General features: G+C 33.1%; 8 protein-coding genes and 1 long non-coding RNA gene across 18 annotated transcripts; 5 read left to right on the plus strand and 4 right to left on the minus strand.

Annotated features, from left to right (window-relative positions):
* Positions 1-22,295: 22,295 nt before the first annotated feature.
* On the minus strand, positions 22,296-48,314 carry LOC105317996 (uncharacterized). Of its 4 annotated transcripts, XM_034472828.2 has the most exons (15): positions 48,175-48,314; positions 47,907-48,027; positions 41,830-41,859; positions 38,606-38,695; positions 30,082-30,180; positions 28,960-29,058; positions 28,733-28,831; positions 28,127-28,246; positions 27,988-28,006; positions 27,442-27,702; positions 26,409-27,023; positions 26,191-26,297; positions 24,835-26,037; positions 24,561-24,633; positions 22,296-24,453 (listed from the first exon to the last, which is right to left on the minus strand). In XM_034472828.2, exons 3-15 carry the CDS (start codon positions 41,842-41,844, stop codon positions 23,873-23,875), a joined length of 3,381 nt encoding a protein of 1,126 aa, XP_034328719.2. In that variant the 5' UTR covers positions 41,845-41,859; positions 47,907-48,027; positions 48,175-48,314; the 3' UTR covers positions 22,296-23,872. The 4 variants fall into 4 exon arrangements, with proteins under 4 accessions (XP_034328719.2, XP_034328718.2, XP_034328717.2 ...); XM_034472827.2 differs by lacking the exon at positions 48,175-48,314 and having other exon boundaries at positions 47,907-48,156; XM_034472826.2 differs by lacking the exons at positions 41,830-41,859; positions 47,907-48,027; positions 48,175-48,314 and adding an exon at positions 41,624-41,818.
* On the plus strand, positions 32,550-34,180 carry LOC136270618 (uncharacterized). Its single transcript, XM_066068859.1, has one exon. It carries the CDS (start codon positions 32,645-32,647, stop codon positions 34,178-34,180), a length of 1,536 nt encoding a protein of 511 aa, XP_065924931.1. The 5' UTR covers positions 32,550-32,644.
* LOC136270869 (integrase/recombinase xerD homolog) lies at positions 34,144-35,637 on the plus strand. Its single transcript, XM_066069740.1, has one exon. The coding sequence runs from the start codon at positions 34,475-34,477 to the stop codon at positions 35,063-35,065; it is 591 nt and encodes a 196-aa protein (XP_065925812.1). The 5' UTR covers positions 34,144-34,474; the 3' UTR covers positions 35,066-35,637.
* A 1,235-nt stretch (positions 48,315-49,549) lies between the features above and the next one.
* LOC105317995 (probable tRNA(His) guanylyltransferase) lies at positions 49,550-61,375 on the plus strand. Of its 4 annotated transcripts, none has more exons than XM_011414843.4 (8): positions 49,550-49,568; positions 54,375-54,465; positions 56,776-56,938; positions 58,903-59,079; positions 59,965-60,134; positions 60,338-60,426; positions 60,524-60,631; positions 60,763-61,375. In XM_011414843.4, the coding sequence occupies exons 3-8, from the start codon at positions 56,835-56,837 to the stop codon at positions 60,940-60,942; spliced, it is 828 nt and encodes a 275-aa protein (XP_011413145.1). In that variant the 5' UTR covers positions 49,550-49,568; positions 54,375-54,465; positions 56,776-56,834; the 3' UTR covers positions 60,943-61,375. The 4 variants fall into 4 exon arrangements, with proteins under 4 accessions (XP_011413145.1, XP_065924348.1, XP_019918661.1 ...); XM_066068276.1 differs by lacking the exon at positions 49,550-49,568 and adding an exon at positions 53,847-54,280; XM_020063102.3 differs by lacking the exon at positions 49,550-49,568 and adding an exon at positions 53,847-54,266.
* Positions 61,376-62,695: 1,320 nt separating this feature from the next.
* LOC105317994 (solute carrier family 49 member A3) lies at positions 62,696-68,421 on the minus strand. The gene is made up of 11 exons (XM_034472824.2): positions 67,856-68,421; positions 67,147-67,305; positions 66,569-66,785; positions 66,195-66,277; positions 65,907-66,041; positions 65,651-65,767; positions 65,089-65,241; positions 64,377-64,534; positions 64,009-64,100; positions 63,660-63,710; positions 62,696-63,265 (listed from the first exon to the last, which is right to left on the minus strand). The coding sequence occupies exons 1-11, from the start codon at positions 68,033-68,035 to the stop codon at positions 63,093-63,095; spliced, it is 1,518 nt and encodes a 505-aa protein (XP_034328715.1). The 5' UTR covers positions 68,036-68,421; the 3' UTR covers positions 62,696-63,092.
* A 2,946-nt stretch (positions 68,422-71,367) lies between these two features.
* Positions 71,368-77,520, minus strand: LOC105317993 (nucleolar protein dao-5). 2 transcript variants are annotated; one of them, XM_011414839.4, is made up of 4 exons: positions 77,428-77,520; positions 75,592-75,685; positions 75,323-75,430; positions 71,368-74,118 (listed from the first exon to the last, which is right to left on the minus strand). In XM_011414839.4, exons 2-4 carry the CDS (start codon positions 75,657-75,659, stop codon positions 72,471-72,473), a joined length of 1,824 nt encoding a protein of 607 aa, XP_011413141.3. In that variant the 5' UTR covers positions 75,660-75,685; positions 77,428-77,520; the 3' UTR covers positions 71,368-72,470. The 2 variants fall into 2 exon arrangements, with proteins under 2 accessions (XP_011413141.3, XP_011413142.3); XM_011414840.4 differs by having other exon boundaries at positions 77,424-77,497.
* Positions 77,521-77,709: 189 nt separating this feature from the next.
* Positions 77,710-92,813, plus strand: LOC105317992 (nascent polypeptide-associated complex subunit alpha, muscle-specific form). Of its 3 annotated transcripts, none has more exons than XM_020063095.3 (14): positions 77,710-77,819; positions 78,248-78,336; positions 78,527-78,605; positions 78,791-78,973; positions 85,148-86,297; positions 86,453-86,475; positions 86,786-86,819; positions 87,089-88,440; positions 88,743-88,895; positions 89,073-89,390; positions 89,530-89,573; positions 89,999-90,157; positions 90,295-90,332; positions 90,600-92,813. In XM_020063095.3, exons 2-14 carry the CDS (start codon positions 78,248-78,250, stop codon positions 92,186-92,188), a joined length of 5,211 nt encoding a protein of 1,736 aa, XP_019918654.3. In that variant the 5' UTR covers positions 77,710-77,819; the 3' UTR covers positions 92,189-92,813. The 3 variants fall into 3 exon arrangements, with proteins under 3 accessions (XP_019918654.3, XP_019918656.3, XP_019918655.3); XM_020063097.3 differs by having other exon boundaries at positions 90,603-92,813; XM_020063096.3 differs by having other exon boundaries at positions 89,076-89,390.
* Positions 92,814-96,208: 3,395 nt separating this feature from the next.
* Positions 96,209-105,863, minus strand: LOC105348793 (protein unc-93 homolog A). The gene is made up of 5 exons (XM_011458364.4): positions 103,522-105,863; positions 97,697-97,830; positions 97,358-97,471; positions 96,887-97,151; positions 96,209-96,695 (listed from the first exon to the last, which is right to left on the minus strand). The coding sequence occupies exons 1-5, from the start codon at positions 104,696-104,698 to the stop codon at positions 96,436-96,438; spliced, it is 1,950 nt and encodes a 649-aa protein (XP_011456666.3). The 5' UTR covers positions 104,699-105,863; the 3' UTR covers positions 96,209-96,435.
* Positions 105,864-107,541: 1,678 nt separating this feature from the next.
* Positions 107,542-114,914, plus strand: LOC109617178 (uncharacterized). The gene is made up of 2 exons (XR_010708281.1): positions 107,542-107,717; positions 112,071-114,914. It is a non-coding gene; the product is annotated as an uncharacterized lncRNA (long non-coding RNA).
* The last annotated feature ends 28,087 nt before the right edge of the window (positions 114,915-143,001 follow it).

The raw sequence follows: 143,001 nt of genomic DNA on the forward strand, positions 1-143,001 counted from the left end.
CTTTACAACATCGTAGGGGTCAGCCGACATTCGTGATTTTGTATAGTAAATCGAGGACGGGCATTCATTTCAAAATAATGCATAAAGTATAATTCAGCAAACGTACCAATCGATCCACCAACAGAACAATGTTGATTTAAAAAGACACAATTTAAGTAGGTTCGGTTCGATTTTTCCGGATTTAGATTATTTTGTAGGCATTAAAAAATCCTCAATTTTTTAAACTGTATGCTAATTTTGGTAAGTTTAAGCGTGCATATAAATCAGAAGTATCCATCAGTAACTATTACGAGAAAAAAACAATTTGTTGATATATTCTACATAAAGAGGCACAGAAAAAGGGCCCATTCTTATAGCTTAAGTATACTTGTTCTTATCCTTGATAAAATTGATTTCATTTGCATTAAGATAATGACAGTTACATTAGATATAAAGATTTGAAATTAGTTGGTTTAAAACAAAGCAAGAAAATATGGAGATCTTACCCAATCACTAATTTTTAGAAAAATATCACTACATAAACAATTAAAAAGGCATGATCACAATTTTCTTTAAATTTTGCCTTTGAATTTTTAGTTTTTACAACTCAAATCTTTGTTAATTAAGGTATTTTTAATAGTCAGCCAATTATCTGCTTTAGTTTTTAAGTTATATGTGAGATACAGAGAGTTTCATTGTTATGTAAACAAAGCTTGCGCCTTGTTTTTGTTTACATATATTGAATATCATACTGCTTGAAAGAGTTTCGTCTTGCTTTAATTTTCTAGATTTTTGTGTACATAACAAAGAACTATCTCCCGTATAACTAGACAACTGGTGTTTACATTTTGACTGACCTTAGAAAATACCTTAGTTTTAAGAATTGTAAATAGTAAAAATTTGAAGAAAATCGTGACTATGTCCTATGAAATGGCTATCTTAGATTAAAATGTGTACAGTTTCATAAACATTGTTAAACAAGACAACATTCATTTCCGGACAATTGTAAGTATGCAAAAACATATTTTCTAGTTTCCTTTCAACGTAAATGAGTTATTAGACCAATATTGATATTTTTTGTTTGAAATCATACAAAACTAATACTAATAATAAAACTTAGCGTATATATATTTTTGAAATATTTCAGAAAAAAATATAAAAGAACATGCCCTTTACTTCTTGATAGTCGTTGTGACACTTACTAGACCTAAAATGAATATGACGAACGCTAGGAACTGTTAAATGATGTACAAAACAAATTAGCAGATTAAAAAAAATTAACAATAAATTGAACCATTGTAAACAAAAACAGGGCACAAGCCATGTTTACCTAACAAAGAATTGTAAGCTCTATATCTTGCATATAACTCTGTAAGTGACTCATATTTTGATAGATAATTTGAAATACCTTACTAAAACATTGTAATCAATGCAATAAAAATAGAAAAATTAAATTTGTCCAAAATCGTGACCATGCCCTTTAATCTATAGTGGAAACTATAGAAAGCCATATTTAGAACAATTCCGATAGAAAAAGTGACAATCTGTACGAAAGTGCGAAAGTCCGGAAAAATCATTCGAAATTTGAAATTCAAAATTAAGAGATTCTAAATTAACCAATCAAACCATGGATCTGAAAACATGTATCCTAGCGACATCACACTGGTAAATAAAGATCACTGTAGATGCTATTACCTACAAATAAACTTATAACATTTCTTAAATAATGGTTATATAATAGTTAAATCAACTTTGATGAATTATAACACACAGTTTAAACATTTTGGTATAACACTTTAACTATTTTTAGAATCAATAGGACAACGAAGTAGTACCTTTAAGCAAAATAGAAAACAAGTAATAGCTTTCCAAAAAGCTTGCCTGACTAATCAAAATTATTCAATTGAAGCATCCATGTATAAATTAGGCTATAAAAACTTTAGTCTTTTCTTTCACTCTAGTAGTATATGACTAGTACTAAAAATCAAATTATTTCATTATTTCAAATATTGCAATTGGATTAGATAAAACAGTCAAATTTTAAATAGTTTTTGTTGTATTAAGATGTAAAAAATGCGTTTATTAAATTTCCAACCATAGGAAATATTAAATCGTCGTTTTGAATTGTTTGTGGAGGAGATGGGCCCCACAGCTTTATCCAAAACATCTTGACAAGCATCTATACTACTATATTAAAATAATAGACTCGAATTTTTGGTCTTTAATACCGAGAAATCGGAAGAATACTGTCATTTGTTTTATATATTTTAAACATCATTGATACTTGGAGATTACCAATTTGTTTTTATTTTTTTTCAGTTAAGCTTCGTTAATTAATAATCAACGAAAATTCCTCAAAAAATCCCGGAAATCACCTGGATTTTTTGGATTTTACAATCTTGCGCTTGCGCAATATATTCACGCTAACGGGATCTTTAGTTTATGTTTCCACAATATCACATCTCCATGAATAAACTCAGAAATGATAATACAGATACGGGTAAATTTTCATTGGACTTTTGCTATAAATTCTGTTCATATATATTAATGATTTCTTATGAGATAAAAGTATAAAATAACAAATATACATTTCAACTAGGTACTTACTTTTGTCTTCATGATGACAAAAAATATTTGATTACATGCAAAAAAGTTACATTATATTCGTTAGGAGAATGAAGATAGAATATGTTTTATCGTAAAAATGAATAATGTCCTACGTACCCAGTTTTACAAAGAAAATACGTGTACGTTGGTGAAAAGGTGTTGAATTCTTCCATTCTATGGATTAACATTTTTAGTTGAAAGGTATTTGCAGTCTCAAAAAGGTTTGCTGTGATGAATTTGACTGTTATTTTCAATGCAACTTCATTAACTTTCTCCAAAATCGTTCCTGAGCGATTCTGCAATTTTCTGCTACATTACGGGTATAAGGGAGGCATTTTATGTGTGGTGAGAGACACAGATTATTCAAACTAAGGAAAGTGTAGTGAAATTAATAGCATTATTGTAGGCTTATAGCTTTGCTATGTAAATGTCAATAATAGGGTGTGTTGATGTACCTATTTCGTAAATCTCCGATATGCAATGTCAACCCGTGCACGCACGGGTCAATGTCTAGTTCCATCTAAAAACAAGTGAAAAGCTGTCAATGTGACAGCAAACCGGGTTTTCTTTTATGTAAACTGTATCCATAATCCATGTCAACCCTTATCCAGTGAAATGGAGTACCCTACATGTATATGCAACATTTTGCCAAAAAATGACTAAGTTAAAAAGCTGGTATTTTTTCGATAAATTATCGGAAATCAAAATCCTAGCAATATGCACACCTCTGATATATGTACAATTGATCTGCAAAAGAACAACTTCCTATCTTGAAAACTGTAGGAGGAGTTATCCGTACAATGAGGGTACCCTTTTGGCAGCCGCCCGCCCGCCCGCCATTTTCACCATTTTAATAACCGGATTTTTCCGTTGAAAAACCCGGTTAAAAAAAAAAGGCAGGGGGATTTCTTAAAATACTAAACCATGGTGGGGAGGAGGGTAGTTCAATTCAATTTAATTAGAATTCATTATTTCCAGTTTAATTTATTATACAGCTCCAACAAAAGTGGAGGGGGCAAATCCATGACATTTCTGTTTTTATATATAAAGTTTATAAAAGTGTCTGCTGCGAAAAAAGGGGGGAGGCACCCCACCCTTCCCCTATGCAACGTGCCTGTGATGTATACACACGGTGTGCTGTGGAGTATTCTCATCCAAATTTGGACTCGTCCACTAATCGGAGCGTAAAAACGATGAATGAGACATGTTATGGCGCGAAGTCCTGCCTTACCATTCACGCAACGACTGAGATCTCAAACTGATGGTTTGAATGAACTCGTCCATTGGTGAAAATCCATGGGGGGGGGGGGGGGGTCAAATGAAATTTTTGACATTTGTTTCTATCGATTTAACAAACATTTTAAATCAGGATTACAGACTTGCATGGCGAACCTCCCTTTTACTGAAAACTCTTGGTAACTGTTGCTCATTATAATCCATAATACATTTACATCAATTGTGAATGCAAACATTGACACATTAAACTTGCATCGGTTTATCTTTTTTATGAAAAATCTTAAAATTGCTTGCTCCTGTTGCCTGCACGGTTTCGGAGAAGGCAACTTTTAAACCTCAGATATGCAAATAGTTCCTATATAAACTTGCAGAGTGTATATACATTAAATCAGAATGCTTGACACATGTCAGAAAGAGGATTTGCAATTTTAAAGGGACATGGTCACGATTTTGGTCAAATTCTACTTTTATGTTTGTATTACTTACAATGCTTTAAAAATGCATTTATAATGATCGAATAAAAATTGAGAGTCATTCGTAGAATTATAAGCAGGAAACAGGGCTCACAATTATTTGTCATGTAAACAAAGGCTCGTGCCCTGTTTTCGTTTACATAGGTTCAATATACCAGTAAAAAATCTTTTTCCAGCTTATTTGTCTTTTTTTTTAATCTGAAGCACATTAGATAAACAGTTCTTAACATTTATCACGTCCGTTTAAGGTTGAAAACTGAAATTTTAAGTTTAACATTCAAAATGTAAACAAACGCTTTGTTTACATAGTGGAGAATTTCAAGTTCTGTTATTCCCTTATAACTCAACAAATAACACTAATATTTCGGTTACCAATTAAAAATGCCTTTCTAATGCATTGTAAATATTAAAATCGGAAAAATAATTTTTTACCAAAATCGTGACCATGCCCCTTTAAAAGCAAGTGTCAGCAAGCAAGTGAAGGAAAGAATTGAAATTGTTTGATGTACACCCTCTCCAAAATTGTGAAATTCCCTACTTTTACTTTCATTTTCAGAGTGTTTTAATACACACGCACTTTGCCGGAAAACGAATCTGATTTCACATCACGAAATTTTAACAAAAGAGAGATAGTTTGATGAGCTTTCATTCAAGAGGTCCCTCGTTGCTGAACGAAAATTAGGGCATTTTGCATCTTAAGGTCAAGATCTCGTAAATGATTGTCTTTTTGGTGCTTGAACCTTTATGACTCCATAATTGACTTGATGAATCTTTTCCCGTATTTTACGGCTTTAAAGGAATTATGTAGAAAATAAAGCAATATTTTGATATTCTATATTTAATCACGGGAAAAGTAATCCCGGTATCTATATTTAATTTGCCATCATTTTATAGAGGATATCAAGAGCTTGTTTAATGCCGTTTTTGGAGAGACTGTAGGCATTCAAGATATATTTCTTAGTCAAAAATGGACAAAACTCCGAGATTTGTTACTTTTATCCTTAATATTTCAAAGAAAATGGTCGTTTAAAACATGATTTTTCATTGTGTTTACCAAAAATTTAAGCCCCGGTACACCCTATGAAACATAGATATTGTTTTGAAGCATCATTGAAAGAATTTATATCTTGAATTTCATAAACCTGTAGGCATAAATTATGAATATTAATTATCTTCATCAAGCATTTCAATAGGCGGACCTTTTCTTTAGTCATAATATTAGATCCTCCTCCTATACTAAAATATTTTTTTTATCTGCATCCAGTTAATCAACAGGCGGACCTTTTCTTAGGCCATAATTTTAGGTCCTACATGTACATGTGTCCCTATATTAAAATATTTTAGGGATAAATCAAAGCAAGTATCAGTATGAATATTAATTATCTGCATTCAGTATTACAACGAGGCGGGCTTTTTCTTGAACTATTATATTGGGTCCTACCCACTGAAACAAAATATCATCATTAAATGAAAGTTACACAAGTGTCAATTTGATTAACCTTTTCCTATTTAATAATGATACCAGTATACTGTATTTCATCGGGGCAGATCTTATCTTGGGATGTGAAATTAGGCCCCTCTCCGACATTGAAGTCAGAGAGAGAGAGAGAGAGAGAGAGAGAGAGAGAGAGAGAGAGAGAGAGAGAGAGAGAGAAAGTGAATAAAGAGTGAATGAATAAACACTTTACATGTATTCAATCAAAACATGCTTTTTAATAATAGGTACATGTAGCTTCTAATTAATTTCTACTGTCTTGTCACGCCTTTATACATGTAGTTTCCACAGTTACGTATGTACACTATATTGTCAACGTATATCCCTATGTTCAGGTAATCCACATATGCGGCCTCTTATTATTTATCTTAAGCTAATGATAAATCTATCCAGAGACTTATAAATTATTAGCATATTATCATACTTTCCGGATCTACTGAAAATTAAACAAAACACGAGCTAAAAAGACAATCTAAGTTGTGTAGAACACTACAGCGGAGAATTTTTTTTTTCTTTCTCAGTTTCAGGGTGTATTCTGAATAGCACAGGTGTGAATGACTGCAGGGCTTCTTTTACCTGTGTTACCTGTCGTGAAACCCTCTGCTAATACATGTACACCGGATGAGATTTAAAAACAAAGGGACTAAAAAGTGTGTGCAAATTTTAGTCAAAATACTCCTGGTTTTCCTTTTTTTCAGATTCTTAACAATATGTCAAAAGCTAACCCGCTTTCAATATTTAATGTTCCAAAGGTAATTTAATTAGTAATATATACGGTCTTAAATGTACGATACGCAAATGTCCGATTGGAATACATATTAAACAAAGACATCTTTAAGATACAGGTACATGAGCAAAAATAGAACCATTTTAACAGGAGCTTGGACTTTGGGTAGTTTTGTCAAACAGCAATGTGACGTAGGCCTGTCTATTTCATTGTAGGCAACTCAGTCATGGCTCTTTGAAATCAACAAGATTTGTCTTGCTTTGGAGCTAAGGCTACACAATCGGTGTATATTATGCTTGAAACCAGCGTCATTTTAAGTTGTTTTGACGCAAGAAATAGATAGTTACATCCTACTGAAAGTGCAAGGATTTGTTAAAACGGTTCTAATTACTTTAAGAGAACTTTCAATAAGTGACTACTGGTAGGACCTTTTCTTATAAGGGAAAGCCGGACCTTAAATGTTAACATCAAAGGTCCGGCCGGAACATATTTACGAGGTGGACCTTAAATTGTACGATACCGGAGCTATGAAACCGAACCTTAACTTTACCGCTTATGAAAAATGCATTAGTGGACTAAACCCATTTAGATTAGAGATCATATCGTGTGCTTCGCGAATCTAATTGTTTTTGATCGCCCAGTATATATTCTGCCTCGATACGTTTTAACATTGTATTGACAGACATATCTTTAGAGAGTTACTAATACACGAGTATATGCAGTCGTGATTAAACTGTTATTGTCAATTTTGGCCGAAGATCGGGGGATCGGGAAAATACAGAAAGATTCATACCCTAGTCGAATGTTTCCGTATTTTTCGATCCCCCGAATTCAAGCCAAAATTGATAGTTACATTTTAATCATGCATGTACTTCGTATATAAGTAACTCTTTGAAGATATGCCTGTCCATACATTCTATTCTTTCTTGTTGATAGAACTAAATATAACAATTAAACTAAAACAGTAAATATAAGAAAATACTGGTAATTTTTATGTTTATTAAAACATTTTAGATAATTGTCTCAATGCACGGATCTAGAAGAGGGTCGGGTTCCAGCCATCCCTCTCAAAGGGTTGAATATACCAGGTGTAAACGCACCGGGAGGGATGACACGCCGAGCGAGCAAAAGTCGCCAAACACATTGCATACTTATAGTTATATATTCTAACTAATCATACAAATAATCATTGTATTAGGGATAAAATAGCATTTTTGTAGTTAAGAGCATGTACGAATAATCTTTATTTGGAAAAGTTTTATGTTGCTAGAATACAGGTTTTTAGATCCATGACTTGACTGTTTATTTCAGATTTTGAATATCGTATTTCGAATCTCTAGCCTACTGGGCTTTCGTAGATCTGTAACGCGCTGCATTTTAAGGTATGTTAGCATTAATATAAAAGACATTGTGTTTGTGCAACAGGTTGTGGGGTTTGTTTTTTTGCCCCGATTTCCAACAGCTGCCAACCTGTCTACAATACCTGTAGCATCGAATACACGCATAAACAAAGCTGCTACAGGAAATCAAAGTACCGAAGAACTAACGGGAGTTGATTTCATCGATGGTTATTCATTTTAAAATCAATGATATGTTATTTTGCATGACAAGTACAGGTAGTTTCTAATCTGTATTTGAATTATGCACATTTTTATAATATGAATTTTCGGACTTTTTCGACACAAGAATGTTGATAAAACCCCGTATGAATCATGTTAAGTAATATTTAAAGATAGAATAAATTCAATCAAACTATGTATTAGTGATAGAAATATTTCTGGAAAATTTATGGATCCAAGCAATATTAAACTCTCGTCTCGTTCAACCAAACGCTCGGCTCTCGCCGTTAATCTCCGACAAGCAAGATAGACTCTATGCTCGTCGGAGATTTACTGAGACAGCCGAGCGTCGAGTTGAACGTGACTATAATGAACACTAGCGTAAGAATACATACAACTACAAAAAATATCTAAATTGTTCGTACCATTTAAAATCTGACTTTTTTCAAGGTATTTATAAATATAAATATAAATATAAAAAGAACTAATTTTTGTCAGCGGCGATGATTTGTGCTTTGGTCCAAACACTGTTTCACTTTCGGTTTGTCAGAGTAACTGCATAGGAGAGTTGATTAAAATCAACTCCCAAAAATTACCACGGACAGCACAAAAAATATATAGTTAAAATACAATGCAAAACCCTATAATTTAAAAATAGAAAAGCAATATTGATTGATTCAACGTTACTACTATCTATACAGTAACTGATGTTCCATGCCGTCACGGATCGTCACCCTCGGCTAGTGAAGGTGGTTGCATGCTGGCTGTCCTATCAGGAGAGCGATTGCTTCTGTCGAGGTCGAATGGGTACAGTCGGTAATATAAAGAACACGAAATTTGAACCCCGTCTTTTTTTATTATGTTAAAAGTGGAAAAAATATCGAGGCATTTAAATATTAACGACACAGCAGGAAGTTTTACACATGTGAGGTGCATGCATAAGAGATTTGCCCAAAAGGTAAGAATTTTAATAACGCTACGTTTTTTATGTTTGTCCTGCAACGAAATTTGGAAGTAAAATCTCAGCATCGATTAACCTTTGTCACAATCGGCAAATTATATTTAGCAATTCTTCAAAGGTAGGCATTCTTCGTTAAGTTTATATTCTTGCTACATAGTTTTGAAAACTAATGCGTAAAATTCAATAGGAAATATAATTAATAGGATAAAAAGATTGTAACTTATTAGATGTCTGTAAGCTGAATGAGATCTTTAATGGCTTTCAACCCGCATATCTTCATAGTCACTCAGTATCAAACCTGAATGTGATTTGCTTTTTCATATATGACCAAAACGTTTTTTATTCAATCAAACTTAAATGAAATAGCAATGATTTTTTTATGAATTTATTCATTATGGCCGCCATGTTCCCGTTTGTATTTTGCTACCTGCTGTCAATAGAAAATTAGAATGTAAACACGTGACTATTTTTATCCAACGAGAAAGCGTCATTTCAACAGTTATCAGTTATATACTAGGCAGCATTGATTCTTTTTAATTGCAGTCGGTCGAGTTTTTTTCCCGTTGTGACATAATTTCGAACCTTTTTAGAAATGAAAAAGAAATGAAAGGGTTTTACCCTTTCATTACTTTTTCATTTCTAAAAAGGTTCGAAATTATTATAAAAGAAAATTTTGAGAGGAATTGCCGTAGGGCGAAATAATTTTAAAAAGGGTCAAAAGCATTTGATACTTTACTGCGCAGTAGAAATACGAAACATTAGAAATACGTTAGAAGTCGCAGTGCTTGCCACAAGACAGTATATGCAAAGTTTTATATAACTGATGCCTAGGAAAAGAAGAAGAGAAAAGATCGTATAACTTCAGTTGTAACAAGTGTCATGAAATTTAGTAGACAGCTTTTTGGTCTTTACTGATAATTATTATGCAGTCAGTTTCTATTGTATTTGAATACTGACGGTAGACTTAAAGAATATTATTATACCCCCGCTCCGAAGGAGAGGGGGTATACTGTTTTACCTTTGTCTGTCTGTCTGTCTGTCTGTCTGTCTGTCCGTCTGTCCGTCCGTCCGTCCGTCTGTCTGTCCGTCCGTAACAAAAATTTCTGTCGCAATTATCTCAGCAATTATGCTTGAAATTTTAACACAGTGTTTGTTAAGGCATGTCATATCGTGGGATATATTTTTGTACCAATCAGACGTCAACTTCCTGTTAAACGACGACTTTGTTTATTTTTTAACCAAAATTTTCAAACAAATTTTCGTCAAAGAATTCTCAGCAACTGTTTATCGCAGATGCTTGAAATTTTTACACAGTATTTGTATAGGCATGCCATATCGTGGGATGTATTTTTGTACCAATCGGACGTCAACTTCCTGTTAAATGACGACTTTGTTTATTTTTAGCCAAAATTTTCAAACAAATTTCCGTCAAAGATTTCTCAGCAACTATTTATCGCAATTGCTTTAAATTTTAACACACTATTTATTTTGGCATGCCATATTGTGATATATATTTGTATCAATCGGACGTCAACTTCCTGTTAAATAATGACTTTGTTTATTTTTAGCCGAATTTTTCAAACAAAATTTCGTCAAAGATTTCTCAGCAACTTTTTATCGCAGATGCTTGATATTTTTACACAGTGTTTGTTAAGGCATGCCATATCGTGGGACATATTTTTGTACCAATCAGACGTCAACTTCCTGTTAAACGACGACTTTGTTTATTTTTTAACCAAAATTTTCAAACAAATTTTCGTCAAAGAATTCTCAGCAACTGTTTATCGCAGATGCTTGAAATTTTTACACAGTATTTGTATAGGCATGCCATATCGTGGGATGTATTTTTGTACCAATCGGACGTCAACTTCCTGTTAAACGACGACTTTGTTTATTTTTTAACCAAAATTTTCAAACAAATTTTCGTCAAAGAATTCTCAGCAACTGTTTATCGCAGATGCTTGAAATTTTTACACAGTATTTGTATAGGCATGCCATATCGTGGGATGTATTTTTGTACCAATCGGACGTCAACTTCCTGTTAAATGACGACTTTGTTTATTTTTAGCCAAAATTTTTAAACAAATTTCCGTCAAAGATTTCTCAGCAACTATTTATCGCAATTGCTTTAAATTTTAACACACTATTTATTTTGGCATGCCATATTGTGATATATATTTGTATCAATCGGACGTCAACTTCCTGTTAAATAATGACTTTGTTTATTTTTAGCCGAAATTTTCAAACAAAATTTCGTCAAAGATTTCTCAGCAACTTTTTATCGCAGATGCTTGATATTTTTACACAGTGTTTGTTAAGGCATGCCATATCGTGGGACATATTTTTGTACCAATCGGATGCCAGCTTTCTGTTAAATGACGACTTTGTTTATTTTATCCAAAATTTTCAAACAAATTTTCGTCAAAGATTTCTCAGCAACTATTTATCGCAGATGCTTGAAATTTTTACACAATATTTATATAGGCATGCCATATTGTGGGACATATTTTTGTACCAATCAGACGTCAACTTCCTGTTAAACGACGACTTTGTTTATTTTTTAACCAAAATTTTCAAACAAATTTTCGTCAAAGAATTCTCAGCAACTGTTTATCGCAGATGCTTGAAATTTTTACACAGTATTTGTATAGGCATGCCATATCGTGGGATGTATTTTTGTACCAATCAGACGTCAACTTCCTGTTAAACGACGACTTTGTTTATTTTTTAACCAAAATTTTCAAACAAATTTTCGTCAAAGAATTCTCAGCAACTGTTTATCGCAGATGCTTGAAATTTTTACACAGTATTTGTATAGGCATGCCATATCGTGGGATGTATTTTTGTACCAATCGGACGTCAACTTCCTGTTAAATAATGACTTTGTTTATTTTTAGCCGAATTTTTCAAACAAAATTTCGTCAAAGATTTCTCAGCAACTTTTTATCGCAGATGCTTGATATTTTTACACAGTGTTTGTTAAGGCATGCCATATCGTGGGACATATTTTTGTACCAATCAGACGTCAACTTCCTGTTAAACGACGACTTTGTTTATTTTTTAACCAAAATTTTCAAACAAATTTTCGTCAAAGAATTCTCAGCAACTGTTTATCGCAGATGCTTGAAATTTTTACACAGTATTTGTATAGGCATGCCATATCGTGGGATGTATTTTTGTACCAATCGGACGTCAACTTCCTGTTAAATGACGACTTTGTTTATTTTTAGCAAAATTTTCAAACAAATTTCCGTCAAAGATTTCTCAGCAACTTTTTATCGCAGATGCTTGATATTTTTACACAGTGTTTGTTAAGGCATGCCATATCGTGGGACATATTTTTGTACCAATCAGACGTCAACTTCCTGTTAAACGACGACTTTGTTTATTTTTTAACCAAAATTTTCAAACAAATTTTCGTCAAAGAATTCTCAGCAACTGTTTATCGCAGATGCTTGAAATTTTTACACAGTATTTGTATAGGCATGCCATATCGTGGGATGTATTTTTGTACCAATCGGACGTCAACTTCCTGTTAAATGACGACTTTGTTTATTTTTAGCCAAAATTTTTAAACAAATTTCCGTCAAAGATTTCTCAGCAACTATTTATCGCAATTGCTTTAAATTTTAACACACTATTTATTTTGGCATGCCATATTGTGATATATATTTGTATCAATCGGACGTCAACTTCCTGTTAAATAATGACTTTGTTTATTTTTAGCCGAAATTTTCAAACAAAATTTCGTCAAAGATTTCTCAGCAACTTTTTATCGCAGATGCTTGATATTTTTACACAGTGTTTGTTAAGGCATGCCATATCGTGGGACATATTTTTGTACCAATCGGATGCCAGCTTTCTGTTAAATGACGACTTTGTTTATTTTATCCAAAATTTTCAAACAAATTTTCGTCAAAGATTTCTCAGCAACTATTTATCGCAGATGCTTGAAATTTTTACACAATATTTATATAGGCATGCCATATTGTGGGATATATTTTTGTACCAATCAGACGTCAACTTCCTGTTAAATGACGACTTTGTTTATTTTTAGCAAAATATTCAAACAAATTTTTGTCAAAGATTTCTCAGCAACTATTTATCGCAGATGCTTGAAATTTTTACACAGTATTTGTATAGGCATGCCATATTGTGGGATATATTTTTGTACCAATCAGACGTCAACTTCCTGTTAAATGACGACTTTGTTTATTTTTAGCAAAATATTCAAACAAATTTCCGTCAAAGATTTCTCAGCAACTATTTATCGCAGATGCTTTAAATTTTAACACACTATTTATTTTGGTATGCCATATTGTGATATATATTTGTATCAATCGGACGTCAACTTCCTGTTAAATAATGACTTTGTTTATTTTATCCAAAATTTTCAAACAAATTTTCGTCAAAGATTTCTCAGCAACTATTTATCGCAGATGCTTGAAATTTTTACACAGTATTTGTATAGGCATGCCATATCGTGGGATGTATTTTTGTACCAATCGGACGTCAACTACCTGTTAAATGACGACTTTGTTTGTTTTAGCCAAAATTTTCAAACAAATTTTCCTCAAAGATTTCTCAGCAGCTATTTATCGCAGATGCTTGAAATTTTAACACACTATTTGTTTAGGCATGCCATATTGTGGGATATATTTCTGTACCAATCGGATACCAGCTTTCTGTTAAATGTCGACTTTGCTTATTGTGCATATTCACATCAGAGCGGAGGTATCACTATTGAGCATTGGCTCACAGATATCTTGTTAAACATTATTTACATTAACACTGAATTACCGATTTTGGCCATCCCCTGCAGTAAAAACCCCTACCCTGGGGTTCATGGATTTATCATTTTTGGTAGAGGGTTTAATAATCTTTTTAAATATGCAGCCAGTTTCAATTCAGTTTCAAAAGAGATAAAGAAGAAGATATTTAAAGATTATACATGTATATATTTAAAGGGGCATGGTCACGATATTGGGAATTCATTTCTAATGATCAAATGAAATCTGGGTGCCAGTCGATGAGTTTTAAGCAAGATACAGGGCTCACGTATCTTCGTCATGTAAACAAGGCTCGTGCCCTGTTTCTGTTTACATATGTTCAATATACCAGTAAAAAATCTTTTTCAAGCTGACTTGTCTTTCTTATTCATTTTAAGCATAAATAAACAGTTACTAACGATTAACACATTCATTTGAGGTATAAAACTTGATTTTTCACTTCAATATTCAAAATGTAAACAAAGGCTTTGTTTACATAGCGAAGAATTGTAAGTTCTGTAACTCGCTTAAAAATCAACAAATGACAATCAAATTATGGTTGCCTATTAGAAATGCCTTACTGAAGCATTGTATACATTAAAATCGAAAAAATAATTCTTGACCAAAATCGTGACCATGCCCCTTTAAAACTATATGGCTATTTTGGCACCGGACTAGAGTCAAAACTCCTACCCCAGGGGATATGAAATTTACAATCTCTGTAAAGGGCTTAATGATCTTTCTAAAATATGTAGTCATTTTTCATTCAGTACAAGTAAAAGTAAAGAAAAAGATTTTTAAACATTTTATACATTTACACTATATGGCCCTTTTGGCCTCTCCTTAGAGTCAGAACATCTACCTTAGGAGACCTGAAATTTACAATGTTGGTAAATGGTTTTATGGTCTTTTTTATATGCAGTCAGTTTTTATTCAGTATCAGCAGAAGTAGAAAAATGATTTGTAAACAATAAATGCATTAACACTATATCACCATTTTGGCCCAAAACTAAAGTCAAAACCCCAACTCCGGGGGACATGAAAGGACTATATATGGTATGGGTCTAAAATGCCCCCCCCCCCCCAAAAATGAATATTATCATTTTACTTTAATTCCTTGTTTTCTTTGTACATATATATATACATTTTTAGCATAAAACAGCTTGTTTTCAAGCAGTTTTTCTTTCAGAAAACATAGAGCGCATGCTTGAACAAACAAAATATTTTAATCCGAGATGTATCTAGCCAAGACTAATAAGTGACAAAAAAAATTCTTGTTCAAGCATGCGCTCTATATTTCCCATTCGTAAAAAGATGAGAAAAATGTCAATTTTTTTACTGATGGCGTCACTTCTGACGTCATACACTGCAAGTGAGTGCAAATAAATCAGATAGATATGTGAAAAATATATTTCATATCAACTCATCTAAAAAATAACACAAGCAATCATATTGACGCAAGCGTCAAATGGGCCGCAAAAATATAATTGTTGTATGAATCATCACTACAAAGAAAATAACGAGTTGGTTGTCCTTATTTTAATTGTAGATTTTAATTTTAATTACTATATTTTCAGCAACTCGTTATTAACATTTTACTTTTATTAAGAATAGAGTTCGATAATTTTTTGCAAAATGGAATTAAAAATCTTATCTACACTACAGTTTATAAAGATAATCATTGTTATTTCAAAAGAATTAAAAAATAAATCAGGTTAGCTCAAATTTTCAGGTCCATACAAATTTTCAGTTTTTTCATATTTTTGCGTAAAAAAAATGATGTCATTTCATGATAATCTACCAAAAAGCACATAGCAATATTATAAATTCACACACAAAGTCATTTTATTTGACGCAGCACATAGAAATTCAAATACATCATTTATATAAAAGTTCATGTCATTCAAGTCTTTAGTATTTCAGGTCTTTAGTATGTCCCGTATACCGATCCAAATACAATGGAAAACTCCGAAATTTTTCGATTAGATTATAGTTTCGATAAAAACACGTCTAACACGACAGTCTATGAACTTCTTTACATTAACGAGCAAAACAAAAATATATGTAATATTTTAAAAAGGCATAAAAAATATTTCTACATGCAATTTTACTTTTAATTGATAAAAATGAGCATAATATTAATTCATGATGAAAAAACTATCCCGCAGAAACGCCGTTACAATATTTAAATGTGTATCAAATAACGGGCCACCTCCTGGCGGCCCTAAAATAACATTTTATTGTATCAAAAACACTTTAAAAATGGCGAATTATGGGGGCCAAATTAAATCATATATATAGTTCATTACTCTTTTGTATATATGGCTTTATGATCTCTCTTTATATACAGCTGGTTTCTATTCAGTTTAAACAATATCTGCATCCATTAATAATATGCTATTCTATGACCATTGACTACATAGTATCTTAAATACCCTTTTTCATTAAGACTTTAAATTTTGAACATAAATAAATGTTATTGAGAAGGAGTGCACGCAACCAAACTATTTGACTTTGGCCTATTTTGCCTTTCAAGCGTTTTCTAAAAAAAATATCGCCCGGACCATAACACAAGATTCCTTATACATATAGACTTTAAACTTGTATGTATCCCAAATAAATACTATATAACCTATCAAACCCTACCCAAAGTTTTGACCTTTATATCATATTTTCATTTCAAGGTCAATTTAAATAACTTTCAAACCCTTTGACTGAAAGACGCAAATATCAAAACAAGAGTTTAATCTAAAAAATATCTGGCCTTTAAGTCTTTGACCTAGAATTATTATGAATTTCAAGGTCATTTATAATTTAAAAGATATTGCCCTAGTAATTACATAAGAAATCCTAAAATTGAAGACTTGTTCCAAATATGGATGATAAAAAACAGACTTATATTTGGATGTTAAAGAATTAGTTTAAAAAAACAAGATTTTGGCCTAACCTGAATGATAATGATATGACATTTGGACTAGCTATCATCATACTTTCTACCTATTAAATTTGCCCCACATTACAAACTAAGGGGAGACATCTGGGTTTTAAATAATACCAATCCAATAGTAAATGATGGAAATTGTTGTCAAATTCACAGAAACTAGCAAACTATTTATCTTCTGGGACTTTTTTGGGGGTAAAATCTATATAAGTTATTATGTTTAATTGTAATGTTTAAAATTAATACCTACAATGTGATATGTGTTTTCTTTTTTGTTTTATCACGTATAATATTTACTTACACTTGTTATGTCTTTTACTTGGTTGTCTAATGATTTTGTAATTGTTTGGTGTCTATCTCTTTGAGTCAATATTCTGTTATTAATTCCATCTGTGTAAAAATAAAGTTTAAACCAATTAGCGTGGCTCCTTCAGTCCACGTGACCATTATCGGTTTGTTTACTTGAGGAGAAAGCCAATTTTAATGTTAGTCATATTTATGTATCTGTCATAAGAACCTTCTTATTTCCACATTTTCAAATAATTTTATTTTCTTATCTTTATTTTCAAAAGGCCCATGTAACATTCGTATATATTTTGATTTAAAATCTGCCGGAAAATGCCCTCTTTGTTCAACATTCGTTAAAATTTAAAGTTTACATTCTTATTTTTTTTTCCAGAAAACATGCCATTTCAACAACATACAATTTACTTCTTCATCGTTATAGTGACTTCAGTTCTTGTTTCTGTGTTTTGGATAAATTTTCTTTCTGAATTTAAAATGGATTTTATTTCATTCGGAATTACAAATACGAGTAAACAAAAAAATTTGATTGTGCCTAAAAAAGAAGTTGTCAAATCAAAAGAGAATTTAACGTTTATTATATTGATTTATAATGGGCCATATCTAAAGCCATACATAGAACCTTTCCGAAAAAAGAAGTGTCCGTCAGTAACAAACTGCATCGTTACTGACAATGTAAAGGACATTAATAAGAGCCATGCTGTTATATTTACTCACATGTCTTTACCTGGAAAGCCACCATATAAAGCTTCCAATCAATTTTGGATATTCCATGCTATGGAAACCGTGCATTACACCCACAAACCACCGAAACATTGGGATGACAAGTTTGATTACACGATGTCTTTTCGAAGGCACTCAGAAGTACTTAGATCTTATGGGAAAATTGTTCGACGTGAAAAGGAATTAAAAAGAAACTACAGCGAAGTGTATCGAAAGAAAAAGTTGGGGGCAGTGTGGATGTCGGGCCATTGCCCTGTTCCTTCAAAGCGGAAAGCGTTAGCACAGGAGTTGGGAAAATATATGCATGTTGACCTCTTTGGCTCGTGTGGTACACGGCCTTGTGGAGGCAGAACTACTCTTTTAAGTGATTGTTTGAAAAATGTGTCTCGAGATTATAAATTTTACTTAGCTTTTGAAAATACAATATGTCCTGACTATACCACTGAGAAGTTATTCAATTTGTTTTTGTATGACCTTGAAATCGTTCCCGTAGTGAATGGACCTGCCAATGCAGCAGAGTATATACCAAATGGAACATTTATCAATTATCAAGATTTTCCATCGGCGTCAGAACTTGCTAAAAAGTTGCTAGAAATTGGATCGAATGAGGAAAATTACACGAAATACCTCAAAGAGAAAGATAAATACCACGATATTAGCAATGGCGGAGTCTTTGATCTTGCAATGTGTCAGTTGTGTAATAAACTTGCGACTAATCCGACCAGAAATTCTTCTCTAAATTACTGGACATCGTTGATGAAGAATAAATGTTGAAATAACTCTATTTTCATGATTTGACATCAGTTTTTTAATTTTTTTTTACGGCAAACTACTGAAATACTTCGACGATATTTGCTTGACATGCAATAAAGTTACAAAAATCTATTTCGTTAAGTTTTGAGTTTCAGATTCAATTCAAATTAGTAGGATAAGGAAGCGTAACATACACTGTACTAGCTATGAGGTGAGGTCAATATCCATTGTCCTGAAAGTAAGATTGCAGTCAAAAAATAACTGTCTAGCAATTAATCATTTGTTATGTTATGCTTTACAGTAGAAACTAGTCAATCTGAAATATAGAGTAGTTTTTTTGTAAGTCAGCATTCGTGATACTGTGGTTTCATCAATATTTTTTAATACAAATTTTGGTGGATTTCGTTGTTAAGTTTATGATTGAAATCAAATGTTCATGGAAGTGCAATTTTTACTAACAATTTGTATTGTTAGGGTCATTTGCCAGGAATTTACGTATCCTTGATATTGTGAATTTCACTTTATTTACGAAATTAAATATTCTTGAATATTAATGAAACGACAGTAGTTTGACTTAGGTTGCGGTAAAAAGATAGGTCGATAGACGATTTGCGTAGTTCTGTTAAGCATAATTACCTATGCGACTTCAATCACTTTCTGTTATACAAACTAAATGAGTTCATACACTGATATATCCAGAATAAAAAGACAATATTTTATATGTAACAAATATTTGCATTTCTTTTCATTAGGAATATCCTGTGAATTCGGACATGCAGATTTATTGAAACATTTCGAGATAATATAAGAGAGAAATTGAAACATTAATTTAATTATGGTGATGTCCTGATTCTTGGATGAATGCTTAGGTATCGAATAAAGAATTCTTCAGATGATGTATTTTATTGCGCTTTTATGATGAAAATGAAGTTTGTAAGGGGTATATGTTTTCAATGACCATGATAACATTTTAGGGACCGCAAGCATAGATATATATATATATATATATATATATATATATATATATATATATATATATATATATATATATATATATATATAATTAATGCAGAAAAACAATAAAAATAAAAGAGCTACTTAATATATACATATTCTAGTAAATATAAGAATAAGTAACTTTTTTTATTTTACTGTCCATGTTTTCTGCCGGCCGTCTGGAGGCGGTTGATAATGATATGAAACTTTTAAGTAGCTATGTGTTTCTGCGGTGCTGTTATTAACAAGTCACGTTCAACAAGACACGTTTATGCAATACTTTGATTCAACAAAAACTTACGTCATTCAACAACTGTTCGGGCGAGCGCAGCAGGAATTATACATATCTCTTGTGGGCTGTATATATAATGTGACTGTATAAATAATATTAACCCACTGCCGTAAAGGTTTGTGTATTTATAACTGCTCATGCATGAATGTGTCCCTGTACTTGCAAATAAATGTATACCCTTCCACATGTGCATGACAACTTGATATGTGTTATATCAGATGTAACAGACTATGCTCACTTATCCACTACTATCTTTACATATGCACCCTCTCTTGAAAATCCTTTCTATAGTATAGTTGCAGTAAATAACCTTGCTCCTTAAGACACATATGTTTCATCGTATCCAAAATCATTTTATATACTTGCAACAGACTATAATGCATAACAGCTTGTAATATGGATCTGGACAATCTTTTCATATATTTAAATATAGCTACTTTTTATAATCATTATTATATCATTGGTTTTTTTTTTTAATAAATTGGTCCTTCTCTCCCAGCAAATTATCGTTCCCATGAAATTATTTGACTTAATAAATCGACATGCATGGCTCTCGTGGGTAACCCTTGCCCGCGAATTTAGATCCCCACAACGTATTTGCAAGCACATGTTTTATATTGATTTACGGAATAGAACTTAATTGCTATCAACGAAATTACGTCCCCACGAACAAGGAAAATTTGGCTTCCCACGAACATTGACCCCCATGAATAAAAATGATTCCACAGTAAAACATTTATAAGTTAGCAAAGCACTTTTGAACATTAAATAATGTTTTTGAAATCATTTGGTTATTCATATCATAATATCATAATGATACATTTGATATTTACTCTTTCACCAATCGATCGACAGTCTCTCAACTTCAGGCCCCGGGGCCATAAAACTAAGACGAGCTCACTTTTGATCTTAGTCTCACTTTTACACTATACGTCCCTTCTATAAAAGTGAGACTTAGATCAAAAGTAAGCTCGTCTAAGTTTTATGGCTCCGGGGCTAGGTGCACAGGTTTGCACAAATAAACAGTAATCTAGCTGCATCAAAATCTGATTATTCCACCTTGATGTTACAGTTAATTAAACGAGTTTACTGGAAAACTCGCAGTAAACGCTACAATTCAATACTCTGACATTCCATTATATAGAAACAATGTATATAATCCATGGATGAGCAATATATTGGAATTATATCAAATACGTTTGTTCGATGTGTTTTGTCAAAGACACTCAAAAGTACGTAGATCTCATGGGAAAGTTGTTCGCCGTTATTTGGAGTTCAATAAATATCACAGAATTTATTGCAAGAAAATTGATGCTGTTTTAATACCGGACAGTGTACAGTATCTTCGGAGTATGGTCATTTTAGAAATCAATGGAACACCTGCATTATGACCTGTTTGGTTCCTGTTAGACCAGTAAACGCTGTATACTTGTTTCCTATCATATCGCGGTATTTCTGTTTACGTATAGTAGCATGCGCTGAAATTGACATCTGATGTCGGGATATTTTCAGACAAAGTAAACAGAAACACACTGAACATCACTGAGGTGTATAATGAGGAAACTCCCAATTATATTAGTGTCTGAAAATATTTCCGTGTTGATAGATTTTTCAACAAAATTATTTAACTACCGCGAAATCATGGGACCTGCTCATACCATAATAACTTCTCACGACACTTTGTTCCTCCTTTAAAAAAGAGTGTGATTTAACTACGTAACAGGAAAGTTATTTCGTTTGAATAAAAAATTGAAATCAATCCAGCGGTCCATGTAACTTCCAGTGAAATAGACCAAACGGAATCTTTTCATTGCTATCAGAAGTTACTTTAAGCATCGAAAGCCGTGCACAATAGAGTGAACAATACATGACCTAATCACCTTGAGGCAACAATCGAGACTGATGATGCCTCATTTCATGTGTCACACTAGCAAAAAATCTGATGATAATATCACCCCTGCGAATGTTATTGTCATTCAAATTTTAGACCACGTGGTTTTATTTGACCCTTTCAGTTTCGCAGTAAAAATCGTACCTCGTGTATAAAGTCTATTTCACAGCAGATCTAGGTTCTTGTAGTCAAATATAAAATCTAGCGGTTTATTGATTTCAAACTTTATCTTCATTAATTGGTTGATAAAATGTGTTCTAGAAATAAATGTGACTATTCAAAAATTAGTTTTTGTCTGTTGTTGCAACAACTAACATGCTTAAAAGAGATCCCTCCTGAGGATTAATTTTCGATCCGCGCCTGACCTAGTAATAACATCAATAGTGAAACAGACTACACTATTTTATGCAGAACGTTCCTTGAAAATGGCTCGATATACTAAGTTTTAATGCAAAACAGACACCCATTACTTTTTTTAAAACATGGTATTGCACACCACAAGCATCAAAAATGGCTATGATTTTATTAAGCAACCCAATGTTTATATTTTCAACCAATCTATACGTGGTTGAACGCGAACGATAACTCTGTTCTGAATATTATCGTTTAATATAAATAACTGCTAGATGGTGAAATAAGACATACATCTTGAAAGCTTTTCCCGTTTTAAAATAAATCAAAGTAGGATATGATATGAAAAACGACCAGTACTTACGTATTTTGAGAATATTATCCGAACACTTATACTTCCGCTCGAAATTTCACAGGAACTGAACAAATCTCGGTGAAGTCTCGTGAACATTCATTTGAGCACCTCTGGATTTATTACGTACTTAGCAACGATAAAGAAAACATTCCGAACACATTCGCAGGGGTGAATATTGTGGAATTACATGACATGCACATAATACAATTTAGTTATTAAAAAGGTATGACTTATATGTTTGAGGTTAATTATATTCATAGCAAATTGTCCCCAGCAAAAACGATATTATTCTGAGGCCGGTGAGTGTAGTTTAATTCATATAAGAATATCGTATGTGCATTTAAAATAAACAATACGTGATAAATTGCCATATTTTGGGGATATGGATATAGGTTGTAATTTGGTTGTATGAATACCTTAAGAATAAACGTAAAATAAAATTGATTTTATATTGGCCTTTTTTGTTAATTTTATATCCAGACGGTAGGGGATTAAATCTACGTTTTCTTTCTAATGCAGCCCATAGCCATATTGTAATTAGTTCACAATTTTAATCAGAAAAGCTTACCTTGGTCTAAGGCTTTCATGTACGTGGTGTGCATATTCGAGAATTTTATTTCAATCAGCTTTATGGATCAATATTTTCTTATTTTTTTAATTGGGTTTAGAATAAAGACAATTTGTTGGTTTAATATAGTGTGTTTACTGACAGGAAAGTTCACGAAGATTATTTAAAAAAAACCCGTTCATTTCCATTTGATAAAATCAGAAAAGCGCTTCGTGCTGCAAATAAAGCAAAGTATTTTTCGACAGCGACCAAACCAATTTTCATTGAAATTGTGAAAGACCGTAGCGAGTCTTAATAAATAATGCACATGTAAGATTATTGTTAATGGAGAATTATCTAAAAGATAAGCTAAAAAGATACTTCGTCAAAATTATACATTGTTGCTTAAATAATCATGATGATCCATGGACCTTCCTTTTTATTTCTTAAGTAAAATTGGGCTGTGGTGGGCAATAAGTTTGTATACGAGTTATCAAGGTCACACATTTTTATGAATTTTTTCTAGAATTTCGATATCTATATTTTTAATAAATCTATACTAGTAGATGCTTGTCAAATAAGTGTTGATTCTAATAGGCTTATAAATAAAAACAAACTTGGATATAGTATATAAAAATGTGAATGATTGGTCTCTTCCATGTGAACACAGCGGTCAACATTTAACTGACATTCTTGATTGTCAAAAGAGGCATTTTTTATATCTAAACTTTTTAATTAAAACTTTTTTTAATATATATGTTTGTCATGGTTGAGATCGTGTATAAATAATACTTGGATATATACAACCTTTTAAATACTATCAAAACATAAAATTCACAGTTCTTAATAGAAAATTCAAAAGTTTTAGTAAACTTCTAACTAAAAGTATGTCATCTAAATTGTGTCAATGTGTATTATACTTTCCACTGTGTTACCAATCTATCGACTAAGTCTCTCAATTCCATATACAGCAGGGCTGCACAAAGATTTAATCTAGTTGAATTGGAATTCAATGATTTCCATCTTGAAAGCGATATTAAAGATATGTAATCAGCAGCTTCTCCCTTCAATTCTCTTTCACAATCATCAATGTCCTCTTGAGGAACTTTAAGAAACCTAAGCAATCGTTTGAAGTGTTTCACGTTTTTAGACACAATGACTAAATCTTTGTCTGAAGTCTGTTCTTCGGGTCCTGAAATGTCCAGCAGAGACGCAGAATCCCAGTATTTTTTGAATGAGAAGGTTTTCATTTCTTCAACCATTTCCCTATGTTCCGTATTCTCCAGAGCTTGTAGTAACAAATTTTTACTGTGAGGAAAAGGGTGAGATTTTTCCCAGTTATAAAGAATATTGAAAACCAATTCATGTTGACTGGCGAACTCATGTCGCTGTTTTTCCACAAGATGTAAGCCAAATCCAAGAGCAGCGGCAAGAAACACACAATCGGTTCCTGGAAATCTGCTTGCAATATAGTCCAAGAAACACTCTTTGTTTTCTAAAACGACAAATCAATTGTCACATAAAAACATTTTGCATTCAATTATTTAGTTAAGAATACAACGCATTAGAACTTCTTTAGCGTACTAGTGTGTAAAAAAATACCTTTAATGGCCGGGATTTCATCAGATGAATGGTTTTCTGTAGAAATGACGGGGTCTCTATCCGCCTCTATTTCCTAAGAAAAAACTTACAGATTTTATAATAATTATGGAAAAAAAAATCTTTCATATAAACCTTTTCAAAAGTTGCACATAAAAACCCCAATCCATGACCAATTTAGGAACTTTATGGACTCAGTTTTTACATTAACTTGATTACGTGTTTTTCTTTAACAACTCCCATTTAGTATTGCTATTTCAAGTGCTAAAAAACGAACCTTTATTCCAAATATTTCTTCTAATACTTCAACGCTACAAAGGTAGTCTCCGTGATGTGGACATTGGTAGCGACTGAGACCATGGAACACCTCTTTGCTAATGTAACAAAGAGGACTTCTACAACCCTGGCAATGTATTTCAAATGGCAAGTCGTTCTGTCGTAGAGCAGGATTCTGAAACGCGCTGTATATTTTCAGAAGGTCTCTGAGACAGTCTAGAGTAATACTGTAGACACCGCGGAAAGCTTTCAAGTCTGCAGCTTTACCTCTACGGTCGCTGATGTATGTAAATACCAGAATTTCATGTCCTTCTTTACAGAGCATCGTCCATCTGCTGCGCGACAGTTCAAAAATTGCACAATCGTTGAAAAGTTGTGTTGACAATGGTGAACTATTCTCAAACATTGATATGAATGCTGCCACCATTCTATTGTAGATTGCAGGTGGAAGAAAATTGTTCTTAAAAGAAATCTTAAAGGAAACTAATCCTATCTTAGTTGCCGATTGTAGATCGTTGACAATCTGAGCAGGACACTTTTCTGTCACCATTCCAGGAACGTAAAAGACATTTTCGCTCTTACTTTGGGTAATCATATCAAGTCTGCAAAGAACGCTCAGCAAGTAATCTTTAAATGGATAAAAACTGGAATGTCCCCATACATCTTCTATAAAACTTCTGCTTAGTTTTCCTTTGACTCGGAGGTTGGTCCATTCTGCAGATTTGGTATTTGTAGGGTAATTGGTTGTTCCTTCGTCAGTGATGAATGAAGATAACGCATCTATTACCCAACATGGATCTAAGATGACATTTTCAAAGAGATGACTTTCCTTGAAGTAAAGAACCTTGCTGTATGAATGCTGGAATGTTAAGAAATCTTCAATTTCTTGGCGCTTGAAGTAGAATTCGTTGGATAACACAGATTGCAGTTTCTCTACAGATACCACTTTGCACCCGGATGATTTCATATCTGCTATTAGGTTTTCTAACACAACCCACTTATGTGGAATGGGTAAGCCCCAGTCCGGCAAAGATTCGGCAATTTCCATGACACACTGACGTAGAATGTCAAATGGAACACCCTCTGCATCCCTAGCATCGATAAAGTAACGGGGACTAATAACCAAATGTTGTCTTTGAACGCTTCGTCGGAAGTATTTTTCCAATCTCTGGAAAATTTTCCATAAAGACGATCCTTTCTGCTCCTACATGAACAGGAAATGAAATAAAGTATTATACATGTAATTGCGTTTAACTCAAACATTCTAAACTTGCAAATTGTGAATTAGATGGTGAAAGTATGATAAAGAATGAATGTAAATTTATAGACTTATCCTGAAGACATATAAGATACATACTACGGGGAAGCAATCAGCATGAGTTCCAATAAGGACAATTTTAGGGTATCCCAACACTGAATGCTTTGCATATGTGATCACGGAATTAATCCAAAATGATACTGTATCTAGAGAAAAAAATTCCTTAATTAAATTTTTGTGTTATATAATATTTTTTTTCAATGGATTTGTTATAATGAAAGACTTCAGTAAGTTTGAAAAAAAATCAAAATTCTTGCCTAAAGTAGTATTTGATGTTTTCATGGGATCAGATTCCTGCCAAAGTTCGAACAAATTAAAGGCCATCATGTAGACACAACTTGAAGACAGGAAGGTTTGATGTGTAGTGTAAAACACTTCTTGTCCTCCAAAATCCCAAATAGTAATGGGCACAAGTCTCTCTGGTTTTTCCTCGGTTGATGACAACTTAGCTCGATTGACTAGACTTTTAACGTGTGTTGATGACGTAGGTAAAGAATCTTGGGTAGTTACGTCAGACATCGAGTTTTCGATGTTCGACTTTGACACTGTAGGATTCGTTTGATTCATATCATCAGTTACTACAGTGCAAGTAAATGAGTCTTGGTTCGCATGCGAGGATGCCGAGTATGTTTCTGAATTTCCTTGAAAACTTGCGGAATCTAATGATTGAGGATCTGTCTTTGTATAGTCGTCTTCATGTGCCGCTGTCACACCTTCACATATTAATTGTTTCTCTTCATGAATAAATGAGTAGTTTGAGGGATTTTCCAAGGATTCCTCGGGAACCCTGCCTGAACATTGTACGGGAGTTCCTTTCAAGGACATCTGTATCAAACTGCCAATTCTCTGATTTAAGCTATGATCACTGTTATCTGTGTGGTAATATTTAGGAATGATATAATTATTTATTCATGAATGTTTTATTGTGTGGTTAGCTAACGATGACCAGTTAAACATTATGCATGCATGCATAGATTTGTAAAAAGCTAAAAATTATTATAATTTTTTTATTATAAAACAAGTGAGAAAAATGCAGAGTACTTTATAAAGCTATCATACAAAAGACAGTATGAAATGTCAAATAGAGAGATGAATGATAATCTTGAAAGAAGATAATATAATTATTCTCAAATGCATATTTTTACACAGTAAACAATAAACATTCGAGAAAACAGATTTTAAACCCGTTAAACAGTACTTTTGGGACAGCAAGCCATTTAAAATGACTCTTCAAAATTGACATGCTTCAAGAGAAATTCGAGAAGGAATGAATATGAACGTCAAACAAACCTTCGGATACAGGGTAGATATGTCTTGTCTGCCTGTCGTATTTACACCTGTGTTGGTGGAGGTCAATGCCATTGGTGCTGGCTGGTATAACATGAGGGTCTAGTTCTCCTAACAGCCCTTTGGTAAGTGTTGTTTTCCCTACACCCGCCTGACCAATAAACATCAAATTGATTTCGTAATGATCCTCCGAACCTTGCTGTAGGTATTTGTGAAATCTGGACTCCGCATCTTCTCCAAAATTTTGCAGAACACTTGGTTGCTCTTTTGAAAATATTTGCAAATTTGTTTATACGATTTAGCCATTAAATATTGGTTTACAAATAATAACCAAGGACATTCAACAATGATAGAAATTGCTTTTGTCTCTTGTTGTTTAAACGTTTATTCATAAAACGTTTCTCGAAAGCTATCCTTATTTCTGCATTCTCTGCAAACCTTGTCTTTATATATATTAAAAAATATATAAATAGGCATCTTTCTACATTTCTACAGGGTCTTTAACATATTGTAACTTCGATGATTTTTTTCAGTTCGAAATCTACCTACTGATTCTGTCCACTGCTTTCTGAAATGAAAAAGAGGTAAATCGATGCATTTTAATCACTAGTATTTAATTTACACATGTACCTATCATATGTTTGGGAAGGCAAGAAAAGTCTTTTGAATTTAAAAAAAAATCAAATACCTTGTGGGAACTTTCCAGAAGTGCTACTGCTTTATACAAAGGTTCTGCCTCCGCAGTTAGGCCTTCGTCCTTTTTCTCTTCTATCTTTTTTCTAGCTAAATCCAAGGGCGAGTGGTCATGCTGTGAGTAAAAAGCTAGCATTTCTACCAAACCATTTATACATATAGAACATATGGCTACTGTCTCAAATGTAAGCGATAATTGGGAAAGGGCAAGTAATCTGTCAGAGGCTTATTATCTCTTATACTTCAATACAGTAACTAGTTACTAGTATTCTATCCATATGCCTCTGTAAACGTAAATTGTTTTTTTTTATGTTGATACTATAACTGCTGATATATTTTATAACATATAATGAAATAATTTTTCAAATATTTTTTTTCCTTTTTACATAAATGATCCATAATTATTCAATGAAAATTTTAAATTAACTATGTTGGTGTATATATACAATGTTTACCTTAAAATATTATTATCTATTATTTATTTATTTTGTATTTCCACATACAAAGTAAATTCAAAATTAACAACATAAAACTCAAAACACGACTTTATTTCACTGATTATAGCAATGTACTCTAGTATATGTTCCCTATATATACACACTTTGTCTAGTGCCTCAATGCTTGCCGTCTCCGAAATGAGTAATTGTATTGATTTAAAATCTCCATTTATGGCAGCGATGTGTAGTGGTGTCCGGCCGTCCTGTAAAAAAACCCAAAAGGCATTATGGCTTATGAAAAAGACTGAATAGATGTAATTATGTAATTTTTCAATGTAAATTAAAAATGTTATTGTCTTCATCCGTATTAATTAAGTCCAATCACGCATACCCTGTTTTGAGCGTCAACACAAGCTCCAGCTCTTAGCAGATGTTGCATGATTACCCGGTGTCCATTAGTGACGGCCATGTGGAGAGCAGTCAGACCGTCCTGAGGTAAAACGGAAACTTATTGTTAATGGGTTTTTCTAAAAGATTGATTAAATTATAAACATCTACGCTACGTCTTGAACAAAAATAATGTTATCTTAGTCTAAAATGTTCAACATGATTTTACCTAGAAAGACGTTTCCTAGTATATAAATTTACATGAAGTTTGAAACAAGTCGTTAACATTTTTCATCCACTCTAAAAATTTAAAACTCAAAGGGCAGACAACTCTATCAGCATTATCTAGCAGTGTATGACCCTTTGAAGACTTCAACAACTACATAAAACCGTCATTTAATGTAAAACCTTCATTAATGTGGTTGTAGACTGGGCCTTGTTAAAAAAAAAATAAACATAACTATGCATTGAATTTTATCAATATACGATGTATTTTGCTATAGCTACAATTACACCCTAAAACTGTTTGGGTTTTTCGACTTCTTCTGGTGGCCGGTATAAAAGTTAAGATTGAACAAGTTTTCTTTTTCAACATTCTAATTTTTTTGTTATTTTATTATTTTCTTGACTTCTTTTCACATTTTAATCAATGTTTTTTTTTAATTTTGATAACATAAGTATGATGTGTTCGTTGCATTTATAATTTATAAAGAAATGAAGTTTGTTTTGAGAATTTCATTTGCTGCAATAGGTATCTTAATGATAACTATGGTTGTAGATTGGGCCTTGTTAAAAAATGAAACATAAACTAAGCATTGAATTTTAACAATATACGATGTATTTTGCTATAGCTACAATCACACCCTAAAAATGTTTGGGGTTTTTTTTCTAATAAAAATATGAATTGTATAGGGAAGTTTATCGACCCTTATCACAGAGGAACAATAACATTGGCAGGTTATAATGCATAAAAATTACTGTGTATTTAATACAAATACATGTAATTTTCTAGATGAACCAGAAAAATCAGAAAAAAGATGATAAGTATTAAAAACCTGAACAATTACAAATTACAAAATATTTGTGAAGATAAAAATATTGGGTTTGTGTCGCGTGCTCTTCATACCCCATCCTCCTGGTTGATATTGGCGCCAATCCTCAGAAGGACGTCAACAGCGGCTGACTTGCCCATCAGTGAGGCTCTGTGAAGAGCCGTTGCTTTAAACTAAAATTAGGTAGACAGTTTGATTTCAGAAGTATTTCAGAAGTATTTGTAAGTAAATTGTTATTTGACAAGACATTATCTCATGCTATATACAATGTTACATGGTTGTGTGCCAACATGTTTAGTGAATCAATAAATCAAATAGAATGGCGAAAATATGACAGTATTAGACCACATTTGTGAAAATGTACTTACTTTTTATCAAATATGTTCTTAATTGAAACAATGATTCTTAAGAATGGTAGATGGTAAAAAAAAAAATAACCCATTACATCAACCTTAAAATATTTGATTTCATTATTCAGTAAAGAAAAATTCTTAATAATTAGGCTTTTGAATGTTAATATTTTCCTACGGAGAACTGCTTTGTAAAGGAGACTAATATACTAGTCCAAAACCTGGCCACAACCATCCTTAGTATATTAGCATTTTTTAGACTAGATAAATTCCCGAAGAAGAACACTGAATAAAGATATAGTACAATATTCAAATTTCAAAACTAAAATATATGGATAATTTTTCTCTATTTTTTCCTTTATCAAATGATAGTTTACAAACATTTCATATCTAAAAATTTTGGATAGAACTGATAGTTAATTTGTTAACCATCCCACTTCCTCAAAACCAGATACCATCTCTAGGAATGTCTAGAGAAATTCAGTCGCTAGATAGAAGATTATTTTGTCTGATATCTTTTGTTTTATTAAGCTTTTTCACGAAAGATCCATTACCTGGTTTTCAGATATTGAAGGCTATATATTTATTTTTTAATTATGTCTAGAGTTTGGAGCAAGTAACGCCAAGGGTTTCTGATGTAAACAGATTGGGAAAATACATACAAATGTAGTTTGTTTCTGATGGCAATAGATAGAAGAAACCCTGTATAGTGTGCCTGATGTAATTTGTTTTAGAACCATTTTAACAAGACCTTGGACTTCCAGTAGGGCGCATCTATCTAATATTCTCTGCGTCAAAACAAATTAAAAATGACGCGGTTTCAAGCGAAATATTTACCGATTGTGTAGTCTTAGGTTAAAAGCCAGACAAATCTTGTTGATTCCAAAGAGTCATGGCTCTGTGGCTAGCAATGAAATAGACAGGCTTACGTCATGTTGCTGTTTGACACAACTACTCAAAATCCAAGCTGTTGTTAAAATGGTTCTATTTTGTTAATTTTTTTCATAAAAAAATCCAATAACTGGTTTTCAGATACCAGGGCTATATATTTATAGTGTGCATTTTTATTTATTTATTTTTTTATAACTTTTGTTGTTGTTGTTTTTGCTGCTGGTATATCCATCAGGCTAAAGAGAACTTTTTTTAAACATCGATCTATATTTATTACTTATGCTTGTCCTATATTTCCGATGATATGTTTTTACTTTTTTGCGTGATTCTTGTATCAAAGTCCTCGTCTTTTTTTTAGAGTTACGCAATAAGAAACATTTAACCTCTGTTTCATTTTCTCTGTGCTGGCGTTACAAATTCGTGGCTGATATGCATGCAATGCAATCTTTGTTTATAATTGCAGGGGTTTTTTTGTGTAAAGTTAGCTACTTTTGTGCATTTGCTTACAGATAATCAAATTTATATACAGCTGATGATATGAACGAAGCGCAACAGATATGCAAATAGGTTAGCATAAATGCTATTTTTAAAAGACTTACCTATGCTACTGTATTAAAATAATAGACTCGAATTTTTGGGCTTTAATGCCGAGAAATCAGAAGAGTACTGCCTTTTGTTTTATATATTTTAAACATCATTGGTACTTGAAGATTACCAATTTGTTTTTATTTTTTCTCAATCAAGCTTCGCCAATTATTAATCAACAAAAATTCCTTTTAAAAATCTGGAAATTATCTGGATTTTTTGGATTTTACAATCTTGCACATGCGCATTACATTCACGCTAAATAACGGGAGGCTCCTTAGTTTATGTTTCCACAATATTCACATTTGCATGGATAAACTCAGAAACGATAAAAATTTGTCTTACATTCTGTTCATCAAAGGAATACGGGAGATAACTCTAACTCAGTGCATTTAATATGAAATATCCCGAGAGTTCCGAACGTCAACATGGTGTGTAAATTCGAAGCGAGTAAAAAAACGTTGGTGAAAAAGTGAATTGAAATGAATTGAATTTTTAGATGAAAATTTGACTGTTATTTTTAATGCAGCCTGATTAATTTTCTCCAAAGTCGTTTCGGGATCAATTCTGCAATTTTTTTTGCTACACTACGGGTATATGGGAGGCATCTAAACTGTGGTAAAATATGATTTCTTTCGTTTGAGGGACGAATTAGACAGAAATCAATTTCTACTTGGTATAATAATGAATTAATTATCCGGATAAGGTTTTCATTCGAATACCTGTTTGTGTCACCTGGTTCTTAAGAACCGGTTTATTAGCAAGGCTATATAAAGAATTACTCAGGTGTTAAATACCAGTTTAGGACGACATGTACAGCGGAAAGTTTAAATTCGGCATGCAGAACGAGGAGATGTCGGGCGGGGCTCAGGCAGACATGCTACAAGCCATTCTCAACAAAATGAATGAACAGAAAATGGACATGGAGAATACTATGGCAATGCAACTTGATAATTTTAAAAGAGAATTACAGGGGGCAACTTCCTCCGTATCGTCTGAAGTGAAGAAGTTAAAGTCAGAACAAGCGATAGTCTGGAAACATCCAGGTAACAAAGATCAATTTGAACATAACGAGAAGATTATTGATACGTTGACGCAGGCTTCATGGGCCTTGAATAACAATAAATATGATTATTGCAAGGAACTTATTCATGAATCAGTTGAACTTTGTAATAAACGTAACAAACTTATCAAAATGGCTGATGCATCACCTTGTGGGTGGAGTACAGTGAAAAATTATGTAACCAATCCATTGGCTGATGATTCGGATGACGAAAAACGAATGTTTAAAGCGGAAAATAAAGATTTCCCATTGGCTGTTTCCACTGCGGAAAACCCAATCACCAAAGAAAAGAATGCCCAGAGCTTAAGTCCGCTAAATAGAGAGGCTAAACAGTCTAAAGAATCATCTTTGATAAAAGATAAGTATTATGATGGAAAAAGTTGTGTTGATGAGTTTAACGAATGCTATGAGTATAAAGAAGGTGGCAAAGTCTCTGTTAAAGGGCGATTAAAATCAAATATTGAATTTTGGAAATGTATTGATGCTTGTCATTATATCATAGATACTATTCAGGATGGTTATAAAATACCTTTTTATTCTTTACCACAGCAGAGCTTTTCGCATAATAATAAATCTGCTTTACAGGAAGATGTTTTCGTACAGGGAGCAATAATGGAGCTATTAGAAAACGGTTTGATATCCGAACAAAATACAGAGTTTTTGGTTACTAATCCTCTTTCTGTTTCAGTGAACTCCAGTGGGAAAAGAAGGCTTATATTAGATTTAAGGGAAGTTAATAAGCATGTATGGAAACAGTCTGTGAAATATGACGATATAAGAACCGCTCTTATGTATACAAATAAAAATAGTTGGTGTTTTAAATTTGACATCACAAGTGCATATCACCATGTAGATATTTTTCCTGACCATAGAAAATATTTAGGATTTTCATGGAAATTTGGTGTTCAAGATCGATATTTCTGTTTTAATGTTTTGCCATTTGGTCTCACATCTGCGCCATATATTTTTACTAAACTCACACGACCCTTAGTTAAGAAATGGCATAGAGAAGGTAAAACAGTACTTATGTATTTAGATGATGGGTTTGGCTGCCATAGTAAGTATGACGAAGCATGCAAAATATCCAAAGAGGTACAGTATGATTTAGTTTGTTCAGGTTTTGTGCCTAAAGTGGAAAAGTCCATGTGGATCCCTTGTCAAGTTATCGAGTATCTTGGTGTTGTTTTGGATTGTAATATGGGGAAAATTTACATTCCTGAAAAGCGTGTATTTAAGGATTATGCAAGCGTCACGAGCGGATTCAACTATAAACAAATATTGTAACAGTTTCCTGAGATTTGGGCAAAAGTGGGCAAAAGAACAAGGAATCGAGGAAAGTGAATTATTTCCTTCAAAACCTTTACATGTATCTATTTATTTAGCATGCTTGGTTCAACGGGCAAACTCTCCATCCCCTATTGCTGACGCATTCTATGGAATCAAATGGGCTCATGATCTTGTGGGATTCAATTCTCCGACTTACAATCAGTTTGTTAAAAACATTATGGAAGGTGGGAAACGTATAGTGGCAAAACCTGTTCAAAAGAAAGAACAATAACTATTGAAAATTTACGTTGTATGTATTTGAAACTGTTTGAATGTAATAATCTTTATAATCAAAGAATCATTTGTATGGTTTTGTTGGCATTCGCTGGATTTTTACGTAGCAGCGAACTCATAAATATCAAGAGATCTGATATTCAATTTTTACCTGATCATATTGAAATATTCATCGAGTCTAGTAAGACTGATATCAACAGAGACGGTACAAGAGTTGTTATAGCAAGAACATTTTCATATATGTGTCCTGTTTCTAATTTTGAATTGTATCTTCGTTTAGCTGGGATTCAAGACGATTCAGAGGAATATGTATTTTGTGCTATTTCGAAATCGGGAAGTGGTTACCGGTTGCGTAATCGTGAAAAGCCTCTGTCTTACACCAGGGTTCGTGAATTATTCATCGAAGCATTTACAGGAATTGTAGATAACATCAAAGTTTATGGACTTCACAGTTTGCGGTCAGGTGGAGCGACTGCGTCGGCAGTGATGGGAATTCCGGACAGGATATTCAAGAGACATGGACGTTGGCGTTCGGAATCTGCTAAGGATGGATATGTCCAGGATCCGCTTAGTGAACGTTTAATATTTTCCAAAGAACTTGGTTTATAATAGTTGTAATCATGTTGTTTATTGATTATATTGTATTTTTTTGTATTGATTTTTCTGAATATATATGAAGTTGGATTACGTTATTATATCCTATATTAATAGTAGCATTAGTTCCCCGTTCTTTATATTTACATAGCTGCAGCGTGTCGTTGCTAATTCCACACAATGTGTTGTTATTTACTAGTATCATAGTATTCAGCTTTCATTTGGAAAGTAATGAATGGATTTAAAGGAGAAATATGATTTCTTTCGTTTGAGGGACGAATTAGACAGAAATCAATTTCTACTTGGTATAATAATGAATTAATTATCCGGATAAGGTTTTCATTCGAATACCTGTTTGTGTCACCTGGTTCTTAAGAACCGGTTTATTAGCAAGGCTATATAAAGAATTACTCAGGTGTTAAATACCAGTTTAGGACGACACGTACAGCGGAAAGTTTAAATTTTCAGAATTGTTTTATTAAAATAAATAAATCATGTGATCCAACTTTATGCCATAATTATGTGTGTGTACATTTAATATGCCAAATATTAAATAGCTGCAGCGTGTCGTTGCTAATTCCACACAATGTGTTGTTATTTACTAGTATCATAGTATTCAGCTTTCATTTGGAAAGTAATGAATGGATTTAAAGGAGAAGGCCTGTTCCGAGACACAGTTAGATTATTCTAACTAAGCAGAGTGTAGTGAAATTATTAGCATTATTGTAATCTTAAAGCTTGGATATGTAAATGTCAACAATACGGTGTGTCGATGTATCTATTTCGTAAAATAATGTTCGAATTCATGTGCAATGTCAACCCGTGCACGCACGGGTCAAAATCTAGTTTTAAGAAATATTTTAATATATTTTTGAGATTGGTTTCTCTCTCTCTCTCTCTCTCTCTCTCTCTCTCTCTCTCTCTCTCTCTCTCTCTCTCTCAGTTTAAGTATCTCTTTAAGTAAAGATACCTTAACAAAAGTATTAAACAACAATTCTAAAATCGCAGTATGAATAACAAGAGGCTCATGGCCCACATCGCTCACCTGAGCAACAATAGACGATAAAATTAGCTTCGTTGAGTTATAACACAAAATATCTGGACAATGTGGTATAATACATGTAGATCCTGTATTAAAAATAATAATGGATATTCCTATATTTAATCAAGTCCCTTTTCTAACAGGATGATTTTATAGTCATATCACATTCAGCATTGCAGTTTTCAAAAAAATCCCTAACAAGTGTTTATATACTGGATATAAATCTACATCAAACTATGAACCCCTTGTGAGGCCCAATAATCGTCCAGGGGCTAATCCTATGTAAAAATTTGCCCCCCCCCCCCCGGTGACCCCATCCTACCCCCTAGGAATCATGGTTTGAATAAACTTGAATTTTCACTACCTGACGATGCTCCAACACAAGTTTCAGCTTTCCTGGCCAAATGCATGATTTTGAAAAGAAGATTTTAAAGATTTACTTTATATATTCCTATGTGAAAATTCACCCCCCCCCCCCCATTGTGGCCTCGCCCTACCCCTGGGGGGTCATGATTTTCACAACTTTGAATCTACACTACCTGAGGATACTTCCACAAAAGTTTCAGCTTTCCTGGCCTAGTGGTTTCTGAGAAGAAGATTTTTGAAAATGTCTCGAAAATTTTCAATAATTCTTAATTATCTCCCCTGATTAAAGGGTGTGGTCTTTATTTTTTATAACTTTGAATCCCCTTTGTCTAAAGATGCTTTGTGCCAAGTTTGATTGAAATTGGCTCAGTGGTTATTGAGAAGATGTTGAAAATGTGAAAGTTTACAGACAGACAGACGTACATCCGGACAGACGACAGACAAAATGTGATCAGAATAGCTCACTTGAGCTTTCAGCACAGGTGAGCTAAAAATATCAAACAAGTCGCGAATGTACGTGGGCAAAATCCATGTATATACGCCTCTACTTTTCTCTGGATACAACTACTCGGCATAACTTGATTTTTTATTGTGTTGTTTTTCAGAGAACCGACTTTGGAGAAACCGGTAATATTCAAAAAACAGAGACTAAAACACGTAGTTCTAGCATAATTAATCCCGACCTGTGACATGTTAGCAAACAAAACAAAGGAGTGAGCCAACGTCATCGCCGATTAACTGTTACCGTATCGAGTCTGAAGTGGAGACAGTGCGTAGATATTTAGAAGTTGAAGTGCATTCTTTTTGTATAGTTCAGATTCCAGTAAATTCTTACGTACAGAATTCGGGCTTTTCAGGACTTAGGGGCACATCATCATGTCTTAAGAGAGATTATAGTCGGGTCCATTTTTACATCGTTTTAATCTGCTTTAGACGGAGGTGTTTGAATTATTATATGATGTAGGAAAATATTCAAATTGCAAAAAATACCAATTAAGTTTATTATGATTTTTCCTTTAGTATGCTTTAGTACTCTGTGGCTAAAAAAATTTCTTATTTTTAAGGATTTTTTCCTTTACAAAGTAAAAATAGTTAATTGCTTAAAAGAAAAAGTGTAATAATATCTAAATTTTTAAGGTAGATCTGTTTGATTTTTGTTGATAATTCATTGTTATTGGTATGTTTTTTATGTTATGAATAAATTTAATTATTTATCAGTCAATACTTGCAGATTTATTATCTTAATTAACTTGAAAGTAATTTCATATACATGTACAGTTTTATTACACAGAGAATTAAAGACCGTTATTTACAGGTGTGCGGAAATGACGCCTGAATTTTATATATCAGTCTGATGCATTGAAAGCTCTGCATTCGAATTGCTGCAAGTAATATGATGTGATAAAAGGTGAACTTCACAATATTTGAAATCTTAAGTTATCATTTTTATTATCAAATAGAAAAACAAGTACTTTTCCGCACGTTGACACAATACAACTTAAGCGTGGAAAAAAAGAATTGTAGTGCTTTGGCATGTATGAATTACAAATGTTGGTTTGTAGTTGATGCAGGCTTGTTGTTGATGTTGAAATGTTTAGTGAATAATTTTAAAAGAGGATCGTTTGTTCGACAGACCAAAACGCATAAAGAGAAAAAAGTGTGACGACTGTGCCCAAGTTGAGCCCTCGGGTCAGATGTAAAAGCTTCGGGTCTTTCGCATGAGATTCTCGAGAAGAGCTGGTCCATTATTTAATGGTCGTACATTCGCGCCGAGCATATGTCTAAATTTGAAAATTATAATCGGCATCTGGTGCCGTCTTAAAATTAAAAGAAGAAATATAATTTTGAAGGGACGTTTAAACAGCAATAAATTATCAAATCATAATAAGTTATGCCGTTTATAAAAATAAGACCTGATGGAATTTTACGGCTGTAACATAGCGTAAAAGCACCTCGTGTCTCATTTCTCATGTTATGCGTGAAGTGCATTGCAGCTTCAACTTAAGAAATAAAAAGAAAAAAAACTACTTGGTACAGGGCCGGTAGAGATTCGCAAAAATGATAAAATAATAACCAATAAGTCGCGTACATCATGTAAACACCAATCAATCACAGTCAACCAATGATTTATAGCCAATCGAACCTACCAGGTCAGTAGCTGCGTTGACATTGGCACCCTTCTCAATCAACTCCTTCGCTTCGTCCGTGCGTCCATCCAAAGCTGCAATCCACAGTTTCTACAATTATAAACGAATATCATTAAAGATATTTCAGCTTAAATTTGTGTGGTATTAGATCTATTTAGGTCTTTCCACCTTTCAGGTGAAAGACCTTTTGTTTTTCTTATGTTTTTTATTATTATTATTATTAGGTCTTTCCACCTTTCAGGTGAAAGACCTTTTGTATTTCTTATGTTTTTTATTATTATTTTTTTTCTTCTCTTTTTTTCCAGGGACATCTTTTTTATTTCAAGAAATATTGAAACAATTTTTTCTTTATGTTATTGGCCATTAAAAGTTATGGTACCAAATGACCCTTTGCTTGATAACTCCCAGAACTTACAAAGTTATTGCCCTTGTGTACGAAAAGCTTGTTATGGTTACTCGTCTGAAACCATAAGAGATAGAAACTTGGAACTTTTACCAATGTCGTCAGTACACTTAGAGGGTTCTCCAATCTATTCATACCGAAAGGATTTGAGGCCCCTTTCTAGTAGTTATTGCCCCTGAAAGTATTTACATTTCTATAAAATCACTTCCAACTTTTTTATTATTTGTCATAGAGACTTCGGACCACTTGGGATAAAAGTGTCTACCTTGGCCGAACAAAATAACATAAAGGTCAAAGGTCAATGTCATCTGGAAATCTCTTAATTAATGAGTTTTTAGATCTCTTTTGTTTAGGGTGGTAGAGAAAAACTTTTTCATGGATGTAGTAGGACATCATAAGATATTTTAAAATATAACCCTTTGACCCTTTCAATATTACAATCATAGAGTTATTGCCCCTATTGTACAAAATGCCTGTTATCGCTACTCCTCATTAACCGTTAAAGATAGAGACTTGAAACTTTTACTAACGTATTCAGTACACTTAGACGCTCCTTCAATCTATTCATACTGAAAGGGTCCAAAGTCCCTTTCTAGCAGTTATTGCCCCTGAAAGTTTCGAAAATTCAATAAAAACACATATAACTTTTGAATCAATAATCATAGATACATCGGACCACTTGGTATTGAAGCGTCTACCTTGTCAGATCAAAATGATATAAAGGTCAAAGGTCAAGGTCAAGCAAAAGAAATTTGCAAACATAATCGTGTGACACTTTTATATGAAGTAACGCAGAAAAAATACTTCATTGTATTGAAGCAATCTTATTTTAAACATAAAACAATGAGGTGGAAAGACCTCTAATTGTTCGAGAACAATTAGTCTACTAGTTCTTATTTTTTTTCTTCTCTTTTTTTCCAGGGACAGCTTTTTTATTTCGAGAGATATTGAAACAATTTTTTCTTTATGTGATTGGCCATTAAAAGTTATGGTACCAAATGACCCTTTGCTTGATAACTCCCAGAACTTACAAAGTTATTGCCCTTGTGTACGAAAAGCTTGTTATCGCTACTCCTCTGAAACCATTAGAGATAGAGACTTGGAACTTTTACCAATGTCTTCAGTACACTTAGAGGGTTTTTCAATCTACTAACACCGAAAGGATCCGAGACCCCCTTCTAGTAGTTATTGCCCCTGAAAGTATTTGAATTTCCATAAAATCCCTTCCAACTTTTTTATTATTTATCATAGAGACTTCGGACCACTTGGGATGGAAGCGTCTACCTTGGCCAAACAAAATTACATAAAGGTCAAAGGTCAAGGTCATATGCAAATCTCTTAATTAATGAGCTTTAGATCTCTTTTGTTTAGTGTAGTAAAGAAAAACTTTTTCATGGATGTAATAGGACATCTTAAGACATTTTAAAATATATCCCCTTGGCTCTTTCTTTTAAATAGTTACAGAGTTATTGCCCCTTTTGTACGAAAAGCTTGTTATCGCTACTCCTCTGAAACCATAAGAGATAGAAACTTGGAACTTTTACCAATGTCTTTAGTACACTTAGAGGGTTTTTCAATCTATTCATACCGAAATGATCTGAGCCCCCCTTCTAGAAGTTATTGCCCCTGAAAGTGTTTACATTTCTATGAAATCACTTCCAACTTTTTTATTACTTATTATACAGACTTCGGACCACTTGGGATGGAAGCGTCTACCTTGGATGAACAAAATGACATAAAGGTCAAAGGTCAAGGTCATTTGGAAATCTCTTAATAATGAGGTTTTAGATCTCTAATGTTTAGGATGGTAGAGAAAAACTTTTTCATGGATGTAGTAGGACATCTTAAGACATTTCAAAATATAACCCTTTGACCTTTACCATGTAACAATTATAGAGTTATTGCCCCTATTGTACAAAATGCTTGTTCTCGCTACTCCTAATTAACCGTTGAAGATAGATGCTTGAAACTTTTACTAAAGTATTCAGTATATTGAGACGCTTCTTCAGTCTATTCTTACCAACAGGGTCCAAAGTCCCTTTCTAGCAGTTATTGCCCCTGAAAGTTTCGAACATTCAATAAAAAACACAAAAAACTTTTGAATCAATAATCATAGATATATCGGACCACTTGGTATTGAAGCGTCTACCTTGTCAGATCAAAATGACATAAAGGTCAAAGGTCAAGGTTAAGCAAAAAAAAATTGCAAACTTAATCGTTTAACACTTTTTTTATGAAGTAACGCAGAAAAAATAATTTATTCTATTGAAGCTATCTTATTTTAAACATAAAAACAATGAAGTGGAAAGACCTCTAATTGTTCGAGAACAATTAGTCTACTAGTTTCATTTTGTTATGTTTAAAGCATGTTTATAGTCCTTCCTTTCAAACTCGAGGACGTTATAGATTTTTTAAAATTGAAACATTTTTATTCATGATCATAAATTGTGGACTAGATCAAATATGGTGATTCTTGATCAAGATATGTCCTTTTAAACTAAGAAGGAGGTCGCGTAATGGTCAAAATATTGTCTCAAATTTAGGAAGGGGAATGTGATACGTAAAATTTACTTAATAAAATATGTTTGACCAGTATTTCTAAACGATAAACTCACCTCAAGAAGAGGATCAGATTTTGAGCTACTGTCTACAGAAAACATCATCTATGGTCAAGATCCATTCATACTTTTGAGCTAACAGATACAAGTACTTGAAGACCCGGACGTACGGTTAAGAAATACCCGGATTTCTACAGAGTTTTGGGGAGTGTCCAAAAATGATAAATATTGACCTCATTTTATTCACAGAGAGAAAAGCTCACCTGTTGAAGGTCCATACGTAGAAACTTTATCTGAAATGAAAACATAATATTTCAATAATTTCATATATGTTATCATCAAGACTACTTGTTTTATCTAGTGAAGATTTTATTGTCTGTGGTGCTTTAAAAGCATACTAATGATGCGTGCTATTGTCGCGTAATTCGTATGAGAGAGAGAGAGAGAGAGAGAGAGAGAGAGAGAGAGAGAGAGAGAGAGAGAGAGAGAGATTCCACAAGAGTTAATTCGTTCCTTTGTTTTCAGTGTCTAGTTCTGGATAAGTAGGTTTATTATTTGAAAGAGTATAAATTTCCTTTTCATTCCTTATCTCTGGACACAAATCAGACTGATTAGTCTCGGTACGTTTGTTTTGTGAAATTTCAAGAATTTTAATGATTTAAGAAGATTGTTTTTTTTTTAAACTATCAAAGCATCAATTTCTGCATTAAAAATGGAGATAGAAAAATAAGGATTTAAAAACAAAATCCAAATGAGTATCGTTTAGTATTTGAAACATTTGATACATGTATTGGGTATGTTTCTGGAGATTTAAAGTGATTTGCATCGCATGCTTAATGATAAAACTAGCGTGAAATCTCATCTTAAGAAAGTGTCGGAATAAACAAAGGGTGTAGCGGTACCGACATGCCTATCTGAAGTAGCTATATATAGATAAGCGTCAAATGTAAAAACCTTAAAGTGGAATTACACACCTGGAAAAAGTCACTCAAATTAACAGGAATTTTTTTGATAAAGAAAGATATAAAGATAAATAAACTGTACAAATGTCAAATAAGCGAAAAATTTGCAGTTTGGGGATAAAAAAATGAATATCTAAAATAATTATTCCAGTAAGTAACAACAAAAGGCCCTACGGGATTTAAATTCAAACTCGGGATATACGGATCACAAGTCCGACACTTTATCCACTCTGCTATGGAGTAAGTTACATGTTTCAGTCCATAAAATTCTTTCAATAAAACGAAATGTCGTTTCGATCAGCGGTCAGCCATTTTGTGATGATGTGTTATTCCACCTTAAGGCGAATGCTACACCAAGATTTTATTTCATATATCGTTAAAGTATACAATATGCACAGGTATCCTAAAATAGAACACATATTTAATTCAATATTGCCAAGTGACAATTCACCCTGTAGTTTTCAAGATGAAGTTAAAATTGTTAATGGATGACAAACAGCATTCCTGAAGTAAAACTACATGCTAAATATACCAGTATTGCCATATTCATCACCCGACCCCAATAAAAAGTTTCATCATGGCATGGGCATGCAGTGAATTTCACAAATAAAAAATATGCATGATTTTATCTCCCATGACTGTGTTGTAAAGAAGAAAATAATATTAAATCAGCACATTTTTATTACATGGCCATATTGCCCCTACCCTAGGGTCTGAGCCCCTGGCCCAGAGGCCAGGAATTTTCGGAGGGCTCCGTGGACATTATAACAATGCATTTAGTTTTTTAACCGAGTTTTCCAACAGAAAAATCCGGTTATCAAAATATTGCAAATGACGGGCAGGCGGGTGGACGGGAGGGCGGCTGCCAAAATGGTACCCTCATTGTACGGATAACTCCTCCTACAGTTTCAAGATAGAAAGATGTTCTTTGCATATCAATTGTACATATACGGAGGTGTGCATATTGCTAGGATTTTGCTTTTTGATAATTTATGAAAAAATACCAGCTTTTGAACTTAGTCATTTTTTGGCAAAATATTGCATATAGGGTACCCTCATTGTACGGATAACTCCTCCTACAGTTTTCAAGATAGGACGTTGTTCTTTTGCAGATCAATTGTACATATATCAGAGGTGTGCATATTGGCTAGGATTTTGCTTTTTGATAATTTATGAAAAAATACCAGCTTTTGAACTTAGTCATTTTTTGGCAAAATATTGCATATAGGGTACCCTCATTGTACGGATAACTCCTCCTACAGTTTTCAAGATAGGACGTTGTTCTTTTGCAGATCAATTGTACATATATCAGAGGTGTGCATATTGGCTAGGATTTTGCTTTTTGATAATTTATGAAAAAATACCAGCTTTTGAACTTAGTCATTTTTTGGCAAAATATTGCATATAGGGTACCCTCATTGTACGGATAACTCCTCCTACAGTTTTCAAGATAGGACGTTGTTCTTTTGCAGATCAATTGTACATATATCAGAGGTGTGCATATTGCTAGGACTGTGATTTCTCATAATTTATGAACAAAAATACCAGCTTTCGAACTCAGTCATTTTTTGGCAAAATATTGCATTTAGGGTACTCCATTTCACTGGATACGGTAGGCAGTGTTTATCAATTAAGGGTTGACATGGATTAAGGATACAGTTCACATGAAAGAAAACCCGGTTTGCTGTCACATTGACATCTTTTTACTTGTTTGTCACATGTGTTGGAGTATAGAAATTTTTTTTTAATTGGCCTTTTTTGCATGTCTGTCCCCGCCCATGAGGCCCCGAAGTGGTAAAGCCATGGATTTCACAATTTAGATTTATCTTAGAGATGCTTCACACCAAACATGGTAACAATTATTAGTTTTGTAGTTTTCACGAAGTCAAAAATGTAAAATTGTTAACGCACGACGGACGATGAACGACGCACGACGACGGACGGAGACCTAATGCAATAGGTCATGTGACTCATGTGACCTAAATCTAAATGTGTCTAAAACCAACCTTGTTAATTATATTTTGGAACGGCGGGAAGTTATCAAACATGAGAAGTGAGTGTATAAAGCACAACAGCTGGAAGCAACAAATATATCTTAAGTATCTTGCAATGCAATTTAACTTCAATGGGGGAAAATCAACACAAAAACATGCATGTTGCAGCATGTTATAAAGCATTTTGGCAATATCTTGTACTTAATTAAAGACCATTCTTGAAATATTGAACCCGTGCTCTGTTTTTATGTCTTTGTACATGCATATAGCATTTTTTTTTACGTTTGTGTATATTGGGTTTTCAAGAAGCACCTCCTGTGCACCTTAATCAAAAAAAGGGCTAGGTGTACATTGTACCATCCCCTCCAATAAGCAAAAACAAAATATAACCAAAAAAATGGATAATAATTTGGTGTATTATGAATTTGGTAGATTTCCTCTATACATTAAACGGAAATTGTGAGAAATTTCAAATGCTAGTTGTACATTTAATGCATGTACAACCAAAACCTACAGATCTTAAAACATGATTATAAACAATGATCGTTGGGTTGTAAATATAAGAGATGAACTGTCTACATAGGGTAAATTTCATTTTTTTTTTAAATTTGCAGCATGACAGTTTATAGAGGCTTTGAAATAAAAATAAAAATTAGATAATGTAGTATAATGCCAAACTGCTTTGTACTTATTTATTATTTTATAAACAAATTATTAAGGTCTTCCGTTTCCAACGGAAGACCTTATAGTGATTGTAATGTTTTTTATTATTTTTTTTTTTCCTTTTTTTGTCCACAAGATTTCTCAGAGATGGCTGGACAGATTTTTGTGAAATTTTGTGGAATGAAAGATAATGACAATATCTCTAGGCGTTTTTTTCATTTTGTCAAAAATCATTTCCTGTCGTCCGTTTCCTGTACTGCGTTGAAAAAGCTTGTCACCTCGAGATCTCAGAATCGATAAAGACTTGAGCATCCAGACTTTGTGGAATGATAGACCTATAGCTGTAGATGTGTTTAAACTATTTTGTTTTGTTCGTCATAACTTCCGGTCGTCACCTGAAGCACTTCAAAAATAACAACTTTTACGCATTAAATTCCTTTTCCATAGAATAAATATATAAGTATAAATCTATACATAAGTTGTGTATGCGATGTTATATTAACAAAAAAATTTTACTTCCGGTGAGATATCTCAAGTATCTCAGGTAGCTTTTTAAAACACATTTTGTACCCACGAGATCTCGGAAACTATTAATGATCAAGCCCAAAATCTTTCATGGATGGTAGACATTTGATTGAAGATGTGTTTAACCGGTTTCATTTTTTCTTCCGTCACTTCCGGTCCACACAGGAAGAGTTCATACAAATCGAGCTGTTTATCAGTTTATCTGTTTGCCTTTGATATTTGTAGTGAAGTTGATGAATAAATAAGTAGAAAGGGCAAGTATAAAAAAAATATTAATTACAATTTACATTGAGCACTTCCGTTTGTCTGTTTCCTGTCCCGAGACAAAAAACCTTGATTCCCAGAGATCTCAAAAAAGGTGACGACTGGAACAATCAAACTTTGTGGGATGATAGACCTATGTATGTACATGTGTTTACACTATTTTGTTTTGTTCGGCGTCACTTCCGGTCGTCGCCGGAAGCACTTCAAAAATTTGTTTTTTTTCATATTTTATTCATTTTACATAAAATGAAAATATCAGTATACAATTTTACATATGTTATCTATATAATGTTAAATTAGCAAACAAATCTTACTTCCGGTGAGATATCTCAAATATCTCTATGTAGTTTTTTTTTTTACGAATTTGATGTCCGCGAGATTTTTGTCACTGTAAGTGATTGAGACACGAAGCTTTCATGATTTATAGAAATTTGATTGGCAATGTGTTTAACGGGTTTTATTTTGTCAACTGTCACTTCCGGTTCTCACCGGAAGGGTTAAAAAAATCATGTTTTTAACAAGTTTAACTGACTTTCTTGGGTGTTTCATTTAGCCTGATAAACAGTGATGTACGCTTAGCAAAAGTACGAGGAAATGCCAGCTGTTGTTTTTATGATTCACTTCCATTCCTCCGTTTCCGGTCCCGAGACAAAAAATATAGTTTCAAAGAGATCTCAGATTTGGCATTATTATTTATTATTTATATATATATATAAATAATAATGGATTATTATATAATAATAATAATATTATTATATCCGTAATATATAATAAGATATAATGGATTAATAAAATACATTTGATGTATTTAGCAAGCCCAACCAAGGTAGATACGTGATCCGAACCCAACAACTGAAGTAATTTAAATGTTCTTGGAGACTTATATTAGTACTCACTTAAATATTTTTTTTCCGTAAATTATTGGACATTGAAGAATAAAATGAAACTCGTCTTCAATTTGTTGAGTATCACAAACATCACATAATCAAGCCTGCCTGCCCATACCTTGGTATCTTCCTGTTTCAATATTAAGCATTGTTATACCCCTGTAAAACAGTTACTATATAACTCTATACGAAAAAAAGTCCAGCATTTTGACTGTTGGACTCGAACTGTTAGATTGGAACTGTTAAAATCGACTGTTAAAAAAGACTGTTGACCGGTGACGTCACATTCTGCGAAAACGTGTTATTGATTAGAAGGGGTATAACAAAACAGTTGTTGACTGTGTCTCGGGCAACAGTTGATCTGTCGGACCGGCTCGCAAACTGTTGCCCGCGGCCTTCGGCCTTGGGCAACAGTTTGCGAACCGGTCCGACAGATCAACTGTTGCCCTCGACCCCAGTCAACAACTGTATAATATGAAGACAGTTTTATGCGAGAAATATGCGTCTTAAAATTATTCTGGATTGGTTTTGTTAGGTTTGATTGGATTTTCGAGCAATTAGGTTTTGCAAGATATCTGTATAAAATACACTTTGTAGAATTTTCTATAAAGGCATTACTTTCTTGCATGTAAATATCAAAAATTCTATTTTCATATATATGTAAAAACTGGCAAGGATTAAGTGACTGCTGTCCAATCCAGAATTCTCCTAGACCCACATGAAACAACTCATTTTTGACGTCTTTTGTCCATTTTACGAGTGTACACTAGACGCTGCACAATTCTCAGCACTATTTCGTAAGTAATTGTAAAACGATTTTAAAACACAATTTTCTGTTTCTAGTAATTTAAGTCAAAATACGCGTGAAATTTCTTAACCATGCAGCCGGATGTTTTCGTCGATAATATTACACATGCATATGATACTATTGTACATTATGGGTATAAGAGAGAGAGAGAGAGAGAGAGAGAGAGAGAGAGAGAGAGAGAGAGAGAGAGAGAGAGAGAGAGAGAGATTTGTTGCTCTTTCATACAAAATAAATTACCTTTTGTACTTAAGTCAAGCTGTCTCTGGTAGTATGTCGAGACTGCATGTAGAAAACAGCGGGCCGGTCTCCAGTACAAACACAAATCCCCAGAATATACAGCATGTGATATATATTTTACCTGCAGGAAACGTAAACATTTGAAGGCTGTCCACAATGTGATTACGCTACGCGTCAGTTCATTTAAATTAAACAACAGAAGACATTTGATATTACAGGTGCATAGTCAACTCTATGTATATAATACAGACTGAGACTAAGCACTCACGTGTCTATTAACACGTCATCAGGAAATTCCCTGGAAATTCCTTAGCTACTTTAGGATCGCTTCCTTCTTCTCCTAACGTGTATCGCTCATCGTTTTAAATATATTTTCAGTATTTTTTTTTTTAATTGTTACATCATGGGATATTTTGGAAATCGATGTGGTAGCCTCATTTACAGTCGCCAGTCAAGCGAAACCTATTTCATCAGTGTTAAACCTAGCTAGCAAGTCGGGTTTTTTTTTTTTTTTTTTTATTTAAATAGATGGCCTTTGTTATAGAGCAGAATTGCTTAACCACCAATTCATATAAATATATGATTTAAAGAAATCGTATAGTGAATAAGTGTATAGTAGAACTGTTAAGATTTTTATTCAAAATAATAAAATCTATTTTTCTTAATATTTGTGCATGTGTTCAATATTTCCTCTCGATTGATATAAAATATTTAAAGACACAATGTGCATCTAGTTCTAACCAGATGAATGTTTGTTATATCACTTGCAAGTCCACGTGTACACATTTGTAAATACTGGAGAACTCATAAAGAACAAGGAATGAATCGTTCTTTTTAAATAAAGCTTTTGGGGACATTTCGCATTCTTAGTCCACTAGAAAATTGTCAATATGCATCCAACGCGAATAATTTTCTGCTGTAGATAATTTTGAATTTAAGCGTGGGTGTTGAGTAATAAAATCCTTTTCATATCGGTCTTTGTATTAACATTTAGTTCAATAGGGATACCAAATCACAAACACAAAACGAGTGTGTCGTTTTCCCTCCTTTTAATATTTCGGGATATTTGATCGCTACTCATATATATTATTTTTCTGAAGGAAAAAAAGACGATGAAGGGGGGGTGTAAGGTAAAGGTCAATGGAGAGAGAGAGAGAGAGAGTTTGAGAGAGAGTTTGTTTGGTTTAAAAATTGAAAATTGTCAGGTTCCATGGAGAGTTCATTTGATTTTAAAATTGTCAAGTTTTATTTGAGGTTTCACAATTTGTTTAATATATAAGTATTTAATGGAGGCTCACGAATACCGACAGTTTTATAGAAAAAGGTTTTGCGCAAAGTCCATCGTTGACAGACATGACTACAAGTATATATATGATAATGTAGTCCCTTGGAGCTACTATAAGTAATACATTTCAGTCAACATTATTAAAATTGGATGCAATCCACTTTTACCCGCTTTTTATAATCTTTGCATATCATGCCTTGTGGATTTTGTTTGTTCATATGAAATGTTTAGACCTTTACACGACAATCATATAAAAATGAGCTAGAGAAGATCGACTAGCGAAATCTTTCGAATAAAATCCGGAACAATTAATTTTATCAATTTCCAGTTTTGATATTTAGATTGCATCTCACCATATCCTCTTGCACAACAGACAGGTAAGCATGGGTAAGCATGGATTGATACTCAGTCATGGGGACGGATTTATCATTCAATCAAATATATCTATACTTTTGAAACCATTTTCTATGTAATTTTTCCAAAAAAAAAATCATTTTGGACGTTTTCCCGATGATCATCTTTATGACTGGGGGGATCTCTGAGTCTGACAGTTATCAGACAGTGTCAGAGACATAAATAACATGTTTTTAATAGTTATGTCTCTGCACTTATAAAAGGATACAAATCAACTGCATCCGGTATATTGCAAACTATAAATGTGTTTCTGTGTTAAAAAAAAAAAGATCTATTATATTCAAAATACAACATAGCCAATTGCCTTGGACTCTGTACAGTAAAGTCGCAATTCCGATTCGTCTCCAATTCAGGGCCACTCCTATAAATTCCATGTCATATTGTATAAAATGAAGCAGATAAAAACTTTATAAACATATATTGATCATGAACTATGGACCTTTCTGTATTTGATTAGGAAAAATATTTAAAGGTAAACATTTACAGACCGACCAAGAAACGAAAAAAGGAATCAAGTGCTTTCGAGATGGAGATTTTCACTCTCCTTTGAGTACATGCTACTTTCATTATTTATGCTTTTGCATGGTTGATGTAAAATTTGTATTTAAGTGTTAATATCTGCAAAATATTCCACATGCATTCATATAAATCAAAATGAAGGAGTTTTCCCAATTGTAGATCAGTTTACCTGAAACCTATTTTTTTGTGGTTTTACGATAACACGTAAGAGGGAAAGAATAAATTTTTCATGCCACTCTGTTGTAATTGTATCCATCTTGTTCTTTATTTTTGTTTGCTTATGTTTTATTTAGTGTCACACATTGATTATTTTATTATGAATCACTATTCTCATTTACAATTAGAAATGGGTCCCTTTTAAATTGTATCAGTGAAATTGGTTTTAAATATTTTTCCTCAATGGCAATATTTTATAGTGCTGCAGATAGATAAAAATTGTGTGTCAAAACAATTCCCAGACATTTGAATGATTTCAGAGACCTCACTTAAAGTCACGTACATGACCCGTTGATTGAGGAAATGATTCGAAAGGGGGAAGCCAGGCCTTGTCACAATACCTCTGTAAATATTGTTCCCATCTAAAATGAGCTTGCAATATGTAATTAAAGATAATCATTTTCTGTGGCTGTAATTGCATGCTTTCCAATTGCCAGGATTATTGGAATTGACAGTACAGTGACTGGCCATGTCTGGCTGTTTTATTTCAAACAATATACATATTGAAAGCATAGTTTGTGAGCTATTCAACAGTTATTTCTTTTTTCAAAATAAATTCCCGGGGGGGGGGGGGGGGGTCTGTTTTCAGAAAATTCATTTTTCTAGTTTTAAAAAATATTGAAATCTTTACCAAACTTCACTGAATGGTCAATGAATCTTGATCAAGAAATACATCTGTAAGGAACAACAGATTTGATTTGATTCAAAGATTTGAATGATGAGTTTTTTAAAATTAAAGTGTTTGAAAATTTAAGAAAAATCAAATTTAAATTTAATATGAATATACATGTATTTAAATAAGAATTAAAGATTAAAAAATAAACTGGCTTTTTTTTCTTTTTTAAAAAATAAATGTGTGGGCAACTTAATGTTAATGTGGGCCCCTTGGATAACAAAACTCAGACAGTCAGTGGTCCAAATGGCTAGCAAAAAAATTCAAGTTACCGTAGTACTGAACAAGATTATTGTGATAGACATTTGAATTCTTTTTCATGTTTAAGGTTGAATAACACACCTGGAAAAAGTCACTCAAATTAACAGGAAATTTTTTGATAATGAAAGATATAATGATAGATAAACTGTACAAATGTCAAATAAGCGAAAAATTTGCAGTTTGGGGATAGAAAATGAATATCTAAAATAATTATTCCAGTAAGTAACAACAAAAGCCCCTGCGGGAATCGAACTCAGGATGTATGGAGCACTAGTCCATTATGTTATCCACTCGGCTATGAAGTATGTTACATGTTTCAGTCCATAAAATCCTTTTAATAAATCGAAATGTCGTTTCGATCAGCGGTCAGCCATTTTGTGATGATGTGTTATTCCACCTTAATGAGGATATATGATTTAGATATCATACTATTTAAAAATTTGACCTTATCAAATTGAGTTCTTTGTTTATTCCCTATAATATTATATATAAATAGTAATATTAAGCTTGTGCTTTCATCATTTTAATTAAAATTACAATCTGATTAACTTTAGGTATGGCATTACAAAAAAAGATGCATCAGGTTTTGACATACATCGATCTGTAAACACAATGTCATTCATTGTTTTGGTGTAAGGGTGGGTCTTTACCGGTTGTACATGTCGTATGAAAATTCATGATTTTTTTTTACTGGACATCTAGCAAGTTGACTAATTTTGACTTGAAAATGAAGATTTTTTTTCAACTTTAAAAAGAGTTATTTCCCTTTGTTCATTTGTGGTGAAATCATTGTAGTAATGAAAAGTAATTGCATGATGAATTGCTTGTAGAGGCAAAAATATGTAAAAAGGTTTAATGTATGATAATAATATGCAAAAAAGTGTTTTATATTTTTAAATGGTCCTCAGAATTTTGAATAGAAAATACAAGATTATACAACACAAACCTAATAGACTGAATTATTTGAGTAAATTTGATTGAAAACCAGAAAAGCCTAATAGAAAGGTAATCAAACAGTGATGTTAGGAATCCCTAAGGGAAAAGAGAGACGCAAGAAGTTCTCGATGATGGATGATGGATGAAAGTGATCAAGTATGGTTACACTTGTCATGCTAAGTTGTTTCCCACAGAAATTTTTGTGTATATTTTCATTTCTATTGGATGTGAGGTACCTATATATTTATGTGACATTGTCATACTTTCTTCCCCTATGGAAAGTTGAATAAGAGAGAGAGAGAGAGAGAGAGAGAGAGAGGAGAGAGAGAGATATGTATAGGAAGCTACCTGTATTGACGTTGCTTTAAATACAAAAAAAGGCTAATTTTTAGGAACTAATACCCAGGGTCAATTTCAGATGGATTACCTACATGTCCATGATAATGCTATATGTATTAGTGAACACCTGATATTGGATTAACCCCACTCCCTCAGGTTAATTACAACTTTCGAGCTTCCTAAGGCTATCTGATTCCTAAATGATATCATACCTATGGATTAGACTTGTATTGTGTTAAATATGGTAATGTTGTGTTAACTTCACTTTAATCATACAATCTAGAGGTAGGATCATGATGCAACAATGGGTTTAGATATATAGCCTAAGAAAAATTTACCAGATTAATTCAATCAGCAAATATGATCTTTCACCTTTGTCAAATGACCATATATCAGGGCCGTGGTACACCTTCAGAATAAAAATGGGCAAATTTTGTGTCTCAGGACTAAGCATGAAGATTCCAATCACTTTTTATCAGAATGGGGCATCAATTACAGTATTCCTGAAAATGAGAAAGGTTAAATGTGTTGGTCCTTGGTCAGTGTTGGTCCTTGGTCAGTAAACCTATGGTAGACTGGCATTAGGAAGGGCAGTTGGGGGGGGGGTGTTTTTTCAGGAGTTTACAAAATGAACTCTAATGTATGTTAAATTTACCAACTCCACAAATTTTAGGGGTTGGGTGGATGAGAGAGAGAGAGAGAGAGAGAGAGAGAGAGAGAATTAAAATATAAGAACCAATTTAACAAGGCCTTGGACTTTGAGTAGGACGTAGCTATCTATTTCTTGCATCAAAACAATTTATAAATGTTGCTGGTTTCAAGCGAAATATACACCGATTGCGTGGTCTTGGCTAAAAAGCCAGAAAAATCTTGTTGATTTCAAAGAGCCATGGCTAAGTGGCCCCACAATGAAAAGACAGGCCTACATCACATTGCTGTTTGACACAACTTCCCAAAGTCCAAGCTCTTGTTAAAATGATTCTATCTCCTTGTGGGCTTTCAACTACAATTTGTGTTCTTATTATAAACAAGCCGTGTTTTCAATGCTTTACAGGAAAATGTATTTTTGATTGCTTGAACTGAAAGTAGTTTTTGTGTAGTTCACATGTATATGAAATAGCTGGACTATACCTAGATTGACAGTATTGATCAAATACAGAACCTGGTCACCTTATCAAAATAAAGTACTACGGTCAGACTATGTCATAATACTCTGATCAAGCTTGAGGATTAAAGTAAATGTGCTGTGTGTAATAAATTTACTGGTCATTTGATATCATAAAGAACTGAACTGAAATGAATCAATCATTATAGAGAAAAGGAAAAAATCAATTATTGTGTGCTTGTCAATAACTGGGCCACTGTTTAGAGTATATTTAAAAATTGACAAAACCACTTAATTCTTATGAGTCTAGAATATAGATACCTCCAGAACTGACCAATCCAAACTTGTTTTGATTAAATATAAAACTACTATGCTAAAGTACACAGGACTAAATCTTAATTCACATAGTCGTTTGATAAGCCAAGTTTGTTTGACCAGAAGTCTTTGACAAAACTTTAAATGGGCAATAGAATTCTCGCACATTTTATACTCCTATTATGACCAGAAATGATAATGTTTATTCTAAATATTTTAGCCAGCATTCTGTATTTTACTGCTATCAGATCAATTCCTGGTGAGCTCAGTCGAGCACGGAATCTAATTTGGCACCGAGTAAATTTCTTCATGTACATGCCTTTTGGAGGGCCCTTTGATGAATTCCTGAATAGTCTGTATAGAGTTGCTAGCACTTCATAATGTTTCTGTTGTCCATGTTTGTAGATGACAGCCCAGGCACGCCTCAGACGTATATCTGATCGAGGGTCCCCAGTGTATTGAGACAATTGGTTCTAACCAAGCCGTCCAAATTATGGTATGTTTTTAAATTCTTTTTTCGCCTTCTGAATTATTCAAAATGAAGCATTGCCGAGCTGCAACAAATTCCTATGTCTGCTTGAATATTGGCTGACTGTTCTTTTCAGCATATTTACAGGTGCTTGATGAAAATTTTTATTGACAATATGAAGATGTTGAAATGGTTCAACTAAGAGCTTTAAATGACTAGAAATGAAGTTGTTTACATAAATTATATATAGAGAAGCTCCAATAATGGCCGGACTCAAATTTCAACATTGGCTGTAAATTAACTGTTGCTTTGCACAAAACATGACATTCCGGTGTTTGTCTTTTAAATGTTATTCAAGATGTTGACAAATATAACCCTATAAAACCCCCACTAGAAGGTTGTTGGGCCACTACAGAAAAAATATTATCAGTTGGTGAGATACCTTTAAATCTTCCTATATGTGTTGTCACCCTCAGAATGACCCATTGGTATATGTGGTGTAGTCTTTGTATGTAAAGCGGGGAATATCGGAATGCAGGGTGAGTGTTGATTTTATTGATCCAGGGGAATTTTGCCATAAAACACCTGTTAGGAAAATTTCTGTAATTATTGCTGATGTTATTTTGTCAACCCTTAACAGGCATTTAAGACAAATGAAGAATAATTGAGGTAGTGCATTTTTTGTGTGAGGTTGCATCTATGTGTCAATAGTGAAATTTTTTTAACTATTAAGAACAAAGGTAAAGTAATAGTATGAAACTTTGCATCCATTTTGATTAATGTATATAAACTAGTCTTAGATACTTTTTTTCTTTTAAGTCATATTGTTATATAGAGCATTAGAACTAAATCATCAAAATTTGCTGTAAGAGTGACCAAAAATTTCTTAACCTTCAGAAAAAGTACCTGTAGATTTTATCATATGAACCATATAATACAATTATATTTCTGGTGTTGTAAATTTGATCTTCAAATTTTATTTAAAAATAAAGAATGCAACAGCTTGATGTAAATAAGTTAATTTGCTGGATGTTTAAAATAAAACACACTGTCTTTGTGTGTATTTAAAAGAGAGATTGAAACAGAGACAAGTTTACACCTGACATAGGTGATCTAGGTAGTTTATAAGACAGTGACATTTCAAGTTCAGCTGCTCGTAAGTCGTTAAGAGATAATCTACCTGTTGGCACATAGGGGAAAACTTCTGAGCTGATCATTACAACACTTCAGAAACCTATTCATCATTTAAATTGTTTATTTGCACCTATGTGTAGGTCAGAAACAAAATAAAATTGAAAACAATAGAATTTCAGCTTAGAAATTTTTGCGGTATGATGCTTACAGGTAATTTTCTGTCTTGCTGCAGTGTAATAATAAACTATGAAATTTTCTATTGAAAAAGTAAAGCTAGATAAAATTGATTCTTTTTAAAAAGCTTTTTTTGTTTAGTCAGGTAAAAGCATTAAATGGGAGTCTTTCTTTCAAATTAAAAATGAAAATTCTGTCTCCATACATGGTATGCATAAAACAGTGCATAATCAGAGTGAATTGTTCAAAACCATTTCATATTTCAGAAAGGTAATATTGATTACATGTTGTATTGTTATCTTGCATTACATAATAAATGATCTACTATTTCAACAGGAGAAAGTGGTAAAAAATTGATCAGCAGCTAATACAAGCAGACATGTTAGATTTTTTTTTATAAATGTGGTTACAAGAACATTTACTACCAAAGGTCTTTGATATTTTCAAAGATAACAAGTAGGTCCTAATGGGCTGATTACTGGTATGAATGTATTAAGAAAATGAATGCTATAACCTACTGTCCCATCAGGTTATATCTTGAGAGCTGGCAATTTTTCCTTTTTGGAGTGGGGGGAGAGGGACTGGGAGAAGGATATCAGATGTTGGGACAGTCCAAGATTTTTTATCAGAATAATTTAATAAGTTTTTTTTGTGGAAGGAATGGGCATCTTGACACTACCCCCCCCCCCTACACAGCCACTCCCCCCCCCCCCCCCCCAACAAGCTGGCATGGTGTGGTATTTAATATAAGGATAAATGGTCTGTTTGATCTTAATATTGTCTAATTCAGAAGGGATGATCAAGCAAATATTTTCTTCTTTTTAAAATTCTTTTTTATTATGGATTGTAAACAGATTTAAACTTTCAGCAAGAGTAATTTTTATGGTAGTTACACACCATTAGTCATTTCATAGCAGAAAATTACAGGAAGGTTTCTATATAAAAATGTAATTGAGATTACTTTTCCAAAACTGTGGATCTTTATATGGTACAATTGAGTAAAAATTATTTTATAATTTTTATTTGCAGTGAAAATATAAGGATGAAGTGAAAATTAGTAAAGCAAGAGAGAATCATTCCTTGAAGAAATGGCGAAGAGCAAGTTTGAATATGTGAAGCAGTTTGAAGCAGAAGATAAATGTCTGCCCAATTGCTGGATAGTAATCAGAGTTGATGGAAAGTCCTTTCACAGGTATGTCTTCTGTCTATATTTTTGTATGCTGATTAAAGGGGATTGCAGGGATTTTATTCAGTGCGTCATTTAATTTTAAATTGTGCCAAACTTTAAAAGTATTTTTAATTTCCATCTATCCAAAAAAATATAAGTTTGTGTAATACATATGAATCCACTACAATTGTTGCTATAAATAATGTTCAATTATTCTCTGTAAGATTTTGTTGATGGTCAAGAATTTAAAAAAAAATAATTATGTAAAAGAATTTCAAATGTATGAAAGTGCCTAATTTCCTATACGGCAGGTTTCGTTTTTACCATAACATTCTTGAACGCAATGAAATGTAAAAACTAATACATGTAATTTAAAAGTTTTTACAATAATGAAGACTTTAGCTTGAAAAAAAGGACATGACTTTTCCAAGTAAACAAACAATATTGGGAAATGCCATTCACCATTTAAATAGAATTTCTGGATTGGGGTGAGAGTGAGGGGAGAACATTTCATTTACTATGTACATTTGTAGTAAAAAAGGTATCATTGGTTAGTTTTAATTTAATCCTGACCCATTACAATTTTCAATGCCATTGATCTCAACTGTAAGCTTGCATTTTTTGCCCTGCAGATCCATTTAAATTCCTAAATGAATGGTTTGAAGTGTAAAAATCTGCCAACTTCCTAAACCGTCATTAAATCTTACGGCACATTTAAGAGTGAAGGACTATGAATGTAATATTACCAAAAGAAAATAAATTGGATCAACGTTATCTGGCACTTACCCAGAGCTTTCCCAAATAGAAAATTCCAGTGTCCCATTGTTAGGATAGAAAGAAGAAAGTAACATCAAATATTTTAAAAAATCTTTCATTCATGTAAGTGTAACCTTTTTCTGCAAGTGCAGAAAATTTGGTCCTGATAAGAATTGAATATAAATTGGGCATTATTTGTAAAAAGTATTTTATTTCATAAAATTATGAATGCTTGAATGGCAAAGTTGCAAGTTAAGTAAATTTTTGGTTGTGCCATTAAGAATTTGCAATGTTATTGGGGTTTTCTCTTCCAGTGATTGTATATTGGCTTTTTAATGGGTATTTGTTGATAAACACATTAAAATAGAGACAGGTACATTGTATATTGGGATTTTAAGGGCATAGTATTTATGACACATTTGCATCATACAAAGCAATCTGAAATACCTGAAGATATTTCTTAAAGTAACTACATGTAGTATAAAAATCTTTTATTAAATTTTGTTCTCTATATATTGACTAAGGAAGTCAAAAGGACCAAACTATTCTGTCACTTATAAAACAAAAATTGATTTTTTAATATCAGTTGTAAGGAACTGCTAGCATGGGGAAGAATCTAGTACAATAGTTCATGATAGGAACCACTTTTTGAAATGCTTATAGAGTATCTGTATTACATGCAGGTATAAATATACATCTTATATCCCTTTGATTTGGTTAGTGCATTGTTTTATAGACCTTATGAGAGTACTATAAATTCCTTATATTACGCAAGTACTTAATCCCACGATCTCGCTGGTTTGTATCAAATCGCGAGAATGTAAAATCACGAACGCAGAACTTTTTTCATTATTTCTTATTGTTTTCAACTCTCAAAAAATGATGGCAAGATTTTAAAATTCGCAAAGGATGTTTCTCGCGATTTTACGTGGATATTAATTCCTCGCGTTTAATTAGGAATCTACAGTATATATATCAACCAAGAGCAGTCAATAGGACATGCAGCAATTGACCTATCATATGCTTGGGAAGAATATAATATTATAATGATAATAATTCACACCATGTACACAATTGTAAAGAACTGTGGTTTCATCAATATTAATTGAGTACCAATCTTCGTGGATTTCATAGGTTTCAAAGAGAGAGAGAGAGAGAGAGAGAGAGAGAGATGGACTTTGAATATAAGACATTATTTATGTAATAAATGTAATTATATTTGCCTCGAACAGATTTGCAGATGTGCACCACTTTGTGAAGCCCAATGATGACCGGGGTCTGAACCTGATGACCCGGGCGGCCCAGTGTGTGATGGACGAGTACAAGGATGTGGTACTCTGCTATGGACAGAGTGATGAGTACAGTTTTGTCTTCAAGAAAAATACAAATGTCTTCAACAGACGTGGAAGGTACAGTTTAAAATTTGATTCAAACTAGCAGTAATTATTTATTTTTATTAATGTCAAAATTAATGGAATGAGATGTTATGAATCTTTATTTGGTAAATAGGTACATTTTATTCAAATATGCCATTTCTAAAAACCACAAAGATACCTTAAAAATATACTAAATTGCATGACGTTAGTAAATTTTGTGTTACGATTACTTTGAAGAGGTAAACTGTAAGTGTATGTTCCCTCCTTCTTTCTTGACAAAACAGCATATGGCCACATATTGTGTAGGGAAAAAATCAGAGTGGGATTTGAACATGGGTCCTCTTTATATTTCCATTTTGCTGCTTTACCAAGTGAGCAGTCTTGGTCTCAGTCGCATACTGTCATTAGATATAATCAAATGAATGTATATATACTGTAAGCCAACTTTTATTAGCTTACAGGAAATTTTCGCGAGAGCCTCATCATCAGTTTTATTTCTCACCACAAACTAGTGGTTGTAGTATGGTTGCAGGAACAACATGGGTCTAGATAAGACTTTTTCGTTGTGAAAAATAGTCCAGTAGTCTACAATTAAGAGCTAATTGCGTTAAAGCTAGCAGTAATGTCGTACATCTGACTCTGCCATCTGTATCTTGCAGAACCTAGGAAATGCTAATAGAATATCACTGCACTCTAAAGTTAACCTTTAAACTATTGGAGTGTTTGAAACATGTCTATGATGCCAAAGCAAATAATCAAAATTTCTCTTTTTTGATTAAAAAAAAACATTTTGCCAAGCGGAGGTTGCTCCTTGCAGTAAACTCCCAGTACTTATCTTCTTATTTAGGATTTAGACATTCATGCATGAATTTTTAATAAGAAATACAAATAAACATAATGAAATCTTTCTGTTTTCAGTAAAATAATGAGTAATGTGGTCAGTTTGTTCACCTCCTCCTATGTCTTCTATTGGCCGCGATATTTCAACACACAATCTATGCAGTACCCCCCAGCATTTGATGGGCGTGTTGTCTTGTATCCTGGGGACAAGAATCTCCGAGACTATCTGGCATGGAGGCAAGCAGATTGTAAGCAGATTTATTGAGCATGTTTTTGATTGGTCATATGAGATCAAGGTTATGATGAAATATACCGGTACAGTAATTAGAAATCTCTTTTATTGCTTAGATTGGGTGTTTAAAACTCGTTTTCTAATATTAAAGGAAAATATTTTTAAAAATTTCATTGTCTTTAATTCTAAAGATATTATTAGACATATATTTTTTTGTAGGTCATATTAACAATTTGTATAACACATGTTTTTGGAAGCTGGTGCAAGAAAGGGGGCTAACTCCTGCACAATCCCAGGAAAAGTTGAAGGTCAGTATAGGAGTAATATTAAAAATATCACGACATGTATTGTATCATCCCTCAGTATTTTTCAAACAGCTAAATAAACAGATTGATTTTCTTTCAGGGCACCTTGTCTAGTGATAAAAATGAGCTGCTATTCAACGATTTTAGTCTGAACTACAATAACTTGCCAGAAATGTACAGGAAAGGAACAGTCATTATTCATCAAAAGGTTGATTTTGCTTCTTAAAATATTTACTGTATTTTTTATGCATGATTAAAAAAGTATGTTAATGATTCAATGCTTAATTTGAATAGAGTAATATGGTTCAAGTTATGCATTACTTGTTTATTTGATTATAGGAAAAAGAGCTGGATGCAAATTCCATGTCACCATTGGAAAGGAGTCCACGGAATTCTGTCTCATTTAGTTTCCAAGGCGACTACATCCCTCGGACACGAGTCCAAATTCTCCACAGTGATATCATCAGCGAAAAATTCTGGACTGAACATCCACAAATTTTAGATGGAGTCAAAAAATAGTAAATGTACTGGTAGTGTGTGCTGAATGGTGATTTTTATTTTTATTTTTTTTTGGAGGGGGACTTTTTTTTTAATAACTTTTAAAAATGATGGTATGTGTATGTATGGACAAAGAAACATTGTGAACTGTAAAAACTCAGGCAGCCATTCAAATAGTTTGCTTGGAATGTGTCATGAATGTTGTTCTACAAAGTGGAGTGGACATTTCTACATTATGTTTTGTACGATGTACATATAGTTTATTTCCCGTTTTATTCATGTTTATAATTAATTACCATTATACTCAATTACGCAATATGTACCATAGTGTCTCTTAAAGCAATGTGCATGTTCAAGATTGTTAACATAAATGTATATCTATAATGTTATCATTTACAAGCATTGTTTCATTTCTACTGTCATTTATTTAATTAAATATGTAGATAACCCAAAAGACTTCCTCATTTGCAATGTAGTAGTCTATTACTCTCATCTTTATTGCTGACTGAAGGCTCTAATCGTATACGCATAGCTGTGTATACAATATTTTGCAATTTGACAAATTTATGCAGTGAAGACGAGACAAAATCTTGACTATATAATTGAAAAGTTTATATCAAATACCCGGTAATTTATATACATGTAGTCTATGAATCTAATTGCTAAATTATGAAAATAATTTTAGCTAAAACACTGCTTTGGTTTCGAAGATCCATTGCTTCAATAGAAAGATTTAAAATTCAAAACAATTCTTCGTTTGCTTTAAAGCTGAACACTACTCGTAAAAGGCATTGTCCGCCATATTTCATGGTAGAAAATTTTTAGATGTTGACTAAATTTTATAGCTTCTTTATTTTCTATAAAAGTTGAAAATTCATTTCTTTTATGTTTACCAAATCAAAACTTGGGACATTACATTTCAGTCTAAACATTTTGGTATTGAATGAATAATATTATGATAAAGATACTGTGCAATAAGTTTCCAACAAATTTAAATCACTTTTAAAAACTTACATTATTACAAGTCACACACAAGAACAACAAATATTCATTTTTTCTATTTTATTGTACATTTAAATTAAGACTTGTTGGTATCAGTACATACATTTAGGATGTATAACTATACATTCCAATTAACATTCAACATACACTCTCCACAGACATACAGTTACATGTAGAGTGAATACATTTATAAAACGCATAAACTACGCAAAAGTCTCTCATTCTTATAGTGTTCATCAACCTAGAACATGGTATACATGTACATAAACAATTTTCTTCATGATTGGCACAATCAAATAGCACATGATTGTATAAAAAAAAATCTAGAGGGACATTTGTAAATTGAAATATCAAATGAATTTTCTGATCACATTGTGCCATATTTAGAATATGTACTGGATAATTAAATACTTTAGAAAAAAATAAGGAGACACTTTCAATGTTATGCATAAAATTCACTGTACCAGGGTATATATATCCACTTTAACAGAACAACAGAATTTACTATTACAGTTATGTGATAGACTAAAAAGTCACATTTGTATGACAAAAAACTTTGATAAGTTTTTTAATCTGAAGGGAGCAAGACCATGTCACAAAAAGTACATAGGGAGGGCCCTTACAGTCCATTCCATTTCGTTTCTTTTCTAACTTGAATTTAAAGTTACTTCATAGAACAAAGTCTCTTTCATCCATTCATTTATCATGATTTGTTTAGAATTTTTCTTTTCTTTCTATCCATATATGTGTACTTTTGTTTTGCTGGGGGGTATTTTATTGGAAGGTGTCATGATGTTTTGTGATGTTTGTTCTTAAATTGCATTTCATCATCAATGTGAAAATATTTTACAATAATATGATAGTACAGTGTACTCATCAGAAATTTGGTTGGATCATGTCCACACAGCCTTGGACACATTATACATCTTCCCAGAAATTAAACATGTAAAACATAAATATATATACTTCAGATATCCCTGGGATCAAGAATTTCATATCACAGAAAAAGAAAATATTCCAATCGGAACTATAACCACTTCTTCTTTGAAACTCCACAAAGACAAGCACAGTGCCTTCGATCATATTTTTGCTATCCAGTACAATGGTGTAACAGCAAGTCCTGAGTTCTGGCCTTTAAGATTTGCATATCAAACAACTGGCTCGCTTGCTTATGGGGAGGTAGTTTGAACATCTATTACATTAGCGAGACTATTAGTACTACTCAAGACTTTCTGTGCATTTAGATGTTTTTCGGCTTTCATTCGTTTGTAGTCTCCCTTCATGAAAAGAATCACTGAGCATACAGCCAATGTGGTCAAGGCATTCATGAAAAGACCCGGCACTGAAAAAGAAAGAAAAGAATGTACGCTTATCCTTTTGCTGTTCAAATTACATAGAAAGAGAAATGGTTTCAATCTGTCATATCTTAGAATTTTAAACTTTTAATTACATGTAGTTTTTCATCATAATTGTTTACAATGTAAAAGTACTGAAACCTGATAAATCTAGAAGTCAAATTGTCATTCAAAATTTGAATGTTAGTTGTTAAGATGACAAGCGAGATACTAGTATAGTGCACACAAATGTCTCTTTAGAATTTATTTTGAGGTTAAAAGTAAACTGAAGTTCATTACACCGGTACATAAAAATGTATATTAATCGTTTATGGTGCAAGCCTATCAAATAATTAATACTTGGGATAAAGTCAGTAAGATATATATATTTGTTTTATTTACCTGTCCAATCCTGAGGGGTGAAAGAATTACTTCCACTACTGCATCCTGACCCTGGGAGAAAAAGTTGAAAGTTCATATACATGGTACAAGAAGAATACATGCAAAACACAATACACAAATGTTCTGGTCAGAGGTAAAAATATACTGGGGTAAGTAAGTTGAAAAAATCTGAGTGAAAAATAATAATAAAACATCCATATACTTATAAACTTATACGTAACATAGTATCATCACTGGCCAAGGGTGAAAATCTACCTTTCTACTGTTGCCCTCGGTTATATACCGGTACATATATTTCTTTCATCAAGGACTTCCATAAACACGGTTTTACACTGAGAATGACACTCACCTTGAGCACAGGCCGAGTCGGCCAATTGTGCCGCGGACAGTGGCTGTGTCAGGAACTGGGTCACTAAGATGATGATGATCCCCTGGACTTGTCTGCAAGGAATTGAATAATATTAATAGGAACATTAAAAACAAATGAAATTGAAAGCAAAACTTCTTTACGGAATATAAAATGTTCTTGACCTCATCTTTAAAATGATATTAAATTGAACATAGGTATCGGGATTTCTTTTTTTGGATTTCAAATAAAATGTGAAGAAGAAAATGTTTTATTTTCTATTTAATTCTCTTAGTCAAGGACAAAGAAAGATCAATCAAAATTATGATGTCAATATGGATCTTTCATTAAAAAAACACTCTGAAACCTACCCAGACACTATCAGAAGACCAGAGCTTGTGGCTTCAGCAACAGGGTAGGTTATTTCAACAGCTAACTCCATAGAGATTGGATACATGGCAAAAGCAAAGGTGCCAAACCCTGTCACCATCACAGCTATCAGTACTTCCTGGTCCTTATACCTAGCTGCCTAAAACACACAAAGAGGACATACATCTAATAAGGACAAGAATCTTCTTTAAGTCTACTCAACAGTATACCTGTTGCAATGAATATTTCAAAGATGTCAGCTTGTTTCCATTTTGATAATATAACTGTAAAACATTTTTTTTTTTAAATTCCATAATGCTAAACAGTAACATCATCATCAGAAGCTGTTTTGCTGTGAACCAGTCCTATAACGCCTTTTGTATTTGTTACCATAATATGTATAGGCTCAGGCAGTTTATAAATTAACTTGTTGTCAACCAGTATAATACTGGGAAATACATTGTAGTAAAAATGTCTACAAAAAAAGTTGGTTACAGTATTAAGGTACCAAAATTAGCAATATTGACCTAGAATACAGTGCTTTTTCATATTTTATATCAAATTAATAACAGAAACCAAAATTTTAATTGCAGTATGTATAACCTCAGAAAACACTATGCAGCATAGTGTATAGTAATGACTGGAAACAATTACATTACTATTACATTTATTTATTTTAATGTAAAATAATTAGCACAGTATTTGATATGGTACCTGAAAAAAGGCTACTCCAAATATTACTGCAAATCCGTAGGAGACCTTCACAACTTCCTCAAATCGCTTGGTTTTGTCCACGTAGATTCCAGCAATAACAGCCCCCACCACACCACCCACGATCATCAGGGCCCCACAAAGCCCCGCAAAGTCCTAGAGGGGAGCATGATTGATTATTATTAGATAAAACAAACAAAATATCAACTTAATACTCATACGTATACATTTACATGTATACATGGTCTTGAATTGATTAAAGAGATCATTCATGCACAGATACTTAGATGAACATTCCATAGGCATACTGTAAAATTAATGTATTACAACTAGCATGTACAATATTCAATGGTAATTGATTTTTCAACAAGTTAGCCTGGATTTAACTTTTCAAAATGTACCTTATCTTATACACATGCATGACATTTAATAGTGAAAGCTGCATTCCACCAAAAAAACTAAATAGAATACACAGCCAAATGTAATACATTTACATCCTTGAGAACAATGCTGTACAGCTAGTAGTACATGTATTTCTGCCCCTATGAAATCACAACATGCTTACATTGGAGTATCCTCTAGGACACAGTGCCTGGTCAAGGAATGATGTCACTGCCGAGAAGACAGCCAGGCCTGTCCCAAAACTCAGGCACAGGACCCAGTAGTTCTTGCTTTTAGCAATCTGCAAAGAGCACAAGTTCATTTCTATTGTACATGTACCAATAGGTTTGATCTTTATCATTTTTACATTATGGGCCTAAATACTGAAACATCAAATAGGACGTGCTACAAATTTAAACAAAGTTTTCATAATTGGGAACCTTTTTCAATCCCTCTTTAAATGGTTCTGAGTCTTCCTCGGCGCTGGCGGTAGGAGGGGTGGGGGGAACTGATGAACACACCCCGAATGTTGACATTACGACCACCAAAAAGGCAGGAGAGGATATAACCCAGAGCTATTTAAAAATAAAGTACATTGTACATGAATGGTACTTGAATGTTGATATACATTTAAAATGCAAAATTTGAAGTCTTTATATTGTTTTGTTTTTAAACAAATTTTCATATCTTGAAAAAATATATGACATCATTAAAAAGACTTTTCTTACAGCTCTTGGAAGCTCTTCTGAGTTGCATCCATTCACCATAGCAGGTGCTATAAGATTAGCTGCTAAAATTCCTAGAGGGTTGGCTACAAATCAGAGGTAATACTTGAATGACTTAATGTTACAAATTTTGGTTCTGTTTATGTAACAAATAAAAGATATTTAGGAACAAAATTCACAAATTACATTCAGTTAGACCTACATGATTTTATTCTTAAAATGATTTTTATCACATGTACATTTATTAAGATTTTACAAATGAATCATGCCTGGGTTTCTTTCAGTAAAAATAAAACCCCAACAAACATATTATGGTGTATTAAATGATGGATGAAGGAAAGTCTGAGTAAACTTATTCACAGATAGCCTATGCCTACCCATGGAAGCCAGCATGTTAGCTGTTGCTCTTTGGGAATCAGGAAACCACAAGGCTGCTAGTTTAGTGGGTGCAAACATCACAAAAGGTTGAGAGATGGCTGCCAATGTTTGCCCTGCCAGCAAGATCCAAAACCTCAGTTCTAATGAAATTCCATCAAAGGTACTCACATTTCTCAAAAAGTTTCCTATACCATTCAGCCATGCTGACATTAGAATCTGTAATGGTAGAAATGTGGCTTCTAGTGAAAATGTAAAGGATGTGTATAGTATAGTTCAATATATATTAAGATAAATTCAGTTTCTTTTTGCTGAATAAAAAAATTGATATCCAATTAAAATAAGAGCTCTAATAGATATTAAATAACACTTTAAAATTTAACTCTAGATTTTTTCGTATTAAGAGAACAAAACTGCCAACAGATTTGATGGTTTGACACAATCTCTGCATGTACTATCTTTATAATTATATATATGTGTATAATTATTTTTCTTTATTTCTACAGATTTTGTCAAAACCAAGCTTTGAACTGCTTGAATGCAATTACATATCATACAGCTGTGTATTAATGACACTTACACTAGAACGTAATCCATAAGTATCTAAAACCCATGATGCAGTGAAACCAAAGGGAACCGATGCTACCATAAAAATCAGTGACAACACATTGACTTTAAAAGCATTTATATTGTAGTATGTACTGGTAAGATCAGCAATTGGTGAAAATGTTATCCATGTCTGAAAAAATAGAATTTAAATAAAATGACTACATAATATCAATATGTATTTTCTTTCTCTGTACTAATAATTATCTACAATGGTAGAATAATGTTTGTTCAATTCTTAATGGTGAGCAATTGTATTTATTTTGAGTTAGAATTAGTAATATTACTTATTCGAAATCAAAATAAATACTAACATAATATCATTTTTAAATAAAAATAACAATGACTGCTGCGAAATATATTTTGCTTTGAAAAAAATCACACTGAACATTTAATTTCCTGAAGATTCACAGTTGCACTTATAGGCCTAATATAAATAAAAATCATAATAAGATGCATTTGTCCTTGACATCTAATGTAAAAACAAATGTAATCAATCAGACGGTTTAAAAGAAGCATTTCAACGTAGCTATACATAGCCTTAGAGCTGACTCATTTTAAATGCATCTTGCATAAACAATGATAAACCTGACCGATATTTTTTTAAGATAACAAAGCCACTGATAACTCTGTTGCCAAGAGACTTAGAGAGAAAGTGTTTTTAGAAGTTTCTTGGTACGTACCATTGCATTGGACAAATTCAAAATAACAATGACGATAAGAATGAACCATCGTCTTGCATATACAACATATTCTTCCTCTGGTTTAGAGACAATTGATTGTTGGCTCTCTGATTTCATCGGCCCGTTATTTTTTGATCCACCGGAGGGAGCCATTTTGAAATCATGTGACTTTAACTCCATGTCAGGATTTCCTGCACTTCGAGTTCGATTGAAATAAAAATCCTTGAAGTTGTTTTCCTTGTCAGAATCCTCTTCTAAATGACTCACATTTGAAACAGAATTCCTATTTTCGAATAGAATAAACTCTTCTGTAAAAGTTGGCCTTTGACTTTTCTCATGCCGAGCAACTTTGCCCTATGCTACTATCAGTTTGATAGCGCCCGACCACTCGATGCATTGTCGAAAGACATCCAATTTCTTATTTCCTTTTAAAAAGTTTAAATTTTTTCGTTGTTAGTCTGGAGATAACTTGCGCGGTGATAAATTAATTCACCTTATTACAGTAGTGTTTCTTAAGAAATACCACCACTGAAAATTGCAGTCCACTGATAAACCAATCACTTCAGATTTTTTTTTTTATTTATTAAATCTTGATCGATTTATCGATCAAATTGGATTTTTTCAACCGACTTTCTACAATATTGATTTCATCTTCATATTAATGCATAGAAGTCGAAGTCAAACGAATACATACCGAAGTTTTCAAACCCCACTAGTACTCTTTCCCAATAAATGCTTGTAACAATCCGTTTGTCGGGTGCTTACATGATTTAATTTTATCTGTTGAGTTTTGGTTGGATTAGTTGCATTTTTATCTGAAGTACGGTACTCTTAAAATTTGATAAATTCTCGCGATATCTTGGTGACGGTGACTAATAATTTGGTTAAAAGATTTTTCTTAAATATTAAAATATGAAATTAATCTTTCCAAAAGTCTATAGACCTAGCTTCGATCGATTGAGAGGAGTTGATTTTGCATATATATATTGCAAGGATTTCCACGCTGTTCTAATGCCCGTCAGGTGTCCAATATTTATAAGAAGTCTTACAGGATTTATGCTTTTATATATAAATTGTATGCTGTATAAATTAAAACCCTAATTGAGACCGGGTACAAGAAAACTATATGCATTGTGTGGATCCACGATATCAAGCAAAATCTCTTATCGCTCTGACCAAAAACACAAGATAATACGGATTTAAACTGAATCGACTGTTTTTCCTATCTAAAGATTTGCATATATATAAACTATTTGCATATACAAGTGTTGAATTATAACTTCCTGGATACACTTTATATGGCTACGTACAGAAACGTGACATCAGGAGGAGGAGGAGGACAGTTTTCCCCCCCTTTTTTCGGGGGGGGGGGCTATAAAAAATTTTGAACGAACTGCCGCCATTCCATTATTGGGGCACAGTGTTGGTAAACAAAATTTAAGATACAACGCACCCCCCCCCCCCACCTCCGATTTTGAAGATGCGCCGCGGCGTGGCTTTTTTCGTGTCGACGTTTCCTCCGCCCCTCCCCGCCCACATATCTGATAAAAAAAATTAATAATAAAAAAACGATGCTACGTGCTACAATTCATCGACCTTGAACCAGTTTTACAATACTACATGTAATTCTTAAAACAACAATACGATTTTTATTCACTATAAGGCAACCAGATACTCCAGTCACTTTGAACCACAGAATTACGAAGAACAGATTGATACGTCTAATCCCCCATCCCTTCTGATTTTTTTTTTTTTGGGGGGGGGGTCATTTCTCAGAAAAGGGGACACACGCATCTATTACATGATTCTAATTCCATTGATGAAATCATGGTACACTTTTGTTACAATTTAGCATAGGGGTCTGTATACCTTATTATGTACATGTATCACGTACATGTAGATCCTAAGCTGGATCTAGGAGATTGGTCTCATTCCGAAATAAATTAGAGCACACTCAGGCACTTTGACTAGTATAAATAATCCATTTTAATTAAGTTAGTATGGGACATCTGTCGATATTACTGTGGATTAAAGTACTTTATAATTAAAATACTTTCATCGGTTTAAACATTTCAAATGTTTCAATATTTAACCAAAAATACGTTTTAAAAATGTTAAAGGGGCATGGTCACGATTTTGGTCATATTTTATTTTTCTGTTTTTATTATTTAAAATGCTTTATGAATGCATTTCTAATGATCAAAAGAAATGTTGGTGCCCGTCGATGAGTTTTAAGCAATATACAGAGCTCACAATTCTTCGTCATGTAAACAAGGCTTACTGGTATATTGAACCTATGTAAACAAAAGCAGGGCATGCTTTTGTTTACATAGGTTCAATATACCAGTAAAAAATCTTTTTCAATATGTTTTGTCTAAACTCTTATTCATTTGAAGCATAACTAAACAGTTCCTTGCGATTAACACAATCATTTTAGGTCTAAAACTGGAATTTTTACTTCAACATTCAAAATGTAAACAAACGCTTTGTTAACATAGCGAGGAATTGTAATCTCTGTAACTCGCTTATAACTCAACAGATGACACTCAAATGTTGGTTGCCTATTAAAAATGCCTTACTAAAGCATTTTAAACAATAAAATCGAAAAAATAATGTTTGACCAAAATCGTGATCATGCCCCTTTAAAATCCCTAACAAGATTCGAACTCACGACTTACTGATTCGTATGGTGAATCAAAGAAACTATTTATAAAATTACACTTGATTAAATTGTTTATTTCAATACATAGTACGTCACAACTTGGAGGTGCCCCATACCACCTAATTTTTTTTTTTACATATAAAAATATCTGAGGTGGACACAGACTTTTTTTCTTTATTTTCATAAAATGTTTTACCGAAAGTGTAACCTTTTCGATTCTATCGACGACTCCATAGTTTTTGTGTCACTGGACGAACACAATTAAATAGAAATAGTTGCAAAAGACGGACAGGTTGCATATTCGATGACATATTAAAAAGCATTTCATTATCAATTGCCTTGATTCTTGGGCCATGAATTTTACAATTTTGGTAGATTTCTATAGATGACAGGAGTAAGAAGTTATTTTTAAGGTTCCATTTATGAAGTGGGAGTGGAGGGAGTCATAAATCTCATAATGTATCATCCCCATCTCATTCAGACTAAATTTGGCAATAACTGGTCTTTTAGTCAACAGAAGTTCAGTAACTCAGGTAACTTTTTCCCCTGATTTGCATGAAAAAATAAATATATCATTAAGTTGCATGAACACGTTACGTTGTGTACTCTAATACATTCAAAGTGGCCAAGACAAAAAGAACAACTTTTCCATTTTTTTTCAATTTTCATTGGCTTAAAATTAAACATAAAGATTAATCATTCATGTGTTTTTTGGCCCGAGGAAATTTGACCAATGGCTTGTAAAAGTAAAAAGTAAAAACAATGTCTCCCGTCTTCTGAATCCTTAAATCTTTCAGTCTCTTGACAGTACAATTACTCACCTCATATCAAACAAAAACAGCAAATGGACTTAGAGATGTACTCTTATTTATCTTAAGTATATTTTAACAATGAATATTTTGATGACAACATTTACAGGGCAAGATGGTTACAAAGTACAATAATTATCATGTAAAACCAGAAGCCTGAATTCAGATTGTTTTCAGCAAAAAACATACATTTCAATATCATTCTCATTTAGTTAATAATCAAAAGTTTCAGATTCATTAAACAGGACTAGATCTCTTAATTGTTAACCCACGAGTACATTATTTTAAAGATTAAAACAAAGCTGGGGGTATAAACTTGAGTTGAAAACCTGAGAGAATTTTACAAAAGATAGTCAAAACATTTGTTTCCCCCACAATTTTTTACAATAGAAAGCATAGAATCTGCAATATAAAACTTACAACACTAAAAATGCACCAAAATTAAAACTAATTAAATTAAAACTAAGTGAAAATAAAGATTTTATCAGTCTGATTAAAATCAAACCTTCACCAGCTCAATCTTGACGGTAATTTGATCAATCGCTGGTGGAGGTTAAATTTAGTCTTTTTAATTAGACCGAGGCTTGAAATACTCTCCCTATCATAAACTATACTAATTAAAATAACAATCTCTATTTACAATACATACAGTTCTTTGTACAAAATATATCCAATTCTGCACTATAAATGACAGGTGGGGTTACATAATGACAAAGTTTGATAGGATAATAACAATTAGAAAAAAATATGTACAACAGCATCAGGAAAGATAGCTAGGGTGAGGTCATAGAAACAACAATAAGGATGTTTTGTATTGATTATACTACTTTATCTACACCTGATAACCATCAATAATATAGCGCATGTCCGTTTTGATTGAAACTCAGTTGAATATTAAGGTGAACAAAATAGAGTTCATGAACAAAACATAGTTAATTCAGTAATTTCTTGCTTCAGTTTATCCATTATATTAATTCTCTCTTTTATATGCTCCTCTATAAAACAATTTGCTAAAATATAAATGAGAATAAAAGAACTGAATAAAAGTCAGAATGAAGGTAGTATGAAAACCTGAGACATTTGCTGCCACAATTACATATAAAATAGGGAAGTAGGTTCCATAAACAACAAAAAGTCCACTGTTCTACAAGATTGTACATTTGGCCCCAACACTGGTATGAGCAGAAGTATTCAGAGTGCCATTTAGTGATACGGTAGCAGCATTTTCTTTCTCTTTTGACTTGAGTTTCTTTACTTTGCTCTCCTTCTTGTTTTTCCCTTTCCCATCTTTCTTCACTGCATCAGGCTGGACTCTTGCGGGGGTACTTTTCCTTTCTGCTAATTTTCCGTTGTGATCCACAGGAGAGCTGAGAGCAGGAGATAGAACCTGTACTGATTTCTGGTGTTTCTCCTCTTTGCCTGTTTCCATTTTTGTTTCTTCGTTTGGGACAGGAAGCTTGGTTAGCAACACTTGAGGTGTTTTAGAAACTGCTTCAGAGGTATTTGATTTTTTGGCAGATTTCATCACCCGTGGAGTCTTCATGGGGGTTTTGAATTCCACAGATTCATCAAAGGAATCATCTACTGTGGTCACAGCATCACCTCCTTTCAGCTTGGCTGGAGTCTTTCTGTAGGACTGCCTTGATTTTCTCTCTGTGGTGTCAGACACAGCAGGGGTCATTCTGACTTTCTTTACCTGAGGAGTGTCCAATTTTTCAGTGAGATCAATCTTTTGTTTTACTTCTGTGAATTTTGGACTCTCATCCTTTTGATTGTTGCTCATCTCTGGTGACAGTATGACTTGGTTTTTCTGTACATCCTTGGTGTCCATCTGTTGTGTTTCACTGTCAGTAGCATCAGCTTCTGGCTGCTCTATCTTTCTCTTCCTTGTGCTTCTAGACACAGCTGGAGTTTCAGATTTACTTTTAGCTGCAGACCTCAGCTTTTTGGATGCAGACTGGGCTGGAGTTTTCCTCATGGATTGAGGGGTTTTGTTGATAGATGAATTTTTGGGAGTATTTTGTTTAACATCATTTAAGGATTTTGTAACCTGGGGAGCTGGAGTCTTCTTTGCACTCCTTAGTTTCCTTGCAGAGACAGATTGCTTTTCCTCAGAAACACTAGACACTGGACGGACAGGGGTCTTAAAGACAGGATCATCGACATTCTCGGACAGATTTTCTTTTGGTTCTTCTGTTTCAATGGACTTGGAGACAGAACGTCTTGGAGTCTTTTTCATCTTCTTTTCAGCTGGAGAGTTTACCCCCTCTGTTGTGGATTTTACTGCATTTGGCTGGACAGATCTTCGCTTGGTAGCTGCTCCTTTGACAGACTGTGTAATGGAGACATCTGCTGTCTGTGATGTTCTTGATGAAGGCCTAGATGGCGGTGATTTTGGACCGACAGATCTACGCTTCACTGCAGTTTTCTTTGGTATTGCAGTGTCTGTTTTGGTCGTTGGTTTGTTCTTACCAGTTACAGTGACCTTCTTGGTTTGGGAACAAGCCTCCTGCAGAGTTTTACCTTTCTGGTACACTGAGGACCTTCTGGTGCGAGTTGTTACTCCTGGAGGGGAGAGCACCTTTCCTGGACCTTTCTTTGGCTTTTCTTGGGGAGTAACAGCAATGGTTAGTCGTATTCCTCCTTTCCTACTCTCTACATTAAAGATGGAGGATCGTCTGGATCTGGTGCCAATAGGAGAAGACCTTACAGGCTCGGGGAGTTTGAACAAAGTATGCCTTCTAGAGTTTGTGGGCTTTTGAAAAGTTTTCCCTGTTGGCATGACTGATCTTCTGCAAAAAAAAAAATGATGGATAAATTTGGTATTTAAAAATCAATATAAAAAGTAGGCACAGTCAATGATTAACATGATTAATACCATTCAATCATTATATTTTGAAAGATATTGTTTTTAATATAGCTGCATGGGTGTTTACATACAGAATGAGTAACATACATGTATGTTAATATCTCTTATTCCCTTTTTTTATCCTGTGGGTGAGTTCATATTAATGTAACAACCACAACCCTGAAATTGGATTTTAGCCTGACAGTGTGATGATATACTTTGAACAGCATTCCCAATTTGTGACGTCAAAATAAAACTTAGATTTCAACCTTAGAGCACCCTGTCTGTTATAGTGATATGAATGATGTAGGATTCCACACACTTAGGGTGCAAAACACAGTTTTATATGTAACGTTATAAGGACGTTTTCAGATGACCCATAATACAAATGACGCCAAAATGAGGTGCCAGCGGGGTTTGCTTATTTATATTTAAATGTCTAATCATACGATGGCTTAAAATTATATTATAAATATAAGTAATAAGGAATCAGTCTTTGAATATTATGAGGTGATAATTTCGGTCTGGGCGTGATCAAATCTATCATAAAGCCCTTCAAGCTTATTGGATTTGATCATGCCCCGACCAAAATTATCACCTCATAATACTCAAAGAATGATTCCTTATTCCTTATGGCAGGGTTGTCTCTAAGACCCGGGAGGCGGGGAATTTCCCCGCCTAAAGTGACGTAATTACCCGGCTATTATTGCATTTCAAACACTATCTAGCTATAAACTAGACCTCCAGATCCCCTTCTACTTTTTTATTTCTCCCTTCTACTTCAATTTTTAGAGACAACCCTGACTTATGTAACTCACATTTCAACAGATCTTAAAATGTGTTGAATTTATATCAAGTTTTATAAAAAGGGGGGTTGTCATGGACACCTAGGTACGTAATACATTCGAAGTGTTTTTCCGAGCTTGCCGGAAAGGCCCGAGAAGTTGCGATAGGGTCTTTGTGAACTGCCATCTTTGTTTAAATATCAACCACAAACTGTAGTAAATAAATAAACTATCAAATGGTGAGAAATACAGTATTTGACCAAATAATGATTTGTATTTTACACATAAAATCAGACCAAAGATTCCTATATGCCTCAAGATAACTAAGACAGACATATATTTCAATTGTTTATATCCTCTTACCTTCCCTTATGGACTTTGTTAACAGGAGAGTCATCTTGTTCAAATGTCATCTGACTACCAGAAACCCAGCCTGGAGTTTTGGGACTGTAAAACTTTGCTGGTGACAACCTGCAATAGAGTCTTGAAATTTATATAACATCCATATCAGTATCAAAGCTTTCCTAAAGCATGTCAAACTAAACTGAAAAGGCAGAACACCATAATAAATAAAAAAAAAAACATATAATGGTACATATAAAATAATTATAACTAATATTGTAATGTCTAACCCTGTGGCCTTTTCTGGGGTTTTGGTGAGTCCTCCTCTCCGAGGGGTTCGCTTGATGGTGCCAGGCATTGTGTTATTCTTATTTATACCTTACCCTGAAAAATCAAACAGCTGACTTGAGTAACCTGTTCACGTGGAGAAATATTCTGTAAACCTGCACTGAACTAATACAGTCATTTGGGGTACTTTGAATAATCCTGCATTCTATGTTTTTGGAAGTTTGAGGTATCACTATGGCAGTATGCAATATATATGTGAAACATCAACAACAACAAAAACCACACAACAGTCATCGGCAGCAATAAACAAGTTATCTATACAAAATTTTAAGAGGAAATATTTATATATTATATCATAAAATTATTTGTGAGATAATTAATACACAGTCACTTGCTATCCTCTATGGAGGGAATTTGCAAGGTGAAAACGTTTTTCAATATTTCTCATTTATGTTGTAGCCTTAATAGTCAAAGAAAATTGCGTCAAACTGTGTACTGATAGATCAGCATCATAAACTTTTAGAAATTAAATGTTCTGACTTTTTACAAACTTTTCAAATAAATTGCTGCATTTTCAATTCCCTTCCTTTTGGGGTATATCAAATCAGTGACACATGTTACTGTGTACACATACTACACAATAACCCAAACTGATTTAATAAGGGCTTGCCCCTTGTTGTTTGTAATGCAAAGCAATGATCATAGTACAATGCTAGGCGATTAAAGAAAAACTTTCAATAATGTAACAGCATCGTCGGTGACCCACGTGTGATTCACATCAGTATAAATGCACAATGTCTTTAGGATCAGCTTAAATAGGAAAACTTGCTGGCCAAAAGTTGTCACATTAAATATATATTAATGTGAATTTAAAAAAAAAAAAATACTTAATATCAATATCAAAAACTGTAATAGAGAGCAACATGCCAAATATATGATTGTCAACTTTTCTTTCTTCCCTATATATTTTATTGAAAACAAGACTTATTTATAGAGTCTATAGATTTTGAAAAATAAAGTAGATTCAATTTTTGACATACATTGAAATTTGTTTTTAGACAATTTTTTTGTAAAAAATTATATTTCAAACAAAAAAGAAAATGTTTAAGTGCTCTACTCTATAGATCTATACATCTTTGGCAATATGCAAGCCAAACTCTGGATTGTGAAGAACTGAAGGTCAGAAAATTATGTCAAAATGATGCTAAAAAAGCTAGAGAAATTTTGAATTTATCAATCCAACTCTTTTTTAAAATTGGTCAAGGGATTATTTTTTAACTAGCCTATTCTTTGAAAAAAGTTGGTTTTAATGAAATAGAGAAAAGAAAAAAAATTGACATAGTTTGGGCACCCGAGTGTATAACGTTATAGCGAAAAGAAAAAAATTGACATACTTTTGGCCACTGAGTGTATAGAGTAAAAAGAAAAAAAATGACATACTAGATACTTTTAATTTTGGCACCTGGGTGTATATATTCACAGTGACGTATATATATATATATGTCCCTGATATTCATATGTATATAAACAAGGGCAATACATATGAATATCAGGGACATAAATGAGAGACACGTAAAATACTACTAGTGTCAGTTCGCTCGATATACGCAATACTTGCAAAGCTCAACGGAATTTACAACAAATTCACTTAGGATTTGTGGATTGTCAAAACCCTATCCACGCCACGAGCTTGTGCGGGACCTACTGTTGACTCAGGAAAAGACAGTGCCCCGCTAATATGAAATTAAACTCTCAAAACGATTATTAAACAAAAAACATTTAACAAATAATTTAAAATGTTAATTTTTAGCAAACGAAAAAAATGTAAACATACCTACTTTTCTAATTCGCCGCCGGAACTACGTCAAATTTAAACTTTTCTGTTTTCGATCTTACTCAGCCAATGGGAATTCAAGGACACCGAAATTCAAACGTAAACTGAGATATTACTACGCTGAAAGCATTGAAATCATATCGCCTTGGGGTAAATATTTGATATATTATCTTTTAAAGATTACAAAAATTGTTTTTTAAAATGTTCTTTTATTTTTTGCATACATTTAATATACAATTAATTATCAGGAACTCATGTTATATCTATTTATATATGAGAATTATTTTATGTATCGGAAGTTTATTATTTGTGAATGCTATACGTCATCAATTATTCGCGCTTCGATTTCGATGAGGACATGAAAACCGTCGTGTAAATTAAATACATTAGTAAAAGGTAAGTGATCATTTGAAAATCGACATTGATTAGCTTTTAATCTTTCTGCTTCCTCCGCCCAAAATGTTATCTGTTTATTTTGCGAAATACTGACAAACAGCAAATTTAGAACTTGTTTTTGTCATAATTTTATGAAAAAAAAAACCTCAGCTGGGTTCATGTTGTGAATTGTTGTTTTATGTATAAGTATTGTCGTGCTAGAAGAAAAGCACGTCGATTAGTCATATTATTTCTTCATATGTCTTCGATAACCATAATATCATCGACCTGTTTAGATATTTACATAGCTGACCCAGCTGTTCGAATGTTTGTAACTCGCGGTGTATATAGTGAAAGTCAAGGCCATTGTTCAAAACATCACTAAAACTTAACTCTTCTCATCTTTTTCTTAACTGTTCTTAATAAATTTTAATGTTTTTATATTGTAGATGTTGCATGGTAAAATTGTTGTAATTAAAAGGACAGGTGCAGATGGGGCCCAGTTTCCTTTGACTGCAGATACTTGTGTGTTTGGAAGGTATGGTTTACTGATTATAAAGATTATATATTAAGGAATTAAGATATTTCTTGGGGGTTGTTTTTTTTACAATATTATTGCATTTTCATTTCAAGAAAAACAGGTTTTACTTTTTATGTGTTAAACCCTAGGGGTGTAAATATTTAAAAGATACTTATCTTTTACGTTTACTTCATTTTTTGTGCTTTAGGTCCAGTGAATGTGACATAAGAATACAGCTTCCTAATGTTTCAAGGGAACACTGTAGGGTGACTGTTGAAAATGGTCAAGTAAGTTAAATTTTACTGTGGGGTGGCTGTAGTAAATTTTTATAAAGAAAAAAATCTTTCTGACATTGCTTTGTTTTATTAGTGATGAAAAAATATTTTAAGCACATTGCAATGATTGTTTACACTTTGAAATCAAGTGAAATGTTATGTAAGGGTTGACTTTTGATTGTGTTTCATTTTCCAAGGTGTTTCTGACAAATCTGAGCAACTCCAATCCTGTCTCATTAAATGGGAAAATTCTCGAAGGAAAGTCGAAACTCGTCAATAAAGATGTGTTCACCATTATAGACCGATCATTTAGATTTGAACTCCCAGATCACTTGCGTAACTCTTCACCTAAAAAGACTCCAATAAAATCTCCTCACAAGGTTTGTATTTATGACTTGTTTTTAGGATAAGAAAGCATTTTAATGATTGTATTGAAAGAAAAGATGAATTCATCTATGCAATGAACCAGTCTTAGGATGAAACATTATTTTGCAAAGTTCTCAGTAAATTTGTATATATTTTAAGAAGGTTCAGTCCCAGCTAAATTTGATGATGACCAAAATTATTTGTCGAGTCCCATTTGTGCACAGGGTGTAAATTCGTATATTTTGAGAAGGTTGAGTCCTAGCTAAATTTGATGAGGACCAGAATGATATGTTAGACTCATTTTACACTGGTTATATGTTCTAGTATGATAATGTAAAAATGAGTATCCCAAATAGTTTTGTTGTGTCCATATGATTTGGTGTGTTTTTTGAACAATTTTTTTTTCACCACAGGGTTTCATGTGTTTACATAAGATAAATGATGAACACATAAACTCTTTTGCTGATTAATTTCATTAAAAAATCATTTTATAACCTGATATATTCATGTAAAAATGTCATATGCAACATATTTTATCCACCGTTACAAAAGCATGAATATTCTAAATCATTGGAAACAAACCTTAAGATGAAATGAATGAAAAAACTGTAAAGATCTTTCAATTCACAATTTTACATTCATTGTAAAGAAGGTGTTGCACAAATGCGGAGAGTTCACCTAAACCGAGAAGGACATTTAAATCCTCGTAACGCTTGAAGAGTTATCTCTTAATATAGACTTATTACGTGGACGCCTATATTTACATAGCGGGTATGTTCTCTCTTAGGCCAAACACATAAAATTTTACGTTTATGTAATACACGGTTTAATTTTTATCGAGCATATCGAATGACTGCATGGCGACTGTTGTATTCGACTTATTATCGTTGAATTGTAGTCATTGTTTCAGTATTGTATAAAAAAGGAGCATGCCAAAGGAAATTAAAATGAAACGTACAATGTACATGTATGCACATCGAATATATTTTTATAAACAAATTGACTGTCAAATACATGTAACTACGTTGTGTATATATGCTGTTACAGTATATATACATGCACACAATAACCCGAAACATTTTATTTCATCTGCATGGTTCTTTCGGTCAGTTGTTCACTTACTTTTTTAGTGTTTATCTCTCTCATACACCATTAATAAGAAATAACCATGCATAACATCTTCGCAAGCCAAGGATTTCCAATCCGCTCTTTAAAGTAGGAGCGAAGCGGATCGCAAATACATTTATAATATACAAAATATCTATTTTTCAATGTACTTTCAGTTTATAATCATATTCGTATGTTTAACGTCCTTCCGCAGCGTCCATCAACAAAGGCGATATTCTGTCCTTTTTTGGTTTATAGTTGTTATGCCTCGCATATGCTAAAAACCAAATCACTGAGGCTACGTGTGAGCATGTGCCAACAGTTCTTGAACCTATAGGACACTGGCAATACCATCCAGTGACGGTCTTTCCATTATGTTCAACCCAGATGTCGTACTGTTTGGCTGAAGTATGCCGAGATTGTATTCGGGCATGAATAAGATCCGACATAGATTTTCGGAAATATATTTGTGATGTGGTACCATGCATGTACTCATCAATATAGGATGCTGCTTGGCGGACCTGATATATACCGAACGTTAGTGCTCGTATATCATCCTCCGTCATCTTAGGGAAATTATATAAACAGTTATTCAAGTCATGAAGTGGGAACCATGATTTGGACCTATGAAGTAGTGCATTATCACTTAGAACTCGTTTCTGTACAAGGTTTTCTTGACTTGCCATCTTTAACATTTTCTGGGCAATTTCACAGTCTGCATTAGAATTTTTATGAAGAGAGGGACGATAGCAATTACACAAAGCAGCAACAATTTGCAAATAATCTTTAACATTATGAATATCGGAGTTAGGGACAACTTTATCAAAATACTTCCATGATTTTATTCTACCATTAATGCACTCTACGGCCCAACGTATTTTTGTGACTAGTCGTGAGTGATTAGCATCGTTGGTGGAAAATTGTTTAGAAGATTTTGGAAGGAATGCGGGGGATTCAGTGTGAAATCCTCCGTCTTCTAAAAGTTCAAGAACATCTCGAAATCCTCGATCCAGGATGAATATGTCACCCTCTTTTAACCAATCATTAATTCCATCAGCGTTTGTGTTTATCATGTTTCTCATAATTGCTGCATCATTGTTTTTTCCATCAGCAAAGAACGGCCCAACAACTGATAAGATGTACCCTGTTGTGGTAACCACAACCATTGGTTTGATAAGCGGACGGTGCTTATGCATGCTATAGCATTTTCTCTGGACTTTATTTTTTGTGCTTTTTTGGATATAAATGTAAGTTCCATCAAGAATTAGAATGGCAGAATCGGACAAAAAATTGCTGAAAATGGAAACGGCGACATCTGATGTGTGTTTGTTTATTACATCGTCTCTACTTATTGCATTAAATCCAACGAAATTTTGGACAAAGTGCGAAGAAAGCGCTTTCTTTCCTCTTTGGATCATCCTCGAGACTTGGTATCGTTTTAATGAACCACACAAAGTCCCTATCAGTCTGAAATATAGCAATATACATGTATGCAATTTGGAAATATGGTAAAAAAAACTTTTGTTACACTACTGCAACTCTGTTCTCAGTTTGAATTATGATGATGTACACAAGATACATTTTAAGGTATCCGATCCATAATAGTACCAGATTCAATGAATCTGGATCCTTTTCTTGAAGATTTATCCCCCTTTGCTTTTAAACTAAAAAACATAATTCTAAAAAAATGTATTCGGTATAAAGTGTGTTTTCAATAGTTGTATTTCTAATGATTAAATACATCTTTCCACCAAAGCATTTGTTGATATTCTTTATGCTTACTTTTTTATTCTAAAAATTGTGCTTGTCCCTATAGACCTTAATGCAATATTCATTAATTAATTACTGCTTAGTTAACAATGGTTTTGAAAATTTCTCTCGGTAAATCTTTTTCTAAACTAAAATGCTTTGAATTAATGTCAGAGTATTTAATCCATGATGGATATTCAAGGTTAAAAAAATTACGTCCTTATATGGGTCGGATACCTTAATTAAAAAACATCGCATAGGATCCCGCATTAAGCAAAATAAGCTAAATTTCGGAAACTAAATCATACGGAGAGAGTGATGGATAGATAGATGTGCTGATAAATGGATAGATGGGCGAATGGATGGATAAATGATTGGGCGGATGGATTGATGGATAGATAGATAGATAGATAGATAGATAGATAGATGATGAGAATGGATAGATGAATGGGTAGAAGAACTGACATCGATTTGGAGGGGGAAATACGGGATCCTAATACGACAGGCTTTGTATTTTTATAGAAACACAATTCTAAATACTTCGAAACTGATACCGAGTACCTTAAAATATATGTTACGCTTACAATAAATCGGTCTTTGGGATGTTCATTTGTCAATGATTAACATATTTTTTAACATGTTTAAATCAGTATATTTGGAGTAGTGTTCAATGTTTTTATTTAAAAGCGTGACATGTAGAATAATGTACCTCAAAGAAAGACCAGTTCGGAGTTTTAAAAGAAGCATGCCTATCATTTGCTTAGGTCGTCCAATGCTTCGTTTTGTTGGTTTAATATCTGCTCTGAGGACAAGGTCTGCAAATTGAGATTTATTAAGTCCTGTTAAATTGAAAAGATCTTCGTCGGTAAAGGATGATTCCTCATCAAAATTGAGTCGCTTATTGTCTGTACCAGACATAACATGGTGTACATCCTTTAAAATGCCCACGAGGTCAGCAGCCAGTATCCGTTTACTTGGTATTGTTTGTGCATTAATCTTTACATCAGGTTTCAGTTTTTTATTTTGCAAATGTGATTTGCAACAATGCACACCTAGCGGTATTAGAACGCCCCACCGCAAGAAAATTTCCACCCTGGCGTCCGCTGGTACCATACAAAGACCAGTGTGTTTATGTTTACATATAAAACAATTTGATTTTGACTTTCCAGCGCGTGGAAATGGGAGAGCAATAAAATTTTCACATTTGACCATTTTTGGTTCAAAGGTTGATATTTCTTTTGACTGTAATGATTTTATGTCTCTGTAGTATTTGGATAAACACTTGGAACACATGTGTCCATCACGATTTACATTTGCTGATTGCTTCTTTGCCCACTCGTACTGGTTAACAGTTATTTTTCTTGTTTGGCCTTTTGCTTTAAATGACCTGCATAGGTCGCATTGTGTCTTTGTAAACGGCATGATTTTTCAAAGAAGATACACTCACTTTCTTGATAATTATAGATGCATGGCACTTGTACGTTGTGTTGAAGTCCTCTTTAGTATGTGATATATATATATATATATATATATATATATATATATATATATGTGGACAGTTCGTTCATGTACGTATACGTCGGGTACATTACACAGGAAGTACATGTACGAGATCAGATGCAGGAACGAACAAATTAATTTAACCGTACTCTAAAATTTTTATTTAAAAATCGACATTATTCATTTTAGTTTTTAAAATTTTGTTACCTTTGTCAAAACGTATTAAAAAATCATTCATAAAATTAATACCAAACACATGATTCGAACCTAAACAAAAAAGTTCTCACGTTTAAAGTCCGTCTGCTTAACCACTAGACCACAGTCGACATAGATATCTCAGGTGTAAATTAGCATACTGCTTTTGCATTTTAAGGGTATAAATATTTTTTTCTTAAAATTCAATTTTTTAAAAATATGCCTCTTTGAAACAAAATTCGAAAATGGTAATTTTTAAGAAAATACCTGGTTCTTAATGCTAATATTAAAATAATTTTGTTTCAAGGAGGCAGTTTTTCAGAACAATGAGGATTCCCCTCTTAAAATGCATGAAATCGGTTTCATTTGTCTGTGTGACCATTTTCAAATTTATTTCATGGTCTCATAAAAGTTACTACAAACTTTCCAAATAAAATTCTACACTGCTTTATGTACAACGTTGTGTGCAATAAAAGATTCACATCGAATTCTGTAAGTTTGATTTTTCAATTTTATCTGCAACTCCTTTAGGGGGAAATAGCATAGGAACTGCAACACCTTCTTTCCCCTTATGTTCACATTGGAAATGTGCGACGTTTAATTTCAAGCGAATAGGCTTTATAGCCTTTTCTTGTTGCATGAACACAAATAAAATGTCATAATGCATTTAGAATTATTGTAAGATTTAACAAAAGGTTTAAACTTACGTAACTAGTATGATATTTTTAAAAAAAAAAAATGTTCTTTTAATTAATCTATTCCATTTATTACCAATTGCCAGGAGTTAATTCAGATGTGATTTACAAATCTGATCAGTAATTACAGTACCGGTAGGTGTGTAATATCCACATTTATATAGGATAGCTGTGTATAGTCCTCCTAACTGGCTTCTTCAGTTTACCTGTATCATCCATTCTCGGTCTCTTGTTTGTGAAGTCCAGAGAGTTTTAACTTTGCAATAAAAACAAAGGGCAATGGTAAATTTTTTTTGGGGGGGGGGGGGTCTGCTTGAAATAAAAAGGCAATACCTTTATTATTTTTAAAAAAGGGCATGGCATTTAAAATAAGTGCATGGCACCATTAAAAATGGGTGTGGTGCCGCGGCACGCTAGTTTGCTTCATATTCAACACTACACGTTTTGATGTGTAAATCAAAACAGAAGAAAGAAACTATTTGAAATAACAGGGGCTAGACTTGATACATCTCAAATTAATAATGTCGCACATTTTGATGTGTGAATAAAAATAAACAGATTGCAGTTTTATTTTTATTTTGATGGTAACAGTAAACACTCGATAAGTGTCAGTGAATTCATATCATTTAGTTGTTGTTTATTTGAATTGTCTTGATGAAAAGTGTCTCTGAGTTGTTAGAGACCAATTTTGCTCATATCATCAGTTAAACATTGAACTTTATAAGGCTAAAGATATACACGTTTTATAACTTGCTAGTACTTTGAAACATGCAGCCTTCATTCTTATTTGAACCATTGCTTGTTTAATTTCTAGGTGCCATTTGATCATTTAAATCTAGTTATAATATTGTATTTAAGTGTGGAACAGTGGTACTGACATGAATAATTTTATTCAGGATTAAAAAAAATATTCTATTGTAGAAGTATTCAAATTTTTTATAGATGAAGATGGACACAAAGGTGCTGACCCCATTGCAAAAGCCACCTTCATCTCCCCAGAAAATGAACAGGACACCTTTAAGTAAAAGTCCAAACAGAAGTTCAACACCTAAAGTAGGTTTATCGAACACTATCACCACTCCCAAATCTAGGGTACAATCTCCGAAGAAAACTCCAGCAACTGTTGGGAAGACACCTGTATCGATAGCAAAGTCTCCTGCTAAAAAGAGTCCAGGGATGAAGACCCCTACTGTTACTCCTGCTAAATCTTCTAAAACTCCCAAATCAGGAAGGAAATCCAGGAGTGTGTCGCCCACGCCTAAGGCCTCAGCAGTTGCTACTCCCAAGTCCAAGAGAAAGTCAAGAAGTACCTCACCAAAAGGTCTGACTGTCTCTCCTAAGTCTCGGTCACCCAAGTCTGTATCACCTCAAAGAAGCACAACCCCCAAGGTCAAAACACCTGTTGTGTCTACTTCTGATATTCCCCAGAAAGATGCTAAGAGTACACCAGCAAGAAATTCGAGGAGTACTTCACCAAAGGGTAGATCACCTAAGTCATCTTCTCCTAGGTCTAAATCTCCAAGGAGTGCTTCTCCTAAAGTTAAGTCTCCAAGGAGTGCTTCTCCTAAAGCTAAGTCTCCAAGGAGTGCTTCTCCTAAAGCTAAGTCTCCAAGAAGCGTTTCTCCGAAGGCAAAATCACCAAGAAGTTCTTCTCCAAAGGCTCAATCTCCAATAATTACAACTCCTGTCCAGGCAGCCAAAATTGTCTTAACTCCCAAGTCTGGAAGAAAATCAAGAAGTGTTTCACCTAAAGCAAAGACTCCTATGGCTAAATCCCCTGTTCCTGCAAGCACTCCCTCAAAATCTGTTGGAGAATTAATGGCAACTCCTAAATCAGGAAGAAAATCGCTGAGTGGATCACCAAAACCCAAAACGCCAGTTGTTTCTTCAACTCCATCAAAGTCTGCAGAGCAGCTAATGTCTACCCCCAAAACAGGAAGAAAATCTAGGAGTGTTTCTCCAAAAAACAAAACACCTGCTACCTTGCCTAAATCCAGGAGCCCCTCTCCTAAGGCCAAGACACCTGCCAAAACTCCAGCTACTCCTCAAGTTCCAGTTTCGGTGGAAAAATCACCTAAATGGACACCTGTGGGTATGTGTTAAAAATGTAATGTTAGCAATACTATGAAAATGAATCATTTTTTAAAATGCATTCTTTTTTTTATTTTGTTGTGTGTATAAGAATAAATTATATTTATAAACCTTATTTTGGTGAAATAGTATATCATTTTATATTTTTTTTTGTAGTGAACAAGAAGAAAGAGAGAAGGGTGAGTAAATATATGTATGTGTAGAAAGTTCTATCTTCATTAGCCCTACAGCCCAAGCTTTGAAATTTTGATAATTACAAGCTATTAGCTTTTTGACTAAAATTCACAGAGATGTTGTCTGTCAGAGTGACATTTAATAACTTCAAGAATAATCATTTAGTGTCATCAGACATCATATAAAAATTATACACAAACAGTTTTCATTATTTTTTGACTAACAAATATTGAAAGACATTTTAAATGATAATTCATTAAGTGGATCTTATTTTACAATTTGAAGATACAATAACATTTATTTCCGTTTTTTCAGTCTTTACCAGTTGGGACTGCAATAATCATTGCAGGTAGGAGAAGTCACATTTTTATTCCTCTGTACTAATATATATGTATTTATCTCTGTGAAATTTTCATGGGAGTATTTTGATAATTTGAATTGCAGATCTTTTGTTGAGCATTAATATTAAGTACCTGGGGATTTAAAGCAATGCATGATAGATACCTTTTCAGCATGCTTTGGAGAAATCAGTAATATTAAAGATAAAATTTTAATTCATTTATCAATTATCAGGATATTTTGTAAAATATCTCAAAGATATGCTTTGCTTTGTTTTAGCATTGCCAAAGACACCTGCAAGTTCTGGAAAGAAAAGAAAGTCAACAGAAACATTAGAATCCAGGTCCAAGAAAGCCAGAGTGTCATTTGGACCAAAGCTGAGTCCTGAACACTTCCTGAAAACTCTACCCCCATCAACGCCAGTCAGAAAAGGAGCAACACCTAAAAGACCAGGAGCAGGAGCTGAGTCTCTGAAGCCTCTTTTGAAGAGGAAATCTATTGCTGCTTCCCAGAAGTCCCCAATTAAGGAAGAAAGTCCATTTAAAGCAAAGAGTCCAGGAAGATCTCCTAAGGCTGGAGGCCGTTCACCAAGGAGTCCAAAGGGGGTTAAATCTCCTAAAGCTAACAAAAGCCCTATTGCTTCACCCAAAACACCAGGACAAAACAGATCAGTAGAAGAAAAACCTATTAGTCCACGTACAAGGAGCCCATCTCAGGGGAAATCACCTGAAACAACACCTGCTGCACTGAAAAATACCCCAGCCAAATCACCACGCAGCAAATCGCCGCAGGCTAAAGCAACACCTGTTGCTGCAAGGTCACCCAAGTCTCCAGCTGGCAGCAAATCGCCACAGGCTAAAGCAACACCTGTTGCTACAAGATCACCCAAGTCTCCAGGTGGCAGCAAATCGCCACGTAGTAAACCAGGAACCCCAATAAAGTCTCCGAAGAATACTCCCAAAAAGTCTCCAAAAAGTTCCAAGAAGTCTAAATCAGTTGATTCAATGGATGAATCATTTGCAATTGAAGGTTTGTTTGAGACACCAAATGTTGTCACAAGTACACCAATGACAGGAAGTAACAAGAAGAGAAGATCAGCAGTGCTGACTAAATCTCAATCCAAGAAAAAGCAACCAGTCAACAGAAGAGCAAGCACTGGAAATCTTGATGGCGTGAAGAGGTTGCTGAAGACTCCTAAAAGATTGCCAGACACTAGTTTTACGGGTTTATCTGAAATGATGAAAACACCAAAGGCAGCTTCAGCAAAGAAAACTACAACTCCCAAGGTTAAATCTCCCAAAACTCCATTAGAAACAAGTTACAGCGGAATTGCTGCCATGATGGCATCTCCAAAAGCACAAGCAGTCTCTTCCAAGAAAGGCTCTCCTAAAACCATTGTTGCTTCTCCTGTCGTGAAGAAGCTTGACAATACCATGGCTGATTTGAGGAAAGCTGTTGCTATTCGAGCAATCCTCGGAAAGGGGGCTACTCCAAAGATGCCACAGGTTGCACCTAAATCCTGGGCTGATGTGGTCAAGAAAGGCAAGGCTAAGAAAGTTCTTACCCCACAAGCTAGAAGAGTTGTTCATGTCAAGAGGCTTGGGAAGAGTAGCAAGAAAAATCAAAGAAAGGTATTGTTTTTGTCAGTCTTGTTATTTCATTAGAATGGAGCATAATTTTCTAAAACTGTTGCAATTTTTTGCATAATTATTTTTATTTTAAATATTGTGTAACTTAGAAAAAAAAATTCTGCCATCCAAAAATTATATCATTAAATAGAAAGAGGGCAAACAGATTTTGAAAAAGCTTCCTAATGTTAATATTCTTAATGTATATCATTTATAAAGCTTAAGCAAACTGTTTTGTTTCTGGCAAAGTAAACCATTGGATTGATTAAGAGTTTTAATTTTTTTTTTTTTTTTAATTCCTCTAGTCCATTACTAAGACACCAAGAACCATTGCCAGAGCCACTGCACCTACAACAGGACATGCAGATTCACCCATGACCATTGTCATTGGCAAGAAGAGGGTGAAGACTCCAGCTGCTCTCCCCAAAAAGGGACGCAAATCATTAGGAAAATCCAAGGTATTGTGATTTAGCTGAATTGAAAACAATTTTTTCCACGGGATTTAAGGGTTATTTACAAGAAATAAAGTTCGTACAACCTGCAGGTGTATAAAATACGAATGCCAAAACCATCCACAATTTGGTTAAGAAACATTTATTTTGTTTATATTTAAAATCTATAACAATTTGTTTTAGCAGGCTATGAAGAATAATGCTGTCAGTCCATCAGGAGTAAAAGATCTGTTTAAAACTCCAAAAGCCAAATCACCGAAAGGCGTATCGCCTAAGGCTAGATCTCCAGCGGTCACCACTCCCATGAGTGCAAGAACTCCCCACTCCCTCTTCTCGGATATTCCTGACACTCCTAATGGACCTGGTGAGATGGCTGTGTCCCCTCTGAACAACAGCATTGCTGCAGCAAGTCCACGATTGTCTGGCATGAAGAGGCTGTTTGCTCAGCCAAAGGGAGCTAAGTCACCTGCCAGTCCACTTGGAATAGACAGAATGATGAAGGTAAAATTGGAAATTGAATAAAATTGATTTGAAATAGGAAGAGTAAATTGAATATAAACATTAAAGGCATCGATTTTAACAGCAATGAAGAATTTGGAGGGAATTTGAATTAATATGATTATTTATTTTGTGTTTCTAGTCGCCGGCATCGACAAAGGCTGCAAAAAGCCCCAAGTCTCCAAGGTAATTTTATTAAAGTATAGAAGAAAGTGAAGTTTTATCTTTCTATATGCAAAAAGAAGGCTTGAATGTTTTCCAAACAATTCAAGCAGTGTATATTTTAGACATTTTTTGTTTCTTTTTATTTTTGCTGTTAGAATCACTTCAAAAGTCCATGTGCTTTTAAGTAATTTTTCAAATAAAGCTTATGTTGGCCAGTCAACTAGCTAGTACATGTATGTCATTGTTGGCCATGCTTATACTGACTGAGAAATCTAAAACATTTGTCAGACTTGCAGACTTAATTTGTGCAAATTGCACTTGTGACAGGCATCAAAATGATTTTGTTTTTATGGGTGAGCAAGACACATTTAGTAACATAGTACCAAATTCTACAGTAAAAATGAAAATGGCTCTAATTTTATGTACATATACAATGACTTTTACAGAAGAGGAACAAAGAGAGGGGCCAAAGTTTTAGCCACTCCACCTCAGCCAACAAAGAAGATCCGTGTGACCACCCCACAACAGAAAGGTACCAGTCCTGCTGTAAAGATGACAACCCCAGTGGCTCCGAGTCCAGCTAAATCTCCTGTAGCTAGAAGAGGGTAAGATTTGTTCTCCTAGTAGTTTGCATACCACTCAATTCAATTTTACAAAGTTTGTCCAACTGAACATTTCATTTTAAGAATGAGAATAAAATTGCTGCCTGATTTTTTTTTATTTTTATTAATTTGATTTTCAGAAGGAAAGCTGCTGCGAAAAAGACACCTACAACTACAGGTAAATCTGAATATTTATACCTAAAACATCAAAACCAGAAACAAATGTATTTTGAAAGAAAGAAAAAATATGTGAAACTTATTTAATCTAAACAAGCCATACTTTCCACACACTTCTGTAGCTGTAATTCATTTTAAATTTTGGTCATTTTAAAAGGGTTTATATGCATTTAAAAATGTTCGAAATAGAAGAATATATTTTTTTTCATTAATTGATCAATAGTTGACACATGAAAAATTTATCATTGAATAATGTGAAATCTTGCAGCAGAAAAAGGGACGAGAAGAGGGAGGCGTGCACAAGTCGATGTGGCCACTGTCTCACCTGTTGTTGTCCAGACTTCACCCAAACCTGTTGCTGTTGTGGCACCTATGAGCACAAAAAAGAAGGTAGAGGAGGAAGCCAAGCCAGTCAAAAATGGGAAAGATGTAATGAAACCCATTGTAAACATAACTCCAATGAAGGAAGCTGTCGAAAAGGAGCAAAAGCGCACAACAAAGGAGAAGAAAGCTGCAACTCCAGTTAAGGATTCTCCTAAACCTGCACCTAAAAAACGTGCTACAAGAGGCAAAGCAAGTACTAAGGAGGATAAGGAAAATGAGCCTAAAATAATCAGTCCAGCAAAAGGAAGAAGTACAAGAGGGAAAGCAGCTGCAAAGGTGTCGCCCAAAAAAGCAACTGCAAAATCAACACCCAAGAAAGCAGCATCACCTGCTAAACCAGCAGCTCGCAAAAGAACTAGGGGAGCTCCCGCAGAGGAGACTGTGCCATCTAAGCAACAAAAAGTTGAAGAGATTGTTGAAAAAGAAACTACCCCTCTCAAAAAGAGTCCTGCTAAGGGACGTGCAAAAAGAGGACGAGGAGCTGCAATCAAATTGGCAACTAAAAGTAAGAAAGCTGCAGAAGATCAAGAGGTTCCAGAGGAAGTAATCGTCACTGCTGTTAACAGTCCAAAGGCTCCAAAGAGGAGGGGTGGAAGAGCAGCAGCAACAAAGGCAGCAACACCAGTGAAACCTGCTGCACAGGAAAAAGCAGCAACACCAGCAGTCAGTACAAAAAAGAGGACAGCAACTAGACAGAAGAAAGCTCAACCAGAAAATAAAGATTTGGTTGTTAGTGCAGCAAGTCCTGTAAAGGCAGCATCCCGCAAAAGGACCAGGGGAGCAGCCCCAGTGAATTTGAGTTCACCCAAACAACAAAAAATAGAAAGTGAGCCAGTGGCAGCGAGTCCTGTTAAAGCAACACGTCAGAGAAAGGGCAGGGCTGCTGTTGCTAAAAAAGCAACACCCATTAAAGCAGCAAAGAGCAAAGCAGTGAAAAAATCCCCTGCTAAGGAAACTAATACTTCCATGAATGTAACTGTAGCAACACCAGCTAAAAGGGCTACACGAGGAAAGAAAGAAACACCGAAGAAGAAAGCAACACCAGCTAAAAGGGCCACACGAGGAAAGAAAGAATCACCTGCAAAGGAAACTGATGTTCCCATGGATATCACTGTAGCAACTCCTGCAAAAAAAGCTGTAAGAGGAAAGAAAACTGCAGCTACAAAGCAGGCAAAGAACAAAGCTGCTACCCCAGTAAAGGAGGCAACACCGGCAAAAGCAAGAGGTACAAGGGCCAAGCAGGCAAAGAACAAAGCTGCTACCCCAGTAAAGGAGGCAACACCGGCAAAAGCAAGAGGTACAAGAGCCAAACCTGCAAAAGTTTCACCTGCCAAGAAAGTCACACACAAGAAAACAGCTGCTGCTAAGAAAACTGCTGTCACACCTAAAGTTTCTCCAAAGAAAACCAGGGGTAAAGCAACAGCCAAGGCTCCTTCTCCAGCTAAGAGAGTTACTCGATTAAGGAAGAAGTAAAGTGTTGAATTGTGGACTTGTTCAGGAGTTACAAGTTTATGCAAGATTTCTTTTCATAATCTTTGAATGAGAGGATATTAGAATATGAATCTTGAGAGCAAAAATTAAATAAGGCAGCAGCGATGTATTATCAATTTTATTTTTCGATTTTTATCTGTTAAAGTCAGAAATTCTAACAAGTGAGCGTTTTTAAAGTTCGGAAGATGTTGATGTAAAATGATATTCATATTTATTCTTTGTTTTGTATGAATGAAATTTATTAGTGTGAAAGGTCAGGGATTTTAGAAAAAATTGTACAGCTATTTATGTATAGTCAGCATTGTAACTTTGTTTCTTTTACATTTCTCCCCTTTTCTTCTCCGACTTCTTCTGCAATGTGTTCTTATTGATCTTATGTGTCTATTTTACATATATGTTCAGCATTTTATCCAGTGTTCATTTTCAATACTATCCACTATTCTGATGTGTTCACTGTAGTTATTTTTGTAACCTTAGACATTCATTTTATCACCTCATGTTTATTTTTAACTAGTGCAGATCATTTTATTTTCATTTTGTGCATGTTTGTCATTTTTTTGTGTATTGTCTATTTATGTATGTAGTAGTATTGGAGATGCATACAAAACTCGGAACCAGCATAGCTGGTGAGGTAGTATAGCTGTAAGAAAATAGATTTAGGTCTCTAGTGGAGAGATAAATTACTGTTTAAAACTCGATTGCACCATCTGATTTCAACAACTATTAAAGTGTATGAAATGTATTTGAAAAAAAACTTTTAACTTTCCATCAGTTTGTATAGCAAGATAAACCATACTTTTAAAGATAAATGTTTTGTATTCAAAATCTCATATGGATGATCAAATAAATATTGGAAGAAATTGTTTTTCTGATTTTTTTCCAATGCTTAAAATACGGAGTAAATGTAGTAAGGTGGCATCATTTTTGCTATGACAATCATTGCCCATTGATATTGACATCATGACGCTGACATTTGATGTGTGGACACATATAATAAATCACAATTTATCCAAAGAATCATTGGATATGAGACTCAATTTTGTTTAAATGAAGTTTTACAAAAGAACTTGGGACCATATTTATATTATTCATCAACTACAAAATAATGCGCATATATTTTAAAATATCTTAACGATAAAGATGTTTACAAACTAGAGTTGATGCTGTTGTATTTTTGCGCACAAAACTCATTCGTTGAGACTGAAGAAAGGATTGGTTATGTAAAACAATACCTTTTCTCTAGTCGCAAGGAAACGTACCCTGATTAGAAAATTAAAATATCTCTGGATGCTTTTTAATTTAAAAAAAATATACCAAGAAAACTCGACTTTAAATGTCCTCCATACATGCACAAAGCTCAGCTGCCCCAGCCCTCTCAATTCATTCTCGCAGCTACTAATTCTTTTAAAGAGGTATAGCGCATTTAATATACGACATCATTAAAATATTCAGGTTTTGTTAGGGATATACAGGAAAGTAGTTAGTTTACGATAAAAAATTGGATATTTGACTACTCTATTTGAACCACACTAAACCAAAGACATCCGATTAAAATTATGTTCTACAGGTATTTAACATGGTCTTCGTACTGAAAATTAGACAAATATTTCAATTATTAGTTTCTTTTCTAATACAATTATGTATATAGTTATATATATTGAAAATGCATCTGCTGAAAATGTAAGAAGCGTGGCCTACTTGTAACGCGGAGTTCTTTTTGATTTTGTGGTCGCTGGATCGAATCCACTAAGTAGTAATTTTTTTTATACTTAAATTGAAACATGGACAGAATAGAGAGGTTAAGTTTATGTATCTATTCTTCTGGATTCTTTTAAAATTATCTTGTTTAATTCAGTCTGAGTATGAGCATACCAAATATAAACATATCTCTTCATTAACACTATACATGTACTCTATAAAATTTACACTTAGATCCATTGCATTTTGCTTGAACTTATCACGGTTCAGAATATCAACTACTGTTATACACAGAGTTTCCCGAATCTATGACAAATCACATAATTTTTATAGAATCGGTACAGTGTATCCAGGTTTCGAAAATCATATTGCGACAGCTGGTTCCTGAAGCTATTTTTAGTAACAGGTACTTTCCGTCCAAACACAGGTGTAGGCGAAATAATGGGAAAAGGCGCTATGTATACCTCTTTACATTGGGAGTATGTAAAAAAAAATTATATGAAAATAAGGAAATTAGGAGTGAAACTGAAGCTAAAGATATACAACGCCCCCCCCCCCCCCCCCCCCCCCCCCCACGGATTAGGATTTTGAAGATTTTGGAAAATTCAAAAGTTCCTTTTTTTTTGTTGCTTCTTTTGGCGGAAACCCGCTTCTGCTTAATCAAGCACATCGCTGTATGCTATAGAAATACGCATTGAACTGAAATAATTAAAACCACGGTAACATTGTTATTTTCCGCCAAGCATCGTACACACTAAGTATTATATAATTACATGTACTTTTACAGTTATTATTGGCCCTAACAACAAACTACTATGGATGGTGCATCTGATGATACTAGGGGTAGTGTGTCCCATACTACCTTAAGTAATAAAAGTTGTGTACCGTGATTCATATTTGTCTGTTATTACTTTACATGCAGAGGTCCCTCAGGAATCAGTCCACTTATTTTTGATATACAAATGTATGTGAATGATGAAGAATATTTTATGTACACATTCATAGGCTTAGCCCCCCCCCCTTTTTTTTTTTGCAAAGTTAGACCTAACCACTAGGCACATAGCATCTGAGAGGGGCAAGCCCCTCCCCCCACATAAATGACCACCCCCTTTAATTTAGAATAGAACAAAAAATGGATGGGATGGACATCAATATTTGCTGATTTTTGTTTTCTATTGTATTTGTAATTTTGAATTGGAAAGTTAATCAAAATTTGCTTAAATTTAAAGGTATATGTGGCGTATTTTTTCATGCTAAGAAATATTTGATTGATTTATTTATTTAAATAAGTTATATAAAGATATATCTTCACAATAAATTAAGCAGTTTATATCATTCGGGTTAAAAAGATATAGAAATAAATTTAAAAAATTATAATTCTTATGGAGTCGATAATAAATCCAGCATTTGAATAAACCCCGCCTTAAATCGGTCACGTGATACCACGCTCAGTCTATCACAACAACAATGGCGACGACGAGAAAGATAGATATACCGTCAAGTTTGACAGATTTGGGAAAGAACGAAAAAAAAAAAGACTGACAAGGAAAGGAACAAAGGGAAGATTGTCATCGGAGACCATGTAGAATGATGGAATATAGGAATTAAAACCGAATTAAACTCAAGTTTTTATCATGAAGTTGTAGGGGTATATCTAGTCCGGTTCATACGTACTCCATGTATTCCATGTCTTTACTTTATAAGTTATAAACCACAAGTAGAGGAATTTTTTAATAAAGAATAAATAAACACTTTCAGTGCAGGCATCCCCCAGGGAGAGGGGGTATTCACTTATTTTACTGTGTCGTTGATGATGAAATCGTGTTTCATCTTTATTACACATAATTGGCAATTTATCGTTCTACATCAATGAAATAACGGAATAATAATGCTTCGGGTATCATCTGATATAAGAATTATCTAATTTAAGACATGAAAAAGGTGATTCTAATTTGTAAACAAACTGTTCTTTCACCGTGTTTTCAATACTACTAGGGTTTCCCGCACTCATAAGCAGTGGTGTTAAAAATGGCGTATCACATTGAACATCAGACGTGTAGTAAAGTTTAGAGACAAATAACTAAAGAAAAAACATGTTTTACGGGCTTAGATTTTGTGAAACGTCTAATTATAAGAAGCAAGATGTATATTTTTACTCAAACTCATGTCAAAAATTTTACTCCAAATACGCCACATATACATGTACCTTTAATCCACATATCTGAAAGTAACTTGCGTATTGCTGATTTCGCAATTCAAATAAACTGTATCATTAGAAAATGTCTAGAATTATAAGCCAAGACACAATTGTTTACATAATGTATTTTAAATTCACAACACTTTCATACAACTCACTCATGAACATCAAGCTTCAAACGCATTTTAAACGAAATCACACTCCAGATATTACAAATTGTTACCAACAACTAACATCACAAAAGGGAAGCACGAATCATAACAATACGGATTAGATATTGGATAGACATATACATACATACGCACGCATTATATTATCAACTTATGGGCAACGATCAATTGTCACGTGATCTGTTGACACTGGTTTGTTCTTCGAACACGTCATCAACAACGTTGTCGATTTGTCTTACTCGATATTCCGCTAGAACATAAAACATTGTTGAAACAACGAGCATTATGATTAGAAAGTACAGTTTAGAATAAACACACATAAATCTATCGCTGACGAAGGAGATGAAAAGTCCCAGGCTTTGCAACATCCTGTAATTTGCGAATGCAATGTCGACTGCTTCAGGACAAGTGATGCAAATCAAAGCTACAAAATGGTAGAGAAAAGGTTAATTTTGATCATGTTCAATTAACCATGCAGTGTACTATCAGCTGATTGACATTTCTCTCTCTCTCTCTCCCCCCTCTCTCTCTCTCTCTCCCTCTCTCTCTCTCTCTCTCTCTCTCTCTCTCTCTCTCTCTCTCTCTCTCTCTCTCTCTCTCTCTCTCAATACTTACTATTGCACTGTGTTTGCCACACTGCGTCGCAAAGACCCAGGGCTGCGGCAATAATAAAATGAACCAGCATATTATCGTCCGGGACCCATATGAGTATAATTATCATCACACCAATGTGAGTTACTCCGCCCACCCCAAATACCGCCTCCCGTGGCACGTGATTGGCCCCTACACCAATCAGCACTGCAATGCAGACATTGGCAACGCCCATAACTATCATGGTATAGCCGACAAACTGGAGTTTCAATGAGCAAGTTACATATGCCTGCAAGATAATTCACATAAATAGATATAGATCTTGTTATTCTACAGACACGTTAATAAAGATACTTTTTACTTAATGGTAAGTGATTATTTATCTATGTATTTTATGTTTTTATGGATATGTCAATATTTCATATTATCTGAAATGATGCAGTGGAGATAAATGGTCAACATTCTACACCAACATGCTTAAAAGAATCTGCGTACCATGTTAAAGTCGGCATAGACGAAACCTTGCTGTAGTCCGCTAAATATAAGTAAAGGGATGAGCAGACGGAACGTTTTGTGGCTCACTAGTAGATCGAGGTGTTGAAGACATATCTGTGGAAAAAAATAGCCTTTACAATTACTTACGATACATTCAAATCACATGCAGTTTTAGAAATTAAAGTGCCAAAGGGTTCTCGAATGTATCAAAACCCCCTTTTTTTTGTATGATAACCATTTACGATACGTCAATATCACAAGCACTTTGAGCAATTCAAGTGCAAAATGTTTCTCAAATATACCGAAGTATTTGGTGTTTAAAATTATAGCGATAACCACCTGGAAACCAGTCTTTTCTGGATAGACTCGTGCCCCTATCCGGTCCAAACAGAAGAAAATCAGACAGAAGCCGATGAAACCAATGGTTAGGTAGGCCCCCATCAGCTTCCATAGCATCGGGTATTTGTCTTCATCTGAAAGTAAAAATTTCATAAAATAAATAATAAGCACGTTTTACACTTTTAATCGGTAAAATTGTTATTTCTGGGCCTTATGGTTTTTGCATGTTTGTTCGTTTTCTGTTTGGCATTATTTTAGCATTGTTTGCGGAAATGTTTCCCTTTTAGTTAATTTTGTTTTGGTGGATTTTCCTCTATTGGTTTATCTGACAAATTGCCTGTGGAATGGATTGGGGTTGATATGCACTTTTAAAAAAAATCTTAATAAAATAAACATTTGAGACTTTGTAAAATAGAAAATTTAACAAAGATTCTTATTAAAAAGCTAATTTATTTTGGAAATCTAACAAAATTAATTTATCGTTAATTAAAGGCACGGTGTGGGAATTTTGTTTGTAAGTTCATCGATCACAAGCCTGTATCTATAAAAACCAACAAAACAAACTTATACACGTATCAGATAGACCATTTACGACCGCCAGTTGACCCTTTTTTGTCGCACAAGTAACGGACAAAATGTAAATTGACTGATCTTCCCACGCATAGAGAAATAAATTGTCTTGTAAAACGGTATACAAGTTCATTGCATTGCATGTTTTCCATAGTTGTAGTTCTGCAGCTATAATATTCCGAAGAATCTTTTCATTGAAAAAAGGCTAACTCTTTCAAAATTTGATTATTACGAGAACTGTAAATTCAATAAATTCTGTTTTCAAAGAAAAAAAATCCTTTATGATTATAACTTGCGTTTTTTCCTAACAAATAAAAATGGTGTGTTGCATGTTGAGAACCAGAGTCTAAGCAATAACAATTCCTATCAGAGAGCCCGAGACATGCAGATACACTCCATGATAAAGTTTTCTGTCAGTACTTCACATCATGGAGACTTATATGAACCACAAATTATATGTATTCCTAAATCATTGAATTCCCATTTTGTATAGCCCAATGGACCAAGTACAAATTACCGACCAACATATTTCGAATTGAATCCTATTGTCAGATTAACAGAAATAATGGTTAAATTTTGCAAACTGTGTTTGTTCTCAAACTTCTTTTTCAATATCATTCACAAGCCAGATATTCATATCTTTTAGCTAAAAAAATGCTATACTGATTTTGATGAACACAAAAAATTTCTTTGTGCTTCCTTAATTTGATCTGAGAAATCAATTTTCTATTCACAAAAAAACCCTTGTAACATTTTTATCGGGCGTACTTGTGTCCATACACCGATATTATGATATCAATACAACATATAAAGCTAAATCTAATGAAAAAAAACCAAATGAAATAAAACCGCAAATCACATTATCTTTAGTACACATCCTTTAAAAATCAGGCCGTATTTAAAATATACTTCTGAGGTTTGGAGAGTGTGTTCTCTTGCAGACTCGAAAAAACTCGAACAAGTACAAATATCTGCTGCCAGAATATATATTAGTAGTAACCGGTTTACCAATATCTGCCTCTAAAGTCTCTCTTTACTTCGAATCAACATTACGTTCAAGATGTAAAATTGCTAGACTCAAAACAATGTTAAGTTGATAAAAATATCACACTTTGTCATGTTCAAAATTTATTTCATGACAAACGTTGTACTGTCAAACTATGCCATGAGAAATTCTCAAGATCACTGCTTACCCAAATGTCGATTTTGAGAATACAAATCATCATTAGTTCCAACTAGGCAAATGGAATTTTTATACCTCTGAATATTAGCGAGCTTTCACTGAAGACCCTCAGTCATGCTATCATCTGTGACGATAATATTTCAAATGCAAAAAAAGAACTCCACCACCATATTTTTTTGGAGACAGGATTCAAAATATAACACTCACTAAACTTCGCCATGATTGCATACTAAAGTGTGACTTATTCAAATACAATATTGTTCTAAGTCATTTACATACAGTGGAAAGGTTCAAGATGCATAGCATTATTTTTCTCATGTACTAAATATGCTGAAGCCTGAGACGAGTTTTAGCGTAGACGATTTTAATATTGTTAATACGCACATTATGCTTTTGGGAGATGGCAAACTTGGTAATAGCGTGAATGATCACTTGTTTTCCTTAGTTTACGTTTTAGTTTTAAAAAAAATCCCGAAGATTTTGATTACATATTTACATTTGTATCAAAACGGGAAGAAACCTTATGGTAAATTATTTTGAATCTTCATGTTTATTTACACATGTGTGACTTTTTATTTGCATGTAAACAATTTGAAGGTCAATTATTGTATAGGGAGAGGGCTACATAAGTTTTATAACTTGTGCCCGATCCAATTGTAATTATACTACAATGGAGTAATTTCAAACCAAATGAAACTAAACCAAACTTTTGTGCATTCTCAAAACAGTATACCGGATTTCTTCCTAATACACAAATTAAATATACCATTGAATTTTATGAAGTCAAATGAATGATGACTGAAGAAACCTTTACGGTAGCCTAGAGGGGAATGCCATAGCTCTGTTAGTCCTACATATTTGCAGGCCTTCAGCTACACATACCGTTTATATTCAGTTAACTAAATATCAAAAACTCATCTATGATATCAACGCAACATCTATAGCATATACATGTACTGATATTTCCATAAAAGTAAAAAAATATATTAAAAAAAATAAAATAAAATAATCTACAAAATGTGCGTATAAAGACTATGTTTGGATCAATTTTCATGAAAAATACGACTTTTCATCACCACAGTCTTTGTAACGCCTCAGTCATTCCCTTATAACTCATACATTAATCTTATCATTTATGTGAATAATACGGGAATGAATGACCATGATCCAGTAACATGTATTATTTAAACAATAAAATGTTTTCTTTGATGATTCATGCTGAGGTGTTGAGATAGCAGAAAAATTACATAACCCGCGCTATGTACATTTCTTTCTGCAATGATCGCTACCTTGGTAAACCGCATAAATCATCACAGAAAGAATATTATTGTTTATCCATGTGTTTACACCTTTCTTTAAACAAATTAATAGATTGGTCATAAAAACTAAGAGAAATTAACTAGATTGTTTTAATGTACATCAGTACGTTAGATAAAAGAAACAGCCAAATCGTCTCCGATTGGACTTTGAGTCCGACATCATCATGATTATTTCGTGCAGTCCGTTTTTTTATTTATTTAAGAATTACCAACGCGGATCCATGAATATTTTTAGCCCTTAACCCCTACAAATGTAGCCCCTAATATTTAAATCGCCGAATTTATCTATGCATCCATTTTTTCCAATGATTAAAGTTTTTGTTAATATAAACTTTATTTAAGCACAGAAGCCAAAAATACAACCGGTATGTGGAACAATTTGCAATATCCAATGTCCAATACTAGTATGCAATGCCCTTGACAAAATTATTTTTTTTTCACTTATTCATTCAATTATAATGTGTTATAATAAATTCGTAATATCATGGGATAATGATATATAATAAGTTCGAAAGTATATACACAGGGACAATTTAGGTGTAAATTAACGATTCTCACTTTGTTGAAATAAGAAATCCAGATTTTTGGCCAGATGTAAATAAATTTCATTAAAATGCTCACGTGCATTTGTTTTTCAATTATTCATCAGTCTTAAAATGTGCACAATATTATCCTAACTATACGACTCTATATGCAAACAGAAACTTTCTGCATGGTACGAAACTATCTAATTTAACGCACGCATGCGAAAACCCAGGCATACATGTATATGTCCCAGAAATGAATTTAACTGGCACGTTATAATGAAGATAACATCCAGCTGGTTTCCTTTCAAGTCGTTTAGCAAGCATTATTTGGGTTTCGAGAACGTTATCAATTAGAGGCCATTAGTACTCTGCATCTCCATTCGCAAGTCTCAAAGACCAGTGCTATCGATCTTCACCGCGGACTGATAAAAACATTCTCCTTTTTAATGTGAGGGACTGTAGAATTGTTTTATTTTTCCCCACGTTTTATTCGAGGCGAAATATTGCGAACAGAAAGCTCGTATCGCTTAATCTGAAACGTTACGAAATAGGGAAATATTGCATAACAGCCCGTATCTTCCAGCAAAACAAATGATTCCCATCCATGCAACAAAAATGAATTACTCATATTGACATAAATATATGGCTCAGGGTACTTAATTGGAAAAAAGGGAAAAAAAGGAAAGCATCCTTTTATTTTGCCAGAATTGTTGTCAGACCAATTTCGAAAAAATTAATTTTTATGTAAAAATTGTAAATCACTACTATTTTTATCGAAATAAAAATATGTGGTTTTCTCGATTTTGCATAATAATGCTATATGACGTAAAAGTAAGTTTTAACTTCTAATATTCCCGCGACCAATATATATTTGTTATGTCAAGTAGTTTTACCGAAATGTGGGCCTTGTGACAAATGTCATAATATCGATTTTTTCATTTAATGAAATACCGATGATTGTGAGGTCAGACTGATTTTGTATACTATCAATCATGTGCTTTATTAAATTAGTTAGATTTCATTATTTCTAGTATGTTCAAATACAAACTGCCCAATTACTCGTTTATCAAGAATTCAAAGCAAATGAAAGCATATACGTGTACATAGTTAAATAAAGTCATATTTCCAATGAAGAAGTCGCGTTTCCGGCGGATGTGCTTGAAAAGTTAAAACATGGTTGACCAAATTTAAGCATAGTCAAGTTAGATTATATCAATGTCATAATAATGCTTATTGTGAACATACATCCTTATCGCTAGGCAGCTTTTTAATATCAAGGAATTTGGCATTAATGAAAGACCTTATAGAAATAAGGGGTCTTACCTACACATTATCAAGCCTCTTTCTTTGTGTACATTTGATAAAAGAGAGGCCATATATTATCGTTTTATTAAGCTAACCGATATATAGGTTCTGCGCGGTTTTGCAACGAAATTTATTCAACTGATATTTCCTCACTTGTAAAATAAAATCATTATAAAAGCACTCAACAAGTAGCACTTCTAATTACATACTAAAAATGATGCAAAGTAGGAAAACCGTCATAGCGCTTAAAACTGTTTCTGATGGCATCATATCACGTAATCACAGGTTATTTTCTTCGAGTGCACTCAACATTTTATTTTTCAAAATCAAGAATAAGGGTAGCTATGAATTAACGTGTTTGGTTCTGTCAAGATCTGTTCAGATTGTTTACCTTTGCTAAACCCTTTAGTAGCAAAAGACAGACAAGTTAGTTCCGGTCGAAAGAATTTTAGCTGTAGTTAAAGGCAGAAATTCAATGTTAGATTTTATCACACCTTATTGGCTTAGGTTTTGGGTGCATTAAATTCTATAAAGAATGAACAATATTACACCCTAAACATCTAGATCTGATGAACAGATCTTCTTCACGTCTTGTTCGTAAAATCCACCCTTTTTTGTCGAAACAGAGGCCAGTGGCTTAAAACAGTATGTTTGACAGGTAAGTCTTTAAGGAGACCGGCTAGTCAACAAAACTAGCCATAATATCTACCTTAAAATTTTAAAGACGGTTTCTTTATTTGTATATACTATTATTTGGTAGCCAAAAAAATTAATTGCCGTTAGCATTAAAATTTATCTATTTTCCTTTATCTCTATAATGAGCTCTTCTTGTTAAGGAGATTAATATGGTCTTAGATTGACCCGACAATCCAGCCCTCTTAAATGAACATTATCCGACTTATACACTCCTTACTCACAAACCTGAAACTTGCATGACACCCCCGGGTACAGGACTACAGGGATACAGACCCCCGCACTTATTAATGGCGGTGGTTTCCGGTGGGCTCGTGGTACTCCAGTTGACATTCAGGTCACCAAGCATACCGCTTCTTTGGTCTGTCGAGGAAGAAGATATCACGATGGATGATATCAAATTACCCCAAATATGTGTCGTCTGAAACCCAGCAAGGAAAAATCCATTAAATCTGAAAACCTCTTTGTCAATTGCTTCCTTTGTGACACGTGACGAATCAAAAGCTAACTTAAGGATGTAGGAGGCCTCGGCCGTCCATAGTATACCCTGTCCCCACCCTGAAAAAAGGGCCGTGGGAATAAGGGTGTAAAATTTGGGATAAAAGTTGGCACCGGTCCAAGTAAGGAAACTAAACATCCCCAAGACGATTGCCCATTTGGCAGACATTATGTTAATAAACGTGGGAGCCCACAGGCAGGTGAAGAACATGGCACCATGGATACATGACATGGCCGTTATTCCAAGATATTTCTGGTCATTTATAGAAGTCTGCAGATTCTGTATTGCTCTAAACACTGAAAACAAGAGGATGAAGCTGATGCACAGAAACACGAGATTCTTCTTGAAGGTGAACAGAATGATGGAAGGAACATTGCTACTTAGTTCTGAGTTTGGCGTTCCGGTGGTATCGGGTTTGTTAAAACTGTGATTGTGGGCTGGTAAATTTAGCTGGTCGTTGGACACACTTGAGGAGGCAATATAGTTATCGGGTATCATACGACCCTCTCCTTCTAAACTTCTTGACCGTCTGAGAATCGCCCTTTTCAATTCCTTAATGTGCTCGTCAGGGAGTTTGTTCATAGAGTGTCTATTATTTGCGCTCGTCTGTTCCTCTTCTGAGCAATTTGGCGGGTCCACTTTGATTTCCACAGGAGTCATTTCAACATTAACATCATCTCGCCGGGTAGCTTGAAAGTAACTCTCCTTTCGACCTCTTTTAATGGTCATTCCTTCGATAAAGTCGGTGTGCTCGGCATCGCCCGTGCTCTTGCGAAGGGCATACCTGTAACTCTCCGTCCGTTGGCGATAAGGTTGGGTCGCGTATGTATAGCTGGGTCGCCTGGGTCGGTATATACCCATACCGTACCCGAGCCCAGTATTAGAAAATGGCGACAATGATGACATATTAGAATAGTTAATATGAAAGTTATTTTTGTACGAGAGCCCACATTTTTGCACAGACAAGTAGTTTCTATAAACTCCTGTGACTAAGGTCCATTGGCATCTGTTTGTCTTAACCGTTCCTTCAGAAAGCGTTTAACTTAATTTTGACGAGATCAATACAAACACACACACTGGTATGATCAAGCTTCCTCCATGGCGCAGGATTCTTCTTAATTTTGTCGTTATTTGTTAAGATTTTGATCCAATATTTTCCTAAACCGGTGATGGTTGGCTCTGAAATGATGGAATAACTACGCGGATCTAACGCCTCTGAAACAAACCAATTCCACAATCAATAGATTTTCTTCATAAACCGCCAAGACTCCAAGGCCGCGCTAACTCCTGACACCCAGTCGCCAATGAACGCCCGAGTGAGACAGGTCGGAGCTGTAGTCTACAATGTAAAAAAGCAAGCATCTACAGGACTGCCTCGCTCCAAAATTGTTAATTCGATAACAAAGAGGGGGAAATGCCGATATTCCACCTCATCGGCTTGGGGGCGTCTCGTATGCTGAAATCACAGCCACCGAATCCCGTGTTTGTTTCAGCAGCATTCCCTGAGTTGAGGTCTCCGGAGACTTGTTTTTACTTCCCTTTAATACCTAACAAATGTCAAGCAGACACATTTGGTCCTCCTACAATCGCCAAATGGCTAAGACGATGTGAGAAAAAAGGAGTCGCGCGCTTAGACGATGTCCTCGCTCCCCTGTTCCGACTCTGTACAAGTAATCGACCGCTCACATACATTTCTATGCGAGGAAAATGCATGCTGATGTATTCCCTAAGGTGGACTAGAATCGACGCTACCGAAATAAAAAGCACTTAACTCTCAGATGCTGTTCACGAGAAACAACGTAATTTTCAAAAAAAAAAACCCAGTGCGTTTTTTACTGGATGTATTCTAGTTTATTCCTTACTCGTTAATGCTCAATCCGTACAATCGATTTGCAACGTTAGAATGCGAATCACAAATTCTACACATTTGGTAATTGGTGGAAATGTGCCTGGTTTTCCAAAGGCCCCGTTTTTTTGTAATTCTATTTCGCAAAGTGAATGAGCATCATAATTAATATCTGCGCATAGCTACGTCTGGACCTCTTTTTAACTTCTTCAATGCTTGGTGTGGATCGATAGGCGAAAAAGAAAAAGCGTTATCAAGTGCCGGTAATGCAGTACATCCAATGTCTGACCTCGCCAGTGACTCGAAGCCAATTTCCACGACTTCCATCATTCACAAGGATTACCAATCAGAAGTCATTATCTCAGATTTCATTATCTTCCATTATATAACAAAATGAAACACTTAGCCGGGAGAAACTGTATTCAGAAATATTCAAGGTTATTAGTATCTACCTAAATTGCTGATCTATCTATCTATCTATCTATCTATCTACTAGATGAGTGTTTTGTAGATAAGAGCATATTTTGTTAAAAGGTACGAAAACATACGACAACCTCTCCAGATCGATGTAATAAGTAATCTGCTTACTCCTAACAAGATATCTCAAACACCTCTATGTGAAAGCTAAAAATATCAAAACTAATATATGCTTGATTTATGAATATTAAATTAAAAATAAATATTGTTTGAAAACCTACGAGTAGTACCGCATGCGCCTTTTAAATTGATTTATCATATCTTATTTATCATTATATATATTCATTTTACAATATTTACATTCAGTGTAAATTTCCCCTTTTCTTTGCATTGGAAATCTGCGACGTTCAATTTCCTGTGAATACACTATGCGTGCTAACGCGTGGTATTCAATTTGTCTGCACCGCCTTGGTGTGTTATAGGACCGACGACATCCAAAAATAAGCAATCAATCAATGCTTAATTATACGATATGTTTTCAAAACTAATGACCTGTATAGACGTATAGACAAATATCAGTATTCTTTGATTTCTAGATTAATTTCTTTTTAAAGGTACTGGTATATATCGTGTATTTTTAGTGAATTACATCAGTAAAATCTATTACATCAGTAAAATATATATTTTTTTTTTACTTGCCGTAAGATAATACAAAAATTTTTAACAACCCCTCCTTAAATGGGTCACTGACAAGCACATCAATAGCGATTACGATGAAGAAAAGTATACCGTTATGCAAAGAGAGAGAGAGAGAGAGAGAGAGAGAGAGAGAGAGAGAGAGAGAGAGAGAGAGAGAGAGAGAGAGAGAGAGAGAGAGAGAATGGCAAGGATAGGAACAAAGGGGGATCTTCATCGGAGACCATGTAGAAAGATGGATTAGGGTTAAAGCCGAATAGGATTTAGGTGGGTCGCCGTATGTTTCGACAAATAGATAAACGGGGCGTGTAGATTTCAGTCCTGTCAGTTTCCTATCAGTTTCAGTCACTGTAGGTTTCGACTAATCGATAAACGGGGTGTGTAGATTTCAGTCATGTTAGTTTCTATAGAGCAATTTAGAGGGAATCATACTCGGTAGATGAAAATATATACCTTTAAACACAAGCACATTTTAATTCTTATTCAAGCTAGCTTTACTGCCTCCGAAGTTGTCAATGCTCATATAATTTAATCATGAGTAACTTATAAAAATCTTAATATTAATTTAAGTACTGAGCGATTGCCGATGATAGAGTGAAATACAATTTTCTGTTAGAGTACTAACAGTACTTTGATTATATTCCTTTTCTGCAGGCTTAATGACTGCAATTAGTAGCAGTCTGGTCGTTTGGTATACATGTATGGTAGATTTGAATTTAATTCATGAACTCTGGCTGTTTTCCTTATACGTTATGAAGTTTTGAAAATAACCCTACCGGGACACCATATATACTATTTGTATTCTTATGCTAATCAATAAAGCTACATTAACTGGGATTTAAAACCCTAGTTTCATTTTACTTCTTTCGAAGAAATTAGTTTTCATTTTTTCTCTAAGACTGTCCATATTTTGTCAGAAGACTAGCTGAGGAAAATTTGAACCATATCGGTTTTCAGCTAATCCAGGTATTTATTTCCATAAAAGGTATTCTCTTTTGAGAAGTGGACAGACATTGCCGGATGTAGCTAGGCTATGCATATCCGCTTCTTAAAAGAGAATACATAAAAGGTAACCTTGTCTTAAATCTCATGCTGCTTCGATCCTAAATTCGATAAGTTAATTTAATCGCTGTCAGAATACCACCAGAATTATACATATTTACACATATTAATTCCAATGATGAACCAAAAGGAAGAAAATTATACATTTTTCTATGTTTATGTTTGTCTTAAATGGACAAAGTCGGTCACGTATAACATGTTGACAAAATGCTTTTTTTTTCGTTCTGACAGGGATTGAGATTAAAATAAGTGATATATGTTTTCAAAAAACCTAGAATTCGTAAAGTTAAAGGGGGTGGGGGATACTTGGTTTGTATGGATCCCAATTGTTTTAACATTGGACATTTATATCTACAAAAGAACATTTTGTACATGTATTTTTATCTAAACTGGAAATGTCTCTATATATTTCTCTATAAACATCAGGGGCCCGTTTCTCAAAAAGGCCTACGTCCAGGCGTAAGCTTAGTCCGGACTAAATCAGGGACTAAACCTCAAAACCAGACTAAGTTGCGTTTCACAAAAAGGCGGAAACTTAGTCGGGACTAAATTTGGGTTTAAATCTACGCCTGCTAATGGGTAGGCGTAAGTCCTTAGTCTGTGCACAAAAAATGGCGAGTGTTTTGTTTTTAAGGCAAAATAAACAGAGAATTTTAATTTTTGGTTTGTTATACGTCTTATTAAGGTAAACATTCACCATTTCTTGAAATATTTGTACATGTACGTATAACTTTAAAAAATACCTATTGTTCGATAACTGTTCCTATTTTTAAATAGATTAAGATTAAATCAATTTGATAATTAATGGGCTTATTAAACACATATAATATACATTACTTCTCGTTAATGAAATCTATATTTTAAGTATGAAGAATTAAAGATGGGTATACCCCGATAGATGATATAAACACAATAATTAAAAAGATGCTGTACTTTTAAATTAAACATGCATTCCCCAACAAGATAGATGTATACATAAGTATGAATAGATTATTGATTTTTAAATCAATACTCAGTAAGCATAGACTGGAATTTAATGATCCTAATCAAATTTGAACCTATGAAACGAAACTGATTTCAAAATATTGAGAATACTCCTTTGAATAGGAGCAATTCAAAACGTTTACAGTTGTAATTGTCCTTGTGCGTTGTTGTATATTCTATACCTACATGTATACTACTTACAACTTTACAACACGTATACATTCTCATTTTCATTTTTTTACTCCTAGTATCTTAACAAAACCGTATGAAAGCTACAGGTATTTTGAATGTTTATGAACTCGCATTTAGATACATGTACAATCAATTTTTGTTAAAATATTACTTAAAATATGTTTTAGAAGCGTGCAGAGTGTGTATCAATTGTAGATCTATTGACATGCGTTTGTCGAGGTTCTTGAAGATTCTAAAATTTCACATGCACACCTTGAATTTTCGGAGCTCAAATTAATTCATTTATTTTATTAATTCTAGGATTAAGTGTTCAATTTCCTTCATATTAAACGTCGATTGTAATCCTTTTTAAATAGGTATGGTTTACATGTACTATGGATGATCTTCGTGCATATGCATATGTGTTGTTTATTTGTACTCATTTAACTGAATTGGTATTTAATTACTTGAATTCATGATAGTTTTGTTTCATCATATTTTTAAAGATGTATGTATATCAAGTGATGTTTTTTTTTTTATTTCGAAGTTGTCGACCTGCAATACAAAAGCGTTGTGTTTTAGCATTTTACAGCAGTGTGAATTATTTACAAATTTAACTAGCGTGCATTTGTCATACTTGTTTTAATCAAGATACTGTACACAGAGTTATTTTCGTCCCGTGTAATTTCCGCCCTTCTAACAGTTGCAAACAGTTTCGCTCTGTCATGAATTCGCCCAGTCACAGTTGTTACTTAAAAAATTCACCCGCTGACAACGAGGGTGAAATGATTGGAAATTAAACGGGGGCGAATAATCCCCTGTATACAGTATATATTACTTTCACACCCCCCCCCCCCCGAAAAAAAACCAAAACAAAACAATCAATCGATGAAATCAAACAACAGGAAAGGGAGTTGGGTAGACCCCGGCCTCAAATGTTGATAATTTCTGTCTTGTTAATTGTTGACAATATATTTCAAAACTATTATCATTTGAATCGCAGAAAATCAAGAATCGTTTCCATGTCACTGTCTACATTCTTTCATTATTGGAACAGAGGATGGAACTTTTCTTCCTTTTGTAGACATGGACAAGGATCATGTAATGTTCGTTATACAGTAGATATTTTCTATTTCAGTTGGTTGTTGTTTATAACCTATGGACATATTATTTTCTATAAATAATATAGTGATAGGGTAAAAAAGAATCAAGCTTTATCCCAGCATCTGAAAGTGTCTACATGTATCTATATAAAGCATACTTATCATTCTGCAGATGTATGCGGGTATATCTACTGTACCCTGTCCCTGTATTCTATAAATATTTGAAGTTTACACGAACATTGGAGTTAATTTCTATGTATTGTTTCGTTCAATTAATATGTACGATTGTGCCTCAACATCATCTACAATGCATTGAATCATATATTTGGTTTCTGAATCCTCTTATATATGCCTTTTTCATATCAACTGTTTTCTCTAAAATTTCATTATGTTAAGAAGTGTATAGGCATTTGTTCTACTTTCATAAATACACACTGTTATGAGCGACTTGAACTATGCACAGTGGTATAGAATAGCATGCGTACTTTCGGGACATGTACTATATATATGAATTGGAAAATTGATCCACCACATATAATCATAGCCTCAAAGCAAAACAAAATAGGATATGCGCATGCTTAGTACTCAGCGGAGATGTCTAAGTTCTTCTACATTTAAACCCTAACTTACGCCTCTTTCAGAAACGCAACTTAGACCCGACTAAATATTGGCGTAAGTTCGTTAGTCGGACTAACTTAGGCCCAGATTTACGCCTTTTTGAGAAACGGGCCCCTGGTAGAGATGTTTATAGAGAAATATATAGGCCATACGATAACGTAACATATCTCTCTGACTGATACGACGATATAGATATATATATATATATATATATATATATATATATATATACATGTAGATAGATAACATTTTTCAAATATGATAAAATATAAATACATATACTGTAGAATCATTAGATTTCGTGGTGGCTCAATTTTCGTGGAATTCGTTGATACCTCTCATTCACGAAATAACATCCTCCACGAATTGATAAATTAGGTTAATAAAGTCATATTTCCAATTGTATATATATATAAGAACACACGAAATTACGTACCAAAGAACCTGTAAAATTTAAGCCATCCACGAAAATTGGCCCCCACGAAATTTAATGATTCCACAGTACCCACTCTCTTTTTTATATATTAATACTATTACTTATTATAGGTTAGTTACTGACTCACTGCGGAAATATATTGCCCAGGTTGATCAATCTCATAGATGGCGAGGCGAAGCCGAGCCGTCTATGAGACTGATCAACCCAATATATTTCCGTAGTGAGTCAGTAACTAACCTAATAAGTGTTTTGTTTTCCCGAAGACTATCAAGCGACATGTTTATTCACAAATAGCGATGATCAACGCAAAGCCATGTTTAAGATGCCTAACATCTCGTTCAATTAAACTCATTTAAGCTCTTCAAAATTTTCAATCCCACCTTTCAAATACCCTTTAAAAACTTTGCTTCACCCATGTTTACTTACAATATTTTGTTGCTATTCAATTTTAAATGCTTTCTCCCTTTCCTCTGCAGAGATTTGAGCAAATTTCGACGCTGCCATTTTATTCTGCTCCAGACAAAACAATGTGACGTCAATATTCTAAGGGCAACTACTCTAATTTTAAAGAATTTTAAAGGGCAATTACTCCAAATACTTTAAGAACTTACAGCATGCGGTTTATGTATTAAATACTATGAAATGTCCAAATGAGTAAGCGAAGCGTCGGCCAATGACGGCCATATTGCCTAAATTATTTCTCACCGAACAAATATAGAGATATATGAGGCAATCACGTGCTATGTTAAACAATGAAAGTGTGACATTTCAGTCCAAGGGAAAACAAAGGTATATATTTCATTTCAAAGCGTATATAAAACTATACAGAGAAATGTATATATATATATATATATATATATATATATATATATATATATATATATATATATATATATATATATATATATATAACACAACAGTGGTATCATTTGACTTTTATTATAGGTGGAGACTTTTAGGACACGTATTTTGAAGCAAACGAAGAAACATCATCAAGATGCACAAATCTATCTTACTATTGATTTGTATGTTGAGTTGTCTTCCGCTCTTGTCCAATGCATCAATATTTTCTAATATTCTGGGAGGGGTGGTATCGGTCGTGAAGTTGGTCAGGGAGGTCATTGATATGTTTACAACTTCTACAGAGGAAAAACAGCTGGAGCATCTTACCCAAGAAATGTCAACCTTAAAAAGAGCGATGAATTCGAGCAACGGTAGATTGCTTCAGATGATGAAGGAAACTTCTTATAAAACAGTCCTAACAGATAGTATTGACAAAATTGAGAGCTGCGAAAAAGATTATTACAACTATCTTGCTAACAAATCCAATGCAACGAGAAAAAACTTAGAAAAGTGCCATGATATCATAGAGAACGTACGCACACTGGGTAAATACCTATCAGGCAAATCGATTCTGAACACTCCACCATTGTTAGATCTTTATAAAGAAAACGGCGTTTGTGATGGGGCGGTCATTAATGGCGTTTTCAAATATGTATTTTCCAACTTGGCTGTTGGATGCAGTGTGGTGAGAACCACAGAAGCACTTACGCATGAAAGCAGAACGAATCTGTACGACGATGAATGCAAAACGATAATGAATGATGTCCTTAATTACATGGAAAGCGAGTACAATGGCTGCGCACCCAAATCTTGCAACACTTTTCACAACCATGTGAATAATCAACTTGCATCACACACGTCACTCACCCTTGGCGCTCTTCATGGAAAACTCTCTGAAATGTACCCATGGTTTAATTTTCTTGTCTTTAAATTTGAGAAGGGCGGCAAAGCAACGGAAGCTGGGAACTTTTCGTTAGGGCACGATGATGGCATATGGTTGCTGGGACATAGATACGATATATTTTATTTCGATGCACGGATACAAATTTCCCAACAGAACCAAAAATACCAACTTCTCATCGAGGTCCATGAAAAATATTTAAAAGGTAGCTATTTCGGAAACGTTTCCATGGAAACAACTCATTATGCAGGGGGTACCTTCAAAGTTTTTCAAGGATATGCCTCCGAAAACAATGTATATTGTGCGAAGCCAAATACCTACACTGTGGTACATGTAGGTGAAGAAGGCAAAGAGGCAAATACCTACACTGTGGTAGGTGAAGAAGGCAAAGAGGGTTATCAAAGTAATGGTGCCGATCTGCGACGTACCAAACTTCCGGTTGTCTGGTGCATCCTTATTGTGTTTTATTTTCTGTGTGGATGAACTAAAACCAACTATGCTTCTATTCCCGCGAATGTTATATATTTAATTATACTCATGTGCATTGATACTAGATAAGTGAAATTTTAAAAAACCCTTTACTTCCGGTAAGACATTGATTTTTGTCGGAGTTTAGGACAAATATATTCATATACCTTTGTCTTAATAGCAAGATTATTTAAATTGTAATATTTGTTCGATCATTATGAGTGAAACCTTTTTTAATGAATACTCCAGTTTTGCAGGTATCAAGATTAATACTACATTTATTTTTTAATTATTTGTTTTAGTTGGTTTTTTTTGTGTTTTAATTTTAATTTTTCTGCTGTTTTGTTAATTGTTTTCTTTTTTGGTTAAAATGACAGAGAATATATATACCAAATCTTTCAAATGATGTACATGTACAAAGGACGCTCAATGTTATGCTTGTTGTGTATTTGTTTGAATTTGAAAATAATCCAGATATTATTTCATAGTCAAATGTATCATTGAACAATTTTAATTTTAAAAAAAGGGGCGTTGTTTTAAAATCATTTTGAACAAAATCGCCAAAAGTAATATATTTAGTAGTAATATGTAAACGTGCATTCCACGAAAAATTATTTTTTAAGTTCAAGTATATTTAGTTAATATTTGACTTACGTACATTTTTGGATAAAAAGAAATTTTTACAGTCATTTAATATGCACGTTGATACTCTAATTTTTACAATGTATTTATTATACTTGTTTCACTTAATATATATGATTTATTAAGCAAATTAAAAGTTACTAAATTACTAGTGCTATAACCAGAGTTATATACCTATTTGTTTTATTTTATTTAACAATTATTTTATTATGCAAATAAATACATAATAGGATTGGAAATCAGGCTATGCCTATTTTAGTCCTCTACCCAAGGATCAACTGATATTCCAGTTACATTTGAATTATATAAGAATAAAAGTTGCAGGATATAATAAGTTCATAATATAATATGAAAATGTAGCATTTAAGAAGTTGGAATTCATGTAGGATTAAGAACAGAGAAAAAAAAATAAAGAACAACCAAAAAACCCCAAAACAAAACAAATCAAAACAAAGAACAAAAAAAAAGAATGGAAGAAAAAAATGACAAAAATTGGGGTCATATAAACAATTGAAAATAAGAAAAATTGTAATGATAGTGAATAGCTTATATAAAGTATATGATAAAAATAAGAGGAAAAAGATATTGAGTGCATGTATATATGTACTGAAGTAAAGTTTAAGATGATATTATACACAAGATTATTAATAACAGGTACCATTTAGAATCTTTTTTTTTAATGAACTGCTTGAAAAATTGAGCAGTTGGTTTTATAGGGAAGTTGTCTATCGCCGAAAAGTAAAACATGTAATACTTGCTTATGATTGTGATTGTTTAGGTTTATATTATTTTGAATACTGGTAATAAGGAATGTTCTGTGATCAATGTAAGCTGGACAAGCAAGGAAAAAATGAAGATTGTCTTCAAGTGTGTGACCACAATTATTACAAGTTGAAGTGTCACTTAAATGTTCATTAAAAAGGTGAGCTTGTAAATTACTGGATTTATTTAAAAGTTGACAGTGAGCAATATTTTCTTTGCGATTTCCATAATTGTAAACTATTTGTTTATCTATATCGACATGCATGTATATCCTTTTTAGAGGAACTAATACTGTTTGAGCTCAAAATTGAAAAAAAAAATTAGAAATGCTAGTATCGGATTTTTAATGCCTCGTCAAAATGTGAAAGTCATATACTGAGTTACAAGCAAGACTCAGTTTGAAATTTTTAGTTATGATAAAGGCCCAAGCTATATTATTGTTAATATTTGAGGGGGGTTTTTTTGGTATAAGTTTTCAATGTTGCTTCTTCTGTTGATAATATTATTCATGAACACATTTAAATAGTTTATCTTGTTTGCCATAATTCATTTTGTCAAAGAAATGGTTATTCCTTACTTAACGTTATTTGTAAACAAATATATGTCTGGAGCTTTGTTTACGTAACAATGATTTCCTCCCTTTGTTATTCAATTGTAACTTAACTTCCAATATTTAATTTTTGTCAGTCATTCAAATTGCACCAGTTAATAAAAAATAAAATAAAATTTAGATTTCAAAGCGTATGCAACCCCCTTTTAGATCCAAATAATTCTCCTCAAGTCACGATAGCTATCTTAGCAAGTCAAGATAACTTTCATGTAAATTCGACAAACTCCCATCTTATATGGGTTTTTTTTTTTATTAAAAATGAGTTTTCTTAATTTAATGAGGGATTTTTTTTCTACTTGACAAGTTAACTATCTGGTATCTCGATTAAATATTGCCCTGTAATATACTAGTAAACATCTGTAATGTGATGAAAATGAAATGAATTAAAACACTAAAATTTGATATTAAAAACCTAATTTATTTACCTAAGCATGTTGCATTAAAATACTACATTGATAATATCTTTGATATTAAAATCAATACGAGCATGTGCTTGTTACTACATTTAATTCCCCTTAGATGGCGTTACTTTAGTCATTCTTAATTTAATCATGTTTTCACATGTGTTTATTAATTTATCTTTCTTTTAAAATAGATGTTATTTATGGTGGCATATTAATGCCATCCAATATTGTTTACGATGCAGCAAGATAAAAAAAAAAAAGGAAATGCCATAAGAAACTTGGAACTTGGAAACTTGTGTTGTGGTATCCAGAGTCTTTTATGTACGGAATGAATTTGTGATATTAGTAAATTGAATTTTATCTATAGGGGATCCGAATCGCCCAGCGCTAAGCGATTTAATTGCAACTTCGCATGCCTTTCTGGGAGAACTCGGGGAAACACCTCGAATGTATTCACATTACCCGATATTAGACTTTTATACAAATTGGAGTTGCTTTCTATCAATTTAAGGTATCTGCTAGACTTTCTTGTATATCTTTTCTCTGTTATTATTTCGGGCAATTCATTGAAATAAAAGTCCAGCTCAACCCTCAACCGGTCGTATGTGTTGTACTCATATCAAGTTCAGAAAAAGGAAAATTGTCATGAACATCTATGTGATAGATTCGAGGTGTTTTTCTAGCTCTGCTCTGTCTTAAATGGACAAAGTCGGTCACGTATAACATGTTGACAAAATGCATTTTTTCCGTTCTGATAGGGATTGAGATTAAAATAGTGATATATGTTTTCAAAAAACCTAGAATTCGTAAAGTTAAAGGAGGTGGGGGATAATTGGTATTTATGGATCCCAATTGTTTTAACATTGGACATTTATATCTACAAAAGAACATTTTGTACATGTATTTTCATCTAAACTGGAAATGTCTCTATATATTTCTCTATAAACATCTGGTAGAGATGTGTATAGAGAAATATACATGCCATACGATAACGTTACATATCTATTTGATGAATAGGAGGATATAGATATATACATGTAGATAGATAACATTTTCAAATCCGAAAAAAAATAATTACCCACTCTCTTTTTTTATATACACTGTATTAATACAAGTATTTCATTTCAAAGCGTAGATACATAGATACGATATATTTTATTTCAATGCACGGATACAAATTTCACAACAGAACCAAAAATACTTACTTCTCATCGAGGTCCATGAGAAATATTTATAGGGTAGCCAATTCGGAAACCTTTCCATAGAAACAACTCATTATGCAGAGGATACCTTCAAAGTTTATCAAGGATATGCCTCCGAAAACATTGTATACTGTGCGAATCCATACAGTGTGGCAGGTGAAGAAAGCAAGGAAATCAAAGAGGATAATCAAAGTAATGGTGCTGAAACGCGACGTACTCAACTTCCGGTTATCTGGTGCATCCTTATTGTGTTTTATTTTCTGTGTGGATCAACTAAAACCAACTATGCTTCTGTCATATATTTAATTATACTCATGTGTATTGATACTAGATAAGTGAAATTTAAAAAAAAAAAACCTTTACCTTCGGTAAGACATTGATTTTTGTCGGAGGCTATGACAAAATAATCCCTTTGTCTTAATTTTGAGATTATTTTAAATGTAATATTTGTTCGATCATTATGAGTGAAACCTTTTTCAGTGAATACTCCAATTTTGCGGGTATCAAAATAAATACTACATTACATTTGTTTTCTATTTGTTTTATCTGTGTTTTTCTGTGTTTTGATTTTTAATTTTTGCTGTTTTCGTTACTGTTATTTGTTTTTTGGGTTTTTTGGTTTTTTTTTGTTTTTTTTGTTTGGTTTTTTTTGGGGGGTTAAATAGACATGGAAGAGAAATATCCAATCGTTTAAATGATTTACAAAGGACACTAATAGCTATGCTTGCCTTGTTGTGTGTTTGTTTGAATACCTTTTGAAAGATATTTTATTTTAAAGAAAATAATCCAGAAATAATTGTCAAATGTATAATTGAACAATCTTAATAAACATTTAAAGTTTTACCTTTCCTTTTTTATGTTTAAAATGGTTGATATGGGTAATTGTAATGCCTCGTCAAATATTGAGTGACAAACAAGATACAGAGTTTGGAGTTCTTTGTTTTGTAAACAAAGCTTGAGTTTTGTTATTGTTAATATGTGTGTTTCATTGGTATCTTTAAATCCTTCTTTTTATTGAATTGTCAACATATAAAGTATTGTGACCTCTTATTTATGCAAATTTATTGAATTATATCTTGTGATTTCTGTATCATTAATGTCACCTTAATGAATTTTACCAGTTTACGAAGTTTGAAATGTTGATTTAAGAATGTGATTAAATCGTATTGAGATAGAAATAAAAGTTGTTGAAATAGAAACATATTTATGTCGATATACCTAAAATGTATATATTTTCATTGTTCGATATCAACATTTCTTTCTCAATATGACTAAAACCCATTTCAAAACTATTATTTCTAACTCCGCATTTTGTGAAGTCGATATAGCAGATAGCAAGAAAACTGATAAATTACAATAAGGTGATTTAAATTATGTTAACTTACTTCAATACAATGCAAAATATGTGCGTAATTAAATCGACATAATAGTTTATATGTTGATAAGACGATAAAAAGTATGACAATGTATCAGTTATAACACAACAAGTGTAGAACCCGATACGTTTCCGTATAATTACTAGTATCTAAAATTGAGGAACTTCTGACAGGTGTCCTTTATTGTTGCATATTTCTGCCAACCACATAACTTTAGGTCAACAACAATTACCTTCTTTTGTCACGATAACTATATTAAGAAGTCAAGATAACTTCCATGTTTTTTCGACAAATTCCATTTTTTATTGGACAAACAAGTAAACAAGCAGCAAGCGATAAGACATACAGTTTGACCAGAATAATCAGAAAAACCAAAGGACTAAGTGCGGTTTTGTGCAATTTTTGCCCCCCCAAAATCAAAGTTTTAGAAAGAGCTTTAAAATAAGATGAAAGATAGTTAAAAATCACATTGGAAATAAAGGTTTTAAAGGTTATCACCACAGTGACGTTATAAGGTAGAAATGACGTCATGAATATTGCATTACTTGGATAAATTGATGTTTTGTAGCAAAATATGGGTGTTTTCCGATGGTTTTTCGACCGGGAAACATCGAGCGCAGCCTTGCTCAAGTACCATTTTTTAGTATAATATGTATAACTATCTGAAGAAAAACATATGTTAAAATTGCACTTGAGCAGACCTGCGCTCTATATTTCCGAATGCAAAATATAGAGCAAAAATGAGAATATCTTCATTTGTTTGCATATTTGCAGGAATTAGGTCATTTAGGTGACGTCATAGATAAATAGCAAGTGAGCAATGATGACTAAAATCAAGATTAAAGTTATAGGCATCCTCTATAGAATGATTTGTGAAGATTTCATTTTTATACGATACTATTTAAAAAATGGTTGAAATCGGGGGCAGATATTTGACCATATCGCACATAGTCCTTTGCTTACAACTTATTAAGAAAAAGGAAAATATATCAGCAATTTAGGAGACAACAACAATAAAGAAAATGTGCACACAGTTATACATAACTGTATAATGTTAAATTACAGGAAATATAATATTTTCTCTTATGCACAACTTCTAAAAAATAATAGATAAAGGCATTGTTGCTCTGTAATGTAGAAAAGAGAAAAGGACAAGGAAAGGGAAAAAATTTAGGAAAAAAAAATTGGGAGGGAAGTATTTAAAAATCACATATATACTATGATATATAGTGATTAAAAGATCCAATGAAAAAAAAATGTCATTAAATTAAAGTATAAGAGACCATTTCTGCCAGAAAGTATTAAAACTATTGATATTTGTACTGTCATGAGCATTGTATTTCAGGGTTTTAAAGTAAGAACTGAAAATATTTACATGTAGGAAACCTTTGATAGATGGACAGGTATTTTGACACCGAGCCTTATAAATGTATTGTTTTATTAACATTAACAAATTATTAAACAGTTCTGAGAATTCATTCTTATTAGTTTGTCCAAAAATAAAAGTGTCATTGCTTAAATTTAATTAAATGTCTTTTGATATACATATACTATGCAGTTGTTCTAAGAATCTTTGAACAATGGGACATTCCCAAATCAAATGATAAATTGTTTCTTCTTCCAGCTGTTATCATTTCTATTCAAAATAAGATATGATTTGATAAGAAAGCTCTCTTGACTTGAGAAGAACACTATATAGTACCTCGCGGATCGTCAAGTCTAGATAACTGTCTAGTTTCCCTATCAAGACCAACTTTTTGTTGGAATAGTTGACTAAAAATCATGGCATTTGTAAACACTTCCAAATAGAATTTTGAAATCCATTACCCAGGACTCCTTTGATCTGCATAGAAGATCATAAATGAAATTTTTAAGGCCATCCTCAAAATATATAAATACACTGTATGCTGATTTTTATTTTTCCTTTTAAAACACACTGTATTTTGCGTCATTTCATCATATTTATAAAGTTGCACTGTCTTTAAAACTATATGAGATTGAAATTGTTATGCCAAGAATATAAATAAAGTCATGTTTTTTAACCTTTGGTTCTATTTTGATGAATTCTTTCAAAAAGACGGCATTCAAATGCTTAATTGAATTCAGTAAAAAGAAAGAAAGGGTTTCCCCCCTAAAGGTCATTCAACATTGAACTAAACGACAGGAGATGACATCGAAATTCATAAAACTTGATTAATTAATGAAAAGCAAAATCAATTTAAACAAAAGTCTTAGATTCCTTTGCTGTTTGAAGACAAGTGACAAAAATAAGACCCACAGAGATTTTTAACTTACTGTGACAAGCATACACAAAATGCACCAAAGAAGAGAAAATGTTGATAATAAAAAAAAAATCTCCCCCCCCCCCCCCTCCCCAAAAGAAAAAAAATGCGCCTCCATGCCACGATAATTTGTTGTTTTGGAAATATACAATTAGAGTGATCTTTCTTACAATATTATCAATTTTTAGACACTTCTTTTTTATCGAGACTATTTAGTATATTACATCTATTCTATGGTTCCACATTTATAATGACACTTTATCTGGTTTTAAATGGTGGGTGTTGATCAAAGTCGACTGGTTATGACATTGCATTAATTTCATACATGTACTTACATATCCACAGATGTATTCAAGCAGGGACAAACCTAAGACAGGGTTAATATCAATCAAATATACTTCTTTATAACATCATGAACTCGTTTTTTGTACTTAAACGCGATTATTCAGGTAAGACTGTCAATCACTGAACCAAATTCAAATAAGCAAATCTTTTTTTAAAGCGTTTTAGTGTAAAACTCTAAATTATTCATTTTTTTTTTCAATATCCAAACTATAGAAACTTCAATCATATATACATGTTTTTAGATATTATCAAAATTTCAGTTTTAAATAATTTCTTGTAAGTACAACAGTGTACATTATATTACAGGCTACTGTGTCTGAACGAAAAGTTTTCATATTAAGAAGATTAAAAATACTAAAACTAATACAGTATCAGATATTAAATATCCACGCAATTGTTTGTCAAATCAATGTAGTCTGAATATATAAATCAATACCGTATACAGGGAAATATTCGCCCCCGGTTTATTTTCGCCCTTTCGTCTTCGTCGTCAGCGGGTAAACTTCTGACTTAGAAATTTCAATGTCTGATAAAATCTCTTTTTAAACCCTACTGTGTCTGGTTTAATTCAAGACGGGGCGAAACTGTTTTCAAGTGCAAAAATAACACAAGTCGAAACTATTAATTCGAGCATTACAATGAGTAACAAAACTTTAAACATTCGAATTCAAGTTATCTATCTGCAAAATTTGATTGAAACTTATACAAATACAATACGTATGTCAACAATAACAAGACTCGAAATTTGTTCACAAAACAAAGAATTTCAAACTTTGTATCTTGCTTGTAACTCGATATTTTACTTTTACTTTTTGAAGCATTAAAACTATTGTATTTACATTCTAAATACAAAGACATAGAGAAAAAAATCAAAGGTTCTGATCTCAAATCGTGTCTATTATCCTTTAAGGTCAAGTTCTAGTAAATGAAAGGTGCCTACAAGTTTATAAGATTTAAGATATAAATTCTTTATATACATAAACATATAAACAATGGTGCTTTATAACAATAACTTTGTTTGATAGGGTGTACCGGGGCTAAACATTTTGGTAAACATAATGAAAAGTCATGTTTTAAACTGTCAATTTCTGTGTTATATAAAGGAACCAAGGAACAAAGTTCGGAGTTTTGTCCATTTTTGACTAATAAAATATATTTAGAATGCCTACAGTCTCCCCCAAAACAGAATTAAATAAGCTCTTGACTTCCTCTTTAAAATGATGTCAAATTGAATGTATCGGGATTACTTTTCCCATGATTTAACAAAAAATGTCAAGAAATTGTTTGACTCTCTACATAATTCCTGTAAAGCCGTAAAGTACGGGAAAAAGATTTTTCAAATCAATCATGACGTCATAATGGTTCTAGCACCAAAAAAACACTCTGGAATCATTTAATAGATCTTTACTTTAATGATAAAAATAGAAATTTCCCTCTTTAAAAGGTTGACCTTTTTAGATTTATCCTAGACAATTACTTCTTAAAACTTGGAATCCTGAGGGGAAAAATTAACAACGTGACACTTTTACATTTTCGTATCTATTAGCGAGAATTACACATACCTTGCATCATTGTCAACTTAGTGTTATTTAGTTATCAACGAACTTCAAAGAATTTTTGAAAAAGAGAGACAGAGAGAGAGGGAGAGAGAGAGAGAGAGAAATTATTATATTATTTTATATTATTTCTAAGTTTACAAAAATCTTACAATATGCATAGACTTGCTTCCGTTAACCGTTCTTTACTTTTGGAGAGAATTGATCAGTCTGTAAAATATAAAGGGTTAACGATAAATACAGTATTTATTTTTTTGTACCTTATTTTTTCCTCGTTCATATATATTTTTTTAAATTGTTTATTTTTGCATTCTAATTACATATGTTATCCGTGCCCTGTTTGAAGGTGTGTAATTTCCCATTTTCAAATTTAATGGTTTGACTATATGCAGTATCTGCATAAATTTTTTAACTGTTTATTTTTTCTCTTTATTCTTTTTTATTTAGTTCAAAATGTCCTATTTTTTTTATTTCCTCCCTATCCATACTCACTGTACATGCATGCAAAATAAGGATAAATTTGGATCGATATGACAGTAAATTATGGCTCTTGCTAGTATATAATATTATAAAATCTCTATATATAAAAAATTAAAAACAAATCATATGTCAATATTTATATTTGCAAATATGCTTCCTTATATGAACCTATAGAATAGCGAAAACGTTCAATTCTTTATGAACTTTTTCATGACGTCACAATGATTATAGCACGCGCTTATCGCTTGTCGCTTGGATTATTGTAAACTTAAAATATTGGTAATTATAACAGTTCTGAACGATACGTCTTTTTCAAACGTAAATAACAGCAGTGCGTATTAAAAAGTTCACCGGGATATAAAGGTGGTTGGTACGTGATCAAATTTACTGAGACCTTCGGGCTTCACAGAATTATTTAATTAATCGCTATTTATAAATTTAAGTAATTATAGTTAAATAATATTTTGTAAAATTTTGTCGATTAAGAAGGGGCCGAGGGAAGCAAAGCGACCAAGCCCCTTTTTAATTAGGAGGATTTTACATAATCTGTCTTACTTATAACATAACCCACTTTTTCATTGACTAATCAAAATTTGAAGACCAATAATATCATCATCTTTCTTTTGTTAATGGCTCTATAAACCCAACTGTCAATCGAAAATGTAACGTTGCTTTGAAGTTTGAGAAATTCTTCTTGTTCTTGGTTCTTGTATCAAGAATTTCTTGAGAAGTATATAATTGAAATCTGTAGACAAAACATACTTAAACAATACAAAAATAATGGGAGGGGGGGGGGGGGGTAACTTTTCATCCCTCTGAGTTATGGCCAATTTAATTTGACCTTTTTGCACCTAAAATGCAATTTCAGCATGATTAGGATTTGTTATCAGTATTTTTTTTTATCAAGCAAACTTATTTCTTCAAATGATGTTTTAATCATGCACAATGGTCACACTGTATAGAGGGATTACGGAAAAAAAATTGTACGAAGCTGCATTAATTTTTTTGACCTTTTTGCACTTAAGATAAATAATTTTTAAAACAGTTACAATTTGATTTGAAATAAAAACTTTTTGAATATCAAGAGTTTTATAAGATTAATCCAGTTTGCCTACATATGTGTTTAGTATCATTTTGACATAAATAAAATATGGGGGTCAGTGATGTTAAATTTTAGACATTTGGCTCTGACAAAAGTAAAATTCTCGCAAAATTTGGCTTTAACAAATCAGACATTTTCTATAGACTTGCATTAATGTATGCTTAACGTCTATCACTATTTCAAGATTTAATTCAGTACATGTCAAACAGAACGTATAGAATATGTTAAAAATGTGAATAAACTTTAATTTAAAAAAAGTTTACTGAAAATTCTTAATAGTGCTTGTTTCTGTCATTTTCGTGTAAAAAACCTTCCACACGAAAAAGTTGTTCCCCCAAAAACTTGTTTGTTTCTCGAATTCAGACGGATTTTCTTTATGAATGTTATGTGATAAAGAAATAATAATCTTTCTGCTATGATTAAAGAAATAAGTCACATTCATTCAAAATATAATGATCATCTGCGCATTGAAATCAAAAAGTGAGGAGTGAGATATCTAAATGGAACATTTAGCGACTGCTGATTGGATGAATCTTAACTAAACACATTTTAAACCGCACATGCAGACGAAAAAATAGTTTTATCCAACTGCATTATCTATCTTTTGATCGAAAAATTCAACCGCCAAGCCAGCGTTGACATTTTGACAGTACTAAGCAAATCAACTCGGCATATTGCCATCCAAATTGAAATTCAGCCAACTAGATGTATCTAATCAAACTAAAACTGCAACTCGTGTATGAAAAAACTACTCCTTTTAACAATTGAGCCAGCCAAGGAAAATGTTGGACAAATTTGTTTGAAACCTGTTGATAAAACTTGTTTAATGTACTCTCTACATGGTTAAAATTAATATAAAAACGACTGTGTTAGATGGATTATTACCTTATATGGTACAAAACGTAACATAGCATACAATTCTTCCTAAATCATCAGCAAAATTTGGTGTGCTAGTATATTTACCTATGATCTTTATAAATATTACGTAAAAACCCATAAAATGCCCTTCAACTTATACCTGCATGCTTCGACGCTCTCTAACGAGCTAAAATGGACTCAATGACATTCTTGAAAATATTATCTTACAGAGAAATTCAAAGCGCTGAATTTTAAACATTAATTGCTAACTTGTTATTGTATGGGCTACAAACCGAAACCGAAAAACCTGAAATTCCAATGACTAAGCAGTCAACGCTTTCAGTATGAAAAATATTAATATTAGAAGTTAAATCTCAGAGAGGCGATAGTGCATCTGTGTCAATGTACTAGGGTTGATCCAAAATAAATGTCACAGATAAAATTAAATTATACATTAAATAATTTTTTACACCGTTTGTGTTCATTAGATAGTGTTTGGATTATCTTATGTGCGATTCGTTTTGGCAATACGTATATTATATTTTAAACTTATTTTTCAGCACTACATAGGCTTTTTTCAAAACATTGCAACCACATCGACGGTCCCCTTTGCACTCTCTGTCTCACTTTTAGCTTCAAAACATTGCAACCACATTGAGGGTATCCTATTCACTCTGTGTCTCACTTATAGGTTAATATATCGTTACCAATACATTTCCTGGTGATTTCTTTCTGTTTAAGCAGAAAAATGCACCGTTTTTAGACGGGGTCACGTGGCCCCGTCTATTGGTTTACTGTCAGCCGAAGTCTCAAACCGGAAGGCACGCGTAGAACACATTAATTGAGTCTACGCGTAAGAAAATAGTACAGAAAGTTTTCATGCATTTCAGTAAATATGTATTATAAAAACACACATTAAATCTTTTTAAGTCCTCTGTGTATAAACCAAATTCTATTTAGAAAATAAGCAAATAGTTTTATTGATTAAAATATTCTTGCTAGGGTTCAAATGTGGAATGAGTTACGTAACTGAATGCACAGCGCCGTTGACGATTCAGTTGGTGTACGAGCTCATTAATCAAAAGAAGAGGTTGATGGTGGAATCAAAATTAAAGTTCCCAAACGCAATGTGCCATTTTTGAAAAGTTGTGAATTTTATTTTGACAATCTTTTACCTTAATACTACCAAACTTCATGCGCAAGCCGAAGTTAAAATCGGGACGGGTTATATACAGATGTTTTACAAATTAAATAGGTGTTTCATTGTCTTCCAGTCTACTTGCGGTATGACTGCTGTTCGTCTCTAAAGGAATTTTGTACCAAAAAAAAAATAAAAACAAGTCTGAATTTGCCTTCTCGTTCGTTGCCTCTTTAGTTGATAAAACTGAATTTAAATTTTAAACAATGCATTGTAAGCAAAATCTATAATAGATTATACATTTTGGAAGACTTATACATCATATAATATATACAATTAGGGCATTAAACTACCATTACCATTACTTAATTTTCTTGAAGTAATGCATTACATTACCATTACATGAGTAAAGTAATGCATTACCATTACTTTGTGAAAAGTCAATAAGTTTTAAAAAAGTATTTTTAAAACTAAATAAAGAATTTTTGTAAATATTTCATAAATAAAACATGCTTAAAATATTTACAGGTTCATGTTCATGTTTACTATCAGGTTCAAATTTAATGACTTATACAAGATTGCTGTTGCACTTGTAGTTCTCAAAGTAAGGTTGGTCCCGTAACATTTACACGCTAATGGCGGAGTTGACAATCTCTGTTATTTACGTCTCTGATTTTCGGAGTATGGTTTTTAATGAAAGGAACGGTTGTATCGTAATTCGTGTAGGTGATGCACGAGTTTACACAAAAAATTAGCAAGTGGCGAACGGATTTATTTTTACTTATTAATTTTGCATGAATCGCAAATGAAAAAAATCGTGTCAGATAAGTCGGTCTTAAAAATCAAAATGGCGACCGTGACAAATCTTTTTATTGTCAAAATTCTAGGAATCTTATTGTAAAAAACATATTTCTAACATCAGGTGCCTGTGTTTGCTATCGGTATACAAATGTTCACTTTGTTTGCTAATTCAGCAGTTTTAGAGTTTTCGGGGTTTTCATAAAACTTTTATTAGAGATACCGTCCGACTTGTGGATTTTCCCTTGGACCACGAAATTGAATAAATCTATTGATTAAAATTATCTACTTTGATATAGTTGTTTGATTTTCCCGGTTATCAGTAATTCTTAAAATTTTTCCTTGGGGTCTTATTTTACATAATATATATACCGTTGTGTCAATTTTCTACAATTATGAAGGCCGGGATAGAGTAAAATTTAGACAAAGTATCAGACAATTGCAAAAAAGCCGAATTAACATAGATTGTAACAAATAATTCAAACTCATAAATTTTGGAAGCATATTCGAGGAAATCAAGGACAATTACAAATTCAAACTTTCAAGACCTATATATATATATATATATATATATATATATATATATATATATATATATATATATATATATATATATATATATATATAAAGAGCAAAACCATAAATTAACTTTATTTAATAAAATAGCAACGGTTGATTAACAAATCAATTTCAAAGTTGTAAACAATCCGTGATTTCATTATTAATCTTTAATGTGCTATACTTTAATCCACAAAGAATTCACTCTTTTTCACTGATTGCACGAAATAATCATTATGATGTCAGACATAACTTCCCATTGAAGACGATTGAGCAGTTCCTTTTATCTAACGTACTGATTTATATGAACAATAATTTCGTTGGTTTTATGATCAATTTATAAATTTGTTGAAAGGAAGATGCAAACAAAAACAACAAATGCATACATTGGTGACTTATGCGGGTTATGAAGGAAGTGATCATTATAGGTTATGAATATTCTTCATATCTCACAAAAATCACCCAAGAAAGCATTTTACTCGTTTAATGACCAATGAGCTGTAAGTTGTGCATGTAAGTTTAACGGTTACTAATACCTTTTTGTATCTGTGAATTATGGTGTTTGGTGATTTTATAAATATGAATTAAATATAAATAGAAAGGTTTTCATTATGGGCAGGGTGAATCATAAGAACTGTAAGTCATGTATGTCCACGTTTTTGGCAATGTTCCATGATACAAATCGAAAGCACCTTTTTTGCTGGAAAAAACCCCAACAAACGTTCTATGAGTGTGCAGGAGGTATTGAAGAATAGACAAACGATAAAAGCATACGCTGTCTGTCAAATCCTCCGCACACAGGAGATTTAAACTACAAATGTATATATCTTACAAAGAAATCTCACATCCAAAGGTGTGAAAAAGTGCACGTATGATACAGAACAACATTTTCCGATATATATATATATATATATATATATATATATATATATATATATATATATATATATATATATATATATATATATATATATAAACAAGGATTTATTCTGTATCTAACACATATCCTTTGCTTTATCTCGTAGTTTTGATACATATCAACATGGTTCAATGCTAGTGTTTTCGAATTTTCAGGCTACTGTCATGAATATTATATATTTTTATAGCGATATTTGTAGGAATCTTAATATTTTCCAAAATAATTTCATTAACTTATGATCGACATTTCTAAGCGTTATGCGTATCCAAATCAATACAACACAGTCTTAACGCCATTTCCATGACATGTTTTACCGGTATTTTATATACTGACAGTTGATAATAAGACCTAGGTTTTTGTTCAGTTATTTATTGTACATTTGTACGTCAGTATGCTTTGCAGTAAAAAGGTGTAATTAAGAAACAAGGGAATTACACATCTGCAAAATCTTAACATTGTTTAAATAAATACAAACAAGACAATTGACTGCAGAAAAATACTGACTTATCCATATAAAATCACTATGAAAAAAGTTTCGTCACATATAGAATCGTTGTTTTTAATAAGCATTAAGGGGGATGTGCAGCAATCTTGTACATTTGAGGATAAGAATGTAAACTTTTCTTAAACTGGCTTGTTTCTGCCCAAAACTGACCAAAAATGTTGTCAAAAGATATAAAAGCAATTAATATGAGATCGTACATGTTGTTTTGTATGCACATTATGCATACAATTACAGGACAATGCCTTTTTAATCACTTTAAACAGCTGTCGAACTGCCGGGCATATTAAGCATCCCAGTGATCTCCCTTTCACTATCACATTTTGAACATTTTACAATAGCGTTACAAGATTTATACTCTTGTGTCTTCGACTCACACCATTTATAACTCAAGTTGTCACATATATCACGTAGTGTTTGTTTCCTTTGCTTTAGTGGTTTCCACCGGAAATTTCTACACTGATTTTATGAATACTGATTTCATGAATTAAAAAAATGGCAATTCTAAAGGCTCAAGTGAGCTATTCGGATCACATTTTGTCCGTCGTCCGTCTGTCTGTCCATCTGTAAACTTTTTACATTTTGAACTTCTTCTCTAAAACCGCTAGAACAATTTCAACCAAATTTGGCACAAAGCATCCTTATGGTAAGGCAAATTCAACGTAATTAAGCATAAATATTGCTTATGGAAAGGAAAATATAAATCGCAAAAATGATGGGCTAATTCTGCTTCAAATCTGAGTTATTACAAAAATAATAATAAAGAAAATGCCTATTTCAATCAGATTATAATTTCGGGTTCGTTATTCCATACTTCTAAAACGGGACTGTGTAAAAGTAAGTGCTTTATTTAAAGCAGACATGTCGAATGATAAATGGGTCGATCTGACAAATGTTGTGCAACAGTTCACGTGCAGAGGGAATCTTTGAAACATGCAAGATACATTGGTGCCGATTTTGTGAAGTAAATTGAGGTTAAATATTTCAATGTGTTGACAGTTTTCATATTTGTTGTGTTGTTTTAGCTTGTTTTGATTTTCATTCATTTTCATTTTATTTATGCTTTGAAACCTGGGGAACTATCGCCTGTATTTTGTAATTTTTACGTATCGAATCAAATATAGACTTCGGTAAATCAGACAGTTGACTGTTCACCTGTGCAAATAAGCAAAATCTGATGTATTAACAAAGTACTAAAATACAATTCATTCTATTGGTAATTCCGTATGATCTTTTGCGTAATGGTTGATTAATGCAATGTGTTTTGTTGAGATGCTCAGCATTTTCTCGAGTTTATTCAGTTTAAACAGAGTTTAATATCGCTGACGGAAATATGTACTAAGTATATATATGATTCATTAAAAAAAATTGTGCTCTTTGTTTTAGTGCATGTCTCTTCTGTTTAATTGTTTACAATTTTTATTTACTACGATATTTGAGTGTTAAGGTGGCTCTATACACCCACAGTTTATTCCAATTTTCAATAGAAGACCACAAAACATATACTTATCAAATATTAAAATGACGATAGGGATACTATAGGTATTTTTAAAGAATTTTTTAATGTTTTTTCGTGTTTTTGTAAAATACTTTTTAAAAAGACAGCTATCAACAAATTGAGAGAAATTATTTGGTCATATGATGGATATTTCCTTCGGACACATAAAAAAAAATATAACACTTCTTAACATTCAAAAATGTTATTATTGCAATTTTTTTAGTATTTCCCCAAAACATATTTTTTCATATTTTCTTACTCTGCTGACAAATCATCTGAAAAAGTTGCTTGATGTTATAAGAAAATGTATTTTAAAAAATGTAAAATAAAAAATTGAATGAAAACAACTGCAAATAAACACAAAAAATATTTAAAATTTTATTTGGTATGAAAGTTCCTCATGTAAGTGTTATCGTTCCTAAGTCCCAAGGCCCAAACACCTTGGGGACTTTTCATTTCTGAGTTGAAGAAAATTTCCTAAATATAATGTTGGAATGATAAATACATGCATATTTCATTATAGACTTTGCCCTGTATAAGTGAATATATTCGCTTTAGCGCAAAACTAAGTCAAATAAATAAAGGGGAACATTGACTAGGCTAATAGGATTTATGTATCCCAACCTGAGAGAAATTCAAAGCAACCCTCTCATCCCCGTTAGGTGTCGATATTAATGTGCATTAAAGTATATCATAATTGAAATATTTTCACCTGTTTAGAATTTTCTTTCACGGTATTAAACCAAAAAATACGTTTTAGACATTTTTGAAAAGTTAAAAAAATTATTGTTCTTAACGGGAATCGAACTCATGACCTACTGGTTTGTGGTGAACCCACTAACCCACTGCGCTACGGTGTAACATATCGATGATGCTAAAGAAACTCTTTAAAAATTTATACTTGATTTTATTGTTTATTTCGATAAATAATACCACACAACGTGAAGGTGTCACATATACCACATTACTTGTAAGTAATGAATATTCCAATTATCAAATTAAATCTATCCATTTAACAAATTTTTCAAAATAGCGGTTCCCATACAATTCACCTCAGTTTAAATCAGCCAGTACCGGAAATGCATGTTTCCTGATTTACTTTTTTGCGTACTGCGTCATCAAAAAGTGGTGTATAGAGCCACCTTAAATTCGTTTGATTACATTTTAGATGCTGAATAGGAAATACCAAATTAAAAATCTAGCAAAATTGTGAGCTCTGTAGCTTGCTTATAATTCTATGATTGACACTGACATTTTGGTTGATCATACATTAGAAATGACTCGCTAAACGTCAAATTCTTGTACAAAAAACGATATGCTGTAAAGACTTTCTGGGGCCCCCTCTTAATACAATGATTCAGAATTATATGAATTCCACATTAATTTTGATAGTTTTTTTGACACGAGTAAATAAAAACGACACCCTTAAAACAGTTTCCATAGTTCTGACACATTTTGTTACGGGGATAAAGGCATTATCGATATTTCTAAGAAAGAATTACAGCGTTAAATCATCCTCGTTTGTAGCCATTTGTTGTTTTTGTCTATAATGCATACAAAATGAATGTTATTAAAATTTGAATTGACAGTTTACAATACCTTGAGATCAAAATTTGAAAACATTCAGAATTTTTTATAAAATATTGAACTTTCTGGATGGATTTTTTATATACAATTCCGTGTACCTCGGTAATCGTACCATGTCTGCGACAACGATTTGCCTAGTGGATATTTGTCAAATATAAAAGTTAACACTCCTATTATGAAATCTACATTTAAAAAAAGGTAATGACAAAAAGGAAATGTTATACTTCTACACTCATTTTGTATGACATAATCGTTTTAAAAACATTCCCCCTTTCTGTGAAATGATAAGCACAATTAAGCATACACAGGTGCCACTGGTTAGAATTACCATTTAGAGATAAACTGAAACCCTTTCAAGCCGATCATAAAGAATTTCAATCTGGAAAAGATTAAAAAATAAAAAAAAGTTTTATATAATAGGCTGTACAAACCGGAGCAAGGACGAAAAAAAAACCCTCCTCATAGGGCAATGAGTAGAGAGTAAAATGTTTACTTAGATAAAATTGTCACTTATTTAAGAGAATTTTGAATAAAAACAAAATTTAGCAAACCTATTTATACTAAACCGGTTTAAATACTTTACCAGCATATCACCAGGTATCCAGTTATAATTGAATTCGATAAATTTTTTTCTGTATTACATACAAAATGAATGCTATTTAAATTTGAATTGACAGTTTACAATATCTTGGGATAAAAATTTGCAAACATTTGATGATTAGGTACAGACACCACTTAAATTGTCACCTGAACTTAATATATATATAAAAAGCTTCGAGGAAACTCCAGATTAGAATTTTTATAACTATACATAACAATCAATAATAATGCTTTATTGTTTATGGCTCATTGATAATACGTGTATAGTAAGCTTAAGGTTAACCTCTGACCCCGTTGCGTGGTTTTCAAAGTTTAAAAACGGAGAAAGTAGACAAGATTATTTTTGAAAAAAATCGTTTTTATTTTATGATTAACATAGCTCCGTTATAACACTACAGTCCTTTACCTTTTGGTCATAAGTTTAACCATCATTTCGATCGCGACAGCCTTCCTCGTAGACGCAGATCTCGGTCTGAAAAGAATTAGAATGTCGTAAATCTAATTTTTTTTCCGACCGGGAGCTATAAACATGCAGCTATATTAGTCGTGAAAACTTTAAACTAAGTTTGTTTACTGTTTAGTAATAAAAGATATTATCTGTAAAAATTAAGACATGTTCACTTTATGACACTTTTTTATAGCCCCGTTCTAGCATCAAAACTCACAACCTTATGTTCATTAATTATAATTTGGCAGAGCCACGCAGAGGTACAGAAGCTCAATAAGGCCAGCTTAGCAGAAAAAAATAATTTATTTTGCCTTTAAACGCAATAACTATTGCGTTTAATCGCAATCTTTTGCGTTATATCGCAATAAGATTTGCGTTTAAACGCAAAAGATTGCAATTAAACGCAATAGCTATTGCGTTTAAACGCAAAACAAATTGCGTTTAAACGCAAAAGAAATGCGTTTAAACGTAAAATAACATTGCTTTTTAACGCAAAGATAATATTGCATTTAATGCAATAATTTTTGCGAATAAACGCAAACATTTTTGCGATTAAACGCAATAATGTTGCGATTAAACGCAAAAATTGTTGCGTTTAATCGTAAAAGGTGTTGGGTTTAAACGCAAAAGTTATTGCGTCTTATTGCAAAACAGTTTTTGAATTTGAACATGACTTTTTTATTCAGACCAAAAGAAGAGGTTAATGTTGTCAGGACATACTAATGTTATGCCACAATCATCCGTCAATCTGTCCATCAAACGCATTGTTAGACATTTCTCGCTTTTCTCGTCGAGCTCTCTTCTAGTTCTAATGGTTTTACATATTGTTTCTCATATATCGAATCTTAATTATTCAATGAAATCAAATAATCCGCACATACACTATATAACTGCCATCCATAATGCTTTATTATATCATTGTCAAATGAGAGTGAAAATGTTTATTCAATATGACGGACTGATTTATTGTAATTGTTATATCACTGATTTGAATTAATGGTATCACCTATTCAAAAAGTGATAGCATTTATTAGAATAAGTATTATCACCTATCAATCGCCTATTTATCTTATGATTTGAACAAGGGATATCACATATTTGAAAGAAAATGATACATGTATCACCTTTTGAGTTTGAATAGATGAAATCACCTATTCAAATAGATGATTTTACTTTTTGAAAAGGTGATATCACCTATTCAATTTGATAATATCTTGGCGACAATAAATTTTCATAGTATAGCAATCAATGCAACTGTTTGTGCAAGTTCCATTTGTTTTAATTTGTCACACGAATCGACATGCCTCCATTAAAAAGACACCTTAGCATAATGCTCTTTGCGAAGGAGTCTGTTCCGGTTTTTTTTCAATTCAACTGTTTCACAGTCTAGATACCAAGTATCCGGCAAGCTTACATCACTGGTGCATCCATCAATAGCCATTTTGCATGTCTTCTGTAAGGAAGAATTTCTTAACAAATATAAGAAAAGACTTATTTTATTCTCTTGTATCTATTTATATTGCGATCCTTCTTTTCAGGATACGTTTGCTTAGAAGTGCCTGATGCTTTCAAATTATGAAAGCTTACTATGTCATTATAAGTTAATCCAAACGAAAACCAGAAAGTGAGTCTTTGTGATGTGTCAAGTGTTGTCATCAAATCAAGGTACATATACTAAGTGTATATATAAGCAAATGCAAAATTATAGCAGTTAATCGCAAAAATTATTGCGTTTAATAGCAATTTTTTTTTGCGTTTATTCGCAAAATATAAAGCGTTTAAACACGCAACCATCTTAAAGCTGAACACCGCTCGTAAATAGGCACTGTCCGCCATATTTCTCTTTAATCACTGCTGTCCCTACAACCCTTATATAAGGGACAGACCTCGAAACAGTTCAAAGTACTTCGCTGTAGAGGTCTCACCTGTGTGGACGTACATTTTGCCTCGCCGTGTTACCCGGTCGCGATAAAATTATCAAAGGATTATATATGATAAGGGCCTAAAATGGCCCCCTAAAATGAACTTAATCATTTTCCTATCATTATTTGTTTTCTTAGTACAGATATGTATGTGATATGTTTACATAATATTCATTTTGGTTCAAGTGCCCACAATTTAGAAATATGACAATGTAAAGACAACCTTTTCCGGCCATTTTGGCATTTTTAGCGTAAAACAGCTTATTTTTAAGCAGTTTTTCCTTCCGAAAACATAGAGCGCATTCTTGAACAAATAAAATATTTTAATCAAAGATTTATCTAGCCAAGACTAATAAGTGACAAAAATATTTTCCTTGTTCAAGCATGCGCTCTATATTTCCCATTCGTAAATAGATAAGAAAAATGTCAATATTTGGCTGATTTTGATTGAATTATAGAAATGGCGTCACTTCTGACGTCATATACTACCAGTGAGTGCAAATAAATCAAATAGATAGATGAAAAATATATTTTATATCAACTCTTCTAAAAAAAATAGTTAACATTTTATTGTACCCGAAACACTTAAAAAATGGCGAATTATGGGGGCCAAATTAAACTCTTATCATATATAGTTCTTTACGCACTTTTTGAAGCCAGGAGAATACTAACATCAAATAAATTGGTCAATGCATTATTTACGAACAGAAAATGAACATAAGATAAGAAAAAAATGCATAAAATCTAAAGACCACGAAAGGAATACTACATGTCGGCCACGAGGTTCAGGTGTGCAATCGGGTGTAACGAAATCGAAGGGTTTATATACCACGTATCTGTGTGACGGTGCCTATTTACGAGCGGTGTTCAGCTTTAAGAAAACTCCGCTTAGTCATATTTGGACGTTTTCCAAAATTTTTAATTGTGTGACTCTTTCTAAGAAAAAACACTCAAGAATAAGCAGTACAAAAAGGCTTTTGAATTCTATGCAAACTGAAGCCTGAGAAAATGTTGACCCCCCCCCCCCCCCAAAAAAAAATCAAATAACAACCTTGCGCCATTCGCAAAGACGTTTGGGCGGTGTTCAGTCAGTAGGTGTTTGTTGGTTTCTTGGCTGTTTCTATCATTAACAGATTCAGAAGTATGAAAGTTTTGATTTTATTTTGGCTGTGTTTTCCACTAGCCATTAGTGGGAAAGGTGGGAAAGGTTTCAAAGTTAAGGAGGTTGCTGACCTTGCCTTTGAGGTGATATCACTAAGCATAGATTTCATCGATCAATTGACCTCCGGTGATGATTTGAATACAATTCAGAAGTCGATAAAAAATTTACAAAGCAGCGTCGACAAACTTCATGAGAAGCTTGATTATACCACGCAGTTAGTTGAGAGTCTTATAAGCTTGATAAACGAACAACCCTACAAAATTTCGATTTCTCAACATATTGAACAAATCAAAAGCTGCAAAACGGACCTTGAAAATGTGTTGGAAACACCAAACAGTATCGCCGCTCGTGAAAACTTTCGAAAATGTTACGTTATTATGAATAACGTTCGAGCGATTGGGGGATATCTTTCCGGACAAGCAATTATCGGTTTACATCCCTTCTTTGAATCATATCGACACAAAGATGGTTATTATAATGGATATGCAATCAAAACGATGTTTCAGTATCTATATACCCATTTTGTCGACGGCTGCACTGTTGTTGTGACAGCCGAGAGAATCCAATTTAATCAAACGTCCACTATTTATAGAGACGAGTGTTGGAAAACAGTAAGTGAAATATACCGTTACATGAGGGAATTTTACCGCAAATGTATCAAAGCGTCTTGTCCTTGGTTTATTTCGCAAGTGGGAAAATTTCTCGACAGACCCGAAGTAGTCGACGTTTACTCTGCAAACAATGTCTTACAGAACAATTTTCCATGGTTTCAGTTCCTGATATTGGAATCTTTAAACTCTGATTCTGTCGTAGAAAACGTTGGTTTTTTTCCAGTAAACTCCAATACGTTTCTTGTTCAAAAAACATACCGAGTATTCTGGACAGACTCTTTTGTATTGTTTGCCAATAACAATAAAACTGGATACCAGCAAGCTGTAAATGTAACCATATCGATTTGTGATTATGGTGGTTCATCGTACGGAATGAACCTTACCAAAGAACTCTATCTGAAAGAAAAACTGTTCAGTTTTGTTGGCCTCACATCAAATGAAACAATGGATACGTGTAAATATCCGCAAGAGTCGTATACAACTCCATCACTTGCATCATCTCCTCAAAAGCTCCCCCTGGCTTCCATGTTTACTTTGTTGGCACTTGCGTTCAACTATTTCTTTTTGAAATGACAACACTTGGGTTTGATTCCGAGTGTTGTCTGAGTGAGTTTTCAGATAAAGAAATAATTCAAAAAGGTTGGGACCAGTCGCCCAATGATAGTCAGTTTGTGATATCATAGCCCAAATGGGATAAAAATTTTAAGTGCAATATTTTTTTTAAATTTTGCTAAAAATATGGTTTATCTGCATCAGAATAGTCGAAATGTTACAACTTTTGTTAAACAATTTCTTCTGTAACAGTACTCATACGGAGATTAATCCCTCAGTGTATCGAAAACCTCTTTGAGATCAATCTAACAAACAATGGCTTTATAGCAAAACTTGTTAACAAAAGTTGTTGCATTTGATATACATAAGTACGGATTTATATAAACAATTACCCAATAATTTTTTTCTATTTTTTTGCACTTGAAATTTATATCCAATTTGGGCTATTATATCCCATTTGGTCCCATTCTGTTGAAGAAAATACTTGTAAATATCTCTATGTATGTATATTGGGTTTTATAACATTTTGTACGATTATTGTTTGACCGGCGTCTTTAATCAAAGTACTGAAAGTACTGAAAAGTGCTAACCTAGCTTGGTTCTAAATGAAATTTACTTTGTGCAAGCTTAGTTAGAAATGAGACTTATCGACATAAGGTTAATTAATATTAATTGAAAGTAATGTCAGAAGGGTCGAAATGGCGTATAAGTTTTACTCATCTAAAATTTATCCTTATTAAATTTAATTTGGTTAAGAAAATTTGGTCCAAATTACGTTTCTTTTAAATATACATGTATATTATGATTTATAATATACACTAATTTAAAAGTTAATTTAAATCAACTGATGAATACGACTTGTAAATGGACACTTGTCTGAATCATGTGATATATAGAAGCCTTTGATTTTGTTACACTTCATTTCACATCTGTACCTTGTGTGCGACGTGTTAAATGCGTTTGCTAGACAAATGTCTGCACTTGTTTTGTCGTTATACGCGTGCATTTTCTTTATAAAGGTATTGCATTGACCATTATAATTGATGTTCTGAATCTTCTTCTGCATATGTACTGCATTTATCTGGTAAGTTGTTGCGTCTAAGTAACAAATGTAAGCGACGTAAAATATACGTCCACACAGATGAGATCTACTATGCAAACTTTAAGTGTTTAGTTCATTATATATGTACTGTGATACTGGAATATACATTTTAGGTGACACGAGAGTTCACACTCTACATGTATAAAAATACAAGATATAAATATTTTGAATAATAATATGCAGATGTACATATATTTTTATAACTGTATGTGAGGAGCCAAGTGTGTAGCAGTGTACACGTATACAATGCAGTTTGACCTTAAACTGACCAGTTTCATAACTTCTTCGAATTTCACTAACACGGACTGTCTAGTAATTCGTTCCCAGAATTCCAATTTACGCAAGCGCATTTGAAGTTTCACTATAACTTAATAAATCAGCCCGAAGGCTGACTAAAATCACTGCGTAGCAGCCCTTGCAGTGATGTACCTAAGCCATGCACATTAGATTCACAATAGCCCTTGCAGTTATAGCGTAAACCCATGAAACTGGTTCCCCAACCAGTTTAAATGATGTATATTTCTGCTCATAGGGGGCAGTTATTCGATGCACCTAAAGTAGAAGTCTAACGCCAATAAAGCGCTGAGCTATGCTTAGCGCTTTAAAAAGTGTCTCTGAAATGGAATCTTATTTAACGTTCATAAAGCTTAATTGTTTATTTAGCTGAATGACTTTTCCAGAGATACTATTAAGTATAAGAAGTCTTTAAAACCAAAAGGCGAAAAGTGTAACAACTATACATGCTAATTTTTGAGAAATCTAAATGAGGGTAAGTACGGGACGACGGATTTCCAAAATACGTTTTACATGTAATCAGAAAAATTAAAAAAGAATAATTTGGAAAAAAACTTAAATATTTACATGTATTGTCAACAAACTTCTTTTCGTGTTTCATAATGTAAACATTAAAGTTATTATATACCGGTATACAACAATTTTAAAGTAAAAATTATGACTGGGTCATTTAAACATTTAGGTGGAATAATGACTATAAAGCATACCTTTATGGTCAATCATGATGCATGTTTTAATGAAGGGTAATGTATGGACAGTCCATGGTGTTATTTGATAAACCGGTATTAAATGAAAATATTAACTGATGCCATATATATATATCTATAAATAAATAATATATATATATATATATATATATATATATATATATATATATATATATATATATATATATATATATATATATATATATATATATATATATATATATATGAATTAACTTAATCAGGCATGAAGTTGGCAGTCGATTGATTACTTTAGAGCGATCGGCGACAGTAGCAACACCTTCTTTAAGAATGTGAACAAGTGTTATAATGTAGCTGTTCTTTTTTATAGTTTCTTAAGTAGTTTAGTAGTAGCTTTAGATTTTGTTTTCTTTGTTTTGTACTCATGTAATTTATTTTTTGGTCCTGAAGAAGGGACTGGTTGTCCCGAAATTTGACAATTTCTATTGTTCGTGTCGTTAGCCATTTTTAGTGCTTTATATATATATATATATATATATATATATATATATATATATATATATATATATATATATATATATATATATATATATATATATATATATATATATATACATATGATGATGCTATATTTGAATGATGTCAAGTATATACTATTAGGCGGGTTTTTAAATAGAATTTATCTTTTATGTTTTGTCAATCATTTTTATCTACTTTTTTTTATAAATTTGATTACGCTATATCCAGTTGCTATCTTGTTACATGTAGTTTTTTTATTGATTAAAATCACCTATTATAAATTCTTCTTTTGTTCTTATTATTGATTTTTATTCATCATTAAAAGTAAATACGCACTGTCTCAGCATAATTCAAACTATGTTTGTATATATACGCAAGAGTATCGATACTTTTCTCATTCTTCAATCATTAAGCACATTTCTTTGCCGCGTTACTTAAAGACAGATGGAAATCCTGAAACTCATTTTACAATGCCTATTTAATTGATTCTCGGGAATCATGGGAATTCAAATGTCGTCTTCAAATGTGCAGAGTTAGACTAGTAGAATTACTGAGTAATGTAATAAGAAATGGACACTAGACCCTCTTAGAATGACGGACCTCATTAACGGATAAGTTGATTGATTCATAAAAATAAAGTTATATGTATTACAGGAAGAATTCTTGACCCTATCCCTTTTAAGCGAGTTACCGAATTGATCTGGAAAGGATAGGAAATGGTTAAATTATAAAATAAACTATATTTATTTATAAGGTTAGTAACCGAGTTATTTATCGCGTCTAGGAAACAAATACAGCCCTACTCCACCCTCCCCTCCTCCAATTTCCAAAAGAAAAATCACCTCTATACACAAGGATTCTTTCGTGTAAATTAGGTTAAAATTCATTGAACCATTAGATTATGTGTACTTTATTTCGCTCAATTTCATTAAATATGTTGGTACACAGGAACTGAAACAATATTGCAGAAAATAAGACTAAACAGTCAGGTGACCTTTTACCCATCACGTCGTTCCCAAATTTTCATGAAGGCTTAGACACAATACAAGATAAACAATAAAAATGCAAGAAATTTATTATTCACAGAAACGCAATTTTTTAACGTATACACAGAGCTTAATTATTGTATAACTAACACGCATAATTTGTGCAATTGCGCCATAAAATGATAGTGTTTTTGTTTGTGAACTGTAAATTCAAATTTTCTTGTGTCGTTACATTCAGCAGCTACACAACCTTCAGAGGTTCAACAAAAATATTGTACAGTAAATATAAAGAAAGAACTGTCTGAGATCGTGCTACAGTGCAAAAATAATAAAATTGCGGTTGAAAACGTGCAGCATTACTACAAATAGCTGTACTAATATCATCAACAATGTTCATGAACAGAAAATGATGGAACAATGCGTAATTTACCCTGTATTGAATGAATGGGATTTTCCTCCTTAATTTGCCCATAAAAAGTATCTCGAATTTTACAATATAAACTTATGCATTTTCGGTTACTTATAACAGTAATTTGCTTGCACTTGATTTTGTTCATCAAAGCCTAATATTTCGCTGAAATCAGTAAATACGTCGGTACAAAAGAACTGAAAGTGCATTGGACCCGGGTATGGTTCTAGGAAAACGTATGCATTTAAATGCAATCGCTGCCATCCATATTCCTTATGCAATGCTTTATCCAGCTTACTAGTAATTCGTAGCCATTCTTTGTTTACCCAATCCTTTGTATAACAAATCGAAACTAAAACTTTGTGTAGATAAATTGGCAGATACTGAGCATTCTATAGTTTGGTTAAATGAAACATAGGCAAGAACAGAATAATAGTTTCTACTAATCTTTCAGTATGTATACTCGGATTCGATGACAATGATGGGAAAGAAATTATTCATAAAATTATACTTGATTTTATTGTTTACTTCGATAAATAATACGACACAACATGAAGGTGTCCCATACCACCTTACATGTACGTAATGAAATTTCCAATTATCGATTTAAATCTATTCATTTCACAATTTTTTTCAAAAAGGCAGTCCCCATACAACTAGCCTCGTTTAAATCGGCCAGTTAAGGAAGAATTCTTGACCCCATCCCTTTTAAGCGAGTTACCGAATTGATTTTCGGAACAGATAAGAAATGGTTAAATTATAAAATAAACTATATTTAATATATTACAAAGTAAATCAAGCACAGTACCGAGATTATGCTGTACTTTAACTGTACTAAGTCACGAGTTGGATAGACTTGAGAAGTGTGAAGTGAATATTGCTTTCGCTATCTAAATGCTCTTGCAAATACGCACTGTAAGGAGAAAAATATCTTAGCTGGTATGCACCACAGCTACGGTTCGTAACCGAGTTCTTTATCACGTCTAGGAAACAAATCCAGTCCTACTCCACCCTCCCCTCCTCCAATTAAAAAAAAAACACCTCTATACACAATTATTCCTTTGTGTAAAGTTAGGTTGCTTGAACCTTTAGATTAAGCCTGCTATATTTTGTTCAGTTCATTAAAATGGGTACACAAGAACTGAATCAACATTGAACTGAAACAACACTGCAGAAAATAAGACCAAACAGTCAGGTGACCTTTAACCGTGACATCATTCCCTAACTTTGTTAAAGACTTAGACACAATACAAAATCAACAATAAAAAACGCAGCCGGAAATTTATTTATTCAAGAAACGCAGCTTTTTAACTTATGCACAGAGCTTATCGTATAACTAAAAGCATTATTTTATGCAATTGCGCCATAAAATGATAGTGTTTTTGTGTTAGTAGCTTTGGGGCCTGTCAATTCAAATTTTGTCGTGTCGCAACATTCAGCAGCTACACAACCTTCAAAGGTTTAACAAACATATTGTACAGTTTATGTAGAAAAGAATTGTCAGAAATCTTGCTACATTGAAAAAAATAATAAAATAGGGGTTGAAAAGCATTACTGCGAAAAGTCGTACTAATATAATTAACAATGTTCATGAACACAAAATTAAAGATCAATGCGCAATTTACCCTGTATGGGTGTATGGAATGAATAGGAAATTCTTCACTAACTTACCCATAAAAGGTATTTCAAATTGTATTTTACAATATAAACTTATGCATTTTTAATAATTTATAACAGTAATTTGCTTGCACTTG

This window comes from Magallana gigas, chromosome 8 (assembly GCF_963853765.1).
Source record: "Magallana gigas chromosome 8, xbMagGiga1.1, whole genome shotgun sequence".
NCBI lineage: Eukaryota > Metazoa > Mollusca > Bivalvia > Ostreida > Ostreidae > Magallana > Magallana gigas.

Bases quoted from the DNA above. Each gene is read 5' to 3' on its own strand.
- LOC136270618 (XM_066068859.1), top strand. From the start codon at position 32,645: ATGTACAGCGGAAAGTTTAAATTCGGCATGCAGAACGAGGAGATGTCG.
- LOC136270869 (XM_066069740.1), top strand. From the start codon at position 34,475: ATGTATTTGAAACTGTTTGAATGTAATAATCTTTATAATCAAAGAATC.
- LOC105317996 (XM_034472826.2), bottom strand. From the start codon at position 41,671: ATGATGTTTTCTGTAGACAGTAGCTCAAAATCTGATCCTCTTCTTGAG. The intron at 30,181-38,605 runs GTAGGTTCGATT...ACCTAATTTTAG, and splicing joins TCAACGCAGCTACTGACCTG to TTTAAAGCAACGGCTCTTCA. The intron at 27,024-27,441 runs GTTTGTTTGACG...ATTACCACACAG, and splicing joins TATCTACCCTGTATCCGAAG to ATAACAGTGATCATAGCTTA.
- LOC105317995 (XM_011414843.4), top strand. From the start codon at position 56,835: ATGGCGAAGAGCAAGTTTGAATATGTGAAGCAGTTTGAAGCAGAAGAT. The intron at 59,080-59,964 runs GTACAGTTTAAA...TTCTGTTTTCAG, and splicing joins GTCTTCAACAGACGTGGAAG to TAAAATAATGAGTAATGTGG. The intron at 60,632-60,762 runs GTTGATTTTGCT...ATTTGATTATAG, and splicing joins CAGTCATTATTCATCAAAAG to GAAAAAGAGCTGGATGCAAA.
- LOC105317994 (XM_034472824.2), bottom strand. From the start codon at position 68,035: ATGGAGTTAAAGTCACATGATTTCAAAATGGCTCCCTCCGGTGGATCA. The intron at 64,101-64,376 runs GTAGGTTTCAGA...AATTCCTTGCAG, and splicing joins GGTCTTCTGATAGTGTCTGG to ACAAGTCCAGGGGATCATCA. The intron at 63,711-64,008 runs GTGAGTGTCATT...TTTTTCTCCCAG, and splicing joins CGACTCGGCCTGTGCTCAAG to GGTCAGGATGCAGTAGTGGA.
- LOC105317993 (XM_011414839.4), bottom strand. From the start codon at position 75,659: ATGCCTGGCACCATCAAGCGAACCCCTCGGAGAGGAGGACTCACCAAA. The intron at 75,431-75,591 runs GTTAGACATTAC...ACTCTATTGCAG, and splicing joins ACCCCAGAAAAGGCCACAGG to GTTGTCACCAGCAAAGTTTT. The intron at 74,119-75,322 runs GTAAGAGGATAT...TTTTTTTTGCAG, and splicing joins AACAAAGTCCATAAGGGAAG to AAGATCAGTCATGCCAACAG.
- LOC105317992 (XM_020063095.3), top strand. From the start codon at position 78,248: ATGTTGCATGGTAAAATTGTTGTAATTAAAAGGACAGGTGCAGATGGG. The intron at 86,476-86,785 runs GTGAGTAAATAT...CCGTTTTTTCAG, and splicing joins ACAAGAAGAAAGAGAGAAGG to TCTTTACCAGTTGGGACTGC. The intron at 86,820-87,088 runs GTAGGAGAAGTC...GCTTTGTTTTAG, and splicing joins GACTGCAATAATCATTGCAG to CATTGCCAAAGACACCTGCA.
- LOC105348793 (XM_011458364.4), bottom strand. From the start codon at position 104,698: ATGTCATCATTGTCGCCATTTTCTAATACTGGGCTCGGGTACGGTATG. The intron at 97,831-103,521 runs GTTTGTGAGTAA...TTTTACTTTCAG, and splicing joins GGGTGTCATGCAAGTTTCAG to ATGAAGACAAATACCCGATG. The intron at 96,696-96,886 runs GTAAGTATTGAG...ACCATTTTGTAG, and splicing joins GTGGCAAACACAGTGCAATA to CTTTGATTTGCATCACTTGT.